The sequence below is a fragment of the Coffea eugenioides genome, chromosome 8 (genome assembly GCF_003713205.1).
Source record: "Coffea eugenioides isolate CCC68of chromosome 8, Ceug_1.0, whole genome shotgun sequence".
NCBI lineage: Eukaryota > Viridiplantae > Streptophyta > Magnoliopsida > Gentianales > Rubiaceae > Coffea > Coffea eugenioides.
Window position 1 is genome coordinate 41,626,183 of NC_040042.1, and position 122,049 is coordinate 41,748,231.

Sequence of the window (122,049 nt, forward strand, 5' to 3'; positions counted from 1 at the left end):
TTTGGAAGGTGAGTTTTTTGGATGTTTGTCTAAAACTTTACTGTAATTTACTGTAGAAGTTTTTTAAAAAATTTTTGAAGTGTATTTTTTTTTGAATATTTTGAAGTGTATAGTTTAAAAATTTTGAAAAGTTTTTTAAGGTTACTGTAACTAAAGTTTTTAAAAAACTTGCAGTAGACAAACTTGGCAAAAAACTTGGCTTCCAAAAAAGGCCGCATTTTACTGACTTTTAACTAGAAAAGGAAAATATATATATATATATATATATATATATATTGCATTGATCCAGTGGAGATTAATTAAATGACGATGTACAATGGGAGAGGAAACATTTCCAGTAACTGAGGATTATAGAATTTTTATTATTGGTAGCTTTCATGACGCTAACCTATATCAAATATAGCATGCTAGTTCCTCGAGCTTGTAATTTATTGTAACTGAAGTTCAATAACCTAATAAATTATGCAAGGAATTAGCAAGCCTTTCACAATTCAAAAGACAATAATACAATGAATTCCTAATGCTGGCTCTTTTTAGTAGACACCCAACGACTGACCTTTTTTTTTTTTTAAATCTGATATCAATTCGATGTGTAAATATTAGTGATTTTATTTTCTGGGATATAATTTTAAATATTAAGTAATTTAAAGTTCTAGTTTGCTAATATCCTTTTAAATAGTCAAATTGCTAGTAATATGCATCTTTTATATTATGACAGGCAGCTATCAATTTTTTATGCTATACAATTTGTCTTGAATTTTCTAATAGTGTAAAATAAAATAAGAATGAAATTAAGTAAAGGATAATTACAAAATTATAATAAGCATACAATTTAGTAATACTAATTGGAAAGTGAAATAAAATAGTGACACGAGAGAAGTGAAATAAAAAATAAAAAATAAAAGAAAGTAGTGGAAAAGAAAAAAAAATGGACGAATGAATAAACAAAAAAAATAAAAATAGTAAGGGCCCTTATGTCTTAAAATATCAAATAAGTGGGTAAAGTTCTTATTTAATGAATTCGGGGGGCAAAGCGCGACTAATGATAAAGTTTAGGGAGGTTTAGCGCATATAACCCCATAAACTAATAATGTACGTTATCTCACTGACTAGCCTGAAAGGTTGATTGACAACTGTACTGCTCTTATGTGTTATCCAAATTTGGTTCCTCATCAGAAATTGAATAACATGGAACATCAAGAAAGACAAACAGTAGAAGAACCAAAATACAAATGTTGATGATGAAAAATGATAGTACTTGATTATCATCGAAGTGATGAAAATTTGCAGAAACAGCAACGTTGTTAAGCACATGGAAGATGGTAGATGGCAACAACTGATACATGTGGTGCCGCTTTAACTTCTTCCTTGACGACAGTATAACTCATTCCGTTCACCTGCTCCTTTCCTTTGCCTTCGTTGTTCTAGGCCTCATCTACTGTTATGTACTGTTTGAGATTGAGCTCCTAAGTTACACCAACAAGGAAAAAGAGATTCTTCTGCTGTGTCTGTCCATATTCTGGAAATAGGGAGCATGGTTTCGGAAATGGCAAATGAACTTGGCAACTTTTGTAATCCAACTGCTAAATTTTAATGAACGAAGAAAAGAAGAGTCAAGGGAAAAATAAAAAATGGAGGGAAGGGAGTAAAAGCAGGGAGGGCCCCAGTGGGTGTGGGTGTTCCTCTTTAGACATGTCCGCCAGAATTCGAGTCCCCCTGTTAATATGTTCGAAGTGGGTTGGGACGCCATCTCCCGGACCGCAGGAAATTAGTCGAGTCGAAGGTTCGGACGCCCCTATGTCGACAAAAAAAAAGTAAAAGCAGGGAGGTCAATTCTAACCTGTCCTGACTTCTAGCCTAAATTAATTAAAGAGGTGCCAAAACAAGGGCTGCAAATAATTCCCACTCTCAATAATATTAGTGCTGAGCAGAAGGTGCAAAAAATGCTTTATCAATGTGATGTTTGGTGTTCAACTAATTTTTAAAATTTACCGCATTGCCTTGCAATATGATTTGTTTAATTATTGAAATGGCAATTTTTAATCTACTCCTACCTTAGGGGACGTAGGGGATCACTGGGGTAGTTCATATGGTGGGGAGACTAGAACCCCGAACCCAACACTCAGGGTAATTTGTAAATCTTTATTGGTGGCGGATTCAGCTGGTCTAAATAGTATATCAAAGTATTTTATCTCTGGGCAAATTATCTGGTTGACCCTCAAACTATTGGCTAGTACGCTTTTAGCCCTTCAACTATTATTTGTATATTTTTAGCACTCCAATTTCTAAAAGAGTGTACTTCTGACCTTTTTGTCTATTCAAGCCGTTAAAACCAATAGAAACTACATCATGCACAACACATGAGCAAAAATCTAGTCATAACTAGCATGATTCATAAAAATTTGAGTCCAGATTCAGAATCTACTCAAAAAATAGAGTTAGAAATTGTTATTTCATTTAAATTTGATAACTCTGAAATAATGATCAACTATTGGTCAACAACGATCAATGGTTGTCGATCAGCATGTAGTAGCTGCGACAGTGTTAGATGTGATTGAAAAATTGAAAATGATCAAAATTATGCCATTTCGAGGTACATTTCGTTAGGAGTAATAGTTGAAATTGACAAAAGAGCTAAAAATATAGTGCATTTTTAGATGTAAGAGAGTTAAAAGTATACGAATAATAGTTAAAGAGTAAAAAGTGTATAAAATTAATAGTTCGAAAGCCGACCAGGTATTTTGCCCTTTATCTTTTACGAATACTTGGAGGGAAGATAAACATTCCTCGATAAATGTAGGCCTATCCATTTTCACATATAGTAGGAGGTGGAAGTTAGTGTAGTTAAAAGTAATCGTTATTGCTTAGTACGTTCCACATACATCATTCCATTGATATAAGATGGCTCATATCATTCCATTCGAATTAGTGACTCTTGTTCCAAAATCATACTTGGAAGTCATCACTTTTTTATATCATACATACGACCACGTTTACTGGTAACAATGGACAGTAAATATGTAGTATATACTTGAAAATTTATGTAAATTAATTATTCATTTAACAAAAGATCTATATAATTTGAGGCAAACACAAAAGAAAATGAAACCTACATATCTAAATGGGAGGGAAATTGCACATTATGACATGGGATGGGGGGGTCAAGTTTGTGGCCATGCTTGGATTGCTTGTTTCCGTCGGAAAATATTGTTGTTTTCCGTGATCACATTTCCCTATTACATTTTTCTCTCACATATATCAAATCGCTACAGTAATTTTTCCATGAAAAATGACGAAAAATGCAATCCAAACACAACCTTAAGTGTACGAAAGTGGATTCACTTTTATTGTCTCTCTTTTCTGTTAGGACGCAAAGGTGAAACTGAAAGTGCCCAGAAAAAAGTGAAATATGGCGACTAGGGCCATCCATCCATCTCTTTTGACCTTTGTTTAATCGAAAAATAAACTATATGGAATTCAGGCTTTCTTGCGAGAGTGTCGGTGGCAATGGTAGAGATTGCATTATCTATTACCAAACCAGTTGGCGACACACATAATCAAAGCTTTAAAATTCTTAACCTCTCTCCTAATTGCAGGTATCTTTATCATCATTATGGGTTACCATGCAAGTCACTTGCCTATAATGTCTTGTTTATTTGACTTTTGGGTTAAGTTTAATTTAATGTGGCTTGGCACTCATTGGTGACTCCATCAAATGCACTAATTACTTTGGCTCATCAAACTTTTGATTTGTTTAATAGGGGACAATCACGAACTCACTTATTATTCCTCCAATTTTGGGCTAAAGGGTTTACTTGGGTTGTTCGCATGTACGTCTGTCTTTATTCCGGTAGTGAGTGAAAGATAGCTTTTTGGTGGCTTAAGCTAAGGTTTTCAATCAAAATTTGATCACGAGAAGATGATGGTGAGGATAACCCTTCCTATTTAGGGATTATTAGATTTTTTGCCCAAATTCAATTAATTCAAATTAAAGGGAGGGCTCCAAAAAGATAGTAAAAATGAAGGTAGCACAGGAAATTAATTAGCACAAGTAGATCTTTAGCATTTAAGTCTTGCTGGATTGGGAGACAGAACAAAAAGAAAAGTACGGCAGATGGAACACAAGCCACCTTTGCTCGATAAAATGAGACGTTTCGGCATTAATTTCCTTGCTCCTGGATGATATAATAAATACTACTCCCTCCGTCCCACTTTGATAGTTCTAATTTTTTTTTACACAGTTTAAGAAAAAGTAGTTAACTTTATTGGAACAATCAATTGAGTTAGCTATTTTCCTAAAATACCCTCTCATTAATTAGAGTATAACTTTATGGGAACTTGAATTAATAGTAAAAAAAGAATCAACTCTCATTAAATGGGGTTGGTTTATAGTAACAACAACTTATATTGAATAAGGGTATTTTAGGAAAATTAAAATACAACTACATTCTTCAATTGGAAAGTGGATTACAATTTGGGACAGACGAAAAAGGAAAACAGGACTATCAAAGTGGGACGGATGGAGTAAGATATACTTCCCCACTTATCACCTATGGACCTGTTTGGCAAACAAATTTTTGGTTAAATTTATCTGTTATAAGTTTTTTAACAACTTTAACTACAATAATCTTAAAAACTTCTTAAAATTTTTAAACTTTACACTTCAAAATATCCAAAAAATTTCACATTTAAAAAATTTTCTTACAATTTTTATAATAAGTTACAGTAAAATTTTAGACAAACACCCAAAAAAGTCATTTGTCAAACGGGCCTATATTTGACTATTTTGTAATGGGTTTGGCTTTGGTGGCATTGGCCACCATAATAAGCCGTGAGCTGGTGTTTTTTTTTTTCCCCTTCTTTTTTCTACAAAATGATTATCAAAAGTGTTTGCCATTGGGGAGTGAGCGGTAACTCTAAAGCTTTCACAATAGATCCCCTCTCGTTTTTGCGTGTAGGACTATCAAATATCAAATCGGGTTTTGTGCGTATCCAAACTCAACTCACTAAAATGGTAAAATTCATAATGTGAGCCCCATGCATACATACTGAGCTCTTTTTCTTTTCTTTTTTTTTTAAGAAACATATTAAAGTTTCATACCTAATTCCGGTTCTGTCCAAATTCATATGTGTATAATATCATACATTATTGTTATGTAATTATATAGATTATAAGTTATACACATTATAATATACATATAATTGTTTGATTATACACATCATTTTACATATTTAATATATGTATAATTATTCGCGTTAGGCATTAATCGAGCCAAACCTATTAAAGCCTAGTCTCATCTCACAATTTTTTGGATATTATATTTATATCTAAACTCAATCCAACTTGGTAATATATAAGGATTGGTCTTAAATTTTTTGGGCCAGTCGAGCTAAGTTTGGTTAATCCTTCCCATTAATAATTCTGTGTATGTGTGTGTGTTAGAAAAGCTTTTCTTATTTGTCATAACAAAGATGGATTATAAGTGCAAAAGATCCTCCTATCACTTTTCATTATATTGTTATTTTTTCTTCACAATCATCCTTTTTCAATTTTTTGTTGTTTTATTAATTTCTAATAACTAATAACAGCATAAAAAATAAAATAGAAAAGACTAAAATAAAATAAAATATCAGAGTAAAGAAGAATCTTTATGATTTTTATATTGTTTTTTTTTTTGTGTTGTCTAGTGTCGTTTTAACATGTTGTATGTATTTTTTTCTTACCTTGGTAATAGTTATTAAAACTTAAGAAAACCAAAAAAAAAAATATATATATATAATATTTAAAAAAAATGATAATATGATGAAAGAAATGATAGAAAGTGGGATAAGAAGTGAAACAAAAGATTGTTTGCAAGTCATAAGACTTTATCATCTAGATTGTAGTTGGTCATGAAGTCTCACAATAGTTAACATTACATACTTGATATTACCAACAATGCCTTAGGTACCATGAGACCAATATGCTTAAATACGTCATTGGATGGAAAATTTTTTAGAATGATAGTTGTAACATTTTTGTGGCGTGATGTATGTAAAATAAGAAGGCGATTAAAAAATATACTTGTGATGAAATTTAGTTGCGTGGATTGGTTTTCTTGAAAAGCTGTATAAAGTGTTTAGCTAATGGATTATTTGTCATTTTTTATTTATTTATATCATTAACATATTTTTTAACCTTTTTTATCTCACATACATCATATCAGAAAGCGCTATAATATTTTTTTTACAAAAAAAAATATCCAAAATAATTTATCATCCCAACTAGTGATGTAATTGAACCGATCTACTAGTGAACTTGACTCGCACTCGATCAAAATCGAGTGCGAGTCGAGCTCGAGTAGCTCGTTAATATATCAAGCCGAGTTCGAGTATTAATTTGTCAAGCTCGGTGGCTCGTCGAGCCTTAACGAGCACAAATTAATTAATTAAAAATTATATATTTAGTTATTACAATTTTACTCTTTTAGACTTGGAGTTGCTTAAATTACCAAAATGTTGGCTATAACTTTAAAATATTTATAGGTCATATAGTCATTTCACAAGGCAAAAAAATAACTTGAGAGGTAAAAAACAAAATTGGCTTTTCCTAATTCCTCTTTCCTCCTCAATTTATAACTTCTACTTTCTAGTTTCTACAACTGTTTATGGACCTTTCTTGTGAGGAATTGCAAATGTTTCAACTTGTTTCAATTGCTAATAGCCTGTTCTAAATCAAGAAATTGGGTTTGCATCAATCTACTTTGCATGAAAAGTTATATTCTGCAATTATGGAAGTGGACATGGATCTCGAGCTCGATCATACTCGCAAGAAAATCGAGTCGATTTCGAATTTTCGAGCAATTTTTCAAGCCCGAATCCGAACTCCATTTTTGCTACTCGCTTGAACTTGAGCAATATATCTTTGCTGTCGAGTCGAGCTCTAATATAGCGATAATCACGCTTGATTCGATTCGATTACCGCTCTAATCCAAACACAAAAATGTCTTGGAAAGAAATCAAATTGCAAGAGGAAAAGGTTAAGAAGAGGACTAGCATACGTCCAAGGTTCAAAGATGTGAATGTCAAACCGTGAGAGGTGAGGAAGCGGCGAACGCATTTGTGGTCTTTGCTTTCACCAATTCCTGGTTCCCCAGCCCATGTAGGCGGATCCCACTAATTTTATTCTTTTCTTTATACTTTTCCCACGTGTCAATGCCTTGCCTAGATTACATGGATAGACGGTGTCGTGTGTGCACCTCAGAATCAGAGATCTCAAATCTGTACACTCCACCTCTCCACATATTTATGCAGCAGCCCCCCCTCCAAAACCCAACTCAAAAAGTACAACTACAAGTCTTCTTCCAGGTTCTATCACTTCTTCTTACCTCTGCTAGGACAGTGGTAGTTTAACATACAACTAACAGAAAAAAGAAGAAGAAGAAGAAGAAGAGAGAGAGAAGCAAAGCCAAGCCCACAGGCCACAACAACAAAAACAAGTCTTGGTGAGGTGGAAGAAGCATCCCTTTTGGTTTTTAGTCCCTTTCTCTTTCACTCTCACACGTTCTGATGCATATTCTCTTTCTTTCTCTCTCACACACTACACACACTAGGTCACATTAGTGTCTGAACTCAACATAAACATAAGTAGTAGAAAACCAAACGATAGCAACTCTTCCTTTAGCTTCACTTCACAATTTCTATTGCTATTCTTCTAAAGCTTCTTCCTTTATGACATAGCAGCAGTATTAACTTCTTCTTTCTCTTCCAACACCCCCCCCCCCCCCCTCTCTTTTTTTTTTTTTTTTTTTGCTTTTGTCTCGCTCTTTGTCACACACACGCGCACACACACACACAGAATCACACTTAAATATTGTATAATTTTCCAGATCTAAAGTGAGCACATTCATTTTCAAGAATGACGGACAGGGTGTACCCATCAAGCAAGCCCAATGGCACCGCCGCCACGGCCGCCACCGCCAACCCCACGCCCACCAACAATCCACCACAGTTCCCACCGGCCAAATCCCACGTCTACAATCCCATGCGCCAGCCTTACCGCCCCAACCCGGCCCTCCACGCCCGCCATAACCACCGCAGGTGCAGCTGCCGCCGCTGCTTCTGCCTCTGTTGCTTCTGGTCCATCCTCGTATTCCTCTGCATTCTTCTCCTCGTCGCCATTGCCTGTGCTGCCCTCTACGTCCTCTACCGCCCCCACCGCCCGGCCTTCTCCCTCTCCTCCTTAAAAGTCTCCCAGTTCAACCTCACCACCACCCCTGATGACGTCACCCGGCTCACCTCGAAGCTCAACTTTACGCTTTCCTCCAAGAATCCCAACAAGAAAATCACGTTTTACTACAACCCCATCACCGTAAATCTGTATCTTTCCGACCAACAGAAAGTTTTGCTAGCAAATGGGACTTTCTCAAACTTCACCAGTCAGCCGGGGGACGTCACCATCCTGCACTCCACCCTGTCGACGACGTCACAGGTGCTGGATGCCGACTCTGTAACTTCACTGAAGTCAGATCTGAAGAGGAAAAATGGGTTGCCAATGGCTATAGAGATGGAGACCAAGATGAAGGTGAAAGTGGAGAAGCTCAATAGTAAGAAAGTTGGGATCAAAATCGTTTGCGACGGGATTCATGGGCTGGTTCCGACGGGTAAAACTCCAGCAGTGGCTTCAACTGCTAATGCCAAGTGTAAGGTTGATCTTCAAGTCAAGATCTGGAAATTCAACTTTTAATTACACTTACATTAATACCATTTTCCAAATTAATACACTAGTACCTTAATTTGGTTTGATTTTGTTTTTGTTCAATTCTTGCTGTAACTCTATAGTTCCTTTTTTCAACAAAAAAAAAATTTAATTTTTTTTTTGAAGAAAGTAAGTTTTTCTTTTTTTATTTTTATTTTTGGGGGCTGTTTATAGGTATTTCATAGGATGTTTAGTAGAGACAGAGTAGAATGCAGACGCGGTGGATTGACAAAATATTGGTGGGATTCAATCAAATTCAGAAGAAAATGAGGAATTATATAATTGTGTTAACCTTAATTTTTGGTATATTAGGTGAAGTGTAATAAGAGTGTACTGGACTACTTTTCATTGATATCTCAATTCCAAATCGGCGATTTTACTTGGAATTTGTTTACCATATTCATGCATATTTAGTCCGTTTTATTCAGCTTTGATGCTTTTTTTTTTTTTTTCAAAGTTACAAATCTCTTATGAAATGGAGCATAATACTCGGTTTTATACATTTTTAATCTAAAATAAGAAATGTAGGCAAATTTGACCATTTCTGTTTGGAGGCAAATTGCTCCAGTTGCAGAGGGAAGAAAGAGAAATTATTGAATAAAATAAGAAATACTCCACTTAATAGTAAAAGGGAAAAAGAAAATTTATTGACCATCATCAGAGTGGACTTTTTTAAGTGGTACTATATATTTTCTTAATTTTTCTGAATAAACTTTCTTTGCATTGAACGGGTTTCAATTCTTTGTGTTTTTCTTTAATGTCATAAATTTAGTATAGTACGCCGAAGTGGCTACTGGTACCGGTACTAACTACTAAGAAATTCAATTTCAATAGCGCATAGAACCAGGAATTCGGTCCTTTGCGATTGCATTCATTGATGCCTCCGGTCATTCCCACTAAGACTTGAAAGTTTTTTTTTTTTTTTTTTTTTTTTGCTTTTCAGGTGCTTCTTAAAAAGCCACCAGTTCAAGTAAAATAAAAAAAAAATTAACTACAAAATTTCATTAAAGTCTCAAAAGGTGACATATGATGGAGAATGAAGAGTTGCTAAAATTAGCAATCATATAGTAGGAGTGTCCGTATTGAATTTTGTTAGGTGTGCAATTTTTACCTTGTTGCCTATCACAATTGTTGCCAGAGGAGCCAAAATATGGTTGGTAAGGTCATTTGCGACTGACTATACAGGGGTGGAAAATGGGATGTTACTGTACAGTCAATGGATCAAATCCCTCCCTTGCCTTCATTCTTAGCCTTGTTTGGTTTGCATTTTCTAGGATTTTTTTGTAAAAAATTTACTATAGCGATTTGATGTATGTGAGGATTTTTTTGTAAAAAATTTACTGTAACGATTTGATGTATGTGAGGAAAAAAGGTAATACGAAAATATGATCACGGAAAACGGCGCAATTTTCCGACGGAAAATGACTGTCCAAATGGGGCCAAATCAAATCCCTTGTCTTCATTCTAAAAAATTTAGGTTTTTTTGAAAGTGTCGTGAGTGGATGTGTGGATACCCGTTTGGGTCAATGATGGTTCAGTTTTTTTCGGATTGTCCTTGGGATATTTTTAGGTTCCTCTCCCTCTAATATAGAATAATATAGGTCCATCGTGTTCGGTAATAGAAAAAAAAAAAAGGAAAATGGGATGTTACTTTGTTGTTTTGATTGGCCCAGTTGGGCCTCTATTTGTCATGAAGAAGACACTAGAAAATAGAAGTTGTAAATAAGGGAATGGGATATACGATACTATATATGACTTTTGCCCTGGTTCAGGAATTTTTTGGAACCTTAGGATTATTATGTGCATTGCATGACAAGCATGCATGCGCAAAAGAGTTGGTATTGAGTTTCTGAGCGTCGAGTCCAGGCCATTCTATTACTAATGACTTATGAGTTGGTAGTTGCTGCCATAAAAGGTTTTACACTTTTGACTCCTAAATGGGTCCAAAACCAGTACAGGTTTACAGCTAATAGTTTGCGTGCATGCCTTTCCTTCCTAGTCCAATTATAAATCTATCTCATGGATGCTGTTGGGGTTTCCCTTTTTCTTTTTCTTCTTCATTTTTTTTTTTTTTTTTTTTTTTTCTCAGGCCACTTTTTTTGAGGGGAAAGGGAAAAGGGATTTAAATTTAGTACCTCTAAGTTTTGACGAGGTATCAATCTTAAATGGCTACTAGACCAAGGCTTTTCTTTTTTTTTTTTGTATCACTTTCTTTCTTTCTTTTTTTTTTTTTTTGGTCTTTTGAAGCTAATGAATATTTTTCTTCTAATGTATCGTTTTCTTTCAATTTTATTTTTTTTAAAATTTTTTTTCCTTCTGAAGCTAATAAATTACTTTCTTCTCTCAACTTTTGTTAGCATTCGGAAGAAAAGTTATAAAAAAAATGAAAAAGAAAAAGAAAAAATGACACCTTGCTGCAAAACTACTTTCATTCCCTTCCTTGTTTCAGATTGATAGTCTAAAAGATAGAAAACCTCGTAGAAGAGTGGAATGTTCATTCATTATGAAATATTCTATGAAAAAAATTAGTAATAATTTCCATGAGTTTTGAAGGCTAATAGTAAATCATCAGGTCTACCATTTGACTGACCCGCTGATTGCACATGCATCTAAGCCTAGCTCTAGCTGGTTGAAATTTTGACCGGTGCAAATGACAGGCAGCGGATGCATGTAACATGGATTTCTTTCGCGGACGAAATTCATAGGAAGATCGAATTGGCAAAATGAATATGAGTAGAAGATAAGGTAATGATGGATGCAGAGTCTTGTTGGCAAAATGATAATTGACACTAATCAGATGCCACATTATTGTTCTCCAGCGTCATTAGTACTGAAGAAGTGGCTTTTACTTCTGTGCAAACAAGCAAAATGATTTCCAAGTGCCAGTGGATGATTGAGGTGATGCCCCAACAAATGTGGGAAGGATTGTGCTGTAACGTATTGACCAGAGACTTGAAACAAGCTGTCTTATTAGTAGATTGGTAAAACTTGAAAACAAATGCACTTTCGTGGGAAAATCCTTCTTGTGTGCTAAAAGACACATTCTGCGTTCAAATAAGATTCAAACGGATGATTCGAAACTGAGACACCCAATTTCCACAGCGTTAATTTATTGTCGCTGGAGATTGATGCAAATTCAAGGGCTGTGTGCTTACGAGGGAAGTCGGACGATAGTGTGGTAAGGATGAGGATGTGTGGAGTGCACTTATGAATTATGATGTGTGAGTAGCTAGTTTTGGATTGCAGATTTTCAAAGAAAAATTATTAGGTTTTTCGTGAATACATTTTTCAATCACCTTTTTACCTTACATATATTAAATCGCTACAGTACGTTTTTTTTTACAAAAAATCCAGAAAAATGTAATCCAAGCACATCCTTAATTCTCCAATGAGAGACCTACCATTGAAATTTGAAATTTTAACCTAAGGTTTTATGGCAAAAGAAACAAGGATTTGTTAGGTGTTGATTCTTTTTTTTTTTTTTTTTTCCATTTAAGAGAGACTCTAAATCTATAACCCCTTGTTTGATACGCCGAATGTTTAGAATGAAAAGGTCTTTTCTACTTCGAATGCATTTTTACCCAAATTGATAGAGAAGAAAATTTATTATCAATCTCTGCAAGACTAGTTAGAGTGAAATGTCCATTCCATTTTCAATGCTTGATATAATCAATTTTTAGATGTTAGAATGAAATGAAATATGTACAAATTTATTTAATTAGCCTGAAATCTATTGTAGAGCATTGCATGCCTTTACTTTTGTTTTGTTTATTCTTGCTATGCAATTTGTTTGTCTTATACAACGAACTTTGACCTTTTTTGGCATTAAAAAATAATCATGTGCTTATTAAAATGATTCAATTATAATATTTCATTTATTTTGAAATCTAAATCTTTATTTTACCTTTTTGTTTTAATTAACACCATAATTACTATGCATATAAAAAACTAAATCCCATGGAATTAAAATTCATATTTTCTCTTTATTATATTTTCACTTTCTATATCAAGTGAAAAAAAAAATCAAACATATGCACAAAAGTTTAGAAAAACGAATTCTCAAAACTAGCAAAGAGAAAATAAATATTTTAAAAAATAACCAAAATTCTTTGTTAAAATAATTTTGATCAATTATTGATTAAGCTAACAAAAAAGATTGACATTTGAGAATAAACTTGATCCCCAATAATTTCAGGATAAAGTTGCAAAGTGCTTTCCTTACAATTTTGTGAGGGGTAGTGTTAGCATGAAAAAGCTTTAATGAGTTTTCTCGGGAAAAAGATCTTTCCAACTCAAAAGGTCCGTTATCAAATGTGAGAATGGAATGGACAAATCGGAAAGGCATTTCCATTTTAAACATTCCTGCATACCAAACCAATTAATAAAAGGAACTGATTTCAAAGTCCAATCAAGGAAATCATTTTTTTTTTATCCCTAACTTGGATTTTGGAGACAAATTGGTTGTCTTAACCATTGACCTTTTTGCACAAAATCCAACAAAATGTTGCATTGCCCCAAAGGCGGGCTTTTAGTAGTACGTCCTTAATCAAGGTTTCTTCTAGTCAATGCATTTGGGCTAGATCGTATTGGGTTTGTTACCTAGCCCAAAATGAACTTCGCAATGGCTCACAATCTTTCAGTATTCGGACCTTGGCACTGTACCACTCAAACTTCACCAATTGCAATAGGCAAATGTAGCATTTGATCAAATTAACTTTAAGTTTTTTTTTCCTTGCATTTTAAATTGAAACAATAACCACTATGTTTGTTGTAACCTTTTTTTTTTTTTTTCAGTTTAACAAAGACATTAAAACTTACAAGGGGGATAGAGGGAAGGAGAAGGTTTGAAAGTCGAATCAGAGATCTCACAGTCACCTAACTAGTATTGTAACCAGTTAAATTGAATATTGAGAAAATGGTAGTTGTAACTTAGCTACTGTATATAACCGACTACAAGTTATGCAAATTTAGGGTGCTGATTATGGATTCAGAAAAGCTAGTTTCTTGATTGTCTTTCCTAAAGCTGAAAGCTCCAAGAGCTCTGCTATAACATCATCCCATGCCAATTTGATTTGAATTTGCAACTATCATAAAGTAGAGCAGCTACAATCCCATGGTGAATGGCTCCAATATGAAGCTCCTGGTCACGAGGGGTTCCTACTTCAACAGCCTCCAGGCTCCACCCCTGCATACATATGCAAACTTTTCCACTGCGTCTGATCGTGTTTAGGCATGTGAATTTGAGCCCACTCGAGATTTTGAATCACATAGGACAGGAGGACCATTCACCAATCTGAATTTGTCAAGGTAATGAATGGATTACTCAATTGTACTGATCTTTTAGCCAATAGATGGTATAATTGTATTATTACATTAACAAAATTAGTAAAAGAAATTAAAAGCTAGTCGTAGAATTTGGCTAAAGAAACAGGCATTGGTCCCCATCTTTGTATTTTATGATGTATCTGAATACTTAACTACGAAAAGGATGTCCTGTGGGCTCATCTTTAATGCTCCACACAAAAGAGAGATTCTGGCATTTCTTTTTTTTTTTTTTCAGGTCCTGGCAAATTTTATTTATGTTGCCATCAATTGCAGGCTACAACTTAGCTGGAAACAACTTGAAACGTCCAATAAGTTGGTGAACGGCCCTTAAAGAAATTGAGATTTATAGCCCTTGTTAATTGATGATTGCCTTTTACTTTTTTTTTAAAGAAAAATTTGTAGAAAAAGATTGGAAAAAATACAAGTGTAAAAGCCAGCAGCAGTATGAGCTGATCCATCACTTTCGAATGTGATGTGAACTTCCTTAACTAGGGGATTGTCTTTGATTATATTCATGTGAGCTATTAATTTTCCTTTCTTTCCCTTTTGGTCCTCTTATACGAAAGGGCAAAAAAAAAAGGTATAACACATGTTAAGTCTGGAAAATAATTAAAAATGGATCAGAAAATATTGTGCATTAATCATTTGCAACGACACATACCAACCTCCAACAATCCCACAAATACCACATATCACTAGACGGTGGACAAGGTAATACGGAAATTGAGGGCCATTCCTGTTGTCAGTAGTTCACTGTACAACTTTATATAGTCGGTTGGATTTTTAGTCCTCCCATGAACGAGATTAATATTTTCTGGAGTTTTTCTTTTTTTTTTTAGAAAAATGTACGGTAACGATTTGATATACAATATAAGATAAAAAGGTGATTGAAAAATGTATTTAGAAAAAATAAAAATTTGTTTGAAAAAAAAAGTGGCAGTCTGAAAAGAAATTAGTATTGCTTCACTTGATTGTTTGACAGTATTTTTGAATGAGTAAATTAGCAAAGTTTAATGAAATTGAACTAGTATTATGGTACAAAATAGAGAAAGTATTTGTGTATCCAGTCAAAATTTTGAGTTAAAATATTTGTTTACACACCATCACCAATTTCACTACTTGTATATCGTTCACCCAGAAAAAAAAAAAAAAGGTACCTGTGTATCCAGATAATATCACAATACCATGAAGTATAAATGAAGACTAAAAGAACACTACTGTAGTGTCATTTTTTTCAGTTTTATTGATTTTCATACAAATTGAATTGATTGTCCGAAGTTCATAAAGGAATCTGGCACTGCAGGTACATCATTTATATCACCATCCTGGCATTAAATACAACATACAGAGATGGAGAAAATAGTCATAAGAAAAGCCATAGAAACACTCATTATTGGCTCAAAATGAAAACGACAAAAGAGGAATATTTTTGTTTGAATTTTATTTTTTTATAAACATTACATGTATTTAAAAGTATCAGTATAGATTATTCTTGATCTTTTTTTTCCAAAGTACTCAATCCATTCCAATTATTTTTTCATGTTTCGAGAATTCAAATTTTTAAAAATAGTGATTTGATCGTGATATTTGTTTATTTTTTTTCAATCTTATCTTCACAAATTTAAATTTTAAATTTGAATAGTAATATGTATATAACAAACATTTTTGAGATATTTTAAAATAAAAAATACGACACTTTTATTTAATGACAAGTATGACAAATATTTTGAGAAATTCTAAAATAAAAAGTTACGAGGCTGTCAACTACATGGAATGGAAGAGTAGTAGAACTAGAATATTCCGCGAGAAAGTTTTAGCCCAATGTGACAAAATATAAAGTCTAGCTTTGGAAATGCGCAAAAGGCGGAAAAAGCGTCTTTCCGCTGCCGTACGGCCATAGATAGAATCCTGTATAACGTAACATAAACAGTAGTGGTGCAGTGGGGATCCAACAGGGAGGAATCAATCACCAGTTCTCCTTCTATCCCGTGTTTGCTTTTCCACCACGAATGGGAAAAAAGGTTCTTTAACTCTTGGTATGGTATCATGATTTGTTTTTGCCCTTCCCATCACCTTTGGTCCGTTGTAGTATGTTTTAATAATCAATCATTAAGGCAAGTATAAAAAACAAAAGCATAGAGGAAGTAATTAACATGATCATCAATAATCACAATGCACTGCAAACTCGTAGCACCACAAAGAAGTCTCTTCTTGTTTATTGCCCGGTTTCCCTTTTTTTTCGCGCGCACATTAGCCAGTAAAATTAATTGCGTGGACGTTGGTTTCACTTTGACATTCTTTTTTTTTTTTTATCTGTGTCAAATTATAATTTATTTTTTAATTAAAAAATATAGTTTTTTTTTATTTTTTAAAATACTTTTATTTAATGTACTTTGTTACCGGTGCTTTGATTCGACCTTCTATCAATAATTGTTTTGATCCATCTCTTGAGTATTATTGTTGTAATTAATATAAAGGTATATTGATCAGTCGTCGTCGTACTCTTAATATTAACATGATGATACTTTAAAAAAATTAATAGATTAGATTTATTCTTCCAACAAAAAGTTAATTGATTGTTTTAAACTGTGTACAAAGAAATTAAGACTATTAAAGTGATGCGAAAGAAGTATATAAATTATCCATAAATGGTTTTGTGATATTTAACGAGAGGTTCTTGAGTATTTGCGGTATTGACGTTGGTGTAGCGAATTTTTTAAATGTCCAAAAGGTCATGATGTTGAGACATGTGCTGCTTAGCACTTAAAAGGAGATTAGTATCAAATGCCAAGAAATGACTATCCAAAAATGTAATATCAGAACACCTTAAGGATAGGATATACTCCTACCATTTATTTGTGTAAGAAATTCGTAGCTTTCTTCATAACTCAACTGGACTCAGGTTTTGCTCCATATGGCAAATTAAATTTTTTCATGGAATTTAGCAAATCTTTTAATCGCAAAAATAATCTCATCGCCAGCCATCAATTCACCCTTATTAAAAGTCCAGCTACTCATCGCTCTGTTTCTTGCAACCTAAATTGCGATTGGAAATTTGGGACCAAAACCAGGCCAACACATTGAATTCAGACTGTCAAAGCAAGCTCGTTGCAAAGCATTATGGCATGTCATTATCCAGATATCAAAATAGACCTAATAAGATTTGACTCTATCCGTAAATTGCAACGCGGGCGTATTAGTTAGAACAACTCTTAGAAAGGCTAATTGACTTAAATTTGTTGCTTAAGTAATGTCCTCAAAAAATGAATTCATTCTAATTACGCATTAATTTTTAGCTCACTTATTTATCAATAATTAATTATATTGTTGTTCATATATAATATTGAGTTTGTTTCAATAGCCATTATTTTTTTTAAAATGTTAGTATTTTACCTGCATCACAATTACAAATTTTAATCAATTTTTTTTATATTTTTAAATAATTTTTTATTTCACATGTATGGTATTATAAAAAAAGGATTAATCTTCTATACTCTGACAGTGTATATACTTTCACTATTAGATGCATGACATATAATTTGAATTTGAAAATCAAATTTTACATATGTGTAAAATCTGAAACTTACGCCTTGTTTGGACAGCCATTTTTCGCCGGAAAATTGCGTCGTTTTTTATGATCACATTTCTCTATTACCTTTTTTTCTCACATATATCAAATCGTTATAGTAATTTTTCTACAAAAAATCCTAGAAAATGCAATCCAAACAAGGCTTTAGATTTTATAATTTTAATTAAAAATTATAATTTGAAACTCAGATTTTACATATATGTCGTATATCCAACCGTGATAGTGTATATATAAGATTTACTCTTTAAACAAAAAAGTGTTATCATAATTATTTTAAATAATTTCTCAAATAATCTCATGTCCAAACACGATCGATCCATATTCCCACCGACGTAATGACAAGAGTATATTTAGTAGACGCTCGTTTAAAAAAAAAATCGAAATTCAACCCATAAATTGTTATATCCGTTTCAGACACCAGTAACAATCAAGAAACTGGAAGGGAGAGAGAGAAATGGTGGTGGTTGGATATCACAAGCAGCTCCGGCAGATTCCTCTCTTGATCCTTGCGTTCTTCTTCTCTTCCTTTTTGGCCTCCTGTAGCAGCCTGAAAGCTAATGTAAAGAGTGATTTCACTATCTTGTTAGCCTTCAAATCTTCTTCTGATTCTTCAAATTCTCTAGCTTCCTGGACCAACATTTCTTCCCACCACCCTTGTTCTGCATGGCTTGGGGTTACGTGCAACCCCAAGACTCAGCGGGTCACTAAACTCGTTCTCAACTACCTCAACCTCACTGGGTCAATCCAGGATTTAGCTGAGCTCACTCAGCTCCGCCACCTCAGCCTCCACCACAACCGCCTCTCCGTCACGCCCAATTTCACCGCTTGGCCCAGCCTTAGGCACCTTTACCTCTCTCACAACCACTTCACCGGAAAATTCCCAGCCGGGATTTCCCATCTGAAGGGCCTCCGGCGCCTCGACTTGTCCTTCAATTATTTCTCAGGCCGAATTCCGGTGACCGAGTTGACTCAGTTGACTCACTTGCTCACTCTCCGGCTAGAGTCTAACTGGTTTAACGGAACTTTGGGTCCCGATAATTCGTCTCTTGAATCGCTTTTGAACTTCAACGTCTCCGGAAATGGCCTCACCGGAGAAATCCCATCGTGGCTGTCCAAGTTTCCTGCGTCGTCGTTCGCCGGAAATGTTCGTCTCTGCGGAAGGCCATTGCCGTCTGATTGTTCATTTAAGCCAGCTGTGGTTAATCCAAGAGCTGGGAAGGATGGTCCCCTGCCAATTGGAGTTACCGATGTTAAAAAGGAGAGGAGCTCCAAAAATGGGATGGTGCTAATGATCATTATGATCGATGTAGTCGCAGTTATGCTGATTACTTTGGCCGTTGCATGTTGTTGTTACAGGAGAAAATACAGTCAAGCTCGAGAAAGACGGAAAAATGCAAAAGGTACAACTGGTATAGCGTACGGTACTACAGCGAGGGACGGTGCCAGTGGGGAAATGGTTTGTTTTGAGGGCTGCAAGGGTTTTGCTAAGGTTGAAGACTTGTTGACGGCGTCGGCAGAGATGTTAGGGAAGGGGAGTGTGGGGACCACTTACAGGGTTGTGATGGACGGTGGTGATGTGGTGGTGGTGAAGCGGGTGAGGGAGAAGGTAAAGAAAATGAAGGATGTTGATGGGTTTTTGAGGGAGATTGGTGGGTTGAGACACCCTAATATCGTCAGTCTCAGAGCATATTATTCTTCCAAGGAGGAGTTGCTTCTGGTCTATGATTTTCTCCAAGCTGGAAGCCTCCACAATCTATTGCATGGTATGTTCATACTTGATGAGCATTTCTGCAGCGTCAGGTTTCTCATTCTCTTGTTTTCTGATGGAAGTATAAATTCAATTTTTTAATGATTCCTTGATGTTTAATACTTTCTGCTAATTATCCAGGACTCCAAAGTTTGTGATTAGCCCTCCACAGCTCTTTAATTATTGCGTTTCTCCTTGGATTATGTGCCATGAACAGAGTGATTCCCCTTTTAGTTTTAGTTGTTAGAGAGGAAAAAAAGAGACAGAGATGAAAGTTAGTAAAGAAGCCAACAAGAAATTTGCTCTTTTTTTTTAAAGTGAAAGTGATCCTGCCTACAGCATTTCTTTTGCAGTACTAACAATAATGGTGTTTTTTGTTGTGGTTTTATTATAGGAAACCGTGGTCCAGGAAGGACACCTTTAGATTGGCCTACGAGATTAAAGTTTGCGTTAGGATCTGCAGGAGGCCTTGCTTTCCTGCACTGTTACACTAAAGCCAAGCTCTTTCACGGACATCTTACATCGGCCAACATACTCATAGACTATCAAGGCAATGCCTGCATCTCTGATATTGGCGTCCACCAACTCTTGCAAGTGCCGTCTTCATCAACTAATAATAGTAATAATGCCTACAAGGCACCAGAAATGCTGCTTGGCAACGCTGCTGCTAATTACAATCAAACTAGAAAGTACTCCCAAAAGTGCGATGTTTACAGCTTTGGCGTGGTCTTGTTGGAGATCTTGACAGGAAAAATGGCAACCAGCGAAGGGGAAACGAGTTTAGCCAAGTGGGTTCAGCGGGTATCGCGTGAGGAGTGGACGTGGGATGTGTTTGATTTTGAGCTGGTGAGGTTCAAAGAGATGGAAGAAGAGATGACGGCTCTATTGCAAGTAGCAATTCTTTGCTTGGCTTCATCTGCTAAAGATCGTCCTAAAATGACTGCAGTGCACAAGATGATTGAAGATATTATTAGAGACCAAAAGGGGTGAATAGCAGCTAGGACTTCCATGAATGAATGAATTATCAGGATTCTTATTCTTGACCATTTTTCTTTGTAAAAAAAAAAAAAAAACAGTCCAAATTTCACTAGCAGCCGAGCATGTTGATCACTTGGATATATGATTTGGTTATTATAGTCTGCATTCATTCGATTTGATATGTTGCAGAAGTGAAATAGACTCGTCTTTAATTCATGTGTTATTCTTGTATGTCTGGTCTTTTTCTCTTTATTTCTTTCTTTCTTTCTGCTGGATGTTTTGCCCTTTTGTTTTTGGTTGGGGTACAAACTACAAAAGGAGTTGTTAGGTCAATTTTAAAGACCAGAGAAATCGAGGCTCCTAAGGAAGCTCGTCACTCGTGGGCAACAATTTGTGGAAAATGTGAGAGATAAGTAAGTAGTAACAAACAACAATGGAGGGGTACTTTTTGGTATCAATTCTATAATCTAATGAATGGAGGGGCCGCCTAATATTTGAGTCAAAATATTTGGCACAATCTGTCGAGAGCTGGTTAAGTGATTGACAAGTTTTGGTATGTGCATGATCAATTGATTTGAGGGCCACCTGCCATACACAAAGTCTTATTGCTGGAGACAAACTGTAATCACATTCCCATCTCCATGCTCCAAAAGTTTCTGTATAGATACTTCCGACAAATCATATATAGACAATGGACGATTGTATCCTGCTAGCTCCCCGACACTTTGTCTTTCCTCGAGCCATTAGGGAGTAATCTAATTTTTCCAAGTAACCCAAGACCAGAAGAAAGTTTTCTATTGATGCAGCCTGTGGCTTTCTTGTACTCCTTACTTCCTTTCTAATCGAAATTTAGTACTACTTTCTTTTCTTGTAGTACTTCCTAGCAGTATAATAATGAGTGTGTTTGGATGGTAAATTATTTGAGATAATTTTGTGAAAATTAAAATAAAAAAAATACTATAGCACTTTTTAAATGTGATATATATGAGATAAAAAGATGATTGAAAAACGTGTTGACGATACAAGCAAGTCGGTATATAGTCAGTGTATATAAATAAGGTATAAATAATATGCAATCCAAACAAATTTTGCGTGAGCACAGACACACTCGATATCTTTGCGTGAACCCAAATTGACCAATCATCCTTTTTTAAAATTTTTGTTTGTCGGAATCCTAACAGTCATTCACATAGCCCATATCTACTGTTGGCCCAATACGTTCTTGGGGTTAGCTAAGAAGCCATTATTTGTTTTACGAAGCCCAACAGGAATTCACAGCATTCGTGGTCCAGATGTTTCCTATAACGTGTTCTTAAAATTTGGCACTTATACGTATACATATATTATGTATGTTTGTATGTATGTGTGTATATATATATATCCGTCTCGTTATTACATCTTACAATTAATTAAGCTTAACCTCGCAAATAAAAGAAGATTCGATCCTAAGGAGCCTGAATGAAGTGAGAATCTTTTCGTTTAGAACTAAAAAGCTCGATTAAGTTTCCATAATGTCCAGATTCGAGGCAACTAAAAGATAATCAATCGCCATTCTAGGTTCTTATCATTTGGTTTGGCCTAATTAGATTTCTACTGGTTTAGTTTTGGAAAATATTTCAAACTCAAGCAATTAAGCGTTAAGCATTTGATAAGTTCTCCAGTCAATCTGTCAAAATTATTTTGATAGGTTGGAAACCAAAAAAAATCAAGGGGCATATTGATCTTTTTAGGGACCATATTAATCCATCTAATAATAATGGTCAGAATTGTTAACTTCCATAAATTAGTCATAATTGAATATTCCGAATTACGGAAATTAATTTGAACATGATATTACTGGTCTTGTATTCTATGGTGGGGCTAAATCCACACCCTTATAATCAAGTCGATCAAAAAGCCCGTAGCATTTACGGGGCTTAGTAGAAACTTTTTTCAGTAAAAAATTAATCTTTTTTTTCATGAAAATGGATGGTGCTAATTTGAATTTAAAATTTACATCAACCAGAATGGTCTTAAATTTTCCAACATTTTTTTTTCATTCCCTTTGATGGTATTTATTTTTCCCTCTTATTTGGTAGAGAGAGTGCTTTTCTCTCTTTTTATCATGTAAGAGGAGATGAGAAGTTTTTTTTTTTTTTTAAATTGTGTTAAAAAAAAACATTTTTACCTTTTTGGCATGTTGCACTTCAAAATTGATTAAAGTATAATTTTAGAAAACACTATCAGATCAACAATTAAGATGATGGTATGAAAGACTTTCAATTAATTAAAATGTGTAATTGACTTTTAAAACATCCCTTGTCGTGTGAATACCAAGTTTTTATGTTGAAAAAAGTATGTATCAAACTGATCCTATGGGCTTTATTGTCATCTTAATGCTAGGGTTGGGTGCATGGACTTAGATTGAGGGGTGTAGATTTAGTCCCCTCCTATACTTCAACCATGAGATTTCAACTTATCCACCCTTGGCAAAAGTAGTTTCCATGGTCTTATAGTTAATATTTAAACCTTTGCTTTTAAGTTACTCTAATTGAAGAAAAAAAAGGTAATTCTATCTTATAACGAGATTGGTTTTCACAGGACATCTAAAGACAATTTACATTAAATTTCTTCACTTTTTTCCAACCTATTTCTACTTACTATCTTAAAGTATATCTTTTAAGTTTTTTTTTTTGAGGGAATATCTCTTTAAGCGCTAGGCTCTAGGGTTAGAAGAGCAGATTGGTATTGTGATGAGAACTCTCTAACCCCTTAAATACTACTAGCAAGCAGCTGCTGTCATTCAATATCCTCAGTGAATTACCAAGCGGATGAATCATAATCAAATCAAATCGGTTAACAAGTATGCTCAAATGATTATGAAAAATGAAATCTTGTAGAGGTGGGAAAAAAAATCAATTTAATTTACAACTGGGGAAAATAAAGTAAAATTTCTAGTTTCTCCAACTATTTGTAAACCATAACCCGAAGGAAATCCGTACAAATATAAAAACTATGTGCCCCTGAAGGTAAAAATACAAGTCTCTTCTTTTGTACTCTGCTTCTGCTATTTATTTTGTTCAAATTTAACAAAACAACAAACATCCGTGAGGAAACAAATGAAAAAGAAAGAATTTTTTTAAATATAACCAATAGTATGCCGTCAACTTTGGCCTAATGTTGGTCCACTTTTGTCAAGGCAACAAAATTGGACATGCAGGTAGAGCTGTAAACGAGCTGAATTGAACCGAGTATTTCTCATGTTTGAACTCTGTTCGTTAAGCGATTCGAACAACGTTCGTGTTCGTTCGTTAATTTTCGAACTCCAAACCTGTGTTCGTGTTCGGCTCGTTAAGCAAAGTTCATATTCGAGTTCGAGTTCGAATTCGTGTTCGACTCATTTAACATAAATGAGCCGTTCGCGAACATACTCGAAATGCTCGATCCACATTATTTTAAGTCTTAAATATGCCATATAAATCATTATTCATTCTAAAAAATAATTAAAGTACTAAGTGACTAAATTCTATTATTCATTAACTATATAACTAACATTAACATAAAAATAACAAATAAAACCCTCCAAATATAAAAGTCTAGCCATAAAATTAATCCTAAAATTTGTCAAGTGATAATTATGTTCGTGTTCGCGAACGTTCGTTAAAAATCGCGAACATGCTCGTGTTCGCTCGATTATTAATCGAACAAAAAAATTCGTTCGAACTCGGTTCGTTTAAGGTTTCGAACGAGTCTTTCACTAACACGAATGTGTCGAAACAAACCGAACTACCGAACAGTTCGGTTCGTTTAACAGCTCTACATGCAGGTGACTCATAAACACTACTATTCCAAAGTAACCCTCTAAGAACTTAGGGCAAATATTAATGAGAAACCCATAATCAAGTTGCATTCTCGATGTTTTCTTGCTTGGGCTGTTTTGGAATATTAACTTCATCTTTTGGCTCCTCGTCTTCACTGCAGGAAAAGAAAAGATTTGAATTAACAAAAAGCTTAAAAAAATTGTAAAAGAAAGTAGCATCTAAATAAAATTGAACATAGAAACTTCCTTTAACTAGCAAATCAAACAAGTCAATAAATTACATAAGCAAATTTTAAACAATCTTTTCATGAAAAGCTAAGTAGTTAGTGGGGAGTTAGCTGCAAACCTTCATGCAAATGAAGACTAAGTGAGGTTATAAGAAAAAAAAAATAAGATGGTGACTTCCTATAACATTCCTTCTACAAATGGTGGAGTTCTGGTTGTAATTGAAGTTTCGAGACAACAGTTTAAAGAACGAAGATTTGGTTCGAAAAAACATGTAACTTCGTGTTGTACCACCTAAGATACTGACTCCCACTCAACTAGTTGCATTTTTTACTTGTAATTCAGTTTTTTTAAGTGTTTCTTCACGCCTATAGATTAGCATAATTATAGCAATGCAATCAATACAATTTTAAAATCTTCCGTCAATATAATAATTAATATAATTGTAAGAAATCTGCTAATATATTTAAGATTTGGCATGCTTCCTAAATGATAATTCAACCTTTATATTTTCAAATCTTCCAAAATTATTTCAAAATCTTTTCGAGACATATTTTTCCACATTACCTTTTGAATTTCTTATTTTTATTTCCTGTTTTAAGTAGGGATACAGTTATAAGCATTATTCATCTTATTCAGCTCTATAAATCGCAAATAATCACCTTGAACACCATGAAAAAACTATTAATTGATTGATAATAGAATGAAAATGAAACCATTTGAAAGAATGACAGTACCTTGACAGATTTAAATTTTTTGACTCGATTAAATCGGGCTTGATATCTTCATATCCATCAAACAAAACTTTGATATCCTCAGATCCATCAACCAATAATGGAGTTGGACTAAGATGACCATACGATGTACTGGGATTAATATCACCCTGGATATCTTCATCTTTATGCCCTACGTACAAATCTGCATAACCACCAAAGTCTTCAGGCTCAGGCTGGATATGCATGGATTGTGCTCCAGCAACATACATGCCCGGATTGATAGGATTGGGTAAAGGTTCTTCCGCACCGGTCCCGGCGGCGCTTCGAAGGCTATGAATATGGGCCAATTGGGTAAGAACAAGGTCCAATTCAGCCCTACAAAATTGTATTTGTTTTTGCAGCTCTTGAATGACTCGATGACAGCCGCCAACAGGATCACTTGCACGTATATTGGCTTGAATAATCATTGATTGCATCGCACGATGTCGGTCGTTTGGATTAACAGTATTATATACCTTCATCATATTCCTCAACCCAAACAATTTGTGGGCATTTAGGAACTGTTTTTGGTGGTCGGGAGGGAAGTATCGGGCCAAGGGACAACCCGGAGCACATTTCCTGCGGTGGTATTTGCATGCAGCACAAGCCCTTGTGTCACTAGTGCTTGCACCAGCGGTTGTACGCTTAGTATTATTGCTATTGCTACTGCTACTGCTTGGTTCGGCTGTGTTGTTGAGAACTTTGCTCTTGTTATTTTGGTGGTTATTAGTACCATTCATGGTAGAAATGGTAGTAAAGATCGGCAGCAAATGTGCCGAAGGAGGATCCCTATGTTTTCTCCACTTCGGTTAAGCACCTTGGTTTATGGGAGAAAAGAGAGAGAAGATCGAGGGAGAGAGATCTCAGTTATGATATGGATGCGGGGAGAGGCATATGCCTATCGTGTGTCGTGGGGAGGCATACTGGGGCTACGACTCTTTTCTTTTGCATTGAATGGAAAAAAGGATATCAATCAAATATTTTTGTTCAATTAGCAGGCTACTTTCCTTTCCCCTTCTTCTCTATTTCTCTTCTGTCTGCTTTCTTTCCTTTTTGTTTTAGTTTTTTTTTTTTTTGTGTAAACCCTTTTTTTAGTTTCTTTAGTGGCAAGGAACATGAAATTAATCTATATCACCTGTCAAAAAAATCAAGATTTATTTTCTTTCATTTTATTTCTTACCTACTTTTTAACTAAATGAAACCTCTTAACCTTACTAATCCAGAATTTTACTATATGCCAATAAGGAAGAAATGAAAAGAGGGTGTTGTCAGCTATGACAAAAGCTTTCAATGGGGGATTATTGTTGGTTTTTGACTTTGGAAACCACATAAACCAACATGTCTATCATGGTACGATCACCTTAAAAGTTTTTAAAATTTAAAATTTTAAAGCATATGCTCCAAAGGCTACCAAAGCTTTAGTCCAAGAAAACCTCTCTTCCTCGTTACGTACAATACATTTCCAACCAGAATGATATAAACTAAAAAAATTAGGGTGAGATAATAAGACAGTAATTTAAGGTGATATAAACAAAAAAAAAAGGGTGAAGTTTAAAAGCTAGTGATTAGAAGTACAAAATTTTGGGGTTCGATAATTCTGATTAATTACTTCTTATTCGAGGTTAGGACTTTTGCAGCTAATTAAGATAGTCCTTCAACAACATTATCCTTATCTTGGTAGATCTAGAAACGAAATTTGCCGTCACTTTGTATGGTAGAGTTTAGACCACAGCCTATTTGGACCATGACTTAGCATCTGCAATAACGAATAATACCTTTGATTTGCATGCGTCTTAATATATCGTTGGAGCCTATTTGGACCATGACTTAGGCTAAAACTTGTAGTACTCTGTGTTGTTGGAAAAGCTAGTACTATAAATGGGCATAATGCAATGCAAAACAACATGATGGTGATCCCGTCTTATGACCATATCATATCCCTTATCTTCACTGAAATTTTTTTCGAGTAGAAGTTTAGGTACAGTTGATTTGTTGGGAGAGATTTTGTTCGAGTAGAAGTTTAGGTACAGTTGATTTGTTGGGAGAGATGGTAAAGTGTAAATTGGAGAATTTGTCCGTCCTTATAAAAGAGGTGAGTAAAAGGAAACTAGGAAGTTGATATACGGATTAGGATTAGGGACCTCGATTCAATCATTGCAATGTGGAGTTCAAACAGCCCAGGGCCAGGCCTTACCCACGAGCAAGAGTCGGACTCTGCGGGCGCAATCCGGGCCGAATCCAGATTAGTCTGAGCAATGGCTCTGGATACCGGGTGGTCTGACAAAAAAAATAGAGTTGTACAAGCGAATAGTTTAATGACATTCGGTGCAATTTGCTCAAATAGTAATTATGTACGCTAACACAAAAATATATAAATCTTGAATTTTGTAAAGTACCATCATATATATATTAGCATAGTATTGATTGTATTGTACACTAAATACTAATACAATAGATATGTGCCCTAACCCTAAGTCCTAAGGTACCGATGTACAAAACATTAACATTTATTTAACATATTTTCCCGAGTTTTTTCTTTTTATATAAGTGAGAAGTTTCGAATTCGAAATCTTTCACTTATAGTCTCTCCTTCCGTACCGTTCAACCCATCATTTCCTTTTTTTTTTTTTTGATTAAATCTAATCAGGGTTGTTCAATTCAAAAAGTACTTAATCTAAACCATGCACTACACTCCACCATCCTATTTGCAACTGTAGAGACTCCTTAACCATCGATAAGTATACTCGTCCCTCAAACCAACAACTAAATTCTTGTATTATTCTAGCAAACAGGTACGTTAGCGACCAAGATTTTTAGGTCTTGCTGGATAGACTAGGTTTAATTCCATACCGTATCGTTTAAACTCAAAATTTAGGTCCTAAATTTATAAAATGGATAGAGTTCCAATTTAATGTCTATAAAACTTTAGTAATATTCTCAACAAAAGATAAATGATGCATTTCATAAAATTGAAATCTAAAATTTGAAATTTGAATCCATTAAGTTACTGAATTATTAAGTACTAAATTTGATATATTTAAATATACATCACATTAAGGGATAAGTGAATGGTTTATCACTTATTTTTTGAGCAAGTTCTACGTAGAAAATTTAGTGTCATTTAATTTATTTAAAAGTTATATTTTAAGTTATCAAACATGTCTGAATATGTTAAAATCTTAATTCATTAAACTTAAATATTGAATTAGGTTATTAAATAGGACCAAAACGTTCATTAAAAAAAAATTTCCCTAAAAATATATATTTTCTAAAGAATAGGAATAAAATCTTTGTTGAAGATTCAATTCAAACAAAAGTCATCTATTATTTTATTGTACTAAGGATTTGTTTAACGAATCCCTAGGAGTACTTGTTAATTGGAGTTTTTTGCATTAATGTAATGAAAAAGTACGACTAAAGCCCTATATGATAATTCAATTTACCACCTAAAGTTAATAGATTTAGAACTTCATATGTTCAAACATGTTTGATAGTAAGAAAATAGAATGTCTTAATTAATTAAGTAGCTCTGAATTATCTAGATGAAACTTACTACTTTAATAAATAAGTGATAAAATGTTCACTTATCACTTAATGCAGAATACGCTCAAATATTAATATTTTAGTATTTCATAATGCAATAATTTAACATTTTCAAATTTCAAATTTCAATTTTATCAAACGCTTCTAAATCCAAAAATTAGCTGAACGCAATGCGAAATAAAAGCTAAGATTAATTGTATTTATATGGAATGTTGTAAGCGTTAATAAGTGCCCATTACAAAATTTAAACTCAAACCCCGCTTGAGCTGACCCCGTGTGTATTTGGAATGCAATGGGCTTGCGTCTAAATTTGGGTTATATAGACTTGGACTTTACCCAAGCCAGTGATTGACTTACCAGTCGACAGAAATTTGAAAATTGAGGCCCAAATTAACAAAAACTGTGATAGCTTGGGATGCATTTGAATAATATTCAAACCATTGACATGTTGCGATGATCAAAAGAAAATATGGTACATGAATTTGAAAAACTTGGCGAAATTCACAAAACTATGATGGTTTTAGGCCCCAATATTTGGATAGACGCAAACAATTGACATTACTGCAATAATCAATAATCACTTGGATAAAAAAAATAAAAGCTAAAAGAGACGGGAAATAAAATGTTGGCCTATTAATTACATCTATAAGGCACAAAGAACTTCCCTTAGCAAATAATATTAGAGTATATTTTTATGCATTGTCAGTTTATACACATGCGTGTGATATTAGGTGTATGCCACGTAGTTTAATCTCAAATTTGAAATTTAGTTTTCGTACAAATGTCATACATTTATAACTGCTAGTGTAAAACTCTTTACATTGACAGTGTATAAAAACTTAATTCATAATATGAGATCAACTTCTCACTTATAATTTGGGGGCACACCATCCAGTGATCCAGTACACATCCTTAAATTCACACACTTATCAGGATGAAAACTAGACCATCATGCTCTCTTATTTTCCTTTTTTTTTTCTTTCTTCTTTTTCTCTCTAGGCTAGTATTTTCATTATTTTTCTAAACCTTGGAAACTAGGCCTTCCGCTTACATTTAAAAAGAAATATATTTAAAAAAAATAAGTATTAATCCTCGTCAATATGTCAATTTTCTCTAGCCTACTTAGTGGCTCCCTGATTATTCAGAAGTGCAAGAAGTTCCATCTTGACATAGAATTTATTCAACATTGATACCAAGGTAACTAAGCCAGAAAATTGCAAGTCTATTGCTGAAATACATTTGTTTTAGCTCATGGACAAAGAATTGATTCAATATTGATACCAAACTAACCCCAAAAATTGCAGTTCTATTGCTGAAATACATTTTTTATAGCTTGAATACAAATTTGTTTTACCGTCAATTTGTATTGTAGAGTTTAGACCACAACCTATTCGGAAATTGGCCCCCAATCTTAGCATCTGCAATAACGATTAATACCTTTGATTTGCATGCGTCTTAATATGGTAAATTCTATAGTGTATTCAGCTAATCCAAAACAGGTGTGAAAAGGTAAAGAATATGGCAAAGAAGCCGGCATGTTGCAAGCTGACATGTACGGACGATGAAGGGAATATTTCTACAAATGCAAGTGGTGACCTATAACAGGCGCGGGCGGTTTGGAAATGTTGCGTACTGCAGAAGTTGGAAATGTATTGGGGTGTCACGGAATTAACATAAATATAATGGGTCTAGGAATAAAACATCGAAAAGTAAGCGTAAGCAGTACTAAACACAGCCATGCTTGGCTTTGAAGCAACATATGGTCATTATTGAATAATGAGTTGAGGGCCTTAAGAAGTGAAACTTAAGAAAATAAATGTTCGAAATATTAAGTTTTTTAATTATGTAATCTATTTTGATTATAGTTGTTCCAATATATAGTTATTTGGAGGACTTCTAGAGCTGAAGTACTGAATCCTTTTTGGACTTTTAATAAATTTGAGTTATTTTTCTTTTGATTTCTCACTTTTCTAATAACTTTTATCTAACCTACAAAATTTGAATTATTGAAATTGATTTTAATTGTTATATTAGTAAAATATTAACATTTGTGGAAACTAGGTTCATGGGAAGACAGATTGTTGTCTGTTTCACATTTAATTGAATACAAATATCTCTACTTTACATAAAGTGTCCAAGGTTGAGGAACAGTGGATTCCAATTGATTCTCCCGATTATGGGTATTACATCAACAAAATACTATCTATTTATGGGTATTTTACTCTGAATCATTACATTTATGTAAAATACATAAATGTTTGTAACTAAAATTGAAAAATTGTTACACTAATATTTTTACGAAAGGGAAACTGGTTGTCCTGTATTTAACATAAACTGATTTTTATGAAAGTAAAAAACATATTGCCCATAACATACCTGCTCTTTATGATTTTTTTGCATTACATCAACAAAATATTAGTTATTTATGGGTATTTTACTCTGAATCATTACATTTATTTAAAATACATAAATGTTTGTAAATAAAATTGAAAAAATGTTACACTAATATTTTTACGAAAACGAAACTAGTAAATTTTGTATTTAACAAATTTTAAATATGTGAAAGTAAAAATTTTTTTGCCCATAACATACCAACTCTTATGAGTTTTTTGCATTACATCAATAAAATACTAGTTATTTATGGGTATTTTATTCTGAATCATTATATTTATGTAAAATACATAAATGTTTGTAACTAAAATTGAAAAAGTGTTATACTTATATTTTTATGAAAGGGAAACTGGTAGATTTTATATTTAACAAATTTTAAATATGTGAAAGTAAAAAAGATTGCGCCCATAACATACCAATTCTTTATGAATTTTTTGCATTACATCAACAAAATACTAGCTATTTATGGGCATTTTACTCTGACTCATTACATTTATGTAAAATATATAAATGTTTGTAACTAAAATTGAAAAAGTATTACATTTATATTTTTACGAAAGGGACACTGGTAGAATTTGTATTTAACATAAATTAAATATGCTAAAGTAACATTACAGGTGATTTTATTAGTTACTTAATTTGTTGGCAAGAAACAAGGTTTTTTTTACAAAATTTGTTCATTAGATTTTTCCAAATAATTAGGGTATAAAGGTAAATTTTCACAATCTTTTGCTAGCAATAGGCCCTAATTTCCCCCTAGACAGTGACGAAGCCAAAATTTTTTCCTTGGTGGGGAGAGGCCAAAATGATTGACAAACAAAATTATTTTAATATGTTATGTTCAAAATAATTTTCATCTATTTAAATATATGGTATCCTAAACTACTCCCTCCGTCCCACTTTGACAGTTCTAGTTCTTTTTTCACACAGTTTAAGAAAAAATAGTTAACTTTGTTGGAACAACAATTTAGGTAGCTATTTTTCTAAAATGCCCTCACATTAATTAGAGTACAACTTTATGAGAATTTGAATTGATAGTAAAAAAAGAATCAAGTCTCATTAAATGGGGTAGATTTATAGTAACAACAACTTACATTGAATAAGGGTATTTTAGGAAAATTAAAATACAACTACATTTTTCAATTAGAAAGTGGACTACAATTTGGGACAGACGAAAAAGGAAAATAGGACTATCAAAGTGGGACGGAGGGAGTATCAAATATTAACTTTAATTATAAAGATATGTCTATTTAATAAATATGTAGCATAGTCATAACTAAAATTAAAACAATAAATAACATTTGATTAAATGTCTTATAGGAAAAAATGGACTTTTCATTTTCAAAGTTTGGGTGGTTAGCCAATTTCATTCTCAAAGTTTCACCCCAAACACATTGCATCCTCAAAGTTCCGTAATTTTGGCAAATTAAGGACAATTGACGGTAAATGAAGAATTGATCGTTAGAACCAACGATTTTACCCATAAATGGTACTCTGTTCTTATAATGGAGGAAAGCCATAAAGAACTGGTGTTTTATTAGAGAACGGGTTTATTTTTATTTTATCCGATAAATAAATTTGTTTATAAAAAAATGGGTACTCTGTTCTTATAATGGAGGAAAGTCATAAAGAGTTGGTGTTTTATTGAAAAATGGGTTTATTTTTATTTTATCCGATAAATAAATTCGTTTATGGGAAAATGAATACTCTGTTCTTATAATGGAGGAAAACCATAAAGAGTTGGTCTTTTTATTGAAAAATGAATTTATTTTTATTTTATTCGATAAATAAATTTATTTATGAAAAAAAGGTACTCTATTCTTATAATGGAGAAAAGTCATAAAGAGTTAGTGTTTTATTGAAAAAAAGGGTTTATTTTTATTTTATCCGATAAATAAATTTATTTATGAAAAATTGAGTACTCTGTTCTTATAATAGAGAAAAATCATAAAAAGTTGGTCTTTTATGGGAAAGTGATACTTTATAGAAAGTGGCCGCGATTTGGTTTATAAAATTATCCCAAATAAAAATTTAGAATAAATTTGTTTGTTTTGAAAGTTATATAACGGTCGTTAAAACTCCAGAAATTGGCAAAAAAATTTTAGGGTTACAGAAAGACAGAGGGAAGAAGGAGAAGAATGGAGTTTTTCGTCCGTTGCAATTGTTCCGTTAAAAATGGCTCCATTCGGTTTTACCCATTTTTTGTTAGGTAAAACCGTTGGTTCTAACGATCAATTCTTCATTTCCCGTCAATTGTCCCTAATTGGCCAAAATTACGAAACATTGAGGATGCCTTTCTGCAATCCCAAAATTTTTTTGCCAATAATTCAAGGGAGGAAAAAGTGTATTACTATAGTTTAAGGGGTAAACTGCAATTAAGTATATAGTTAGTCATGATTTTATTGCATTTAACCCCAACAATTAACGTTAGATATAGTGTATTTTGGTACAAAAACTTCAATTATTATGAGCACTGGTTATGACACACCGAATGGGTGTAGTAATAATACAAAATTATGATAAAAAATTAGTTTAAATGTCAAGTAGACAAAGGTACTTGAAAATACTTTCACATTAGTGCTTAATAAATAGTTGGCAGTTTGTTTTACTGTAACCAATTTTGTTTCCAAAACTTTTAATAAATGAAAACCAATTTTGTTTCCAAAACTTTTAATAAATGAAAATTAAAGAATAGGAAACACTGGATAGATATGACTTTGCAAAAACTTTGACATAATTATTGTGTATATGAATTCAAATTCATTTGCTTACTGATGAATTTGAATTTACGTCTAATTGAATTAATTATAAATAGGCAGTCGAAATCTGTCCATTTAATAGCCACTAATTAATTGATTTTATTCAGCTACCCATTTGAAATTAATAAAATCACATATCCATTTGGATTAACATGGTGAATAAGAGAGCAATGAAAAGTAGAGAAATGTCGAGGGGAAGTGCTGCATAAACAGATAATGTAGAATGGAAAAGAAATAATGTTGTGCTTTGCTAGCAAATAATAATAGTAATTCTATTACTATTATTATTATATTAAAGGTAAATCCGCCAACCGCACATATAATTTAGGTATTTAGGTAAAATCTTAGAAATAGCTTTATTCAGGCAAAATATGCTCCAACTGCACAAAAAAAATGGCCCATTACACCAAAAATTATTTCTATTATTAAACAAATTCAACTCACATACATGTATAAGGGATATTTATGGAATAAACAATTAAGGGATATTATTATACTCCCATTTTTTCACTTCACTCCCCCATGTAAAGTAATTTTTTTAATGTTAGTAAACTTCGTTGGAATTAAATTTGTAATATAAACCTTAAAGTTTTTGAAGTTTTGTATAGTTTTGCAAATGTTAGGGAAGGCCGTGTGAATATGTCAAAAACCTATAGGAGGTTTCTACAATTATGTCTAATTTTATAATTAACCAAAGCAAAAGGCAAGCAAATGCATGTACTATTTTACTTCAAGTAATAGTAAGTCTTTATACATAAATAGTAATTATTAATGATAACATGGCAAATTTGATTAATAATCAAGATTTTCTGATTTATGGGACACATGTACTATTTTACTTTAAAACTTATCTCAAACTAATATTAGAAAGTTTATTTGAAATAACGATAAGATGTTTTATCAATGATTAAAGTTTAGTACCTTAGTTAGTAAGTACTCATAATATACTCGTATGATACATGATTATAGGTATAATTTCAAATTTTTTTGTACTTACATATTTTTAAATACTATGAAAAATAGTATGAACTAAACCTACTATCCAAAAAGTAAATTTCGGATATAGAGTAGTAATTTATTTTTTAAAAAATTAGGTTGCATATTTATTCCAATTTATGCATGAAGATACATCGATCGATGCTCTCTGGATGCGTCCAAACTCCAGTGAATGTCTTTAAACTAAATTCTAATTAAAGTAGTATCCAAGATAAAAAATACTACTCGTATAAAAAAAATCAATATAATTTCGCTAATAGCAATTAAATTTGAAGTTTTAAAATATGCGTAAATAGTAATTTAGTTTAAAAATATAATTAGCATGAAGAGTATAATTGGCATAAATAAGTGTATTCAGTAAGTCAATATTGTAAACCTCTCCTGAGGTTTCTCTTCATTTCGCCTGACACCCCTAAAGTTCTAAAAATATCACTAACCTACCTTACTTTTGTTGTTTGTATAGCAAGATTTTTAAATATCCTAACTACCCTTTTGCTCGCTAGATAGGAATATTCATAAATCACTTTGTTTATTTGGAAAAAACTATCACTATTTACATGGTATTTCTTTTGTATTTCTACTACATCATAATGCTACACAATCACGGATAAAACTATAATTTGAAAAGTAAAAATGAAATTTGAAAACAAATACACTTGCATAGTCATACCTCATTTGATCACAATCACAAAAACTACAAGAAAAACAAAATTCTATTTATTATAATTTAGAAATACATTATTGCATAGTTATCCGTTATTCCAGGTTCAAGTGCATAGCAGTTTGCATTGACATTTGCAAGTCTAATTGTATATATGAATTTACCATATATATATATATAGACATACATATGTATATATATAATTATATATTTTGAAAATGTATGTATGTATACACATTGTAAAAAAAAGTAAGAAATTTAGAGAATGAAAAAAAGATTTAAAATTTAAATATGAGAGTAATATTTGAGAATTTTTCACTTTTGATATTGACATATTAAACTACTATCACGAAAAATGAAATTATACTCAGGGGAGTTCAATGATATTTCAGATAACGTCATCCGAGGCTCTACAAAGTTATCCCATTCACAATATATTTATATAAAGACATACATATCCATATATCTATATATATGTATAAATGTATATTTTTAAAATGTATGTATGTATACACGTTCTAAAAAAAGTAGGAAATTTATATGTAAATGAAAAAAATTTAAAATTTAAATATGAGAGTATTATTAGATAATTTTCACCATTGATATTGGCATATTAAACTACTGTCACGAGAAACGAAATTATACTCAGTGGAGTCCAATGATATTTCGAAAATATCACTCATCCGAGCTTGTACAAAGTTATCCCATTCACAAAAATATATATATAGACATACATGCTAGGATATATACAAATATATATTTTTGAAGCATTTATTTCAGCCGCCAACTCCATAACGAATATGCTTTTCGCGGTAATTCCTGTTCATTTTATATGCAGTGTTTAGTTTCTCCGTCAAGCTTGGCGCCTTTTTCAATGCCCTTAGTTTCACCCGCGACCCTCTACCTTTGGCAGTTGATTATTTTAGGCACTCCACCTTTCCCATTTATGCTTTCAAATCCCCCAACTTTTCATATGGCCCTTCCACTCAACTTCAACACCCAACGACTGTTCAAGTTCCAGGTTATAAAATGCCTTTACACGTGCCCATCCAAGACACATTTCCTATCATCTGTGACCACAATCGCTTGCTCTGTCTTTTCCCTTACCTTTCCACACCTCTTTTTTGACCAATAAACATACCACAACAACATCCGTCTTAATATAATATATCGTTGGAGCCTATTTGGACAATGACTTGTGCTAAAACTTGCAGTCCTCTGTGTTGTTGGAAAAGCTAGTACCATGAATAGGCATAATGCAATGCAAAATAACATGATGGTGATCCCGTCTTATGACCATATCATATCCCTTATCTTCACTGAAATTTTGTTCGAGTAGAAGTTTAGGTTCAATCGATTTCTTTGGACAGATGGTAAAGTGTAGATTGGAGAATTTGTCCATCCTTATAAAAGAGGTGAGTGAAAGGAAACTAGGAAGTTGATATACGGATTAGGGACCTCCATTCGATCATTGCAAAGTAGAGTTGTTTAACGAATCCCTGGGAGTACTTGCTAATTGGAGTTTTCTGCGTTAATGTAATGAAAAAGTACGACTAAAGCCCTATATGATAATTCAATTTACCACCTAAAGTTAATAGATTCAAAACTTCATATGTTCAAATGTGTTTGATAATAAAAAAAAATAGAACGCCTTAATTAATTAAATGGTTCTGAATTATCCAGATGAAACTTACTACTTCAATAACTAAGTGATAAAATGTTCATTTATCACTTAATGTAGAATACGCTCAAATATTAATATTTTAGTATTTCATAATGTAATAATTTAACAATTAAAATTTCAAATTTTAATTTTATCAAACGGTTCTAAAGCCAAAAATTAGCTGAATGCAATGCGAAATGATAGCTATGATTAATTGTATCTATATGGAATGTTGTAAGCGTTAATAAGTGCCCATTACAAAATTAAACTCAAACCCCGCTTGAGCTGACCCCGGTGTGTAGTTGGTATGCAATGGGCTTGCGTCTAAATTTGGGTAATATATGGACTTGGCTTTTCCCAAGCCAGTGATTGACTTACCAGTTGACATGAATTTGAAATTTGAGGCCCAAGTTCACAAAAAACTGTGATAGCTTGGGCTGCATTTGAATAATATTCAAACCATTGACATGTTGCCATGATCAATAGACAACGAAAAAAACAGCGGCCATGAATTTGAAAATCTTGGCCAAATTCACAAAACTATGATGGTTTTAGGCCGCAATATTTGGATAGACACAAACAATTGACATTACTGCGATAATCAATAATTACTTGGATAAAAAAAATAAAAGCTAAAAGAGACGGGAAAGAAAATGTTGACCTATTAATTACATGTATAAGGCACAAACAACTTCCCTTAGCAAATAATATTAGGATATATTTTGTATACATTGTTAGTATATACACATGCGTGCGATATTAGGTGTATGCCACATAGTTTAATCTCAAATTTGAAATTCAGTTTTCGTACAAGTGTCATACATTTACAGTTACTAGTATAAAACTCTTTACATTGACAGTATATAAAAACTTAATTCATAATATGAGATCAACTTTTCACTTATAATTTGGGACACACCAACCAGTGATCCAATACACATCCTTAAATTCACACACTTATCAGGATGAAAACTAGGACATCATGCTCTCTTATTTTCCTTTTTTTTTTTCTTTCTTCTTTTTCTCTCCATGCTAGTATTTTCATTATTTTCTAAACTTTGGAAACTAGGCCTCAAATTTTTAGTTGCTAACTACCTAGACAGGAAAAAATTGACCAACCACTAAGGACTTCCATTCCATGTAAATGATTGGCCTCAATTTTTAATGTACTAATGTACCTTGGTGCTAAGATAAACAAAATTTCAGTGTGCTTGAGATAAAGGAAACAAGTACTAATTTGGTGGGGGAAGGGTTGTGTAGTTTGGGGAGAGGTAGTATAAATAAGAGATCTCTGTTTCAAGCCTTCCGCTTACACTTAAAAGAAATCTATTAGAAAAAACAAGTATTAATCATAGTCAATATGTCAATTTTCCCTAGCCTACTTTGTGGTTCCCTAATTATTCAGAAGTGCAAGAAGTTCCATCTTGACATAGTATTGATTTAACATTGATACCGAGGTAACTAAGCCAGAAAATTGCAACAGCCTACTTAGTGGGTTCCCTAATTCTCCAGAAGTGCAAGAAATTCCATCTTGACATAGTTATGATAGTTAGTGGGTTCCCTGATTCTCCAGAAGCGCAAGAAGTTCCGTCTTGACATAGAATTGATTCAACATTGATACCGAGGTAACTAAGCCAGAAAATTGCAAGTCCATTGCTGAAATACATTTGTTTTAGCTCATGAACATAGAATTGATTCAATATTGATACCGAGCTAAGCCCGAAAATTGCAGGTCTATTGCTGAAATGCATTTGTTTTTAGCTTGAATACACTTTTGTTAGTTAGTATCATCCTTGACTCTTATGGTTGGGAAGTAGGGCTACAAACACTCAAGTATACTTCCAAAGAATGTAGTATACATTGACCATTTCAGTAATCAACAAATTGAAACCAACATTGCAAAGGAGGAATCTAAAGATTGCATCAAGAAACAAGTTTTGTAAACTCTTTAACTATCAATTGATAAGAATACGAGTAGATGCAGACGAAGCCAAGGATGACTAAAAATTCGCTACTAAGTTCCTGGACCAATTCTCTCATTCCAGGATGTCCTGTCGACGTCAAATTTGTTGTAACCATTTGCACAGCTATTTCATTGAATCCGTCTATTTCCAAGACAAAAATAATTTATCTTAATAATTAGAAGACTGGATACGATCCAAAGACCACATGTTTGGATCACATGACTTGTCACTGAGTTGAAGTTTCCTAAGCAGTTTTTCTTGCTGACGAGACACCATAATAACACAAAACAAAAGTTGTATTACTTTAACAGCAAAAGTGAAGGGATAGTTAACTGTACGTGGTGGAATAAGGAAGAAATGAGAGCTATAGCACTTGCAAGTAGAAAAAGCACGTCCGAAAATTGCAACCTAGATCCAATCAACATTCCCAAAATTTCAAAGAGACTCTGAAAACAAAGAAGACAGAAAATAAACTTGAAGACAATTACATCCTAGGTCCAATCAACAAAATCTTGTATTGGAGCAAGCTAGATGAGAAAGATGAAATCAACTATCCCAAAAAGATATGACCTGATCCACAGCCAACATTAGCTGATATCACTCAAATGCAGATTGGAGACATTTATTCAAAGCCTCCAAAAAATGGTAGAAGATGGACTATATGAATGTGTCTGACTATTACACATATGAGATGGGAAATTTTTCCTGATATCACAATCATAAAGCATGAAAGATTGTAATGGAGAGACTTAATCTCGCACCAAAAGCTGCAATAACCATAAATAATTTGACTTACAAATTGTGACTAAAAAATAAAGCTTTAAAGATTTTGCTCTCAACCGTGAGTATTAACGGCTTCCCAGACTAGATTCTTTGGAACAGGCTTGGTGAAGTCACGAGCCTGCAATGCTGCATTTCTAAGTGTCTTGCATGTCATCACGTTGGCCTCCCAAAATGATGCAGCATTATAGGGCAAACCATGCTTCTTGCAGAGCTCCTTTACAAAAGGTGAAATTTTCCGAAGTTGGCATGTGGGCAACCTGGGAAACAAATGATGCTCGGTCTGAAATTGCAAGCCACCATGAAACCAATCCATCCAGGACGGGCACAAAATATCAAGAGTTCCACTAGTTTGCTTCTCAAACCAATCATGTCCAGTAGGTGGCCCAACATAAACACTAGTGGAGAAATGGTTCAAGCAAAATTGAACATGCTGAATTCCAGTTACCGTGAAACTAGCCACAACAAACATTAGCCTTTCACCCCAGTTGGGCAAACAAGACACCAGAAGTGGGTACCAAATCCAGAATACAAGCAGCCCCAAGAGCTCCTGACCCCTTCGTGGCACGCTTCTCTTGGACGACAACAACAATATAAATGATTGAGCAAACAAATTGATTCTAGCAAAACACATAACAGGATAAAATGTCCAATGCTGATTACTAACTAGGAACCTAGCAACTGAATCAAAAGCCATCTTCCTCTCATAAAAATAAGAAGTGAGTGAATTGAAAAGCTTGGGAGATACCGCAAAGAAAGGCATGTGTTGAAGATCAGGGTCAAATTCAAGACTGTTGCAAGCAATGTGATGAGCATTGTGGTTCCACTTCCACCAACTAATACTGATTCCTGCAAGACAATTCCCACTCAGGATCTGAGCGAATCGGTTGATGCCACGAGTCGTCATTACTTGATAATGCCCTGAATCATGCCCAATCCACCCACTCTGAATCCAAAGGAACCCCATCAATCCACCACAAATCAAATGAACCAAAACCCTTTCACAGCATAAAACACCATAGACACTCAAACAGAACAGCACTGCCATGAAGCACATGCGCAATAAAACCCCGTGCCCTTTCTGCTCAAACAATCCCATTTTGTTAAACTCATAAACGAGCTTCCTGTAATCCTTAGACACCTCAGAGACAGAATGGTCTTTCAGATAAAACCCATTAAAGAACTTATCGAGGAACTTCCAGGCTGTACCTGGATGAAATGCTACAAAGGCATCAGTCGCATCTTGGCCTGAAAGATTCAAGAGTGGGAATGCACCACCTGGATGGTCTTTCACCCAATCTGAGACATCATAAATCTTGCCCTGAATGGAGATCCACAGATCCCCTGGTTTGTTATGCTTCTTGAGCTCATCAGAGGTAACGTAGCTCTTGGATTCAGCCATAGATCCAAGAAGGGAACCCAATAAAAAGTGCAAATCTTTTTAGTAGTAAAATGAGAAACGGATCCGAGAAGAACCCTTTTGTTTCTTCTCTTTCCCCCTTTCTTAAACTGAAGAAAATGCGAAAAAGTAGAAGAAATTTTTTAGGTCATTGGAAGAAGGACGGAAGAAGGATCAATTCTTGGAGCGAAGTGGGGTGAGGCGGAGTGTGAATGCACAGTGATGATGTCTGATATAGTATGTGGGGATTTAAGAAGCGCCACAGAATGTTTTAAATGGAAATATGTGATGTTCAACAAAAACAGAGGAGAATGGGCGTCAGCTAAATACTACAGATTACTTGAAAGTGGTAGTATTTATTTTTTTTTTGTTTCCTTTGAAATGGCATGTACAACTTTTCTCATAAATTGGTGCAATTAGCTTATGGACCGAGTGTGTTTGGATAGGAGATTATTTGAAGTAAAAACTGTAACACTTTTTATGGTGTGATATATATAAGATAAAAAAGGTAATTAAGAAGATAAAAATATGTGTTTAAAATTGTATTTGTGATGCAAGTAAATAATAATAGTTATCCAAAGTATAAAAAAACTTTTTTCAATAATTTCTTTTTTACTTATATCATAAACACGTTATTAAACCCCCTTTTTAAAATTTTCAAATATTTTTTTATTTTAGATGCGTCATATAATAACACATCATGAAAGTATTATAATGATTATTTAAAATAATGTTTCAAATAATATTATATCCGAACTAATACTAATGCAATATTAGGATACAAATTCCACCTCAAGAGTTGATCCAATAACTTCATATTTTTGGAGGTCAAGACATTAATTGCGTTCATGTTAGTGAAGAAGAAGTGATGGTAGATTAACCACTAATCAATTCATTTTCATGCATTAAGGTATCTATTGTAGAAGTTATGAAGCTGGATACTCTTGCATTAAATTGATGTGTGGAGAAAAATATCAATTTGGGAACTATAAATAGTATCATGGAAACTTTTGATGGCATCATAGGGAGTACTTTTAACTGGAAAGGATATCATAAGAACTCAAGAAGTAAGAAGGAGACATATTTTGGACTTGTTAAATCCATACTTAAATTGATCTCATTATTTGAATATGTCAAGTGTTACCCCTTAAACATCAAACCCTTATATACAATACTTGCTTAAATTGGACTCATCATTTTTTTTTTTTTTTAAGGAATTGGTCTCATCATTTGAACAAGTGTTACCCCTTAAACACCAAAATCTTATAGAACTTTCTCGGGTCTTTGGCTGCTTTATCCGGAGGTGTTTGCTTCGCATTTTAAAAATCAATATCAGAAACCATTAAAAAAAAAATCAATACCAGAATCAGGAAGATCAACCCCTCTATGGGCATGGGTATAGGTTATCGACAATCCCCCTGAAATATTTGGTTTGAAAGTAATATCATTTTTATCCTATTAAGAATAAAGATAGATTTAAGTGTTAATTTCTTCAAAAACAAGTATAATTATTTCTTCAAAAACATGATAAATTAGGTGGAAATACATCAAATGCCCGTCCATCAATTTGAAACCTAAATAAACTAGGCAATAATAAACGATTTTTCTAACGGATGTCCGATATGCAGTTGTTAATACATTTAAATCATAGCTAACCTACCGTGTAAATACATATACTAGCAATTATTATCTTCATTTGTATCTATATACTTTTCCTAATTAAATTTACATTTTCAAAAATTAACACTCGAGCTATTTCCGAATGAGTGACCATTGGATACTTCTAATTCTACCGAATGATTCACCAAAAATTATTGGGCACTCTTCACACAAACCAATAATAAATTGCAACAACTAACACTTCTAGACTCTCTATTATTGAATGATTTTGGTAGTCATCTAGGAACAACAAATACCCTTTTTAATGATACACTCCTTCTTATTAGGGTGACAGTCTCTAACATGATCCTTCATTATGTATGGGCGTACACACCAAAAGATGTAGGTGAGGATCCAAAACCCCTGCCGAGATCTGAAACTTGTGTTTGGATTGCAATTTTTCAAAAAAAAATCGTTACGTTTTACGTTGACATATTTTTCAATCACTTTTTTATTTCATATATATCAAATATTACAGTACTTTTTCTATAAAAGGTCCAGAAAAATGCAATACAAACAAAGCCTTTAATTTACTGTGATCCTGTCGAAATTCGTCCGGATTTTCTTTGAAATGCAAGATTTCCGGGGGCGTTTAAGACGGTTGAAACGTGAAATTGGTAGGCCGGAGTTGAATGGTGGTTCGGCGCAGTTTTGTATGGTTTTGCAATAACAGGTCCAGTGACTTAGAAATGCACGTGGGTGGGGTGGGAGTATGGGACAACGTTGGACTTGCGCGGCTGGCGTCTACAGTTACCTGTTCCCTACTTTTTTGCTACAAAAAGTATAAGGTTTATTTAACAATTTTCCCTCGCTTGGAGTTGGCTGGAATGATTTCGGAATAATTTAATTAGATTTTGAGATCGTGTGTTTAAGTCACCTGTTTACCGCTTGTGTATCTTTGGGGGGCGAGGTGCACAGGGACAGAGAAATTAATCTGCCAAAATTGGAATACTTCCTGTGTTTAAAAAAAAAAATTTAACAATTTTCCAAATGAGTACTCCTTAATATACCTAAATTATATATGTTAATATACACAATCACAATGAACACACACCCCTTACATAGAGCAGAATATTGAGGTTATTTAGGCAGACTGTGTTATTGAAATCTACTTATAGTTTTTTTGTGGTGACGCAAATTAATTCGGAAAATGACATAAGAATTACTTTTTTATTCTTTTATTTTAATTCAAAGGAGATTCTAAAGTTTACAAAGGGAAAAAAAATAGAAGAGAAGACTTGAGAGTTAAACTAAGGATGCCATGGTCTCTAAGTTAAAACTGGATTGGATCTTAAAGGGACGTACAGAATCATGTATGTTTAGCAACTTAGCATTTGCACATAATGTTTGGAGCTTTACAAAAGACCATTTTCATAAACTAGAAAGCGTTGCGGATGGCAGCAAACAAACTCTCTTACTATAAAATTAGGAGAATAGGCTTTTTGTCCTTCTTTTTTGGTTATAAGTAAAACTTTACGAGTGTAGGTTTTTCCTCTTGAAACAATTTTATCACAAGCTCTAAAATAGTGCTTCAAAATCAAGTGCTGTCACAATTGTCCTGATTTGGTAGGTATTTGATGCCAAACCGAAGATAATTTTTAGACAATTAGAGTAATAGCTGTCTTACCTAATCATCCCCGAAAGGAAAATAAAAACCCAACAAAAAAAAATTTGACTGTTAGATATTGTTCATTATGGAAAGAATAACTCCATCAAGAATCGACTCAAGTAAGGTTGATCTTGATCCTATCATATTTTTTTCCGTGTGACAAATATTTTTGGATATCAAATTTTTTCAAATAATATTTCGCTTGTATCATAATTATATTTTTAAATCATATTTTTATTTTACATACATCACATCATAAAAAATACTATAATAATTATTTTAAATAATAACTCTCTATTTCTGTCCAGACAAACTTACCTAATTATAAAAGGCTGTACTGACCATACAACAAGCTTTGGTTGCATGGCTGTACTGACCATACAAAATTAAATGAGTGCAACTTGCATGATGGGAATGTACCTCTTGCATGTGCTTTCGGTCTATGAATGAAAAATATCTGTCCAAAGGCAAAGAAAATTCGTGGTAGGTGGGATACAGTGATAGGATGGGACAAGATCTATAAGTAATTTTGGCTTTTTATTGTGTTTGGCACTGGTGTCGATGTTGAGGTAGGTTTCGTGACAAGGGAGGTTGAGTGTCAGTCATGAATCTAGCCGGGGGACACGATTATGCAAATGATTTCCTTGTACTGTGTTAAGGTTTGACTAAGGACTAATCATTTGCAATTGACCTACAAAAACATCAAAGGTAACTAATTTCAATTAATTTTCGATTGTTGAAAAAACCAAAAGAAATTTGGAGAGGCAGTGCTCCGCGCGCCGGGGGGGTCATCCATCTCACGTTGAAAGATTGTGAGGTAGTTACCTGGATTTAAGGTTATCAGCCGCACTTCCAGTTACCAATTGGCTGGATGGTGTTGGTTTGTGAGCTCCACCTTAGATTGTGCTTAGTACCAGGATTTCGATTACCTCTGAGTGTTAATCTAATTTTGTTGTGTGATTTCAATTAATTTCGATTGTTTAAAAACTAAAAATTAATTGTTTGTAAAAGCAATTTTTAATAAAACAGCCTCATGGATACACTTTGCATCGAGGGAATTGTGGGTTCAGTTCCTCAAAGTCTCCAAGTTAAATTTTATGGTATTATTATTAGTATCTTATTGATATACTTTGCCGTACGTAGTTTAGGGTTGTTTTCACTTCAATATGGTAACAAGAAGAAGAAGAAGAGGAGGAGGACGAGGAGGAGGAGGATTGTTGCAACTTGCAAAGCCAATGAACTCGTGATGCTAAATCGAATAGTTGTATAGTTCTTTTTTTTTAAGTAGATTTTGTTTTATTTTCACCAAAATACATCGTACATAAGGATACCTAAATGCACTCAAACGCTCGTGTGTTTTCTTTAACTTGAAAATTTGAGGTCATCAACCAGAATTGGCACTCGTGTAACCTTCAACCTTTTTGGTAAATGATATAAATATTATTGAAGATTAATATTAGTGGTTGTGAGAGTTCAGAAAGGAGAAATCCACCAAATGACGGGGAAATAAGTACGATTGTTAGTATAAGTGTTCTTGAATAATGTAATTGTTATTGGGAGAATGGATGGGTTGGGTGGTTTGAAAAGAAAGAACGTAAGTAAGTGAGAGATTCCGAATTCAAATGTTCACGCTTACACTAAAAGGACAAAAAAAAAAGAACAATGTAATTGTTATTAAACACATTGTAATGCACTATAAACTATATGTATAATTTTATAACATAGATATTATACTTACTAACGAGTCCTTACATGTTCGTTGTATAAGACTTAAGTGAATTCTCTAGCTTATGCATCTTGAATTTTGGCCTTATTGACCAATTCTGAACCATTTCTCGTTTTAGATAACAATTATCCTTGCCCTGTATCCTGCCAAAGCATGACTAGATAGGTTTTTTTTTTTTTTTTTTAAATAAAAAATAAGTATCTATAAAAGGCAAACACTTGTCGGATCATGTATTGGGGCCAGTTTATTTGTATTTGCATCCTTAATTTTTATATTTCTTCAAATATGTCTTAATAACTTGTTTGTACAGTCACAACGTGTATTTGAAATTTTAAAAAATCCAAATTGGAGTTAGATTTGAAAAGTTTTGAATCATAAAACGTTATCAAAAGCAATGGAAACACAAAAGGGGCATTTGTCATCACAAAAAGTAAAGACAAGGAAGAAAAATTTGAATCCGGAAATTCTAATTTCAAGGGTCTCAACTTCTCCCCCCTTTTGCAATGGGCGTTGTAATAGATTAACCATGATACTTGGTAGTATTTATTAGTGATTCAAATTTTATTAAATAACTGATGTAGAGGAGAAGGGATGAATTGAATGATTTGGACCGAGGGAATATAGGTGAGAAATTTTGGATTCAAGTCTTCTCATTGACACTTAAAAACAAAAAACTGGTGCAAGAAAAGATGGAATCTACTCCAGAAGAAGTAGAATTAGAAAAAAAATAAAAAGTAGTGGAATTAACAAAATTGTTCGGGCCAGCCCAACCAAAGATGAGAAGACAATAATTCTAAAGTGCTTGGGCCTGAGTAAAATGAAGGAATTCGAGGAAACTGTCTTTCACAGTTGGTTTGTTTTTGTTTGGAAAAATGAGTAGGATGATTCCACTTCTGATCCTCGGTCCTCCTCACTCTTCAAATCCTGACAAATTCGTGATTTAGACACAAGGAAAATGGCAGCGGAAAAACCACAGCCGGTTCAAGTTCCCTACTGCCAGGTTTGTACGTTACCTGCAGAGTACTGCGAATTCGGGCCGGATTTTGAGAAATGCAAGCCGTGGTTGATCCGCAACGTTCCCAATCTCTACCCACACCTCCTCCAAGGTTGCACTAATCCTTTTCATTTTTTTCCCCAATAAACATTTTCTCTTTTTTATGCTAGAATTAAATACCATACTTGCTCACCAGTTTCATTTTCTTTTTTTTTTTTAAATTTTAATTCTTTCGGGGGGTTTTGTTTGGTAGAGGCGAATGATAAAGAAGCAGAGAAGCTATCAGAGCAGCTTCAAGGGCCTGGTATATCCCCAGCTGGATCACCAGCTGCAACCGCTGGTGAGTTTTTTTTTTTGTTTTTTAATATACTCGTGATCAAGCACATTTTTGAGATTTTGTTTTTGTTTTTATATTTTAAGCAATTGCTAATTGGAATCTGTTATAATTTTGATTACTAGAATGCTGAAAGTGGAAAGTTTGAAAAAAAAAAAGAATGTTTAAGGTATAGATATCTGTATTGTTTCAGCCACTGTTATGCATCTGCATCTTTCAGCAAATTTTTACAACAGGAAAGAAGTGTTTTTTTTTTTTTTCCTGTGGAAAAGCTTATCAGAGAGAGATGAATTGGCATCTTATTGAATCATATGTAGAATGAAATTTCTATGACAAGCAGATTAATACCTGAAACCATTTTGCCTTCAAAGTTTAGTTTCTAAGTGAGCAGCTTGTAATCTGGCAAACTGTATATCTAAGTTGTAGCTGAAGAGTATCTTTACTAGACTAGAGATGTCTGTATTGATTCTGGTTATACTTTACCAAGTTTCGGTGCATTTTAGGGGAACCTTCAGCCAGCAAGCAAGAAGATGTCAAACGACTTCCTGGTGGAAAAATTAAGAGAAAGGTAAGTCTTATCTTCTAAGCACCGTCAGTTTTGGTTGTTTAGCTAGCTGGGTAAAATGTTTTGGCAAGAAGAAAGTTTTTCATATCAATAGCTAATCTATGAAATAGGGTACTGTTTCTTTGGTTGGATAAATAATTTTCAATATTAAGATGCGAATTGTACATGTTCAGGAAGGTTGCATAACGAACTACATGCAGGATTACATATGAATCTGGCATATACTATTGTTTACATGTCTATATGGTGGAAATTTTGACATATATGTGAACATCAGTTAATTTCACACCCACATCTATTCATTTTATTCATGGACATCCATGGCTTCAAATTCTTCATGCTGGGATGTTTTCATGCTCACTTGTTTTACAGTAAGCCTGAATCCTGATCAGAGTGTGTAACCACGTTAATTTGTGTTGTTGTTTGGCTTTTTGGCATGACTTTTATGTGGTTTTGCTTGATATGAACAGCACATTGGGTGGTGGTGATTCATGAAAACAGGAATTTAATGTATCTGAATCGACGGCATACGTAATGAGAAGTTTTTTTTGAAAATCTATTTTAATGCTTTATTATTCAAATTTTCTTTTCGAGCTAATAATCCAAAATGTCTTCTTGCAATTGCTACCTGATCTGTTTATTCACAACAATTCGTGATACACAAACTTTGTAAAATATTAGAGCAAATCAGTTGTTACTCCCCCCCCCCCCTCCTCCTCCCAAAAAAAAGGGAAAAAAATCCTTCTTGTACTTTATTGTTGTTTGGTCGATAGATTCCCATTGCTCAGATACAGTATATGTGCAAATGAAGGAATTCTGTTTCTGTTAACACTTTTGTGTTTTTTGATGCTTGACATTTTGGCCATTAAGGATGGTTAAGTGATGATGATTCTGCTGGAAAACTAACAAAGACTGACACATGCTGATGGAGATATTTTGCAGGAGAAACAAGAAGTTGCTATTGAAAAGATTGTGCGGAATAAGCGCAAATGTATCACCACAGTAAAAGGATTAGGACTATTTGGTAAGTATGATGCTGATTTCATTCTGTGAAAACTTGAAGTTAATTTGATGTGGAGTTCAGACATTGTTATTACATGTTGCAGGTATTAAACTTAGTGATGCTTCAAAGAAGTTTGGAAAGAAATTTGCTACAGGTGCATCTGTAGTTAAGGTAATAGCTAATGGGGTGATGCATTTGTAGCATTATATCTGTTGGTTGACTGTACCATTTGTTGCTGGTTGTAGGGACCGACTGAGAAGGATCAAATTGATGTTCAAGGAGATATTGCTTATGACATAGTAGACTTCATTAGAGAAACATGGGCTGAGGTAACTTCCTGAGACCGCTTCTCTTTTGGTTGGATTTTGATTCAAAAGACTTGATTTTGCGGAATAGGAAGACACTTTTGTGGTAGAAAAACATTGACAGTTAAATGTACTCCTGCTGAATCAGAAGGCTATATAAATTGTTACTGGAAATTGATAAAGGTGCATAAAGGTTAGTCCTTGCTCCATAATGTTGTATATGACAGTTCATTGACATTCTCGTATGTTTTTTGTTTAAATGTTGAATGTGCTCGTAGCATGCCGCTAGTCTGTTTTTCGTTTTTGGTTCTTGTAAAATTGCATCAACTGTGAGAATTATTTAAAAAGGAATACAATTCCTGAAAATCAAGGTATTTTTGTTCAGTCTAAATTATTCTCTTTATGCTGTGCCATTCCAGGTGCCAGAAAGCGCTATATTCTTTATTGAGGATGGGAAAAGGGTATCTGCAGCTTGAGCTTTTAGTTTGTGCCATGAGGAGTTGATGCTAAATTTCGGTCGCATGCTAGCAGAGATTTTGAGTTGATGACATGCTGGAAAGCAATCTCTCTTTTGTACCTGTTATGACAGTTAATTCAGATGTTAAAATTTGCAAGATAATATCTATCTTAGGTCTAGGTAAACGTCTTACATTAGCCCCTCCATTCTTCGATAGGGATGTTAAAATTTGCAGTTGGGGTTTAAATACAGAGCTTTCTACAGGAAGAAGAAGAGAATCCGATATACCGGTGTACTATTTATTGATCAAACATGGTGTCGTATTTTTCATGGGAACGTGTTCCTTCTTAGTTAAAATTTTGAATGTCTTAAACATGGAACTAACCATCAAGGACCCAAATTTGTACTGATCGATATTTCTCAGCACAAGAAAAAGATAGACCTTAGCTGACAACTGATCTATTTGGTCTTCAAAGTATCCCTTCCTGCTAATGGATTTTTTGTTGTTGCTGGTATTTGCTGCTGCTGCTTGGTAATGCATATTTTCTGTCGCTAAAAACCCTTAATTTGGAAATTCTACGCCAAATCTGAGGGAATTCCTTCTAGTTGCTATTGTTTACCTGTTAATATTATTGTTTTGGGAATCACATTTTCTGCCTTCGATTTCTTTGTGTAAGTTCTGAGGTTTCTTTTGACAGAAAGTGGTGGCTTGTAACTCGAATATAATGTTCAAAATAGATGAAAGACCTCAGCAGAGTATTGGGTTCGACTCCGAGTGACTATTCTCAGCAGTATCATTGCTGCTGCCTCAAGCAATGAAGTGTAGTTGAAATTATTTGAAGTCTAGTCGTGTCTTGCGAACGCCAAAACCTTTCTCTATAGCTGGGAATCGGGGTCAGCAAAGCAACAAAAATTTCGTTACTATATTTCGCGGGCAAGATCAACAAGCCAAATGTTACATTCATCCATGCAGTAAAGTTACCTTGTTTGAATTGTCATTTTTATTTTAATTTTTTTAAATACTTTTTATGAACATATTTTTCAATGGCTTTTTTATTTTACACATATCAAATTGTTACAGTACATTTAAAAAAAAAAAAAAGCAATTCGAAAGGGCTCGCAATTGAAGGTTTAAATCATACTCTCTTTATTGAGTTTATCTCCTAGCATCGAAGAAATAAATAAAGGTCCTGTTTGGATTGTTAGTTTTAGGATTTTTTATAAGAAAATATACTGTAGCAATTTTCATGTATGTGAAGTAAAAAGGTAATTGTAAAATATGTTTATAAAATACGTAAAAATTTTTTGACAGAAAATCACAATCCAAACACAGTTTTAGGGATATAAGAAGATCAAATCAAATCAAATCACGAGAAAGTCAACAAAATGAGAAACCCAGCAAGAAGGTTTAGAAAAGGTAAGGGTACAAATGTAACTTAACATCCAGCATTATACTATCGAGCATATCCAGAATATCCCCTTGAGCCATTGCTATTGATGCTCCCGAAAGGACGGACCAGTAGTAAGTACCTTGAAAAACACAGCCGAAGGAAAGTCCATCCCCCTGGAGACTTGTGTAGAGCTCGTAGACACTGATGTGAGTGATCAATTTTCATCTGGAAGTTGGATTCTTGACAGACTCTTTCGGATTTGCTCTCTCATTCTTCTGTCGAATTAAGGTAAATAATTTTCCAACTCGACTAATTCTCATCAATCTCTCTGGCTCTAAAGTTTCGGTAGCATGCCTTTTGCTGCCGTTGCTCTCTCTCTTTCTCTCAATCTGTTTATGTAGTCCAATTTTTGCTGGTCTATGAACCGTAATTTTTGTAGCACAGCTTGGTTAATTCTTGACTTGGATAGTAGGCTGAAGACTTGAAAAAAAGAAAGAGAGTAAAGCAGGGGTCTTTTGTTCTTGTGATGGACTGGGCATTCAAATAGCAATGGACTAGTTAAAGAATGCAGAACTGTTGGAAAAGAAGTAAAAGGCTTACTCATTATGCAAATTTTCATTTTGCTTTTTACTAATCTCAGTGTTGCATTTGAACTTTGGAGTTGGTTAACTTAAAAAGTTGAATAAAATGGCTTGTTTTTTATCACAATGATTCTTTGTCAGTCTGCTTCTTGTATTTATATAGAGCAGCAAAGTAGTGACTTTGAAGATTGATTTCGAGTTTAAGTACAGACTCTGCAGGTTTAATACAGTTAAGAGTCCAATTGGCAGCTACTATGGCGCACTTGCTTTCTACCTCTTGTTCTTTGAATATCTCTCCGAGCTGCAAAAAGCCAAAATGCTTGTTAGTGAATCAGTGTTCATCATCGGGATTTCCCGCATCTTTTAGTTTGCCAACTTCAACCTCTCGTTCGAAAAAGCTCATCCTGCATGGAAAAGGGCCAAAAAGATCCTCCACCATCTATGCTATGGCTGTTTCTCTGAGTCAAGAATCCAAAGCTCAGCCTGGCTCTAGCTTTCCTCAAGAAACCGGTGAAGCTGGTAGTCCAAAGAAGGTCATGGTTATTGGTGGTGATGGTTACTGTGGTTGGGCTACTGCACTCCATCTATCAAACAGAAACTATGAAGTTGCTATTGTTGACAACCTTGTTCGTCGCCTTTTTGACCACCAGCTCGGTCTTGACTCCCTCACACCTATTTCGTCTATCCATAATCGTATCCGTTGTTGGAAGTCCCTTACTGGCAAGGATATCCAACTTCACATCGGGGATATATGTGACTTTGAGTTCCTGGCTGAGACTTTTAAGTCATTTGAACCTGATGCTGTTGTCCACTTTGGAGAGCAGAGATCTGCTCCTTACTCCATGATTGATAGGTCAAGAGCTGTATTTACCCAACAGAACAATGTCATTGGGACACTTAATGTTCTGTTTGCCATAAAGGAATTTAGAGATGAGTGTCACTTGGTGAAGCTTGGAACCATGGGAGAGTATGGGACCCCAAACATAGACATTGAGGAAGGTTATATTACAATTACTCACAATGGAAGGACAGACACTCTGCCTTATCCCAAGCAGGCAAGTTCTTTCTATCATTTGAGTAAGGTCCATGATTCCCATAATATTGCATTTACTTGCAAGGCGTGGGGAATCCGAGCCACTGATCTAAACCAAGGAGTAGTTTATGGTCTGAGAACAGATGAGACTGCAATGCATGATGAGCTATGTAATAGATTTGATTATGATGGAGTTTTTGGAACTGCGTTAAATAGGTTTTGTGTTCAGGCTGCTGTCGGTCATCCACTTACTGTCTATGGCAAAGGGGGCCAGGTATTTTCTCCTTTCATGTCTCTGTCACATTAATCATATGATATTTCCTGCAGAACTGGAGATGCTTCTCAGCTGCAAACTGCGAGTATTTATATTGCAATAGGCACAGTCTAATATCTATTTCTTTTCCTGTGTGAAAACATCATGAATCGATAGATGGGTAGTTCCTACTGTTATTAGTCACTGGAAACAACAAATTTAAACTCTTAGCACATTCAGCAAATAAAACTGTGCAACACATATTGCATAGGCCTCCTCCATCGGATTACATGGGACCTAATAGGTTTGTCTCTCACATGCTTCATAGATCTACATATTGAAGCAGTATTATGTTCTGAAATGGTATATTAATTGACAAAGTCTTGAGTACCTAGGTAAGATTAGTTTTTATAGTTCACATTTTTGGTATGGTTTTGCTAGAAGGCAGCTGAAGCTTCCTCTTGAAATCACTTATAAGTCCATCCCTATTTTAGGCTAGTTATCTGGAACTTCCGAGGAAAGTATGTAATAACATGAACCTGCCATTATAATGGATAATAACCGAGTTGCTGCCTGTTGTCTCGAGAAGGTTAAATCTGGATATTGAACGTATAGTTATGCTGATTTGGAGATTACATGACCTAGGTCCAAAGTACTCTTGGCTAACTACCTTCTGAACTTGGATGTAAATTGATGCCCATAGATGATAGTTTGAAATCTGCTGATATGATGTTGGGTTTGGATGGGTAAAATGAGTTTTTTTATCTGGATTGCCATAATCTTTATGCAGCCTCTGTAGGGTAAGCCACTGCTGGAGAAGCTACTCCAGATTCCTTTCTTATTTTTTAAATTTTCTAAATTTCTTTGGCTGAGACTCACTGAAGTATTCTGACTATAGGGCTTGAATTTGGAAATGCATCATTCTGATGTTAATAGGAACTAGGAAGTGCTTTTTGTTTTTGGCTGCATAAAAAAAAAAAAACGAAAATGCACCTGGTGGAGAGGCAAAGAAGGGGTGTGGCGCTTGAAGCTAGGGTGGTTTTGCAGTCACCAACTCACTCAAGTGCTTCAATTGATACTTCTAACTTTATTTCATCTTCATCCATGTTCTTTTGTGATCTACTGAATATTTTGTAATGCATTCTTTTTGTACCATGCAGACCAGGGGATATCTAGATATAAGAGACACAGTTCAGTGTGTTGAGCTTGCAATTGCTAATCCAGCACAGAGAGGAGAATTCAGGGTCTTCAATCAATTCACGGAGCAGTTTTCTGTCAATGAACTTGCGGCCCTTGTCACGAAAGCTGGAGAAAAACTTGGCATTGAGGTGAAAACAGTATCTGTGCCCAACCCCAGAGTAGAGGCAGAGGAGCATTACTATAATGCCAAACATACAAAACTCATTGAGTTGGGTCTCAAGCCCCACCTTCTCTCTGACGCGCTTCTTGACTCGCTGTTGAACTTTGCCATCAAGTATAAGGATCGTGTTGATCCCAAACAGATAATGCCCAGTGTTTCTTGGAGAAAAATTGGTGTCAAGCCAAAAACTGTTGCAGTATAAAAGAGTGTTGAATGGTACTAGTTTCAGTACTGATTGTCTACTATTATACTGCTGTAACCGTTTCTGATGGGTTGTTGTATCTTACTGAACTCCTTGCATATTGTCGGCATTAGCATCCAGCAGCCTTCCGACTGTAAATTTTGGTAGGACGTAGAAAACTCTAGCAGTAACTCCATCATCCCTGTAATGTCAGTAACCTAGAAGAGTCTTTGGTGTATCACGTTTATTAATTTTCTAGATGAATAAAGTTGTTTTCTAAATTTGTTGAAAATTGAACAAATGGCCTATACATGCGACTCCAATCTTATGCTCCAAAAATTTTTCCTGTCTTCGACAGATGGGGGGACATGTATGAATACTCCTTTCCTTGACGATGACAATACAGCCTACGGCAGAACAAGCATCCGGTTGAAATACATAATCGAAGTGCTTAGCTGTTCTATTGATTTGAGTTGGTGGATCTTGTTTATATTCATAATGCATATGACATGAATTGCTTGTAACTGGTATTGAGAATCATAAAGCAAAACTGAATACTAAATTTGAATCTTCGACTCATTGAGGAAAAAACATATGAAAGAGATGGTTCATATATTTTATCTTCTGCACAGCGTTTTTTTTTTGACATTTTGTGCTGTAACATGTTATTCAGTAAACTACAGTCCATGTACTAATCCCTAGTTCTTAAAGACCCTAACTGCATCATTTTCCATCGAGGTAGTCTTCAGCTATCACCGTTGGTGGGTACCATGAGGGGGGAATCAATGTTGTCATCCAGGAACCATGTTACGGTTGGTATGAAGCAACAGAGTCAGACATGTAACTGGATTCTCTTAAAATCCATTTGTCCAGGACCATAATCACTATCCTCGTATCAGAATCGGGAATGGATAAATCTATGCACTCTTCTGCATTCTGTAAGCCCATTCGTTACAAAATCCAGTACAACTGAAGCCAATTCATGTTGATGCGAGGTGAAATAATGATCTGCGCCTTCAAAAATGTGTAGTATATGATTAGGCATGTGCTTTGCAAACTCCTTGGCATCACTGACAGGAACAAGTTCATCCATGGAACCTTGAACTGTCAACACCCTACATACACGTACAGAATATGGAAAGATAATGACAATATGTTTCATAACGAAGATCCTGATATCGAATACTATTCAAAATTGAATTGATAACAACAGTTCAATCATAATTCGATAAACAAGAATCACCAATCCCTACCTGCAGTTTCTGTCGATCTTTTGGCAAGCTGCACGAGTATCAGTTGCTAGACGGTCCATCAAACTTTCCTTAGATACACGATACTTGGTCTTTCCTACATAGAAATACCCCCATGTGAGACATAACTTGGCTCGAAGGCAATTATTTATTTCCTTACCTCTCATACACAATTTTTCCGTAAGTGATTTCTTTCTGGACAATACAAGGAAACCAACATGCAGCACTCGAGTACAAAACCAAACTCATACAAGAAGATGAATCACGGTCTTAGCTACCCCTTCTGTTCTTGACGTCAATAAATCCATTCTGCTCAATTTTCTCCAGAAAGTCTTTACCCAAGCGACCTTCAATTCCTCGCTCAAGATTGAAGCGGCCAGCGATATTGACAATAATTTGTATGTCATTATCCCTTGAAGCATACAACAGCACAGCATTTCCTCCTAAAAAATCTCAACTGAACAGCTTGTCAGGTGACTGGAAGGAATCTAGAAGTTCGGACAGTAAATCAATGTTTGAACTTAGTCGAATAGCTTATGTACCTTTACTATGCCCGACAAGTGCAGCTACAAAACGTTTCTCTTCCTGGAAGTGTTGAACCACTGCACGCAAGTCATCTGCTTCTCTACGGTAGTTACCATACTGAAATGATCCTTCACTTTCTCTGGGAAGCAAGAATACCACATGTTTGTCATGAATGAGTTCGTACAAAAATCAACTAAAGAAAAGAATGTGGAGATAGCTTTTTGTGCTCAAATGAAGAAATATTGTCTTCTTCAACTCTTTTACAAGCTTTTGCACCAATCTTTAGCTATGTATTGGCTCCAACCAGCTTAAGTTCTAATATGAAAAGGTTTGAGAAGTGAGTGCCCTACTACTTTGCATCAAAGAAAATGAAAGGCCTGTCAGAAAGAAAATCAAAGAAAAATTACTTATCTAGTTCCGTTTTACAAGCCTTTCTGCTAGGTACTTCTATTTAGATCTATTTACAAGGTTGATCAAACACTTGTGAAAAGCACTCAGGAACTATGTGACAGTGATCAGAAGTAAGATAAGCATATACATGACAACTCTCAAGAAAGGTTCATATAACAAACTAAGCAGACTGTCATTTACTAATTGCACAGAAACTTTGACTAACAACATCTGATAAGATACTCAGTATATGTTCAAAATTCATGATTTGAAGGGTGGACAGTATGTAAATTACACTGCATTTACACAAGTTAATATTGTTTCCCTTCTTTAGTCGTCTTGGGTAATGTTCCTCTCAATCTTTTACTAGCGCTAGTAGGTAAGATCGCCCCTATCTTGTGTTGCATTACGCACCTTGAAGAGTTTGATTAAACATATCTACAAAATGACAATATAGAAGTAAACATTTCCAAGAGTTTCCCCATATATATTTTGTCCTACAAGATCCTCTTCAGAAAAGTAAAGCAAGCATCATATAAAAAATTAGGGAAATGGTAAATGTCAAAAAAGACAGAATGTACTCGATCCTTTGTACTTCGAAAATCTCCTAAAAGGATCATTCCATAGGATGAAGAGGGAACATAAGTATACAGCCAATTTATGTGCAGGAACCCAAATCTGGAGGGCAATGTTAATCTCTATCTTCACACCTAATTTTCACTGAAAAGGGTCTCAGATTGAAGATATAGTACAATTTTATTCTTAAATTTTTTCTTCTCTTAGACCATTGTTTGAAGAGGATGTCAAATTTTAATCTAAACATGCATTTTTTCTCAAGATGTCTGATGTCCTGACTGGGTCAAGAACAAAAATTTTGGTGATATTTCTGAAGAGACATGTCGGGAGGAGTAGCGTGTCAGTGGCTAGTCACTTACCCATTCCCAGCAAAATCAAAGCGGAAGGCACTAATTCCTTCTTTTTCAAAAGCAGCAGCTAGATTCACCATGGGAATGCGATCCTGAAGTTTATGAGAAGGGAACAACATTAATGGATTGAATGATCAAACTAGTCCTTAGCAACAAATATACTGTAGCAATCAAAAAGTAATGATACAATGAAATTGATTTAGAAATGGGATCTTCCTGATGATCATACAACAAAGTGCTTCTAACAAAATACAGAAAAAAAGACACTTCAGGCTCCCAACACATACTTACAAGAACATGTTACCTCTCCACTGTTACACACTTACAAAAATTTTGAAGATTATAAAAACTGTATGTGATTTGAGTGTATAATATCAGGGATATAATAAGACCAGGCGTTTATGATTTCAGACAAGTTCAGGCAGGCAGGAAAATAGACTTTTTTTTTTTTTTTTTGGAGCATGGGACCCGTCAACATTCCTTCTTCAGAAGTATTGGCGAATGCCATCTGTAAGGAGGGATGCAGATAAAATGTTTGTGCATATGACATGCATCTAAAAAAAAGTTTTGTTATTTTCAATTCATCTACAGCACCAAATAGGATGGAGATTGCAAAATTTGCAAAGATGCTCATCAGATAATGCTGAAAATGAGATTGCAGATAATTCCACCAAGTAAATAAAGAAGCAAACAGAGCATTAGAGTGGAGAACTACCAAAATATAGAAAACTTTCTCATCCTAAAACATCCAGTTATAGAGATGGCAAACACCAACCTTTGAAGATCTAAATCCATGACAGATAATCACAACCTCCTTCGACCCCGTTTCATGCAATATCCCCACAAGCTTCTCACCATATCTGTTCTGTATACGTACTCTCTTTTGTTCATGGGTCCCTGCCAAGAAGTTAGCAAAGAAATGAGTCCTGATCACCTCAATAGGTCACCTAAATCCAGCAAGTTGCCAACTTTTAGGGGATCATCACTGACAAGTGAATTAACTGAAGAACTCTGTATCAAACATGTCTCGCTATATGCACCGGGACCAATCCCAAAAGGCTTTGCTTAGTGCCTTAAACAGCACATTTGTACTGACTTACTATTCTGCTTGCTCCACAACATCTGCGAATTATGGTTGACTAAATCCCTTCTATTTCAATCAATTGGACATTTCAACTTGAAATAAGGCAGCCAAGCGGCATTTGAGAAAATCCTGAAAGACAATTGTTTTGGCAACTTCCCCAACGCAATCTTTTTCCTAGAGAACCTCCCCAACCCAGAATTCTCAGGTCATTAAATAAATTTAAATATGAATGAGAGAGAGAGAGAGAGGGATAAAAGAGACCCTGATAATGTTGTTTTTTTTTTTTGCAAAATTGTGGGAATTCCCCATAAATCAAGAAGCCAATAATCAGAACCAATTCCAGCACGCAAAATTACACAAGAAACCAGGAATAGCTAAAAGAAGATAATTCATTTTGTATAGAACCCATAATTTGTACAAAGTAGAAAATGCTACGGAAGCCGTGATCACCACCAAATTTGATAAAGTTTGAACATTTTCTTGAAAGGTTCTGCAAAAAGCAATCAACTTTCTGATTGCCCCCTTCTTCTTGTACCCCAGTCTCTCAATTGTACTATACAGTATCTTTTATTTCTTCACTTATTTTTGTATTGGTGTGTTCAACTTGCACGAGAATATTAATGGACCTACCCGGCCGGTGGCTGCTGTCGTTGTGGTGGTGATGGTGCTCTTTGCCTTCGTGGATTGCCATTTTAGCTCCTGTATTTGACCTTTCTGGATTACTACAATGATTAAACTATACTTTCTTTTCTGCTCCTGCAACTTTTCTTTTTCTTTTTATTTATTATTATTATTTTGGACAACCTTGCAGGACCCATCGCTTACGAGCAAAATAACCACCCTTGTTTCAAAAAAAAAAAAAAAGAAAATTTTTTTGTATGAACACATGTTTATGTGGGATGAAGCGATACAACACGAGTAGTAGGAAACCTACCCAAACTAAAACGAAAGAAAGAGATGGAAATTTGGATGTACATGATCTTATTTGTAAATTTTTTTTTTGTCATATTATAAACACATTTTTTATTTTTAATATATTTTTATGTCATATACATCGTATCATCAAAATAAGTACTATAGTATTATTTTAAACTTATTAATAAATCATTTCTTTGAATGCTATAACACCTACCATATTCACATAAAAGTGAGCTTTTATAAGAGTGAACGCTTGAAATAAGCGTTTTTTTATATAAGTGTTGAAATTCACTTTTTTAATTTCATTTACTACTAATATGGGAGAGAAGTTTAAACAAGTATTAATTAATTTTGAGGTAAGAATGAGTTGGATAGTTCAAAAGAAAGAATATAAGCGACAAGTTCCAGTTTTAAGCCCTTCCATTTACATAAAAAAAATTATTAATTAATTTTATTTAAGGTCACCTTGGAACTGTCCCTACGTATAGATCACGTAGATGTCTAAGATAAACAAGTAATTCGACCATCCCTTCGTATTAAATGGCGCGGCAAAAAAAAAAGACGTTTCTTTAAGAATAGAATTCCAGCTCTTTGAGCTTCGAAAGAAAGAATAGAATTCCAGAAGTGGAGAGGTACACAAGAAAATACACAGAAAATATCTCTTAAGTAGACAGCTCTTTGATCGAGGAGCACCTACTTATCAATGGATTGACAAACCAAGAATCCAAAATTCACTTTTAGTGCCTTCAATTGCAAACCAGCGTCCTTGAACTGCTGGTCCTAATTGTGATGGTGAAGTTTTGAGCAGGAGGATCCTTCTCTACTGATCCTGCATTCACTTTGCAATTGCCAGTTGTTAACGATCCCCATACATGTGGCAACTGTTTCTATTTTTGTTCAAGTTTAGTCATAATTTTCACTCTTTCTGCGTATTACTAGCATGCAAACACCATCAAACGTCTGAACATTCACATATGAATGGGGATCTTTAGTGCGCAAATCTTTTCACCAACAGGTTGGAAGGAAGCAGTCTAATCTAGACTTAAATGAGTTAAAAGAGCCAAATCCTCTTATGTACTCGTTACACTAATCCCGCATTTACACCCTTCTAGCCCTCACCAGGCTCCAATACAACCTTCTGCAGATTCTACATTTGTATAGCACAAAACAAGCACGTGGAAAGATTCACCTGGACTTGTTATCTTAGACTAATATTGCTGACAAAAGCATCTCGAAAAGAAAATTTGCAGATTCCTGATTTGGAATCGCAAGACAAACAGAAGCCAATGGCATGGAAACCATTTTCTACCGCATGAATACAAAATGTATAGCAAACAAACTGGCCTTGCCAAGGCACTAACAGCATCACAAGGACCATTCAAGAAATATAGCTACAACCACATTTCTCAACAATGCAGCATCATGTTGACTGAGAGTTATACAGTACATCCACTGCACAGCAGGAGTCTATCTATCGAACTAACAAAAATGCAATAAAGAATAAGAAAATAATAAATAACAGAAAAACATAATGCTACACTGAACTGGCAGATCTGAACCCACTGTTAGCTATGTGGTCAAGTAGGGAGAACGGACGATAAAAAGTCATTGAATAGAACTCAATGTAAGTGGTACACCGAAAATAGCACTCCCTGCCATTCATCTTCTACACATTCCATTCAAAAGCATACATAAACATGAACTTGGAGTCCGCAATTAGCTACATTGTTTCTCACAGGTTAAAAGGTTTCCATGTAAAACACTATATGCACATTAAACCTGATAGTTATGAATAAGGGACAGGATTGACCTGTGCATCTCCTCCATGCTACGATCCAACAGGTGCAATTCCCTTTGCCTTGGCTGCAGCAGTTGCTGCTGCAGCTGCTGCAGCGGCAGCAGCAGCCGCAGATGCTGCTGCATTGGGTGTTGATGGAGGAACAGCAACGGATTGCGATGTGCTTTGCGTGGTAACCATTTGTTGTTGTTGTTGTTGTTGTTGCTTCTGCTGAGAGTTAACCTGAGCAAGCAGGGCCTTGATCTGACTTCCAGAGAGTGTCTCATGCTCAAGTAGAGCATTAGCAAGTGCATGGAGCTCCTTGCTGTTCATGGTGAGAATGGTTTTCGCATTGTTGTAAGCCCTCTCCAAAAAATGTTTTACTTCTTCCTCAATAAGGAGCCTAGTCTCAGTGCTCATGCTCTTGCCGTTATCATCATAGTTGTGAGTAACAAGTCCCACGTTTCTGCTCATACCATACTTTGTAACCATTGCTCTTGCAAGATTGGTTGCTTGCTGCAGATCGGAAGATGCACCTGAAGTCACTTCATTTTCTCCAAAGATGAGCTCTTCTGCTACTCGTCCACCCATGCAAACATCCAAACGAGCAAGCATCTGCTTACGAGATATACTTGTCTCATCCTTGTCAGGTAATTGAGCAACCATACCAAGAGACATTCCACGAGGAACAATGGTTGCTTTGTGAACTGGAAGGGCCCCTTCAGTATGGATAGCCACGAGGGCGTGGCCACCCTCATGAAAAGCAGTCAGCCTTCGTGATTCATCAGATATAACAGCTGATTTCCGCTCACTTCCCATCATGATTTTGTCCTTTGCATGCTCAAGATCAGCCAGTGTCACAGCTTGAGCACCATCCATCGCAGCCTTAAGGGCAGCAATATTAACCAAGTTTGCAAGATCAGCACCAGAGAATCCGGGTGTTCCTCGGGCAATGATAGTCAGATCTACGTCTTCCGCTTTAAGAACCTATCAGCGAAAACGGAAATTTCAGCAAAAAATTTCAGATTAGAATCCCCTGCTGAAATTTCCTTCTCCCAAAATGTAGAATTGTCTAAGGAATGCGCTAATCAAAGATAATTCAAGTATCAGCCATGCATGTCAGATGGATGTTATCCATATGCGCATCACTATAATGGCCAGTACATCAAGCAGTAACTTGGCGTAGGAAAGATTAGCAAAGATCACCTATATATGTCTTCAAGTAAGTTACATATGTAAACTATAAAGAGAAATATTGCAAAAAAGGAAACTTTCAAATGAAGTACATGGTGCAGATGCTTATGTAAATTATAGCATATCAAATGGGAAATTTGCTCTTGCACAAAAGGAAACATCCAAACAGAAGTACACAAAGCAGGAGCTTGTCTACAGCACCAGAATCACATATAGGTGAGCAAACGAGTAATGACCAGCTAGTATCTCACAACTGATCTGTCAGGGATTGAGCACGGCAGAGAAATACACTTCACCAGGCAAACAAGGGTAGAGAATTTGAAATAAGAGCTTAGTGGAAGGAATTAGATTGATTCATCGAGTTGGTTTATGCAACCTGTGTTGACATGGCATGGGGTGTGGTACGTGGCCAAAAAGAAGAATGAACAAAGTACAAATCTTTGCACAAATCTACATTGCAAGACTTGAAAATGGCCAAGGAAAAACACAAGCCACTAAGCCACTAAAAGACTCAGTAGAATTGTTCTCTTGGACAAAGTCAATCAACAACAGGCAGAACAAAACTAACTTTTTGGAGACATTGCAAGACTTGAAAAAGGTCTTGAAAATGGTCAAGGAAAAACACAAGCCGCTAAAAGACTCAGTAGAATTGTTCTTTTGGACAAATTCAGTCAACAACAGGCAGAACAAAAGTAACTTTTTGGAGTATGCTAGGGTCCTAACATATCTTCTTTGGCAAACAAAGCTTCTACTTTTTATATAACATTGCAAGGGCCCCTCCATCTTATTTCTGAATTCATCACATATATCTTCTTCCTTTCCAGATCGCCCTTTGGGAAATATGAACACTAATTCAGAGCCTACAATACAAAATTATCCTCAATTCGCAAACTAAAGCTCTTTGATTCAGTAAGTGAAAGATGAACAAGTGGGACAATTAAATGAAAAAACTGGGGAAAGAGTAAATAAGAAATAGAGGTTTTCATCATCAAAAAAAGCAAAGTACCTTTGACATATGTGATTCCAAGATCTGTCTCCGTCCTTCAACATCAGGATTTGGAACAACAATATGACGATCAAATCGTCCAGGCCTAACCAGAGCCTTATCCAATGACTCCGGGAAATTGGTTGCAGCAATCACAATAATTCCCTCATTCTGCTTGAAGCCATCCAGTTCAACAAGTAACTGATTCAGAGTCATTTTCATGTATTGCTGGTCCTTTGGGTTGCGGCTCCCACCTATGGCATCAATCTCGTCAATAAATATTATACATGGAGACCGTTTCTTTGCAGCAGCAAAGAGATCTCTAACCCTGCGGGCACCAACACCAACAAACATTTCTTCAAACTCACTGCCGCTGCAAGAGAAAAAGGGCACCCCAGCTTCTCCAGCTATAGCCCTTGCCAGCATAGTCTTGCCGGTACCTGGGGGACCAACAAGTAGAACACCTTTTGGGAGCTTACCGCCAAGTCGAGTGAACCGCTGCAATAACATAAAAGGTGAGCATAATGAAGTCTGCAACGCTTCTTCACAGTTTAGGAAGGCTAATCTAAAATCATTAAAATCAAAGTTCACTGACAGCTCGCTCTCTCCCAGAAAATAATTCTAATATCATGTCAATTGCTTGTTGATCAAGAACCAAATGAAGGGCAAAATTTAACCAAATTTAGGTAGCTAAATAAAGCTTTGTAGATCCATATGAATATTCTAACTTTTGCTAATGGAAAGAAGGATGCAAGAAAAACTATTAACAACTGCAAATTATAGAAATTTAGATATTCTGCACAGAAAAACAGAAAAAATGCATGAGTTATTCACTCACAGATTCATGTGATTGGAAAGGGAGGTGAGCCAGCCACCCAAGAGATTGTTACAGATCAGAAAGCACAAGCTGCAATTACCTTAGGGTCTCGAAGATAGTGAACAATTTCTTCAAGCTCAGATTTGGCTTCATCAACCCCCTTTACATCACTAAATTTCGTATTAGATTCCATACTAGGGTGCACCTCTTCATTCAGACCCAGTCCTAGTAGAAAATGGTAAAGAGCATTAGTCAGCAGATAACCTTTTGTTTGGTTACAGATTCATCACCCAAAACCACAACAATAACACAAAAAAATTATAATAATAACAAATACAATAAAATAAAATAGAAAATCTAAGACCTTCCAGCAAAGCTCATAACTACAGGTACCTTTACTAATTCCTCTATCTTCGATGAGTGCACCAATGCCTGAGATTAGAAGGAAGGCCATACCAAGAGCACGGACTGTCCGCCATAACTGCTCCTTAAAATGGCCCCCTTCAGCAGCCACCATATGTATAGGTGCACTAGCAGTACCAAGAACACCTTCCTTTGTAGATTTCCCCACATTCCTAAAAGCTGAAAGACCTCCAACCATTTCTTCTTCCACCTGGGAGCTAGGAGCACCTGTAATTCCTGTATAACATACTTATCAAATTCCTCAAACCAATGAAACGTCACAGAATATCAAAACTCTTCAGTGGTAGAACTAATCAAGATATGCTACAAGAGTAGTAGACCTGGTAAAACTCTATCCATGTATGTAGACCCAATCAGAAAGAGTAAACCACAGAAAGGCCAGAGAGAAGATAAAAAAATAAATTAATTAAAAAAAAATAATGACACTAGCCTCTCTGCAATGTCTTGAGCAGCTCACTTTCGTCCAGCCTATCAACCTTAACCAGTGCCTTGACATACTCTGCAAGCGCTGCTGGGTTAGAGTGCAGTGAGGGTTGGCTTTCGAACACCCTAATGACTGCCTCAGGCTCGTTTCGATGATATAGCTCTTTGAGGTATGCAGCATCGCTTAATTCATCACTTCTCCGAGCTAGGCTAGCAGCATAACTTGATCGAAATCTTTTGGTGTTCCCAAATGCATATCCTGCAAGAAGAAATGGAGGGAAGGTGAAGAGGAATGCTTCAAACTTGTGCCAATGAGCAAGTAAACAATATAACCAAGGGAAATTCAAGAGGAATCATCCGCCATGCATCAATTTATCTTTCATCCAAAAATGGGCAGAATAATATTATTGCACCACAATCAGAAAACAGGGAATCTGCCATATCAACAATAAGCGACTTCGATTGCGTACCTAACTCTTTCTGGGCATTAGGTGAAGTGCGATAAGCTCTAACTAATACATTGCTCAGTTGCCTCAACTGCGACTGCTGTCGTTGAACCTGTTCTAACAAAACACAGGTCCTAACACAATTAGAATGAAAATTCGCACATATGATCAACATGAAACCATTATTATCAGAGCTAAAGCTCATAAAACCATCCCTCCTTATCCACATCAATCGGCAAAAGTCACACCTACAATACAAGCAAAACAGACCTAGAAAAAGCTAACTAGAGTCATAAAAATGGAGTCTTTCCAAAACCCATATCATTAATTGCACAAAAAAAAAAACACATAAAATCAGCAACTTTCACCCCTTTTAAAAACAAAAAAAAAAATTTCTTACCCAACAACCCTTTTGGCTTTACACCTAAGACTGATAGCTAATTACTCCTAAACCCACCAAAGCTTATACCAAACGATTAAATGACCTATTTCTAGATTAGGGCTTCATCATCCTATGCAAAATAAAAAAAAAAAACTAAAAACCTTGGCTTGCATGTTATATTTCTGATGTTGATACAATTGATAAAAAAAAAAAAAAAAAAGTGTCAAGAACTGACCCGACTGATAAGGCGAATTAAAGCCATTCCCTGTCCCCAAAAGAGGGCTGATCTCTCTTTCGCCAAACTCTTCCCCTCCCCTCCCCCTTTCTTTTCCCAAATGAACTATCCCTATCCCTAAATATAGAAGTGTCAGTTATTCGGATATATTTGGAGTTCAGCAGATACTGCAACTCAGGAGAGGAGGGAGGGATGGAGAGAGAATAGAGGGAACTGGGGAGTGCAACCAGAGATGGATTTTTTCCCTGGATCAGTAATTTTTAATGGGCAAAACTGAGAGATTTTTTGTACGCATATGAATAATCCTCATAAATCATAATACGGTATAGTATAGTAAACTTTGGTAATATTTGACCTCAGATCTTGGGATTTGGTGAGGGAGTGTCCATGGCTTGTTTAAGTGGACCGGTACGGTATTAGAACTTTGGGGAGAACGGCGGAAGATGTTTGTGGGCTTTTATTCTCCAAACAATATCAATGCTTAGGGCCGTCAACAAGGCCTTGTAAGTGAGTCAGGCTGTCCACAACCTTGAGGTTAAACTTTAGCCCATTGAACATTAACAACAACCAAGTCCAAATTCAGCCCATTCACTACATCAGGCTTTGGGATGAGATGAGAAAGGACGGATTCAAATATTTTTAAGTCAAACAAGCCCAGTAGAGGAAAGAAACAAAACCGAGAAGTTTTTCTTCTCAAATTCGTAGCGAATTCTTGATCGCATGTTGTTATTTCTATAATTATATATACGCAAAATGAAGAACATTAATCCGAAAACAAATGCATTTTATTTATGTAGAAAGGGCAGGGCCTTAGTGGGCTTATGACATGTCCAAACTCAGTTCACGTAAAAAATTACTGATTGTTGAAGTCCAAATTCAGCTCATAAGTGATATGAGGTACAAATGTGGCTCACAAGGAAGTAATTACGATGTTAGGAGGTTTTGTTGTCTTAAGCATAGTTTTCACATGTTATTCTATTTATTGTGTGAAGATTAGACAAGTCATTTGGCACTCAGCGAGAGGAGGTAAGTGCATGCACAATCTGCAATCATGACAAACCTCATGGGAGATTTGTACACAATCCCTTTTTAGTAATAAAGTAACAAGTCATTTTCTTAAAAATTAATAAATCTTGAGAACGAAATCGTTTCTATGCCGACAGGTTAAGAGAAAATCGTTTAAAATGTTTCACATTTCGTCAAATGAATCTTTTCATTATTTACTTTCAAAATGATAACTTCTGTCTCTTACAAAATTGAAACCGTAAAATTTGGTTCCAATCTAAGTTTTTTATCTTTTTTTTTTTAACCTTGAATCCATTAAGCAAATCAACATAGTCAGTTTTTTTAGGGAAAAAAAAAGGTAAAATCCCATTTATCGTTAAAGCAAATGATCCGATCCATATTCATTTTTTTCCCTCTAAATAAGTGAGATTTGACCCAAATCATATTTATTTTTCCCACTAAAAAAGTGGGATATGATCTTCTTGTAGATAAAAAATGATTGCATATAGATGACGTGGTGATTTCAAGACCAAAAAGTGATCAAAATTTAAGTTGGAACTAAATTTTACTGCTAAAATTTGTAAGGAATACAAAGTTAACAAAGTGAAAGACGATAAAATTCATTTAGCCAAATGTAAGGGACATTTTGAACTATTTCTGTTTCATTCTAGTTGACCTAAAACTAGGATTAACAAAGTTATTGCATCAAGACAAATCTTACCATTAACATTTCAAGAAATACTTAAATTCAGAAAATTTAGATGAATCATTCTTTAAGCGTCACTGATGATACACACTCTACCATGTCATTGCCAACATTTGAAAAGTTAGGGTACCTTCCCTTGTCACCCAACATCTACCTGCCTCACGCCGAGAAGCTTCCCTGTCGGCGCGCATATATATTAGCATTACATCGCCTACGTAAAGGTCACCCCCCATGCTCATTCATCTCTTCTTATTTTAGGGAAACAATACACCAGGACAGGAAGCTTCAATATTCATAATTTAGCCAAAAAACAAAGAGAAACTTGTGCCGATGATCAGTAGAAGTTGCCGTGTCCCAATCACAAACATCAACGATTCCCGAGCCGAGATATCTATCTTGATCTTTGTGGGATTTTTAATCCCAGGCTCAATCTGCAATCAACTGAGAGAGGAAATGCTAGTTTCATTACCAAGTGATTAAGGGTGCAAAAATAATTCCTCATGTGTGATACTTTTACCAAATGTTTTAAGGGCCTATTTGGTTGGCATGCTAAAAGTTACAAAATGATAAAAGGAATGCAATGGCGGATATGCAAAGGGAACGTAAGAATAACTTTGATTAGAATTACTATCCAACTATTACCTATTTTTCTTCCTTCACTTGGGCTCCATTGATTTGCTTAATTTCTTGAGTTGTGCATATATAGTATTATATGCATCTCTCTCCCAAGAGATCCAAATCATTATCGTTCAATGCGATAGAAAAAAAAAAACAATTTGATGCTTCAAAGAAAAGGAAGATACTATAATGTACAACAAACTATCCAATCTAGTAAATTATGCGAATGCAGTATTCGAAATATGTGCTTAGAAAAAGGAGATATTAAGAAGTTGTAATGTACTACATGAGGTAGTTAGCTATACGCAAAAAACTTTGTTTCAAGAAGTAATCATTCGTTAGTTGTTTATCATTCTGTATGATAACCTTTTACAAACTAATATTTTGCATTAAGTTCTACATGGCCAACTGCAAAGAACTTAAGGTGCATTTACGTTCGAAAAATTGTACAACATTTTTTTCCCGGTTTTAGAATGTGGAGGCCTATTGCGAAGAAGTACATTACTACAACCTTGTCTGAGTCTATGACCTGAGGTAGAATCAGAATATTTTTCTCATAATTTTTCATGGTTTTTTCTACCAAATTAAAGCTTTACTCTAGCTTTTGTTTTATTTGATACTTTTTTTTTTGAATTTTTTTCTTTTTAATGTAAGTGGAAGATCTCGAATTCAAGATTTCTCACTTATATTCCCTCCTCCTGTACCATACAGCCTATCCCTCTCCCTAGTTTTATTTGATTCTTTGATAGTCATTTGGAATAAATTTCATAAATCTATTTTGCTTTTCAGGGATTAATTTCCCATAAGAATTTCCCTCGAAAAAGAAAAAGAAAAAGAAAAAGAAAAAGGTTCCCATGAGAATTCACTTACCCAAGTCTTCTTCCCTTATACAGAAAGTAACAAGGGTAAAATAAAGCAAATTACCGGAAAATAATCACAAAAAGATGTCTAACTCGAGTGGTCACTCCAGAATTAACTAATATTGTCGGACGTAGTAGGTATTAAGATTCTAATTTGACTGCCAAAAAGTACTAGTAATCAATGAGATGTTTATTGTATCTTCTACATATCAATCCGAAACCTTTTGATAAGCGGATTGGAAAAAAATAAGTATAATTTTCACCTTTCAAATTCAACAGCCAACCATTAAACTCTCTCTCTCTCTCTTGTGGAAGCAATCAGAGTTCAGTGCCACATGTACAAAAATTTATCGAGTACTAATTTCAGAAACAAGGAGAAAATCCACGATTATTCCGGGATGGAGTAGGTACATTAATTAAGATTTTAGTACGGTTATGGTTCAATTGTTGTATATTAATTTACACATAATTTGGTGTTAACTAACATTACTTTATTGTAAATTAACGTGAATTTTGTTCATATACACCAACCCAATATATGAATCCAATCACATAAATGTACCAAAGCCAATTGTACACCTACCCCAAATGCCTACAAGATGACAAACAAAGCTTACTGGTTGCCCTTGGATGTTTTTGTACTATAATAATAAGGAGCCATTAAATTGATAATGATTCTTTAATTTAGCGGCAAAACCAAGAATCCACTTAGTGGTCTAGCCACCCTGAACAAAAAATGTAAAGATAAAAAAGGGGTGGATGGGGGATGAACACACAAGAAAATGAAAGATCGCCTTGCTACAGTTGAAATGGTCCTGCTAATACATTGTCTAACACAAAATGACAGATATACCAGTACTAAATTGCAGCAGCTAGCCAAGGAATTAATCTCGATTGCAATAACCATAAAACCTTCTTGTCATTTGTAAATGTGAAAAGAACTAGGAACTGGAGGACGGTAGCAGCACAGATACACATATAAATATATATATATGGGACAAAATCAACTAATAACAATTAACGAACAAATTAATAGGAAAGAAGAAATCTCATATGCCCAACATAAACATAATTACTTCAAACTAACTCTCTACCATGGTGCTGCTGGATTGTGATGACCATGCTGGCCATTGAAAGATGAGCCACCAAGTTCATGAAGATCTTCCAGACTAAGAAATGTTTCTCTAGCAGTAGGGAAGGCTTTTAGACCCAAGAAATCCCTTGTTAATCCGTCATTAATATTGTTGCCACGGCCACCAAATACGCCACCTTCTTTACCGCTACTACTTCCATTATTCTCCCTTCTTGAAGTCAATAACACTTCCTGAAAGTTCTCCCCGAATCCATCGTGATGATGAGAATTTACCATACCCATCAAAGCTCCTCCTCCTAGATGATCATGAGTTGTTAATGGACCAACACCTATTTGTTCTTGGTGTGGATGTTCCATGCAACCTGCAGAGGTGATAGCACTAGTTTTGTTCCCAAAAGATGCCATCAGCCCGTGATGATGCATAAGCCCAGATCCAGAACTAGACCCTATTCCCATCTGATCTTCACGTGAGGCCAGACCCAGGCTAGAACCAGCTGTAGAAGTGGCCAATATTATTGATGTTGAACCCATCAAACCAGTACTCACGTGAGCTGCTTGGTGGGGTCTCAGCATCGTTGTTGTCGCCAAGGCAGCGGCCGCCACCTCGTCCGCACCAGCAGCTGATTGACTTGATGCAGGTTTGCTGATTGTAACTCCCATTTGTGCTGCTTTTTGCAGCAATGCAGTTGCAGACATGTGGGGTGATGCCGATGCCGCGGCGGCTTGGAATGAGGAGGAAAGAGTTGGGTTAGGGTTAGGATTGTTGACATTTTCATGATGATGAATCATGGTTTGGTCCAGTCTCGGGCTGCTGAACAAGTCATGACTTGTTGGAGGACCTCCCCCTGGATCACAGAGCCAAGGCGGCAGCTCTGGTGGCCTCAAGTTGCTATTGAAGCTTTGTTGTCGTTGTAACTGTAACTGTAACTGATCTTGTTCTCGCTTGAGAGGAAACACGGGGAGGCCGCCGCCATGGAGAGGATGGTTTTGGAGGTGGAGTTGGACTGAAGATGTAGTACTATTGCCGCCGCCGCCTAGTAGTCCTAGTGGGTGGTTGTTTGTTGTAATTGCCCGGGCACTCTCTTCTGCCAAGGCGTCGCAGAAAGCTCTATGGGTGATGAAACTGTCCCTCCTGACAAACAAAAACAAACAGAAAAAAACAAAAGGAATAAAACATCAAAATGCTGCTGCAGATTAAACAATAGACAGTACGGTACCATATATCTATGAACGATGCTCCCTCTTTTTCATCTGAGTCCGTCTCTGTCGTCAACTTTTTCTGCGCTTTCATCTATGGTGGCAGAATAGATAGTAGTAGAGTACATGATTTTTTAGCAGTAAAGTTTTCTTTGTTTTTAGCTTTTTGCAGTGAAAGAATAAATAAAGTAGTGTTAGGACATACTACAAAACTTGTAATGATACAAATTCACTGCACATGCGCACATATACACAAAGACAAAGACAAAAGATTGCAAGAACAACACAAGATTCACAAGGCAAAGATGCTTAAGGTGGTACCACGTACTAATTGCCTAGTAAAACTGAATGTGAGCAAAGTATTTTTTTTTTTTTTTGGTCAAAAAATGAGAGCAAAGTATTTGACATTGGGTATTTTGGTAGCTTCTTTCTAGTGTGCATGGAACATCCATTTGACCCCAGATTCCTAAATTAAAAAAGAAAAAAAGAAGATCGATTACCTTGAGAAAAGGGTTCCACAGTCACATCTATATTCTCTAGTACCACAAATCTTGGAATGAGCTTTCCAATCTGATTGAACAGCGTAACGCTTTGAGCACTTTTCACACTTCCATTTCTTCTCACCATGCTTTCTGGAAAAGTGTTTCTTGACTCCAGTGAGGTCCCCAAGTGCCCGTGAGGGATCATGGTGCACGCATGTAGTTTCCGGGCAAATATACACCTTCTTCCTTATTACTTCTTTGTTGCTTCTTTGCTTTAACTTCCAGGGTAAATTATGTCCCCTCCTGTGCAATTGGAGGTTTTGATCCCTTTGGAACCCTTTGTTACAGATCTCACATATAAACCTGTTTGTTGCCAGAAGGGTTCTTGGAGACAAAGCTATCACTTCTGCCTCAGGGTCTAATTAAGGAATTTCCCGATGGCAATAGAAAATCAGGAGATTAATATCCAAAGAAGTTTTTCCTTTAATTTAGTACTGTTTCAGTCTACAAGAGAAGGGATATACTGCAATAGTTATATAATGCTGGACTTTGTTACCTGGATTGCCTGGAAGATTTCTCTTTTTCTTTGAAGCTGGTTGAGCACTTTGATTAGTCGGTGATGATGCTAAAGGAGGCTGCTGCTGCTGCTGTGGGTACACAGCACCAATTTCTAGTCTGTTGCCAGAAGAAATGCTAGCATCATTAGATCCAGATGTCAAATTTGACATGCTGTCTTCTACCACCATACCTGCAGCCTTCATCATCTTAGAAAAGCCTCCTTTTGATACAACCTTGATCTCTCCTTAGTTTCCCCTCTAAATATCTGGGGTATACCCTTGTATAGAGCTATGCAGGTTAGAGGGTTGGTTTATAATCTTGGACTCCGGCCAATTAGATTCATTGATGAGCAACAGATGATATCAAGCTTCTTTTTTTCTCGAATCAGACAACAGAATCCAATACAAACCCTAGTTATAATTCAAGAAGATTCTAAATTCAGCTAGCTAAGTGATGGTGAAAGAGGCACTGATAAATAAAAGCTTGTGTAGGTTGATTTTAGTAGCTTCTTGTAGAATCATATGAAGCTAGCTAGCTCCTATCTATTGTTTGAAAACCCTAGACGACTGATTTGAAAAGGGAAGAAAAGGTTTCTTGTTATAAGGGTGAATCAAAAGAGAGAAAGATTACAATACCAAGTGTTGAGTGAAATCTTACAGTGTCGGCCCTTTTCTTCAAATCATATTTGAATTAACCAAAATTGCCTGATAGCTGTTAGCACCATCAAGATTCAATAAAAAGCCACACAGATGAAAACAAACAAGACCACACCATATTCCTTTAGCATAAACATAAGAGAAGACTTCCGCTGTATGTGTTTTGCTTTCTCAGTATATGTATGTGTCTTGAGTGTGTGAGAGAGAGGAAGATAAAGATGGAGAATGAGAGAGAGAGAGAGAGAGAGAGAGAGATGTGGATGAGAAGGTATCTCTACTAAGTCCTCCACCCCATGAAAAACCATACCTCAAGGCCAACAAGCTTATTCTGACGTTGTCCTTTGTCTTTTTCGTTGTTCCCTTCCCAATTGTAAAAACTACATGTACTTTGCAGCCTCTTCCTTCACTGTTTTTACTTGATCAAAATTATTCCCTTTCAAAAGAAAATGATGATTAAAATACCGTGCAAGTTTAAATTAATTTTCATTAACCAAGTTTGCTAATTGATTCCAAAAGTGTACTAATTAATCAAGAAAGGAAACCGCAATACTCAATCATGCATGGCAAAATGGTTAAAGTGGAGAATCATGCATGCATGGATGTTAGAATGTAAATGTTTTTGGAGGTAAACAAAGCTCAATTTATGGGGACTGTCTTGCAGCTTAATAGTCACTTCACTTTCTTTCTTTCTTGCTTGCATCCACGCACCTACTGCCTACATTCATTCACATGATTGGTTTGGTGATTATATTCGAAACAATCATGCATGCTCAAGAAAAAAGTTGTTTCAATTATTCTTACCGTCCTGTGATCCTTAGTTTGAATAAACAATACTACTACTGGTACTTAAGATCATTAAATTTTATAAAAGGTAGAATAGTGATTTCAGATATGCAATGAATAAGGTTCCATCAACTATCACTTTAATACTTCGAAAAACCTGACAAATTCACGGCTTCTGAACTTAAAAAAGTGGAAAAGAGAATACAGGACTTGGTCCCCCATGCTGCCATATCCATCATCACTTGTTACTGTGCAATACATAATCGAGACGCTAGCCCCGTCAATTTAACTTGAGTGTTTATAGAAGCATGTTTTTGAATTAATACGTGTGAGTGATCATCGGAAGAGCTAATGATCATCGGAGTGGAACCTAAATATCTGTCATGAAATGTAGAAAAATAAAGTGATTAATACAAACCTTGTTTTAATCCAAGAAAACTTTTGTATTTTAGATTGTAAGAACCGTCGTGGCAACTGGTGCAAAGGATAGTAATTATACCACCTGTTCAAACCTTGCCCTCATTCAAAATTGGACTAATTTCACTTTACATCCCCAAACTTAATTGTAACCCATTACACTTTACTATAAATTTTAATTCTGGACGTTTTGTATCTTATTAATTTCTTAAGTTCGTCCTACTTAATTCTGATCAATAATAGTGTCAACAAAATTAACGAAATAAAAGGACACGCGTACAACGCATATCCAAATCACTCTACTAAATTATAGTGTATTATCATCAATTCACAATCCCTATTAGTCATGCAAAAAAGTGTGCTCTACGCTAAAACAAATAATATTATCAATTGGATTTAAGTGGGATAGATGTATCCAAGAGGCTAAGATATAAAGTAGTTAAAATTGAAGTTTAAAGTACAAAATGAAAAGAGAAAACAAGTTTGGAGGTGCAAAGTGAAATTAGTCCTTAAATAAAATGTCTTTGCATTTTTGCTTTTCCTAATTTCAATGCTTCAAGAAAAAAGTCCCTTTCTTACCTGACTTGATAGATGAAGAGCACTGGCGAGCCACGTTGTTTTCCCTTCTCGTTTTACAAATTTAAAGTGGCTGTTAAAATTGGAATGTGTAACCACCTGTCTATGACTATGACATGTATGTTTATCAGCCCTTGATTTTCTAAAAATGGCGGATATTCTCCCTCTTGTGCTAACATGCAATCGAGTGACAGTCCTCTAATGAGTCTAAAATGTGAGGAAATGATGTTAGCATTTCATACCTAATGGAGTTGAATGCCCTTTCACAACCATACCTCACTCCATCGAAGAATAGACAATTTTGTTATTTCAGCTAAGGAAATTAATTGTGTCACCAGAAGATGGTAAGAATGTGGGACATTTAATTTAATTAACCACCACTTTCTAATTAATGATGCAACTATTTACATAGGAGAAGTTCTAGTTTTGCAGTTTTGTTTTACGAGAGGGTTATTGGAATACCTTTTTTTTTTGGCTAATACAGGCGTACGAATTCAATTGAATAATTCTAGTTGCCAATAATAGAAGCATATTCTTCAAAGGGATACTGATGACTGGTGGAGAAAATAGAGAAAGCTGATCTTGGGCAGCAGGCACATCACTAAGCGATTACCACAAATGCATTTCTTGCATGAAGAAAAATAAAGGAAGATGCTGTTTAGTATGTCCTCATTTGCTTCCAAAACATTGTTATTAACACGTTATCCACAATTTTGAAGTGCTTCAATCTTTGCCAAGTAATATCGCAGGGTCAGATTCTCAAATTTTTCTGCAGATAAACCGTCGTTTTCGGTCTATTTTCCTTTTTTTTTTTGTCCTTGTTTTCCGTCAAGGGAGTTTTAACTCTTCGTTTCACTAGTTTTTTTTAGGGTTAAATGCAAAAAACCCCCACAAATTATATACCGAGTTGCAGTTTACCCCCTAAACTATAATAATAGGCATTTTGCCCCCTTGAATGATATGTTTGGACAAATCTACCCCTTTTATTTTAAGCATTGTTATTTTTCTTTTTTCCCTATCATTTTCTTTTTAAATTCTTCCTTTTTTTCTTTAAACATTGTTTAAATAAGTAGACTAGATTAGTCAAAATTTGTTTATTTCTTAATTTCGTATGTCAATATTTTATAAAAAAAATTCTATGGAATACAAGATTTTTTTTCCAAATGTTGAAGTCAATGTCATTTAAGAAATTGAACTTTTCAAATATATAATAACAAAATAGAGAAATTGATTAACCAATTATTAGTAGTATCAATAACAAGAAAGATGAACTACTATTGTTGTTTATTCTTATTTTTTATTTCACTACAAATAACAATTGCTAACTTTTCTTTTTTATGTGATATATAATATGTTACTTTTATTATAAGTAGTTGAGTAACTGTGAATTCTTAATTAGTTTATAGGTACTTAAATTGTTGAATTAGTAAATTAATACACTTTACAATATAAGCTACATATATTTTGAAATAACAAAGAGTTTATGACAAATTATTAAGAATGAATTTAACAAATAAACAAATTTAAAAGCAGTTTAAAAAATTTTAAAATTTTTTATGTAAGTCTTTTCACATCGGAGAGAGATGTTGGCTAGTTCCAAGAGAGAAAGAGGGCAAAAGAAAATAAAAGGAAAAAAAGAAAAGAGCTAATAGAGAAAAAAAAAAAAGGAAAGGATTTAAGAGATAGTAGGGGTAGTATTGTCCAAACATATCATTCAAGGGGGCAAAATGCCTATTATTATAGTTTAGGGGGTAAACTGCAACTGGGTATATAGTTTGTGGGGTTTTTTGCATTTAACCCTTTTTTTTATAACTTTATCCCAGCATTGAAAAATAAATTAGCCAGTGAAGTGCCTTATAAAAGATTGGATCATATCCTACGTACTTAAGTTCATGTTCCTATGAGATTGGAAGCAAACAGGGATTAAGTAATTGTAGATCCCATGTAAGCGAAATTCATAATATCACGACTCCTAGCTGTTAATTAAAAAGGAATTCATGATCTTTTGAAACTTCGTCTACTTTTATTGAAATTCTACACACACAATAATTACTTAGTTATACCAGTGACCATATATCAATTGCAAATGGTCTCCAATGGAAAAAGGAGCTTGAAAGATAGTCAATTGGAATCCGACTTTCCTATGTGACATGATAACTCGGGAAGAAAACTTGTTTGGATTGTGGTTTGCGCAGAAATTTTTTTACATTTTCTCTGAATACCATTTCTCAATCACTTTTTTATTCCACATATATTAAATCTTTATAATATATTTTTCTACAATAACTCGTAAAAATATCAATCCAAATAGGCTCTAAATTGTGTGTGGAAAATAACAAATTGAAGCCATAAGAGATTCATGTAGTTGTCTCCTTTTTCTCATAAATTGACTATATCATTTACGAGTTTCTTGAACCAAGCACAGACCTAAATCTAAAAGATCAAGAAACATCTTCTTTTCAGATTTTACGCAGAGGAAAATTAAGTTATGACGGTGACATTTATATGAAGTTATATTGCCAAGATATTTAGCTGGCCCCTCTATAATAGGAAAAAGAACCACAAAATAATTCTATACTCAAAAGCAGATGACTAGAAAACAAACAACGTGACTCGCTATGGAGCGACATTGTCTTTCTGTTTATTCACGTTATGAAACAATTATTATTCTTCTTCCAATAGTATTAATTATATGGATTAGTTTGTTTTCACTTGATATATATATATATATATATATATGCTATATAAACGTCAATATTTTATGTAAACTCTGCAGCATACAGATAGAGGGTCATGCATGCACGTTCATGTTTCATTCCAAATTCCCTCTGCAGACAGCATATCAATCTGTACTCTGTAGCAATTTTTAGCTGTTTGTTTGAATATGAGTATGATAAAAGAAGAATACTGATTGACCTATTTCTCCTCAAATCCTGTTGTTGACATTTCGGAAGAACCGCTATTGACTCGAGTTTTTTTTTTTTATCACTATATTAGAGAATGAAATTTGTTAGAATGTAGTTCCACTTTAACTATTTTGGAGACCTGACAATGAAGTAATTCACTAATAAAAGGCAGACAAGGTTGTCACCAGCACAAAAAAAGTCTGAATGAAAGATTGAGTGAACATCACGTAATTCTTTTTTTCTTCTTTCGGTAATGAAAAATCAGTACTACGTATTAGAGCATATACTCTCAAAATCATGAAAAGTCGCTGATAAAGTTTTCACTAATCGTTCATTAATACAACATTGATATCGACACCACAATTCGAACGTACGATCTTTTATGAACAAATAGTCTATTATCACTTATTACCAACTCACCTAACTTCTCTTAGCTGCCTTATATATGAGTCTACGTAATGTCAACTACAGAACTGATACATACAAGTCTACATAAAACAATATCTAAATATTACATCTACATATTATATATAAGAAAGAAATGAACTTTAGTGCTTTGCTTGCTTGCTCGTCACGTGGTTTCCTAATAGTTTGACAAGTGGCTTGTTAATATTTCTTAGACATTGCTATTGTTGCCATTGCACTTTTTTTTTTGGCCTTTTGTTCATGCAAAATCAAACAAATCTGGCTCTTGTGTTTATGGGTGTTCATCGGTCGATAATCGAAAATTCGATAAAATTTTTTTTTGATAATTTGGGAATTGATTTTTTAAGACCAATATCCAATTAGCGTCCAAACCTTAGTTTGATCAATTGGATCGGAGAATCAATAGTGAGTTAAAATATTTTAATTTTCTCTTAAAAAATTGTTATAACAAAATAATATCCCATATGTTTTTCAACAAAATTAATCGACTTACTCAAACAAAACATGATATGCAAAAAAAAGGGTTCATAATCCTAAGTTCTAACTCATAACCTCAATTCTTAAACAATATTGAAATAAATGAGAATTTCAAACTTAATTGTTAAGCTAAACTCCAATGTATCAACTTCCATTAAAAATTTATCTCCAAGTATAGTTATAGTTAGTTTAACTAATCAGTAATTACTAATTAGTATTTAGTGATAGGATTAAGATTTACTCTTGTATTTAGTAATATACATAAGTGGGCATATGTTCTACTTTTGTCTTCTATTGATTTTATGCGAAAGAATGGTTTCCACTTAATTATTCTTGAAATTTTAAGTAGGCTAAGCACAGCCTGATGAAGTCTGCTAGTCCTTGTTATAAAATAGTGTGTATGTAGCTTGCGACGGCTTATCATCCATTTAAAAAGTTATACAGTGTTCAGCAATGGTTATCCAGCCCTTTCCTTGTAAATTAACTTTTAATGATGATGAAGCCTTCCATGGACTATTTTGATCTTCCTTCCCTGTATGAATAATTCAGCTCACCTATTCACTACAGGGGCGAAGGTAGTTCAACTGTTCAAGCTTCACTTGTCTATTTGGTTAAAAGTAGGGACAAGGATTTGATTATCTCATTTGGATTACTATTTTTAAAAGTTATGTGAAAAAATATATTATAACAATTCGATATATATAAGGTAAAAATGTAATTAAAAAATGTACGTAAAAAAAATGTAAAATTTTTGTGTGAAAAATCACAAATTCAGACAAGGCTGGTCGGCCTTGAATATTAGCCCAATTAACAAAGGGCCGAAACTTGAGCCCAGGTAGGCTCCCCCAAATACGGCTGTGGCCTTTAATGTTTCGGACTGTATTGCTGTTATAGTTCAACATCTTGGGTTGCATCTGTAGCCCAATTAACAAAGGGCCGAAACGTGAGCCCAGTTAGTTTCCCCCAAGTATGGCTCGGCCGCTTTTTTTTTTTTTTTTTTTGGTGTGGAAAGATGGTTGTGTACTGCCCTTTGTAGTTTCCAACTTATATTTGATGTTTTAGTTCAGTATCTAATATTGCGTTTGTAGATGGTATTTTAAAATGACTACATCCACATGCAAACAAGAACTTGTGCTGAAATTTCATTCTAGTTCAAATATTTCTATATTGATTCTAAATAATTTTATATGTTTTGATGGTTATGTTAGTATTTACTAAAACATGATGATCTTTTTGAAATTTGAAAAACTAAAAATACTAAATATGGGACAATCAGATGTTGGCAATGCATAACACACCGAAAGGGGATGATCTTGAACCCATTTCATGCTGCCACTTTGGTTAAAGTTCGATCTTAGCGTAAGATTGGTAAAATTTACTGATCTTTCATGAAGCATTATGCCATAAATTAAGACAGGTTTGATGGATGCTTTGGTTGAATCTGTAGGAGATAAAATATCTATAACGGTAGTCACTGTTATATACTTGTTTAAGGATAGAGATTCCTTTAAATGCTCAATCATGCATGAAATTTAGCTGGCTACGCAATTGATTCCTTCCTTGTAACTAATGAGAAAATAATTTATGTTTTGGACGGCTCTCCTACCCATATAGGTGTCAAACTATTGCCAAAATGTTGCCTGCTGACCTCAGGTGATACTACTATAATTTTCTGTAAAATATGCCCTTGAACTCTTTGTCTAGGTAAAAATAAGTTCCTCATCTATTTTTTGCTGAATTTAAGCCCTCAAACTTGTAAAATTGGACACCCGTGACCCTTTTAGCTAGTTTCTCCGGTTTTGCAACCGGAAGGATAATTCACACGAATGCCAGTGTGCTTCTTCAAAGGGCATTTTTGTCCGCATTTTCTAAGCAAAAAAGGAATAATTCCTCCTTCTTCCCTCCATTTCTTCAAAACCCTCATTGCCGCCGCTTTCTCTCTCCTCATTCTCTGCAGGAGAGTGATACCACTGCTCTTAGGAATCTCCCCACTAGCAGAGTCATAGCTATTCCTTCGACTGCCCAATTCTCCCCCACTCTGGACACCAGTCCTATCAAAATTAGCCGCTAAAACACTATTCTCGTCCAAACCTTCCAGTGGAAATGCCATTGCAGCCGCTGTTCTCGGCGAGACCACCATAGTTGTCTCCGGGGGACAATTCTGCAGTCAGCACCGTCACAATCATCGCCACTAAAATTTACTACTACAGCTAATCTACTACCAGTACTAACACCATCTCCCTAAACATACCTGTAAGTTCCACCCAATCCTATCCAGCCATTGATTCTTAGTGGCAGCTCCATTAATAATATATTTTTTTAAAAAAAGAAGAATTCAAGAGAGAATAAACAAAGAGGTTGAATCAGTAATCCGGCATGAGTTGACTAATTTTGCCTTCTTCAGTAGCCATTTTCTGCTCCGAAATTTTCAACCATACGCAAATAGCTGTAAAGCCCAGCACCAGACTCAACAACCCACTTCCCAATCCGATCCCCACAATGGCCAGAACCGAAAGCCCTTTGCTCCTCATCGGCGGCAATGGGTACCCGTATAGATCCTTATTCCCCTCGTAGGAGCTCACATTAAACCTCGGCAGGTTCCCACTCCTATTTCCTAAGGACGAGGGCATCGGACCCGACAACTTGGTATTCGAAACATCGAAAACCGAGAGGCGGGCCGGCAATCCTAGCTGCTAAGGGATGAGCCTGAAAAGTTGGTTATCGTGGAGATCGATCACATTAAGATAGGCGCAGAGAGTGAGCTGTTGAGGGTTGGGCCGAAAAGGCGGTTAGAGGAGAGGTTCAAGACAGCAAGATTGACGAGGTATTGGAGGTTAGGGGGGATGGGGCCGGAGATGGCATTGGAGGAGAGGTCGAGTGCTTGGAGATGGAGATATTGGGGGAGATGGAGCCCTTTAGGGAGAGGTTGGAGAGGGGGAGTTTGTAAATCCGGCCGTTGTTGCAGGTGGCGCCTTGGAGGAAGGAGGTGAAGCCTTGGCAAGAGTTACCGAAGGTAGCTTTGCTCCAGTTTTGGAGGTTCTTTAATGAGTCTTGAAGGGATTCACTGAGGCGGGTTAAGCATAACTCATCGTTTGGATCTGGCTCTGATCTTCGGGTTAAGCATAGTTGTTCCCTTTTGCTTAGAAAATGCGGACAAAAAAGCCCTTTGAAGAAGCACACTGGCATTCGTGTGAATTGGTCTTCCGGTTGCAAAACCGGAGAAACTGGTTAAAAGGGTCGCGGGTGTCCAATTTTACAAGTTCGAGGGCTTAAAGTCAGCAAAAAGTAGATGATGGACTTATTTTTACTTAGACAAAGAGTTCAAGGGCCAATTGGATAATTTGCCCAATATGAAATGCACGTTTTTGTATTCCTTTTGGCTTGAGTAAACAAGTGAACTTCTCTAGAGACTTGATTGGAGAGGGCCATATTTCTTCAAGCTCCAATACCCTTAAGGTAATTCTTCTTATTCGAAGTTTGATCGAAGAAAAGACATGGAGCAATCCTTGTTGTGGGTAACTGTAGTACAGATTTTCTTAGTGATTGCCTATCAAGGCATAGATGGGGCATCTGATCGAGTTGAAAGCATTCTGGATTACATTCCAACCGAGGAACGAGGGAGGACAGCCTATCACTTCCAGCCTCCCAAAAACTGGATGAATGGTATGTCTTTCATGTTCTTGGTTTCTTTCTTGCAATTAATTTCTTGGCAATTCTTGTCTATAATATTCTCACTTACTGTATGTTTTCTTCTTGTGCTGGCATCTGTTTATGCATACTTCTGTCATTTGGCACTCTGGAATCTTCTTCTTCTGCTGCCTTCTGTCCTTGGCTTCTTTCTTCTGTCATTTGGCATTTATGATGGTGAAAATGGCAATTGGGTGACATGGAATGGAACCGGTAGATCCAAATGGTAAGTATTATATGTTTTCCATTTCTATTACGTAGTCTTTTGATCTATTTTCAATCTCTGGAAGTCCAAAATTTGTTTTATTTTTGTTTCTTTGCCCGTTGATCAAGTACAATTAGACAGATAGCTTCCCCTATGACTTCAGGATTTAGCATATCAGATTATGAAGCAGCAATTGGTATAGATACATGGACTAAAGAAGCTCCCATCTCGGTGATCACATGGAGTTTCAGTCCAGTGGTTCAGTGATTTGCTTTGGTTGAAACTATCCTCCACATTTTGATCTGACATTTTTCCATTATGTATCATGCAGGTCCAATGTACTATAAAGGAATTTACCATCTGTTCTACCAGTACAATCCATATGCTGCAGTGTGGGGTGAAGGTATTCTCTCCTGGGGACATTCTATATCTTATAATCTGGTTGATTGGATTCATCTTGAAGACGCTCTTGATCCAACGGATCCTTATGACATTAGAGGTTGCTGGTCTGGCTCTGCAACAATTCTTCCAGGTGGAGATCCTGCCATTATGTACACAGGAGTGGAATCTACGAACCGTCAAGTCCAAAATATAGCAGTGCCCAAAAATCTATCTGACCCGTTCCTTTTAGAATGGGCGAAATTGGATCAAAATCCTCTGATGACTCCAGTTGATGCCATTGGTTCAGAATTTTTCAGAGATCCAACAACTGCCTGGCTGGGGAAGGACAAAAGATGGCGAGTGGTCATTGGAAGTGAAATTAATGGTCATGGGACAGCACTTCTCTATCAAAGTGAGGATTTTGTACACTGGACTAAGAGTCATAAACCCCTTCATTTCTCAAATAAAACAGATATGTGGGAGTGTCCAGATTTTTACCCTGTCAGTACCAATGATACAAATGGAATTGACACTTCTGATCTAGGTAAAACTACCAAGCATGTGTTGAAGGCAAGCTTTTTCGGTCATGATCACTACATAATAGGAACCTATGATTCAGAAACAGATGATTTCTTTCCTGATACTGACTTCATGAATAGCAATGTGAAACTGAGATATGATTATGGTATATACTATGCTTCTAAAACATTTTTCGATGGAGCCAAGAGAAGGAGAATATTGTGGGGATGGGTAAAAGAGGCAGATGATCAATCAGATGACATCAGCAAAGGATGGTCTGGACTTCAGGTAGTTTATAGCTTTGACTTCTATTCTTTGCAGTTAGCTGACTTGATTCACTCTTCTTTCTGCATTTTCTGGTTATCCTCTTCTATTGTTTTGTTTTAGAATTTCGGGAGGATATCATTAATCTGTTTCTCTAGAAGTTCAGGTTCTTCTCTCAGATTCTCTATTAGGTTGCTACTATACAGTTTTCTTGAAGAGAAAATCTAAATTTGAGTTTTGAAACAGTAGCCTTAAAGTCCTTAGACGCTATAATTTGATTAAATAACTTCTCAAGACACGCTTTAAATCTGTGTATATCGCTAAACTTCAATACGAGTTACCCAAACTGTGTTGTAGTCATTCCCTAGAACTATCTTGCTTGACAAAAGTGGAAAGCAACTATCACAATGGCCAATCGAAGAAATTGAGGGTTTGCGCAAAGATGAAGTTAATCTTCAGAATAAGGAGATAGAGGGAGGTAACATATTCGAAGTTACAGGCATCACAGCCTCACAGGTAAAAGAATTCATCCATCTATACTTTCTGTTATCTGGTCGAGTTTACTCGTTGCTGAAGAAATAACAGAAACTTTTGCTGCACAGGCTGACATAGAAGTCTCATTTCACCTGCCAAATCTTGATGATGCTGAGTTAACACATCCCGAATGGCTTGATCCTCAACTTCTTTGCAGCGAAAAGAATGCATCAACAGGAGGAGTTATCGGTCCATTTGGCTTGTTGATCTTGGCTTCAGAAAACTTGACTGAATATACTGCTGTCTTTTTTCGAGTATTCAAAGGCCATGACAAGTATGCTGTGCTCATGTGCAGTGATCAAAGCAGGTAAGCATGTAATTCAAGTCCACCTAAAGTCATGCAAATCATAGTTTGTTCCATCATATGTTACATATTTTTACAGGTCATCTTTGAGAGAGGAGGTCGACATATCCACCTTTGGGGCATTTGTCGATGTAGATCCTGCAGAAAAAATATCACTAAGAAGCCTGGTATGCTGCCCGTGCTCCAGCAATTTTCTTTTGCTAATAAAGTTGAACCAAAGAACACATAGATCCCTATTACTGTCAGGTTTTCTTTACTCTCTGATCTTGTAGGCAAAACTATATCTATACTTCAACATGATAGGCATAGATCTGCAATTCATAAACTGAAACATCTTTTTCTCGGGGTCCCTTTCCTAAGATTTTTCCTGGGCTAGACAAAAAAAAAAACTCAAGGGATAGATGTTTCTGCTTTTGCTACGAGGAAGTGGAAAACTGAACGTGTTTCTGTTCTTCAGAGTCAGATTTATGCTTCACTTTTTTTTTTTTTTGGTTTCTTTTCTATAGATTGACCATTCGATCATTGAAAGTTTTGGAGGTGAAGGAAAGACTTGCATCACTTCTAGAGTCTATCCGACGTTGGCAATTGGTCAGGAATCCCATCTTTATGTATTCAACTATGGCACAGAAAGTATCAGAATCGCCAATTTAAGTGCTTGGAGCATGAGGAGAGCTCAATTTTTCCAGTCCACAAAGGAAGAAAAGCCGAAATTGATTGAGGAATAGATTTTTTGGCGATCAAATTCAATGCTTCTGAGCTCCTGTTGCTTTATGATTCTTTCCAATATTATCAATCGCATCTTTGGTAGGATACCAGTATGTAGTCAAGGCATGATGAAATTAATTAATCCAGGGCAGGTTTGCTAATAGATACATTGCAATCTGCCACTTGTCTGTAATGACCTTTGTTACTTTTTCTGTTTTATTTTTTTTTAAATGAATCATTTATATATATAGCATGAAAAAATAACATAAACATAAAAGAATTATCATTTTTAAATAACAAAACTAATATTTTTAGAATGTTGCATGCAGTAATTAGGGAGTAAAAGCATGAGCCTCTATCAACTAATTCTATCTAACGAAAAATTTCATTAATTCCAATATTCTCTTCTTTTACTCTTTTTGCTTGTAAAACATTTTCCACATTAATTCTTTTTTCTTTCTTTTTCAAATAAATTACTAATCTAACAATGAAAACTACCCTAAGCAAAGTTACTCTATTCTTATACTGAAGACATAATTCAAATTTATTACAAGAGTAAAGGCTACTATTAGGAGGGATAGAAACCATAACAAAAAAATAATTTGATAAGAAGTTAGATAAAGAAAAGGGTAATTAAGACCGAGATATCTTTTTCTTTTTTCTTTTTCGAAAAAGTGATACAAATATCTAGTTGATCCATAAATTCTCTTCAATTAGACATATTGTTAAGAGGGAGGAAAGAAAAAAGTTGATTAAATTTACTGTTTTAGCATTCTCTTTTTCTTATCATGCTATCACGCATATGAAGTGCATGATACATAAGGATGTCAACTAAAATGCTCTGAATTCTAATCTGAAACTTTGATAATTTACGAACAGTGGAATAGTAGAAGATTTAATCCAGTTAGCAGGTAAATGGTATGCAAAAAATAAGAAAATAAATAAAAAAACACATGCTATATGGATGCTTTGGGCTATATATGCTAATTGTACTCTGCAAAAAAAAAAAAAAAATTAAAGATTTTGTTTGCTTTGGACTATGCTAATTTTACTCTACCAATTGAGAGGAGAATTGGGTTGAATGATAAAGTACGAAGGATTGTAAATAGAAGGTATTGAGTTCAAAATCTTCCACTCACTCAATGTATGTATGTACACACACTAGAGTCTAGATTGCATGAAACAGAATCCGTTTGATTTGGAGTTTTGTTAAAAATAAAAATACAAAAACATTCTGTATACATGATATGTGTGAGGTAAAAAGATAATTCATAAATATTTCAAAAAAAATTCTAAAAACTTTTTTAGGAAAACTCACCATCTACAATCCAAACATTAATGTAATGTGAAATGAAGATATATGGATGCTTTGCAATCTATTTTCTGCAAAGCAAATATGGCAATATGTCTATTTATACTGACAACTTAATCATGACTTTCTTTTTGGTTGTGTTTTGTATGTGTGTGTGTGTGGGGGGGGGGGGGGGGTTTCAAGGCTTCTTTGAGCTTTTGGAAAGCCAGAAAGGATACTGTAGCATGGATTATTTTACACTCTTGACCATGCATTCAACTTATTGCTAACTGCCAATTTGAGGCCTAGTTATTCATCCTAATTTAAACAATTCTACAATCAGTTTGACAGTCCTTGGAACCATGTGGAGGTTAATTATTAGTCAAATCTTGAACTCTATTTTAGGTTGCAAGTTGCAACTTGATTGGCTAATTAGCTCATTGAGTATGATATACTATTAATATCTGATTTTATTTTATTTTTACTTTGCCAGAAGACAGAGAATGCAAGTTTTGACCAACAGAGGATGGCTGGTTTACAGTTTACACCTTAATTAAACTATTTCTTTGCCATTACAGGAAGAAACCATGGAGGGGTACTTGTTTTGGATACTGATACTGCAGATTTTCTTCATTGCTTATCGAGGCCCAGTTGGTTATTCTCATGAAGTTCAAAAGGATCTCCAGTACAATCCCAAGAACCAGCCCCATAGGACAGCCTACCACTTCCAACCTCCTAAAAACTGGATGAATGGTATGTACTCTTAATCATGATTGGGTCCTGATAACGTTTTTCAACTCTATGTTAGTCTAATCTTGTTAATTCTGGTTTCTTCTTGTGCTTATTTTATATGATTTGCATTTGTTATGGCAAACATGGTGATTGGTCAAAAACGAACCTGCAGATCCAAATGGTAAAGATTTTCAAGTTCTTTACTGTGTTCCTTCTTGCTGATCTCAAAAAGAAATGATCACATGAATTATCAGTCAAGTGGTTTTTCCGATATTGAATCAGGTGAAACTGGCATATTTTCGTCTGACATTTTTCATTGTACATCACACAGGTCCGATGTACTACAAGGGAATTTACCATCTTTTCTACCAGTATAATCCTTATTCTGCAGTATGGGGTAATATATCCTGGGGACATTCTATATCTTATAATCTGGTAGATTGGATTCATATAGAGCAAGCTATTAATCCAACTGAGCCTTATGACATCAATGGTTGCTGGTCTGGTTCTGCATCAATTCTTCCTGGGGGAAATCCTGTAATTCTTTACACTGGATCAGACTTTAGAAACCGTCAAGTTCAGAACATAGCAGTGCCCAAAAATCTATCTGACCCTTACCTTAGAGAATGGATAAAATCCGATCACAATCCTTTGATGACTCCAATGAATGGCATTGATCCACAATTCTTCAGAGACCCTACAACTGCCTGGGAAGGGCCAGACAAAATTTGGCGAGTTGTTGTTGGGAGCCAAATTAATGGTCACGGGACAGCTCTTTTGTATCAGAGTAGAGATTTTGTGAAGTGGACTAGGAGTCATAGACCCCTTCATTTCTCAAATAAAACAGCAATGTGGGAGTGTCCTGATTTCTACCCTGTTAGTGTTGATGGCATAAATGGACTTGACACATCCGTGCAGGGTACAGGTACCAAACATGTGCTCAAGGCAAGTTTTAATGATCGTGACTACTACATAATAGGAACCTATGAACCAGAAACAGACACATTTAGTGTTAATCCTGATTTCATGGATAGCAATGTCAAACTGAGATACGATTATGGAATATTTTATGCTTCTAAAACTTTTTATGATAGCGCGAAGAGGAGGAGAATACTGTGGGGATGGGTATTGGAGGCGGATGGTGAACCAGATGATGTCAACAAAGGATGGTCTGGACTTCAAGTAATATAGCACAATACACTATTTTCTTCATGTTTGTCACGACTCAATTACTTGGCTTCTTGATTTGCATTTTTCTCGCATTGGTTTTTGCTTATCATTTTACTTTCTAGAAGGGTGTTACTCATGGTTGAGGCAAGTTGCTATTATGCCAATTCTTTACTTTACTAGTTTTTCTAAAGAAAGCATATTTCGTTCATTATGTAGGAACAAACATCAAATGAATGTTAAGGAACCAATAGATGGTTAGAGTCCTAGCTGCTCAAAAATCCATCAACTGATATGCTACATTTATTCTGCAGTCGCTCCCCAGAAGTATCTTTCTAGACAAAACTGGAAAGCAATTATCGCAATGGCCTATTGAAGAGATAGAGACATTGCGCAGAAAAGAAGTAAATCTTCAGAATAAAGAGATAAAGGGAGGTACTATGTTTGAAATTACAGGTATCACAGCTTCACAGGTAAGATGTCATCCTGTTTGTTTCTTTTATGGGTTAATAGTTATTAGATGGAGTCTGCTGGAGACCTAATGAAAGATTTTCTACATAGGCTGACATAGAAGTCTCTTTTCACTTGCCAAATCTTGATGAAGCTGAATTGATGCATCCCGAATGGCTGGACCCTCAATTCCTTTGCAGTGAAAAGAATGCAGCAACAGGCGGAGTTATTGGGCCATTTGGTATTTTGGCCTTGGCTTCAAAAGATTTGACTGAACATACTGCTGTCTTCTTTCGGGTATTCAGAGGCCATGATAGTTATGTCGTGCTTATGTGCAGTGATCAAAACAGGTGTGCTTTTCAGCAATAATCAACTTCTTCAAGTCAAGTCAATGATAGTCGTCGTTCAAGTTTTGATATCATTTACAGGTCATCTTTGAGAGAGGAGGTTAACAAATCCGCTTTCGGGGCTTTTGTTGATGTCAATCCTGTAGAAAAGATTTCGTTGAGAAGCTTGGTACTTACTCATGGTCCTTCAGTTTACGTTGGCTATAACTGTTAACTGAATTGACCAATAAATCGCTTATGCTATCAGGATTTCTTACACTATTCTATCCCAGAAATCATGCCTGCATCTATAAACTTATGTTATTCTTTAGCTTCCAAGGCGAGATGAAATGGTTAATCTGCATTTGACAAACTGAAACATTCCATCATTTCCGTTCTCTTTGTAACAGTGTTACAGTCCAGACAATATTCTGACTAGATGTTTATGCTCTTTCCACCAAGAAAGACAAAGGGGAAGATTTTTCTGTTCTTAGAAATCAAAAATTTCGGTTTATACTTTACAGTAATGTTTCTCCCTTTTTTGGCAGATCGACCACTCAATCATCGAAAGTTTTGGAGGTGAAGGAAAGACCTGCATCACTGCTAGAGTCTACCCAAAGTTGGCTATTGGCAATGAATCACATGTTTATGTATTCAACAATGGGACAGAAAGTATTAGAATCTCCAATTTAAGTGCTTGGAGTATGAAAAGAGCTCAAAATTTTCCATTGCACAAAAGAAGAAAACCTGAAATTGATTAAGAAACATATTTCGTTGGAAATACACTTGATTGATTTGTTACTATCCAATTCAAGCTTCTTCGATCTTCCGTTGTTTTCTGTTCCTTACATATTTTTTTATTAATCTGCAACTGAAATATTCGTACATAGCACTGTTTAAGTCCAGGCAAAAATGGGGAAAAATGTTGCTGTTCTTGGAAGTTTACAGTAATGTTTCTCCCTCGTTTTGGCAGATTGACCATTCAATCATTGAAAGTTTTGGAGGTGAAGGAAAGATCTGCATCACTGCCACAGTCTACCCAAAGTTGGCTATTGGCAACGAATCACATGTTTACGTATTTGACAATGGGACAGTAAGTATTAGAATCTCCAGTATAGTGCTCGGAGTATGAAGAGAGCTCAAATCTACCCAAAGCCCGCTTTGCCTTGATAAAAGAATGTTACACAATGGTGTCAGATTTCGGTTACTATTTCATGATTACCATACATATGCGCGTATGTAGCTGTGGTAAATGTGGAAGTACAACATATAACCAAAAGAGAGCCGAAACGAACCGAGTGGAGACTGCACAACTCGAGCTCTAGGCCTCTTTGAATTACTATTTTCTAGAGTTTTTGTCAAAAAATGTACTATAGCGATTTGATACATATGAGATAAAAAGATGATTAAAAAATGTGTTTATAAAAAAATGTAGATATTTAGTTTTAAGTTTCTCGGCCTTTACTTCATCCTTGATCTGATCTAGCTCAATCAAGCATGATCAAGCTTAAGTAATATAAAATTAGTATTTTATATAATTTTAAAATTAATATAAATTAGTATTCTATATAATTTCAAACAAGAGATACGGTATATATTTCACGCCAATATACATAAAACTTGAAAATAGACATTCTCGATGAGATTTCAAACTTCATACATGAGGTTTGAACTCAATTTAAATTGCTCGAATTCAAACTATTCGGGAAAATATCTAAATGTAACGGTGTAATAATTGTGATGGTATGTTTTTATGTAGTAATTCATGCCTATAAGATACCGTTAGAAAAACATCCAAATTTAAATTGTAAATACAGAATACTATACCTTCCATTACAATATGGATGAAAGGGATGATTGAGAACTAGATAATAGACACCCACATATTAACTTTCAGTGTTTATTATAAATAATGTCAATTGTAGTCTTGTTTATTGTATTTTATATTCACTAGTAATACTTCACGTGCTTTTGCGCATGATTTTATCATCCCAAAATGTAGTCTTGTTAGATGCTAAATTTTTTTTTTATAATTTTGATTGTCAATTGCATAATATAATATTCCAGTATTTTTCATTTTCATTAACCAATTCTTTTGAATGCATTAGGTCATAAGCTTTCTCTCTTTTTTTTTTTTTTGAGCCTTTAGAGAATTTATATCTTTTAACTCTAACAAACAAACATAGTATCAATATTTGAAACAATATGCATAATATGTTGCTTGCCTTTTTTTTTTTTTTGAGGACTAAAGTAAACAGATTGTTATAGTAGACACTGTAGAGTAAATCTTAAGTCTTGCATAAATGTTTCCATGTTCTACCTTTATTATTTTCAAGTAATATGAGCTAAATTTGTAAGTGATTTAATAACATGGTTCAATACGAAATCAGATGCATGTTTCTTAATTTGAATAGATGTAAATTATCTTCATATTATTCTTTTTTTAGTGTTATTTTTGTTAATAATGAAATATAAATTATGCACCATATTTAATTGTTTCTCTGTTCATTTTTGTTAATTGAAATTTTATTAGGAGAGATATTTGCACATACTTTTTTCTTCATTTTTAATGCTGTTTTTACTTCACTTGTATGTTATTTTATTTTTAGGTGACTCTATTAGAAAGAGTTAATTACACTTTACCCACTTGTACTTGGGGGTGAGTAGCATTTGCCCCCCTATACTAAAGAAATATACACTTTATCCCTCCATGTTAACATCTTGAGGGTTCTAAATCACATCATCAATTCTCATTCCAAAACTAACCCTGATTGAAATTTTTACACATGGAGTACAATTTGTAATACTATCCCAATGGTCACATTGTTACCTGTTGCTCAATATTCTCTGCAAATTTGGCTATAAAAAAGCAAATTGAACTCTTGCACATTCCAAACTAAAGAAGGACTTTATTCAGCCAGTATACCATTTGATAAACATCCAGAAACCCAACCAAAATATATAAACTAGAAAAGCAACTAGAAAGCAGAAGATGCATAAAGCCTCATGATCATCTCATTGTTCATCACAATGCTTAATCAAGAAAGGAAATACTTTGAATTAAAGGGCCATCAATTATAATTTTACGAGAGGAATCATGATGGTGCAAGATAGGAGTATTAGTTTTGGAAGAATTTTAAATGCTTTTAACTTGTTGCTGATGACAATTAAGATTATTTAGTCTTTTTTTGTTTTCCTTTTTAAACGTCACATGAGGTTTTATTGTTTAGATGCTACTATTCTCACCTAATGGATAAAATTGTCTATACAAATAATATATATGGGCATTAATATCAGTTCACTAATTTTTTTTTTTACGAAATTCTAAAATCTAATGTCAGCATGAAGTAAAATGTATATATTCTGAGTTTAAGGGGGTAAAGTGTTATTTACCCCTAACTTCAGGAGCGCAAAACGTAATTGGCCCCATTAGAAAGCATACGCAAAGCATAAGTAAGGACTCCTGTGTCCTAAGAGTACTTTTTTTAAAATAAAGATAATGAAATTTATATATATTTATATATATATGTTATATATACACAAACACATACACAAAGCGAAATTTGAGGTGGGTTGCAATGGTAGTCAAAGAGTTTTATATTCAACAACCATTATTATTTATCATAATTCAAATTTAATGTTTCATTTTTGTAAATGTTATCACAATTTAAATATAGTGAATATGATTAACGTAAAAAATAGGTAGTTTGGGTATAATGAAAAGGACAAACTCCAATTTGTATCTTAGAACTTGTATCACTTTCTTATTTTGTATCCTAAACTTTAAATTTGGACATTTTGCACTCTAAACTCTCAATTTTAGATACTTTATCTTCTAAATTCTCAAGTTTGTCCTATTTAAATCCAGTTAATAACATCTTTTGCAAAATTAATGGCATAAAGGATCCAATAAATTAATAATAATGTGCCGAAAGTAATCAAAAGGTCTCAAGGTATCATAACAAAAATAAAACAATGCATCATCATTATTTTGCACCATCTTTTATCTTATTAATTTTGCTAACAATATTAGTAATTGAAACCATATAAATAAAGAATAATATGCTAAAAATGTTCAAAAAAGTTAAGAGATCATAGTTGGAATAAACCAGTACCTTGTTATTAATTTTTATTGTCACTTATCTTGTTAATTTTGCAAATGTAATTATTGATTAGATTTAGATGGGACAAATTTAAGAGTCTAAGGTGCTAAGTGTCTCAAAATGAAGTTTATGATGTAAAGAAAGAGTGATACAAGGTTAGGGGTACAAAGTGAAGTTAATCCTAATGAAAACTAAGACAATTTTGTGGTTGCATCCAAAATATCAAGTCTCACGGTACTTTATGTATAAATAGATAATTTTTTTTTAATCAGGCGGCAACAACTAACCCAGTCTACTTCTAGTCCTACTCTAGCCTACACTAGGGGAGGAGAGGCCCAACAACAACTAGCCTAGTCTACTTCTAGTCCTTCTCTAGCCTACACTAGGGGAAGAGAGGCCCAACAGAGTTTAGAGAAATTGATGGAGACTGAACTACCATTGGACCAGCTAGACTAGTATACTTACTCTCAGGGGTACTATCCAGCCAAGTTGAGCTCGAGTAGCACCATACTCGAGCTCGAACTTGATTAGAATCAGTGCTACTCGAGCTCGAACGAGTAAATAAATTTGGACTCGAGCTCGACTCGATAAAATAAAATTAAACTCGAGCTCGACTTGTTTGAGCTCGAGTAAGCTTGAGTAAATATTAAGCCCGATCTACTCGAGCTTGAGCTCGAGTTTTGAACTAAACCTATAAATTTTTTCTCAAAATATATAATATAAATATAATATGAATATAATATGAAAACTCGATTAAGCTCGTCGAGTACTCAAGTATTTATTTTTGGAGCTCGAACTCGACTCGTTGAATGTAATGAGTAGCTCGAGCTCGAGCCAAGCTTTTGACCAAGCCGCTCGCAAGCTACTCGTGAGTGAAGTGACTTGATTGCACCCCTACTTACTCTAGCCTATATTAGGGAAGGAAAGGTTCAACGGAGTTTAGAAAAATCGATGGGAACTGAATCACCATCGGACTAGACGGATGCATAGTGCATTCATATAAATTTAGAAGAAACCACATATAGTGACACATTAATAGTAGGCAAGGTTTGAACCTTTGATCTCCCATTCCACCAAAAATTAAAATCTTTGGTAGTGGCCAACAGTCCAAAGGGTGGTTGGTTATGTATAGATAGATAGATAGATTGGTATTTTACTTCGGTTAGGAAGCTAGAGATTGGAAACTCTATATTAATTATGTTAATTGGTGTCTTACTTTAGTTACATAGAAGTCTCATTTCACTTGCCAAATCTCGATGAAGCGGAGTTGATGTATCGCAAATGGCTGGATCGTCAATTTCTTTGCACTGAAAAGAATGCAGCAACTGGAGGAGTTATTAGGCCATTTGGTATGTTGGCCTTGGCTTCAAAACAGTTGACTGAACACACTGCCGTCTTCTGTTGCGTACTCAGAGCCCGGAGGCCATGATAACTTCGTCGTGCTCCTGTGCAGTGATCAAAGCAGGTGTGTCTTTCAGCATTAATCAACTCCTTAAAGTCATGTCAGTGATAGTCAAAGTCCAAGTTATCTTTGAGAAAGGAGGTTGACAAATCTGCTTTTGGGGTTTTGGACTTTCTGTAGAGAAGATTTCACTGAAAAGCTCGGCACTTACTCATGGTCCATCATCTTACTTTGGCTATGTATCTGAATTAACCGGTAAATCGCTATTTCTTTTACGGGAAAAAAAATTGCTATTTCTTCCAGGTTTTGTGACGCTATTGCATCCCAGAATCTTGCCTGCATCCATAAACTGGACATTTTGCCTTTGGCTTCCAAGGCGATATGAGATATTTTATCTGCAATTGACAAACTGGACATTCATGATATTATTCAGGTTTTCTTATATTTTTTGTGCTCTTTCTACCAGGAAGGAAAACTGAAAAAAATGTCTTAAGTTCTTGGAAGTTTGATTTCTCAGTTTGAAGTATTTTTTCTCCCTCTTTCTGGCAGATTGACCATTAAATCATGGAAAGTTTTGGAGGTGAATGAAAGGCCTGCATCGCTGCTGCTAGAGTCTACCCAAATTTGGCTACTGGCAATGAATCACGTGTTTATGTCGTCAACAATGGAACAGAAAAGTGTTGAGACTCCAATTTAAGTGCTTGGAGTATGAAGAGAGCTAAAATTTTTCCATTGCATTAAAGAAGAAAACCTGAAATTGATTAAGAAACATATACCACATGAAATATACTTCATTGATTTGTAGATATTGAATCCAAGCTTGTTGGGTTTTTCATTGTTTTCTGTTTCCTTGATTTTTTTTTTTTATATCTATTTCTTTTTGTATGATTACCATTACCTCAGCTTCAAGACTTCAAAAAAAAAGTGGTCTAGCTACCGTAGTTGGCCTTGAACTCAAACGATAATACGAGATTTAAAATAAGATTAAATTTTTATATATTGACAGTGTATACATTTGTTATGTTCGAATAAATGCCACATATGTCGAATTTGAATTTCAAAACTAAATTTTACTTATGTGGCATTTATGTAATCGTGATAGTGTATATACTGTCAGTGTATACAAAATTTACTCTCCAAAAATATATATTGCAAAAAGTTTAATAAGGGGAAGGAAACTCGAGTATGGCTGCCTTTGAGTAGAGCTGTTAAACGAGCCGAGTCGAGCTTGAGCATAGGACAATCGAGCTCGACTCGAACCCCTAATCGAGCTAGCTCGAGCTCGCTCGATTACTAATTCGAGCTTCACAAGGTGCTCGAGCTCGACTCGATGTGGTGGTAAAAAACTCGAGCTCGGGCTCGAACTCGAGTTTGAAATCGAGCCGAGCTCGAGCTCGCGAAAAACTCGAGCCAAGTTTTTTGAGCTCGAAGCTCGAGCTCGAGCTCGTTTACGGGAGACACCATATCAGACCCTGGCACACTATTATTCAACAAGTCCAAACCATCAAATTCAACAATACAAGCTCGAGCCAAATGACAATACAAGCCAAAAACCATCAAATGGAGAAACAAAATGTCCAAACTCGGATTACAATGTCCAAACCACATCAGATTACAACATATCAGTGACCAAAATATCCAAAACAGATTAGATAACAACATTTCCAAACCAAAATGTCCAAACTCGGATTACAATGTCCAAACCACATCAGATTACAAATATGTAGCATTTCCTTCATATGATCACAGGGGACTACCAAGAGCAATTCAATGAGTTTTCAGAAGCCATCATCTTCACTGCAAAATGCAAAACATGCAGCCCAACTACACTCTGCCATCAGTTGGAAAGGAATCAGGAAAAGAACAAATCATTCTTTTTCTTATTTTGTTTCTGTTTTGAAATTATACAACCAAAAAATTGTATTGAAAATATAACTGCAGAGGTCTGCCCATGCACCCTAAGCATAGTTAGTGAACAATGTATTGAAACGAAAATCGAGCGAGGAAAAGAAAGGAACGAGTTTGGGCATAGAAAGATAACCTAGATTCAGAACTAAACTATCAAGAACTTTAGATTCAAATTCTAAAGTTTGGGCACAAAATGGGATCAGTTTGCAAGAAATAGATAGACTCCAAGATTACCAATATCAATAATTTGTTTTTCATTTTGTAACAAAACATACTCATTCATCCCAAGTAATTCATCTTCAGCCCACAAAGATTGAATCTTGAGCTGCATTTGACGTATAATCAGTAATTGAATTTTGATATTTTAAGCAGCATAAATCAAGTAAAATGTTAGGAGTTTACCTCCCCTGTCATGGGAAAATAATTTCCCAGCCCTCCCAAGTTTAATTAAAAAAAAAAGGGAATCACATTACACCATAATCTTCAAAAGTACAAAGTCATCATCTATTTTCAGGCTGGCATTAATCTTCCTGTGTCTGAGATCTCTTTAATTGCATTTGAAAGGGAAAAGGGCCAAAACAATAAATCCAAAAAAAAAAAAAACTGAACTGCTGGGTTAATTTCTAGACCAGGAAAACCAATTAATTATTACGTCTGCAATCTATGAACAGGAAATTGCAAAAATTGGAGAAGAAATGGTTACTACTTACCAGAATGCAGTGAATCGGGGTATGGTAGAGGCCCCTGGCTCTACCGAGGTGGCTCCGTACGGCGCTGCTCACGAATTCACGAGCAGTGACGGTGGCGAGAATGGAGGGTGCTCCGTATGGTGAGTCAGTGACGGTGGGTGCGGCTGCGGCTGCAACTGCGGCTGTGGAAGGGAAAAAGAGTTGAAAAAAATCAGAGGAAGCGCCTGGCCGTTGCTGCTGCGCTGCGGCTGTGGATGGCACCTGGCGGTGAGAATGGCAGCTGCGGGGATTGGGGTGCGGCTGCGGGGTGACGGCTATGGGACAGGAAAACGAAGGACCAAAAGAGGAAAGGAAGAATTAGGGCTACACGGGAGATGACTTAGTTAGAGTACCACAAACACATTGAAATGACGAAAATACCCCTATCTTTCGAGCTTATCGAGCTTCTACGAGCCGAGCAAGCTCGGCTCGTGTTTTAAACGAGTATTGATTAGAACTCGAGCTCGGCTCGTTTCTCTCTGTAAACGAGCCGAGTCGAGCCCTTATCGAGCCGGGTCGAGCTCGGCTCGCGAGCTGCCCGGTTCGATTAACAGCTTTACCTTTGAGCAGTGTTATACATCCCCTTTGGATAAGGACTCCAGTTACTCTCCTACTGTGCATAAGTTTAATGTGCTGGATAGCCCTGTGTAATAGGAAAACAAAGGCATCATAACCTCAAATTATTATCTTTTCCATGAGCAGTAAATGACAATTAAGAGAGTTGTAAAACTCCAGTTACAAAATGCAGTATCGAATAATAACACAGACAAATGTTTGTCACAAGTCTTACTGGCTTAGTCCAGATCTGATTGTTGTGCATGGGAAATGAAGTTGAACGGGCATATCCAGCCAGTTTTACTACTACTTAACTGATATATATATCAACGGTTGGAAAGTATGCAGATCCTTCTGAACGCTTAACCAATTGGCATAGTTTTAGCTAGCTAGCTAGCTTCCAATTTAAGTTATAGTCATGGGAGCTGATGAGGAAATTCTTATGCCCATATGGAGTTTAAATTTTATCAGATTTGTCATTACATGTATTTTTGAATTCGGTTTCAATTTTACAAGCTGCAAGCTGACTGTTTGGTAGAATACGATGCTATGTACCTATTTTGGCGTGACGCATAGGGGATAACTTCTTTACAGATTAAACAGAGAGTACAAGCCTCTAAAACTCCATCCTTTTCCAGCAGTTTCGCCCCTTCTCAGTTCATCATCTGAAGAAAACATGGAGGGATCTTTGATCTGGATTCTCGTTGTACACATTTTGGTAATTGCCTATCAAGGTGAAGTCGGTGCCTCTGATCGAATTCAGAAGAATTTCCAATACAATCCCAAGCAGCCGCACAGAACAGCCTATCACTTCCAACCTTCTAAAAACTGGATGAATGGTGCCATGTCTTTCCATTTTCACGAATGCTATATTCTACTACTGTTTTTTTTTCAAATTTATGTGTACCATTTTGGTTTCTTCTTGTGCTAATGTTTACAAATTTGCTTGTGCCATTTTGCATGCGTCATGGCGAATATGGTGATTGTGCCACAATTTGAACATGTAGATCCAAATGGTAAGATTTCTAGGTTCATCTTTTACCTCGACTTGCTAAGAGCTTCATTTCCACGACTTGGGAGAACCTTTCAATTAGTGAAACTAAGATATATGTATATGGCACAGGTCCAATGTACTACAAGGGAATTTACCATCTCTTCTACCAGTACAATCCTTATGCTGCAGTGTGGGGTAATATTACCTGGGGGCATGCTGTATCACATAATCTGATTGATTGGATCGATCTTGAGCATGCTGTTGAGCCAACTGAGCCTTATGACATCAACGGTTGCTGGTCTGGCTCTGCAACAATCCTTCCAGGAGGAAATCCTGTAATTCTGTACACTGGAGCTGACTTTAAAAACCGTCAAGTTCAAAACCTGGCTGAGCCCAAGAATCCAAGTGACCCGTATCTGGAAGAGTGGATAAAAGCAAAATATAATCCTTTGATGACTCCAATTAATGGGATTGATCCACAATTTTTCAGAGATCCAACGACAGCCTGGCAGGGGCCGGATAAAAGATGGCGAGTGGTTGTTGGGAGCCAAATTGATGGTCATGGGACAGCACTTCTATATCGCAGCAAAGATTTTGTAACGTGGACTAAGAGCGAAAAACCCCTGCATTTTTCAAATAAAACAAAAATGTGGGAGTGCCCTGATTTCTATCCTGTGATTGTTAGTCGCAGAAATGGACTTGACACTTCTGTGCATTCGAAGAATAGTAAGCATGTGTTGAAAGCAAGTTTTAATGATCAGGACTACTACATTATTGGAACCTACAATCCAGAAACTGACAAATTTATCCCTGATGTCGACTTCATGGAGAGCTATTTGAAACTGAGGTATGATTATGGGATATTCTATGCATCTAAGACATTTTATGATAGTGCCAAGAGAAGAAGAATATTATGGGGATGGGTAACTGAGGCGGATGATAAAATAGACGACATCAAGAAAGGGTGGTCAGGACTTCAGGTAATTTGGCACATTACTGTTTTACATTTTGCAATCTGACTTTTCTGTCTCCTAGTCCTAGCCCAGTCCATTTACCAGTTTTCTTGCAATGAAATTGGAGATTTTCATTTCGAAACAATATCTTCCTGCTCAATATCTGCTTTGCACAGATCTGTCATTATGCTCTACTGAAAAGCAGTTAGCAAAGACATTCTGTTTATTTTGCAGTCAATTCCTAGAAGTATCGTGCTAGACAAAAATGGCAAGCAATTAACACAGTGGCCAATCAAAGAAATTGAGAGATTGCGCCGAAAAGAGGTTAACCTTCAGAATAAGGGGATCAAGGGAGGAACGGCTTTCGAAATCACAGGCATCACAGCTTCACAGGTAAAACATGCCCAAGCTAGTACTTCTTATTCTTTACCCATTTGTTGTTTGGTCAGGGGATCAGTGTAAAATTTCCTTCATATATAGGCTGATGTAGAAGTCTCATTCCACCTGCCAAATCTTCATGATGCTGAGTTGATACATCCGGAAAAAGTTGATCCCAAAATTCTTTGCAGCGAGAAGAATGCCTCCACAAAAGGAGTTATCGGGCCATTTGGCTTGATGGTCTTGGCTTCGAAAAACTTGACTGAACGAACTGCTGTTTTCTTTCGGGTATTCAAAAGCCATGATGATAAATACGCTGTGCTCATGTGCAGCGATCAAACCAGGTAAGCCTTCTCAATCCACTCTGCTTCAACAGCATAACTTACATAATAAAAAATATATCTACTTAATCTGTAAGCTTTGGCGATATTTTACAGGTCTTCTTTGCGAAAAGAGGTTAACAAATCCAGCTTCGGGGCTTTTGTTGATGTAGACCCCAAAGAAAACATTTCACTGAGAAGCTTGGTAAGTTGCTACTCCATCAATTAACTTTACCTCTCAAATGTCCAGTGAATTAGCTTACTATGACTAATGATTCTCTGTTACAACTACATTACGTTCAAGTTAGACTTGCTCTGATAACTATCACGTATGATCATCACTATCTGATTAGATTAGAGATTCTTCTTCTTTTTTACAGAAAAAGTTTGTTAATTGATAATGCATTCTTGATGTTTGCAGATTGACCATTCAATTGTTGAAAGTTTTGGAGGTGGTGGAAAGACTTGCATTACTTCTAGGGTTTATCCAGAGTTAGCTGTTGGTCAAGAAGCCCACCTCTATGTCTTTAACTATGGGACGAAAAGCGTTACCATCTCAAATTTACATGGTTGGAGCATGGGAAGAGCTAAAATTTTTCCAGCACATGGAAGAAGAATGTTCCCTACTCCAAATTAGTTGTCATAAAGTTTATCCATGATATCGGTTTTTATTTGCTGGGAATCAAACTTAGGTTTCTCTCTCTTCTTTGTGTCAGTAATTCGCATTAGTTTGCTTTGCTTTTCAATTATGTACCAGTTATCCAGAAGCAAATCAAGTCAACCAAAACTTTCAGTAATAATGATATTGGGCTTTGAATCCAACTATGTTTCATATTGTTTTTCCTCTTCTTTCTTCATCTTAGGTCGTTGTCATTTCTTACAGATTGGATTTTATTTTTATCTTTGTTTTTTTGACATGGACTTTGACTTCTTATCTTCTACAAATGTATTGAATACATATTCCTATTAACACATGGCAACATTTTTCCACAATAGCAGTATATGAGATTGTCAAGAAATTTCAGAGAATTCCACAAATTGTCTCAGACGTCAAGGCAAACATCACAAACCAGATGATCATTCATCAGCCTAAATCAACTCTCTGTATAAGATGATGATGGAAGCAATGAGACAGCCTTAGGAATCTTTTGAATTTAAAAATTGTTGATTGTTTTTTATTTGGAACTCCAATGTTGACTTTTCTGATTTTAGGCCTAATGGAATTCTTTCCACAAAGTATAAACTTGGTAGTTACTGAGAAAGGCTTATAAATGCTTACCATGTCCCTCGCAAAAATACAAGACCAGAAGCGCTGAAATTAGATATACCTACTCAAGTTGAAGTTGAAGCTTGAAAATGAGGGAGGCCAACAATAGCTCTGTGGTGGTGGTTGACTTTTGGGGTAATGGTTTTGGCATGAGGGTGAGGATAGCTTTGGAAGAAAAAGGGATCAAATATGAATACAGGGAAGAAGATCTTACAAATCCTCAAAGAAGCCAACTAGTTTTGGACATGAACCCAGTGAGAAAATCAGTGCCTATCCTGATTCATCGAGGACAACCGGTTTGTGATTCTGCAGCAATACTTGAATATATTGATGAAACATGGAAAGATGGTTTCCCTTCATTGCTTCCACGTGATCCTTATGACAGAGCCATTGCAAGATTCTGGACTGATTTTGTTGACAATAAGGTTAGACTGCTGTGCTTTTCTAATGCATTTTTTTTTTAATAAAAAAGAAACTAATTCAGCTATTCTTGATAGGATACTTGTTAATTGAAATTGGAACAATATCGAAGCATTTATGTGTTTTCATCCAGTAAAGTGATGTTGACCTTTTTGGTGCTCAGTTTTCGTTTATTTCTGGTTCTTTGTAACGGATCGAGTAGTCGATCATAGCATCAATTCTTTTTTCTTTTTTTAGATAAGTTTATTGACTTTTCCATTGATACTCAAGAAGCTGTACACAAGTGAAGGGGCATACCCTTGAGCAACTTCAGATATCATCAAATCTTGCTACCTAGTAGAATGTGTTGGGGTTGAGAGTTGAGCCCTGCTACTCCTCCCATCAAGAGGGGAAAAAAAGAAGAATATATGTTTTCCATGTTTAAAGTTTTTTTTTTTTTGGGTAGGTTTTTAGCACACAAGCTATGTTCTTGAGGAGCAAAGGTGATCGAGCAAAAGAAGAAAGCAAGAACGAACTGATTGGAGAGTTGAAGCAACTGGAGGCAGTGCTAGGAGATGAACAGTACTTCGGAGGTGCAAATTTCGGATACCTGGATGTTGTCCTCATTCCCTTCTCAAGCATGTTTTATGGATATGAGAGTCATGGCAACTTCAAACTGGAGGAGGAGTGCCCAAAATTATCAGATTGGGTCAAAAGATGTTTAGCAAGGGATAGTGTTCGAAAAGTTCTTCCTGATTCTGTGGAGATGTACGAGTTGCATAAAAAATTCTATGGAATTGAGTAGATTGGCATCTCTAACACATGTTTAAGGAGTGAGTCCAGATTTGATTGGGGGTTTTTGCTACTTTTATCATTGAAGTTCAGAACACTTTCTGAATCTGGTTCCATTTTTCAAGAAATTGTTGAACTTGCTACATATGTTTCAGTTTTCACAGGTGGTTCTCTTAATAAACCAAAAAGGAAAAAGGAGAAGTGTCTATTTATAAATATTCTTCGGTGTTTGGTTTTGTACTTCATAGTTTTAGTATGTGTTTTTGCTGTTTCGTTTATTAACCATTCAATGATCCAAAAGTTTTGGAGGTGGGGAAAAGAAAAGCATCGATGCTCAAGCTTTTCCTCGTTCAATGATGCTGCGTTGATAAATCCTACCTTTTGACTCTCTCCTTTTTAGAGGACAAATAATTGCTTGGACGGCGATGTCGTGTTTATCTGGCGAAGGAAAGCTCAAAGTAGAGTGTCCCAAAGGGCACTGACAAATGAAAGTAACTGGCTAACATATTCTGTTAGTTGGAATTGGATTGGATAATGGATGGTCACTTATTACGGTTTTCTCATTCCACGAGGCTTCCAATTTACTCTTCTCTCATCTCATTGTCATGGGACTAGGGATAAAATGAATCAACTAGTGGGTATTCCAATTAGGTTCAAATTAAGTTCAGTTCATTAAGAGTTTATTTCACATTAATTTATCAACTAATTAAACTAAGATTGAACAGTATTTTTTATACTTGATAAACTTTTGAAATCGGGCTAGCTCGGCCTTAACTTGATCAGGATAAAATTGAAATTTATAAATAAAAAATTCAAACTACTTGAACTTAATTCAACTCTGAGTGTTACTCCATAAAAGTTCGTTTGATTTCAACTTGATAAATAAACAAATCAATTCGAACTCATTAAAATAATCATACAAAATTGAATATTAAGATGTTCAGTTTGATTATATTTGTTTACATCCTTAGCCTCACATGCTCATTCATTTTTCTTCCTTTTTTCCTTTATTATCATTTGCTTCCATGGTACTAGGAAATAAGATCTTGCCCCTTGAATAGTTGAATTAGATCATCAAAGTCAATTTCATCTTCTAGGGTTATCAATAACTTCACGTCAAATCAACCATGTGTTCTCAATAAAAAAAAAAAACAACTCAATTTGTAAATAAACTTTGAAGAATATAGAGATGAAACACGTTCACCTCTTCTTCTTTCAGGAAAGGGGGAAAAAAGAGAAAGAACGTGTGCTATCTATCAAAATGACATTTGTATCATATTTACACATCCAAATTTTTATTTTTCCAATCAAAACTTGAATTAATGATACATGTATAACTACATAATTATCAACTTAATCATGAACTAACTTGATAGAACAAAATTAGATGTACATATACATTTCAATCAATAAAAAGCACACATGCCTAGCTCATGATTAAGTTGATCATAATTATGTAGCTCATGATTAGTGCTACATAATTATACTATATGATTATTATATCAAGTGAGCTACTACTACGTGCGACAAATAAAAAGTCAAGAAAAATGTAAAAGTTCATACATAGCACCTATGAAACATTATTATCACCGACTACGTTACGCAATGCCTTGAAAAAAAAAGTAGACATATTTATCCATCTATTAGGCTAAAGATTGTCATTGTATAATTTTGACTTATTGAGTTATACTCATTGGCAGGTAAATAAGTGATTTTGATATCTAGGTCCTGTTTGGATTATGATTTTTTAAAGTTTTTGGCAGAAAAAATATTATAGCGATATAATATAAGTAAAATAAAAATATGTCAGAAATTTTTTAAAATTTTTTTGCTAAAGCAGAAATTAGATAGTAACAATTTTTTAATTTGGAATATAGATAACAATCATTCTTTGAAAAAAAAAAAACTATCACTCTTAGGAAATACAAATTGAAGGGAGGGTTACCATAAAATTTTTCGAAATGGTTATAAGCCCCGAGAATCCTTTAGTTTGGTTTACGGTAATGGGTGAGGGTTCTCTCCGTTTAGGGTTAAGGACACGTGGGACAAAACAGGGCGTGTATGACGTGGACAAACATCCGTACTAAATCCAATCCAATCCCTCCCTTCTTCCGACTTCTATAAATTCCGCTTTTATTTTTCAACCGTGACTTTGTCTCAGTCTCAACAAACGCATTCGGAAATGGAAATTGGTGTACTAAGGCTACCATTCTCTTCAAAATTCCGTTAAATCACCAACCTGACTCGAACGCACGGAGAGCCGAGCCCAACCAAAAGAAAAGCAACAATCTTGACGGAGAAAAAGTGAGGTACTGATGAGAATTAAGAGTAGCCCAGAAGTCATATATTAGCTTATCTTTTTCAAACAACAATCGTAGTGGAAATTTTTCAAGCATGAACAGAAACCCGTTTCCAGGGAAGGCATATATGCTGATTTAAACAAACATATATGCATATTGTTTTAAAGGGGAGTTGGGTTTTTGAGGGATTTTAGTTTGGTGCCTAGATTAAAGAGGGATGATGGTGGAGGATGGTGGTGGTGAGGCAGAAGAGAAAAGTGGCAGTGGTAGTGGTGTTCGGTTTTCATCGAAGGCGAAGGCTTTGGGTTTAAGAGAATCAGGGCAATCAAATTGGTTGACTAATTTTCACAGAGATCTGTTGGCAGGCGCAGTGATGGGGGGCGTCGTGCACACGATTATAGCCCCGATTGAGAGGGCTAAGCTGTTGTTACAAACCCAGGAGAGTAATATTGCTATTTTATCTGGGCCGCATAGGAGGTTTAAGGGGATGTTTGATTGCATAGCCAGGACAATTAGAGAAGAAGGGATTCTTTCTCTGTGGAGAGGCAATGGGAGCAGTGTTCTGAGATATTACCCTTCTGTTGCTCTCAATTTTTCTCTCAAGGTACCACCACTCTTACCCTACTATCTTGCACTTTCGTTGTGTTTAAAGATGTAATTTTATTCGTGGGTTTTGTTTAAATTTCAAAGAAATGGTGATGTTTTCCGTAAAAGGAATGATCCCTTTGGAATAGAGCACTGTCACATTTAGTTTTCTGCTATCTGTTTCTTTGTACCCGTGCACTGTTGCATCTCAGATTGTTGTACTTGTTTCTGTTTTGCGGCATTGAGCAAGTGTTTACATTTGGCTTTTCCAGCCATGTGTCAATCTTTGTGCCTTATGGTTTAACATATTTCCAGAAATGATGATCTTTATGATAATTTCTTTGTTGTGGAAATTGGTTGTGGCTCAAATTAACAAGAAAAAAAGTTCATCTTTCTGTGTTTTATGATGTTTAGGCACGCAAAAGTTGCTTTTCACTCAAAATTTGTACTTTATGTGCCAGTTGTTGGGTTTCTGCGTTTGACCCTGTGGTGAAGATAGAGCAGGAAACATAAACTTCTTCTCACTGTTAGTGGTGGTGAGAGTTGTTTTTGTAAGTTGTGACTGAAAAGTATGTCTTCCTCCTAGTGTTCCAGTGAGATATTGATTCCTGTTGTACAGTAATGATGGGTAGGACTGGGATATGTTGTTCATTTAAAGTGTTTTGGTTATCAAAGCAACTTTTCCAGATTGGTTAATTGATATGTAGGATACGCTTAGTTGATAGAGAAGTTTGAATGGCTTTGTTATGAGGATGTCAAATTGTCTGAAAAATTGGCATTTGTGGTGAAGACATTTAATGAACTAGAATTCTTAAGTCATTCAAGTTTGATTCTGTCCTTTTGAATCTAATTAGGTAATCCAGCTCTTGATGTGCATCTGTGTCTATGTCTACTATAGATTATGTGCATTTGGCCAACTTTCTTCTCAACCTAATGATAAAGTGGTGTTGGCCAAGTAAACCAATACATATAGTTCAACATACTTCTGCATTTTCTTCAAATTTAACCCACAAGCTTGACTCTCGGTTTGAAGATTTTTCACCTCCTCTTTATGACTAACGCTGAGTGAAGTTAATACAGTATTGAAGATAGCTTGTGCAGATTTTGGGTTGTTTAATTCAAAGCTCCACATGCTAGAATTTGTTTGTGAATCATGCATAACTGCTACACTGCACCCTGGTAAAAAACACAGCTGGCTATCAAAGTCATAATGTTATCCCTTACTACTGCTTTAGGGGTCATTACTGTGTCCGTCTGCACCAACTAAATATGGCAAAAAACATAACGCCGTCGTACAATGATATTTCACATAAAGACAAATGGAAGCAAGGGTTGGAACTAGGGGTGTGCAAACTCGAAAAATTTCGATTTCGAAATCGATTTCGAATTGAATTCGAAATTTCGGTAATTCCGTTTTCGAATTGGTCGAATTCGGGTCGAATTCGAAAATAGAAATTTTGAAATCGGATTTACCGATTTCGAATTGGGGAATTCGAATTAGGAATTCGATTTCTAATAATAATATTTAAATATAATTATAATATAATAGTTTTTAACATAATAAGTTTACTAATTGAAATCGAGCTTCCGAGTTCCGACAAATTGAGCTTCCCTATCTGCAAAAACCTAATTTCTCTTAACTCACCTTGAGCTTCCGCCGCGCCGCCTCTTCCTTCATCGCTTCTTCGTCACCGCTTGACTCACCGAGTCACCGACAAAGCTTACTATCTCTCACTCTCTTTCACCAACTCAGTTTACTCTCTCACCGACACCCCTACTCACCACGTCCAGTCTTGTTCGCGTCTGGGTGGGACTAACATGGCCGCAACTAGAGGGGTAGTGCTTATGGTGGAGGGGGAGTCGAGGAACGCGATGCGGAGGAGAGAGGTATGGAGAAGATGGCTGTAAAGGGGAAGAGCGGGAAGGAAGAGTGGGTTGGGAAAAGTGAAGGCGATGTATCAAGAAGGGACTATGGTTTGGAAGGTGGTTGGGTCCAGCAGAGACATTTTTTATGCAGAGAAATTTCCCAGACTTTAATCAGGCAATCTTTGGGAGAATCTGGGTCCGTTCGCGAGAGCGAGAGAGAGAAGGCGGACTTCCTTTTTGCAGTTGGACCAATTTTCACACCAACAGTTGATGAATTGTCATCTAGATGCATTCATCTTCAGCACAAAGATGCACAAAGGAGATTCTTGTTTTTCGTTATGCAGTATCAGATGTGAAAGATTTGACAAGCCATGGTAATTCGTTGCACCTCCAGCTCGATATACACATATTCAACTTAGACCGTCGGACAATTTGAGGAACGCCAGTGCTTTTACTCACATTTTTCAGCTATGTTTCTTACGCCAGTGATTTTTCATCAATAATTTCAATGGCATGCTCAATCCTTATTTTTTCTTAGTTAAATGCGTTCTTTGGGTACTAATACGCACAAAAAATGGTTTTGAGTGTTAATTAACAAATTGTATTATTTGACCTTTTTAATTTCTTTGTTTCTTCTTCTCCCTGACATACACGGAGCAACATAGGTGCAACAGAGGTGCTGAACTTTTGTTTTTCAACTTTTGTTTTTCACTTATGTGTTTTCCAAGCACATCTTGAAAACCATCCAGCAGGCAGACGCCATTGTAAATTTTTGTGCACTGTATGTGTTTTCTGTTCATGCTTCTGGCTGTGAACCTTTTTGGTTGGAGGAGGAACGGCTTTCAAATCTCCTCTTAAATAGAGGCGAAATTAAGTTTATTTCAAGAGAAAAAAAAATGAATTCGGTGAATTCGGAATCCACCGAATTCCGAATTCAATTCGGTATCGAATTCGAAATCGGAATTAGTCATTTCGAAATCGAATTCGGTCGGGAAAACTGAAGCCAAAATTTCGAAAATTTCCGATTTCAAACTTCCGAATTACCGCTTTCGATTTCGATGCACACCCCTAGTTGGAACAGGGTACTGTGCTTAAGGCTGCACCTTTGGAGTTTTGGGTGGCATGCCCTCACATGTGTATGCAAATGTTAGATAACTGATATTGGAAAAATAAGCATGTTAATGGCTTATTCAGAATGTGGTTTTAGCATTGCAAGAAGTCCTTAGATTCGCATTCTTGATTTTTCTTTTGGTGCAAGCTTGTGAAGATATTGTTTCTGAGTGCCAATTCAGCTTATAAAAGTATGATGTTGTGCTGTTTCTTAATAGCCATCACAGTGTTTTTATAAGTTTTGATGCCATTTTGTAGGACAATAACCATATGTGCTTGCCTCAAAATTTTAGGGGCCATTTGGTAGGGAATCTGCTTAGCTGAAAGTGGATTTTGTTTCCTTACCTAATTCTTAAATTTGTTGTGCGATAGGTACAAATTAAGGTTACTGGCCTATCATGTTTTAAATTTCCCATGCACAGATTAATACGTGTACAGTTGTTGTAATCTTAAGGATTCAATGGTTTTTTATCTCCCGCTTATCCCATATTCAGTTCTTACCTGGAAGAAACAACTAGCAGGATATGTGAGTTACTGTATGTCTTTTTCTTTCTTGAAAATTTGATGTGTTGGTGGGGACATAAAGTTATACCTCGATCGTCACCATTTAGCTATTTTTTTCAATCAAAAAGTGCAGGAAACCCTGAACTTTGTTACTTCTTCCGTGGCGAAAACCCAGATAACTTGCTTATTTGAAATGGAAAACATGTATAAACTGTATTTAAGCCAACCTCCTGGAGGAAATCTTGAGTAAACTGCCTTAGGAAATCTTGCTATCAACTACTCTGCAATAAGGTATTCTAGGCTAAGCGTGCTCATTGCCTATTTTTTCTCGTTTTCAGGATAGCAACGTAAAATTCCACCATTTAGATCTCATGCAGCTAGTTCCAGTACCAGGAACTGAATTTCCCATGTTGTCCTTGCATGAATCCTCAGCCCTTTCAAGACTTGGGCATTTATGAACACCCGTTCTGATGCTGTTCCCTGAAAGAAGATTACTCTTGTTTAGGTGAGTCATATCAGTTTTTCAAGCGTATGGGTGGATAGTGGGTAGTGACTAAAAGATTTCTTCTAGTGGCCTGAACAAACTTCTTATTAGAGCATTAGTGGTTCTTTTCCTTAAACAAAAAAGCCAGAGAAGAGATAACATCTTAAATTTCAGAAAAATTACTTTCTTATTATGAGACCAGGTTGCAATCAGATGAAAGATGACTTTTCAAAGTAAAAATCTTGAAAATTTTCTGCTTATAGAATCCAGTAGTTGTCCTACAAGGATAATGGATAAATGGACGAACTCAGATGTTTTCAAGCTTGAGTTTTCTTATAATAACCATGCATGATGACAGCAAAATACTGTATATGTCGATGATAACAATGATTATGAAAGACTTCTGGGTTCCTGCACTTGATATTGCATCAATGACATTGTATGAAATAAATTTGATGATTATTGTCACCTTTGTTAGGATGCCTCAGTTTCACGCTGGAGGAGCCTTGTTGGTGTTACCTTCTCCTGTCTTCTGAGTTCAAATACTTTTTGCTGAGTTTAACAAGGAGGAAAGAAAATAAAAATAATCATAAATTATCATCTTAATGGTCCTTCAGTTAGTGATTAAAGTTTGAGCCTGTAGGATTTGTTAGTTCTTACATGATAAGTAGGGAAAATGTGCAAATTCAGGTGTTCCTAAAATCCAGCTATGGTAATTGGACACGCATAATGCGGCGCTAAGGCTTGATATACACTAATGAAGATGTCAAGCTGCCATGCCATGGGTTACCAGTTGTTGGCTCTTTCTGTATGATGTTGCAAAAGGGTTCTTAAATATAGGTCAAGAATGCTTGATTTTGGTGTTTTAAGTTAAACAACGATCAAAGAGAGAAAACTATTATTAATCTATAATTCCTACTATAGATTTCCATTCATAGGTTTGTTTGATCGGGGATACATTCATTTGAAGGTGAATTTTTCTCGGGGAAAAGCAAAGGGTGGTCTTAGCCCCTATCCTCTACAGATGGAAATTCTTCATTCTCATCGTATTGGACTTTCAAATTTTTGATACTTTTTATCTTGCGTGAGGAAGTTCCAAGGCAGTTAACTTTTCTACTAGTAATAAACATGTTACCTAAATTTTAAATGCCTCAAGCCATCATGAATGTATCCTATATACCAAGAAGTGTGATTTTAAATTCCAACATGGTAAGGATAAATCTGTCCAACTGTTATCTCTTACCCTTTATTATTACTCTTGAACATTTTCAAAATGTTAGAGAGTGCGAAAGGTAATCAAATATCCATTGCTTGAAACCCTTTTCCATAGATCAAGTAGAGAGTTGGGGTGTTTTGGCTCTCGGTAATCTAATTTAGGTTGGAACGGTAAGTCGTAACAGCCATTATAGCCTTTTGATATCTTGAATGCTATTTTGTCATATGTTTGGAGGGTGAGGAGTAGTGGCTGATATATGAGCCGTGAAGATTTTAGAACATGAGGCCTTCCTGCCCATTCTGTCCATGCCATGTGTACCTTTAATAGGTTCTGAAGTGGTTGGGACATTCTGACTTCATGTTTCCCTAAAGATAGATGTGTTGATCTTTCTGGTATTTTGTCTTTGTTTGCAGCCATAGATGTGGCTTGGATGGAAGTTTCTTGTGTCAAAAATAATCTGATGATCTATTTTCCTTAGTTACAGTATCTTGGCTTCCAATGCCTCGTTAGATTGTAAAATGAATTAGGCTAACAGATCATCAGATTGCCCAAAATTCAGAAGTCCTCTGCCTCTATGCCAATTATAGAATATATTCTCATAATCACAAAGATGTGCCCGAAAGACTAAGCGCAACTTGACTGGCTGATCTTATCCCTGTCTGGTCAGCTAAAATGAATCATGATCGTCTTCTCACCTTATGGTTTAGATTCTTTATGGACATATCAGATGTTGTCTCATTTAAATTTCTGTCGATATATGTCTTTCCACTGTACTGCTCCTTTATTGTGGGTTTAAGTCCATTAAGTCCACTGTCGATATATGACTTTCATTGACGGTAGTTAGCTTTGCATTGTCCCTGCTTTTTAACAATGCATTGACTGTTTTACTTTGGGAACAGGATCTCTATAAGAACATCTTACGTGGTCAAGGCAATCCTCTTATATCTGGGCCATCTGCTAATTTCATTGCTGGATCTGCAGCTGGTTGTACGACCTTGGTCATCATCTATCCACTTGATATTGCACATACACGCCTTGCTGCTGATCTTGGAAGGACAGGTACCCGTCAATTCAGGGGAGTTAGCCACTTCCTCAGTACCATTTATGAAAAAGATGGAATAAAAGGAATTTACCGGGGGCTTCCAGCCTCTCTGCAGGGGATGATTGTGCACCGGGGCCTTTACTTTGGTGGTTTTGACACGATGAAAGAGATTATGTCAGAAGAAACTAAACCAGATGTGGCCCTTTGGAAGCGTTGGATAGCAGCTCAAGCAGTTACAACATCTGCTGGGTTGATATCTTATCCATTGGACACTGTTCGGAGGCGGATGATGATGCAATCTGGCTTGGAGCAGCCAATGTACAGAAGTACATTGGATTGCTGGAGAAAGATTTACAGGACAGAAGGGTTCTCATCATTTTATCGTGGAGCCCTTTCAAATATTTTCAGAAGCACTGGTGCCGCTGCTGTTTTAGTTTTGTACGATGAAATTAAGAAGCTCATGGATTGGACTGGCTTATAGCAGCACAAAATTTTTGTATTCCTCTTTGTTCATCTCAAGAGTAGGTTTTAGACTAGAGTGCAGGAGTGATACTGCCCAGCACAGAGAAAGCAGAAACTGAACATTGAATGCAGTCGATACTTGAGCTATCTTGAGGACCTAATCAGATTGATGTCGAGTTCAAATTTGATTTCTTCATCTCATAGTAAATAAAGAGCCGAGTTTTTTGGTAATTCCTTGACATCTTTGCTCTCTCTTTTTGGTTTTTTTTTCCCGTTCAGAAAACATTGCCAAGGCTTCATACCGCTATGGCAACTTAATAGTTGTTGCCTGTATACCAATTCGACCTTTTCATTTGCTCTAGTTTTGTCCCCAAGATACACCTCCCCGTTTCACCATTGTAAGATTTAGAATCTCTTCTTGACCAAAAGTTTGTACGTTTATCACTTGTTACAAAAGCCCACTTCACAGTTAAAACTGGAGCATGGAGGCGACTGGAGGTAGAGGGTAATTCCTCACATATCAGACCATACTTGTACGTCTGTCTGTCATCGAAAAAGAAGCCTGGAAATAACCGCACAAAGAATGGTTTCCCTGACAACTATACATTAAAATGGAAAAATATTTAGCTAAACTCGATCTTCCAATATATCACAACTTTAGAGTCCGTTTGAATTGTTATTTTTAGGAGGTTTTGTTAAATATATATATATATAATGTAACAATTTGATGTATATGAGGTAAAAGGATAATTGAGAGATGATGCGTTCACAGAAAACGTTAAAATTTTTTGTTGTGGAAAATGCAATCCAAAATTTGCTTGTTTCCTTGTCTAAGGTAGAAGGTTTGGGGAATTTAGTACAAGGAATTAAAGTGCCAATTTTATAGTACTGCTCATTAGAAAATTGCTTAGGGGACCTCATCATTATTTCAAAGAGTTGTTTTAGTGAAAAAGAAAAAAGAAAAAAGAGTTGCTTTAGGGGACTTGGCATTAGGATTTGTACAATATCATCCGTTCCTCAATCAAAGTACACCTTTGGTGATTCAGACTTGATCTTGTTTCTAGATAAAGAAAAAGTAAAACAAGTGTGCTTACTTTTATGGCTTTGGAAAAAAAAAAAAAATTTCTTTGCTTTTTGACACTTTATTCGAAAAATATGCGAATGCTTCGGCTAACAAGGCTGCCTCATGACTGGGCCATGGAGGAATCCGGCGGAGGCGTGGACTGGTGATAAAAAAAGAGCTTAAACACTAAGTTAAAACTACCAAAGTCTTGAATTGATTAGGCCATGGAGAAATTAAGCCCCAATACATGACGTCACCCCCAGAGGTTTGGAAAAATTTGACTAATATCCTTAATTTATAATCATCGTCTTTTCTTATTAATAATCTACGTTGCTTTGCTTTTAATCATAACTCAGGTGATCAGGGCTTGCTTTCAAAGATTTAAATCTTTTTTTTTTTACTTTGCAAGTTTTTTAAATTAAAAGTTGTTTTCAAGTATTCTCAATTGCTTTGGACTTGTGTTGAACTTTAGCATATTAATAATAATGTAAACCAAAAATGGCTGATTATGATGAGCTGTTTTGAGGTGCTTTTAAAAGTAGATAAATTTCGACTTTTACGTCACTTTGAAAACACATTATATTCTTTCAATTATTTTTCATGGGTTTTTAGAAACACCCCCCCCCCCCCCCCGCATTCTTCATAATGAGTTCGAGAAAAGAAACAAGAAAATGGGAGGGAGGTAAATGATTTGAAGTCTGATTTAACACCTTTACATAACTAAAATCCAAAACAAATGCTACTATAGCAATATACGAAGCAGGACGACTCAAGAAAAATCTCGTAACCGAATGCTTGGTTCTTTTATACTCCCTCCGTCCCACTTTGATAGTCCTGTTTCTATCTTCACATAGTTTAAGAAAAAATATTTAACTTTGTTGAAAAAGTAAATTTAGATTGTTATTTTCCTAAAATACCCTCACATTAAATATGATATAACTTTATGAAAACTTGAATTGATGGTAAAAAAAGAATCAACTCTCATTAAATGAGGTAGGTTTATAGGAACAACTACCTACATTGAATAAGGGTATTTTAGAAAAATTAAAATACAACTACATTCTTCAATTGGAAAGTGGACTATAATTTGGGACAGATGAAAAAGGAATACAAGACTATCAAAGTGGGACGGAGAGAGTACATGTTATCAAGCATCTTCGTAACTAGTATTTTGACCCGTGTCATGCATATATAGGTTTTACATTTTAAACAAAAAAATTAATATTATAAATAACAGCTAATCTAGTGCTTTGAAAGGACCACCATGGGGAAGGAATGGCATAAAACAAGTACGACCCAAAAGTTAGGTTTAGGGAGGCTAAAAGAAGAACCAAGAGTAGAAAGTAAATAAAAGGACCTTGGATGCCATATATGTACACATGACATCACCTTGTGGAAAGAAGTGGGAAACGAAATTGTAGCTTAGGAGCTAAAAGACACTTTTGGGAAACTTTAGACTAAGTTGTTAGAGACAAAATATAAACCAAAGCTTCCAATTAAAATGAGTTTGAGTGGCACTTGTGGGGTGCATGAATTAACATAATCAATTCCCATTTCATTTCCTGAAGAATTTTGTAAAGAAAGAAACATCGTATCCGGGTTCTTCTTTATTTTTTTTTCTCCCCATTGAATGATGTATTAGTGTTGAAAGTGGCGTTAAATTATGGGGGGATTTCTTTTGATAGATTCAGTTGTAGATTCTCCCAGGTTAAGGTGTGAAAAGATTCTCAGAAGGGTCCTACAAAATTGTGTGCCACCCTATGGGTGCATAGCGGGTGTGATTCCACAGAAATTGATTCCCAGACACACAGTTTTGGGGATCAGTGGGTGAAGTGATGATCAGTGGTGAGTGGGTGCAATTGTAGGGCTCAAGTTGCAATTTACCACTGCTCTTCTTTGATGTTGTCATCACTGACCTGTCCATTCCAAGTCCAAGGGAAAACCATGGACATGGAGACACCTCCTCCAATAATGGTTTCATCTTCTTCTGCATTTCCTTCCTGCTTTTTTCCTTAAATGGGAAATATTTTATATGTGAGTTTGGATAGTTCTCATTTGCCAAAAGAAAAAAAAAATAGAATATTTACGTGCATCACAAACAAACGCACTTTTAAACATACATTTTTATTTTCTCAATCATCTCTGTAATTATCTCATAAACAGCACATCGTAAAAAGTGCTACAGCAGTTATTCCAAATAATATCCGCTCCAAACACAAGTGTGCCACTCTTCATCGACGCACAAACATATTTCATGTTAAAAAAAAAAACTAAAAGCAAATCTTAAGCGACTAATTAATAATCTGATTGTGCATCAACATGTTTAGAGAATTGAATCTTATATTGTTGACTGTGTATTTGCAGAAATAAGTGCTCCTATATATATATATCCCTGCACGTTCGTGCTCGTACTTCAACTCATGAAGACTTGTTTATAATTCCACTCGTTTCCATTTTGTCCAGTTTTCTGAACTGTTTACGTACGTAGCCAGCAATATTATTATAGTTCAGCAAGTTTTAGTAGTATAATAATTTCTTTGCTTTATCTCACTTCAAACTTGTTGTTGGAAAACAATAGCGAAGAATATGTTGATATACCCGACGATTAATCCTACGTATGCATTGCGCTGAAGAATACACCCAATTCCAGACAATAGCAAAAGCCAAAAGATCGAAACATTCACACACTTAAACTAAACACATTTTCTGTAAACACTTTCTTGAGGGCTTTTTTAAGAATATTCTTTTACACATTTTTTAATCATTCTTTTCTCATGTACGCCGTCACATCTCTAAAAAGTGCTACAATGATCGTTTTTCCATAAAAACTCTCAAGAAAAAAAATGCAATCCAAACCGGTTCTTTGGGATAGCTGCAAATGTTTTGGCCATGTTTTATACTTGTTGAAGAAGGTAAAGCTTGCTGCCATTGGTGAGGTGAGTATCAAAGTCTTGAATATATGAAGCACGCAGGTATTATGGAAGAAGTATCCTGTGCAAACTAACCACGTTTGCTGATGGCCAGCCAAAGGAGTGGCTGGCAGATTCAGGCATAAATTTCAATCTTAATCACATCAATGAATAATTTTCTTTTCTGGTTCTTTTTCACTATTTTTAAAAAATTTTGGGAATCTTTATTACAATAATTCCCCCGCCAACTTCTTTCCACCTTTTCTATCTTTTATGGCCACCAGTCACTACTACTGTTGTCCCCCAGATTCTTTCTTTTGTGTTGCTTCATCTTCCATGTATGCAGCTGCATTTACGTGTATTTGTCTTTGTCTCCCCACTCTTCCTTTTCTGAGATGTATTATTCAGGGAGAAACATTATGCTAGCTTTTGTCTCTTTCTCTTCAGACACCACAAATTCCGTCAACCCAACAAAACTACAACACTTAAAGACACTTCTCGTCTTTGGCACTTGGCAATATGAGATTAGTACCAATTCATATATGATTTAGCGTATACACCGTCGCGGTTGGATGATTGGCGACTGTACAAATTTTGAATTTTGATTTAAAATTCGAATTAGCTGTCAAATATTCAACGGCGATAGTGTATATATAAGATTAATTATTAATATTTTATGTATATATCCTGATGTTTAGCCTTGGTTATCTTATTAAAAATGCGAGTTAACCACAAATTGAACGGCAATTAACAACTCAAGAAAATGTGTGACTTGTGAGTTCAGCAATAAGTTCCTCCCATTTAATTAGGTGCCTTTTAAACAGGCCAAGCCTAAAAATTAGTTGTAGTTCGACTTCAACTAGTTGGCAATGGTATCTAGATTAATTACAAATGAAGTTTCATTTTACTAATGGAACGACCTTTTAATTCAACAAGATGACCGATCGAACAACTCCACATGGGATATCATGATCATATAATTAGCCTATCTATATTCATATATAGCTGCAGAGCAGCAAACAAAACTAGTAATCAAGGGGCCTGTTGGAGAAAGAGCTGTAAATTAATTCAAGCAACACCCTCGAATTTTTAATACGAATATGCTAGTGAAATGAAGCATGCAACAATCTTCCCCACCAATTTTCATGGTTCAGGATTCAAAGCTTCTTGGGATCTGATAAATTTTAGTAGTAAAAGATACTTATAAATTAGTCAAGGCTAGCAACTTGCGATGTTCCAAGTCTTCAAGATGTATTATATAAATTGATTGAGCAAAACTTGGTTGGATGGAGCAGGCATCAAATTCGTTCATCATCAATCGTAACCCAACAAAGATGGATGGTTGATTCCCTTTTGGTACCATTTTTAGTCAGAAAAAGATGTGTGAGCTGCTGATGCAAAAGTAAAGGCACCACAGAAAAGAAGAAGTTGTGATTCCAAAATTGTCCATGAAACAATGTCCAAGTTCTATATGAGAAAATCAAGAATATTCCTTCACACATTGATTGGGATATTCATATTCAGTGACTGGCCTCACCTTTAATTAATTAAAATACTGCTACTACTACAACTCCATGTGCTTTTGTAAGTTTAATCACTGCAAACTAGAAACCCCCTCTGGTCCCTTTCAATTATAAAGCTGCACAGAATAATTAATCACGCATCATTGGAAAGTAAAAATTATGGCAAAGTGGAAAACCCCCCCCCCCCCCCCCCCATAGTCCTTGGGACCTTTTAAATTTAAGGTCTTTAATTGCGTGAAATGAAGAAGATTATAAAGCCGCAAAAAGGCCACTCCATTATATATCACAAAATAAAAGGTCTGACAGGTATCTCCCTAACTAGTTAGCATCAATTGAATTCATCATACCACAAAAAAGCTGCCAAGCTCTACCACAATACTCCAATTCAGGAACCAATAATACAACAACCTCATGGTACTAGTACTAATAATTTCTGCTAAATTTAGTACACAAATTTGATTGAACCACACAAGTACTACTTAGTACACATGACAATTGCCACCTCATTAACTGGAATATGTTTTTCCTCATTAACTATTATCCTTTCAACTAAAAACCTAGTACTACACTTAAGCACAATCATGGGAAAACATCAAACTAAGAACCAATTATTATATTTTTTTTCCCTAATTTTTCTTCTTTTTTTTTTTTTTGGAACTTTCCTAGGGGACTTCAACTTGAGCTTAAATTACAAACTAAACATATTTTGCTTCTTTTTCCTTCTTCCCCTTAAATGTCCCCAAAACAAACATGAAAATATAGTATAGTAATTAATAGTAGTACTGCTTAGTATAATCATAATACCATATCCCTAAGAGCACCAACTTCCACGAGCTTAGGCACAAGATGACCGCTTAAGTGAAGTGCCACCAGGCTTTCCCAACCACCAATACGTGTTCCGCCAATGAACAACGCCGGCGCACCACCACTACCACCACCGCCACCACCATCTCCGCCCTCTTCACCATCCTGTCCGGCGGGAAGTGCGTCGATCTCTTCCTCGTCTAATTCTATGACGGTAGGGTGGACCCCGATGGCAGCTAGCAAACGTCTCATAACGTGGCACATGCAACAAGAAGAGCGGCTAAAGATGATCACCGGGTTTTCCGATATCAGCCGCTGGATTCTCATCTCAGTCGACTCGCTCACGTCTATAGCCAGCGGAGAACCGGTGGATGGCGTCAGCTCTAGCCTTACTCCGCCATCCGACAGCAACCCATATCGCCGGGCACCTTGCATGACCACCAGCAGGGCAGCAACACTAGCATAAATTGAAGTGGCTGAAAGTAAGTAAACTTCTTGGAAGAATGGTTTTTGTTTGTCAACCGGGGAGGTAAAGCCTTAAAAGGAGAGGAGAAAGAGGGTGTGGGATACATATATATATATATATATATATATATATATTATGCTAAATCAAATGAGAGGAGAGAAATGAAGAGAATGATTAAATTATACTACTACGAGTCCTACTAGGTAGATGTAGAAGTAGAATTTTTGCACTAGCTGTTGTGACGTCATATAAAGTAACATAATGCGTAAGTTACTTTATGCTGCTATTTTGTGTATTTAGAGAAGTCAATAGTTGTTGTTGTATAGTACTTTGGTCCTTGTGTGGAAATGTTAGAACATGGAAGTCACACGCGCGAGGGGCAAAGAATGTGGTGCTACGTACTTGCACCTTAGGACAAAGGAGGAAAAGACATCAAATTCGTTCATGACGTGTTCCTTCTTGGCCTCTACTCAGACATCAGGAGCTACAAGTTTTCATTTTAGTACAAATGTCTCCTTCTTGGAGAAATACTTCATTCTTAATTAAAGTTTGCCTCCCTAACTTGCTTGCTCCTTTGTGACACTTTACTCCTCTAAATTTTAAATATATACACTTTTTTTTCTTATAGTGATCAGTCAAACACTTTTTTAATATATACACTTTTTTTTTCTTATATAACTAGTGCTCATTTTATAATACCTACGTCCTATTATTCATATTATTTTTCACTTTTTAAATGTCCTAATTAACATAAGAGACGTATTTAAAAGTCAATATGTAACAGCCCCACTTTCCCCTAAGGCGAACCAAAGGGGTGAGCGGACTGCCTGCCCAGCTCTCGCCAGGACTCACGATGCAGACTAGAACTATCTATAGCGATCCGGAACTTACGAACGAGCGTAAACGAGTCAAAATGGTAAAATAACCCAAAATTTAAAAAAAATGAAATCCGAAGTCGGCCATGAATAGTGACCGACCCGTCAGAACCCAACCGAAATAGCCAACAAACATTCACATCTGAACTTTAGCGTTTACAAATCAAAATGACATACAAAAGTTTTCAAAAGTTAATATATACACACGGTTTGCAGCGATCCGGAACTTACGAACGAGCGTAAACGAGTCAAAATGGTAAAATAACCCAAAATTTAAAAAAAATGAAATCCGAAGTCGGCCATGAATAGTGACCGACCCGTCAGAACCCAACCGAAATAGCCAACAAACATTCACATCTGAACTTTAGCGTTTACAAATCAAAATGACATACAAAAGTTTTCAAAAGTTAATATATACACACGGTTTGCCAAATCAAAAGAGAAAACGCCCCAAAAGTACACTTAGGGTTTTAATACATGACAGCTATACAAAAGATATGTTCAACTAGCTCAATTTGGCAGCCATTTGTCAAATCCAGACCAAAAGGGTTTATTTTCCTGTAAGGAAAACAAAAGGAATGGAAAGGGGTGAGCTTGCGCTCAATGAGGTACCAAACAGATAGCATTAAAATCATGGCATTTCACATTTAACAAATCAGATACACATGTCAGATGTAAAGCAAAGGAACCAATGATTCAAATCAGAAGGATACGGGTGGCTCTCAGGAGCCAAATTTCCAGCGCAATACTTGATCCAAACCGGTTGACTCTCCGTCAACGTATATAGAACCAATGCGTCGGTAGACCCCTCTTATCACCGAATTCCGTCCACCAAACACCCCTTTACCGGGCCCGCTCACCTCAAACGAACAAAATGGTAATACTCGAGTATACCCGGAATCAAGGGTCTCAATACCCAAAATCCCCGAACAGACTACCGTGGTTCGTTATCTATCCGGCTCCAGGAAACCCTTGCCGGCCCGACGTCGAATACTAGGCACAGGTATTGAGCTCTAGGTCATAGAAATTCCGAACAGATGCAGACACAGATAACAGATTCAGCATTTTGCATAGTAAATTGCCATATGAACAACAAGAACGAGTGTGATAAAGACACCCTCGTCATCGAACAAATAAAAACAGATTCAGAGCAGAAATCAAGTTTAAATAGGCAATGGA

General features: G+C 35.5%; 15 protein-coding genes and 1 pseudogene across 21 annotated transcripts; 9 read left to right on the top strand and 7 right to left on the bottom strand.

Moving 5' to 3' along the window:
- The first annotated feature begins 7,317 nt into the window (after positions 1-7,317).
- On the top strand, positions 7,318-9,123 carry LOC113779643 (NDR1/HIN1-like protein 6). Of its 3 annotated transcripts, none has more exons than XM_027325306.1 (2): positions 7,318-7,489; positions 7,869-9,123. In XM_027325306.1, the coding sequence occupies exon 2, from the start codon at positions 7,898-7,900 to the stop codon at positions 8,723-8,725; it is 828 nt and encodes a 275-aa protein (XP_027181107.1). In that variant the 5' UTR covers positions 7,318-7,489; positions 7,869-7,897; the 3' UTR covers positions 8,726-9,123. The 3 variants fall into 3 exon arrangements, with proteins under 3 accessions (XP_027181107.1, XP_027181105.1, XP_027181106.1); XM_027325304.1 differs by having other exon boundaries at positions 7,897-9,123; XM_027325305.1 differs by having other exon boundaries at positions 7,318-7,484; positions 7,897-9,123.
- An 8,937-nt stretch (positions 9,124-18,060) lies between these two features.
- On the top strand, positions 18,061-20,592 carry LOC113779933 (probable leucine-rich repeat receptor-like protein kinase At1g68400). Its single transcript, XM_027325724.1, has 2 exons — positions 18,061-19,414; positions 19,793-20,592. Exons 1-2 carry the CDS (start codon positions 18,106-18,108, stop codon positions 20,386-20,388), a joined length of 1,905 nt encoding a protein of 634 aa, XP_027181525.1. The 5' UTR covers positions 18,061-18,105; the 3' UTR covers positions 20,389-20,592.
- Positions 20,593-24,254: 3,662 nt separating this feature from the next.
- LOC113780803 (protein LATERAL ORGAN BOUNDARIES-like) lies at positions 24,255-25,895 on the bottom strand. Its single transcript, XM_027326582.1, has 2 exons — positions 25,138-25,895; positions 24,255-24,330 (listed from the first exon to the last, which is right to left on the bottom strand). The coding sequence occupies exons 1-2, from the start codon at positions 25,893-25,895 to the stop codon at positions 24,255-24,257; spliced, it is 834 nt and encodes a 277-aa protein (XP_027182383.1).
- A 13,684-nt stretch (positions 25,896-39,579) lies between these two features.
- On the bottom strand, positions 39,580-41,552 carry LOC113781429 (acyl-lipid (9-3)-desaturase-like). The gene has a single exon (XM_027327363.1). The coding sequence runs from the start codon at positions 41,312-41,314 to the stop codon at positions 39,968-39,970; it is 1,347 nt and encodes a 448-aa protein (XP_027183164.1). The 5' UTR covers positions 41,315-41,552; the 3' UTR covers positions 39,580-39,967.
- Positions 41,553-47,175: 5,623 nt separating this feature from the next.
- Positions 47,176-50,293, top strand: LOC113780961 (translation machinery-associated protein 22-like). The gene is made up of 7 exons (XM_027326755.1): positions 47,176-47,411; positions 47,553-47,639; positions 48,137-48,201; positions 49,141-49,222; positions 49,305-49,372; positions 49,447-49,530; positions 49,926-50,293. The coding sequence occupies exons 1-7, from the start codon at positions 47,261-47,263 to the stop codon at positions 49,980-49,982; spliced, it is 594 nt and encodes a 197-aa protein (XP_027182556.1). The 5' UTR covers positions 47,176-47,260; the 3' UTR covers positions 49,983-50,293.
- A 1,165-nt stretch (positions 50,294-51,458) lies between these two features.
- On the top strand, positions 51,459-55,049 carry LOC113781517 (UDP-sulfoquinovose synthase, chloroplastic). Of its 2 annotated transcripts, none has more exons than XM_027327468.1 (3): positions 51,459-51,642; positions 52,146-53,242; positions 54,382-55,049. In XM_027327468.1, exons 2-3 carry the CDS (start codon positions 52,190-52,192, stop codon positions 54,781-54,783), a joined length of 1,455 nt encoding a protein of 484 aa, XP_027183269.1. In that variant the 5' UTR covers positions 51,459-51,642; positions 52,146-52,189; the 3' UTR covers positions 54,784-55,049. The 2 variants fall into 2 exon arrangements, with proteins under 2 accessions (XP_027183269.1, XP_027183270.1); XM_027327469.1 differs by having other exon boundaries at positions 52,155-53,242.
- Positions 55,050-55,128: 79 nt separating this feature from the next.
- Positions 55,129-59,669, bottom strand: LOC113781518. 2 transcript variants are annotated; one of them, XM_027327471.1, is made up of 7 exons: positions 59,568-59,669; positions 58,629-58,750; positions 57,863-57,945; positions 56,555-56,676; positions 56,351-56,455; positions 56,016-56,109; positions 55,129-55,877 (listed from the first exon to the last, which is right to left on the bottom strand). In XM_027327471.1, exons 1-7 carry the CDS (start codon positions 59,626-59,628, stop codon positions 55,658-55,660), a joined length of 807 nt encoding a protein of 268 aa, XP_027183272.1. In that variant the 5' UTR covers positions 59,629-59,669; the 3' UTR covers positions 55,129-55,657. The 2 variants fall into 2 exon arrangements, with proteins under 2 accessions (XP_027183272.1, XP_027183271.1); XM_027327470.1 differs by having other exon boundaries at positions 56,291-56,455.
- Positions 59,670-61,371: 1,702 nt separating this feature from the next.
- Positions 61,372-66,858, bottom strand: LOC113781578 (ATP-dependent zinc metalloprotease FTSH 4, mitochondrial). Of its 2 annotated transcripts, none has more exons than XM_027327534.1 (7): positions 66,538-66,858; positions 65,945-66,032; positions 65,482-65,733; positions 65,022-65,258; positions 64,729-64,853; positions 63,833-64,309; positions 61,372-62,619 (listed from the first exon to the last, which is right to left on the bottom strand). In XM_027327534.1, exons 1-7 carry the CDS (start codon positions 66,562-66,564, stop codon positions 61,684-61,686), a joined length of 2,142 nt encoding a protein of 713 aa, XP_027183335.1. In that variant the 5' UTR covers positions 66,565-66,858; the 3' UTR covers positions 61,372-61,683. The 2 variants fall into 2 exon arrangements, with proteins under 2 accessions (XP_027183335.1, XP_027183334.1); XM_027327533.1 differs by having other exon boundaries at positions 65,022-65,267; positions 66,538-66,857.
- A 3,731-nt stretch (positions 66,859-70,589) lies between these two features.
- On the bottom strand, positions 70,590-73,959 carry LOC113779707 (protein indeterminate-domain 7-like). 2 transcript variants are annotated; one of them, XM_027325396.1, is made up of 4 exons: positions 73,714-73,959; positions 73,055-73,466; positions 72,517-72,916; positions 70,590-71,951 (listed from the first exon to the last, which is right to left on the bottom strand). In XM_027325396.1, exons 2-4 carry the CDS (start codon positions 73,260-73,262, stop codon positions 70,817-70,819), a joined length of 1,743 nt encoding a protein of 580 aa, XP_027181197.1. In that variant the 5' UTR covers positions 73,263-73,466; positions 73,714-73,959; the 3' UTR covers positions 70,590-70,816. The 2 variants fall into 2 exon arrangements, with proteins under 2 accessions (XP_027181197.1, XP_027181196.1); XM_027325395.1 differs by having other exon boundaries at positions 73,055-73,959.
- Positions 73,960-81,660: 7,701 nt separating this feature from the next.
- On the bottom strand, positions 81,661-82,483 carry LOC113780804 (annotated as a pseudogene).
- Positions 82,484-82,747: 264 nt separating this feature from the next.
- LOC113781073 (beta-fructofuranosidase, insoluble isoenzyme CWINV1-like) lies at positions 82,748-86,087 on the top strand. The gene is made up of 7 exons (XM_027326914.1): positions 82,748-82,960; positions 83,202-83,210; positions 83,521-84,377; positions 84,711-84,869; positions 84,956-85,194; positions 85,271-85,358; positions 85,698-86,087. The coding sequence occupies exons 1-7, from the start codon at positions 82,792-82,794 to the stop codon at positions 85,914-85,916; spliced, it is 1,740 nt and encodes a 579-aa protein (XP_027182715.1). The 5' UTR covers positions 82,748-82,791; the 3' UTR covers positions 85,917-86,087.
- Positions 86,088-87,853: 1,766 nt separating this feature from the next.
- On the top strand, positions 87,854-90,623 carry LOC113780805 (beta-fructofuranosidase, insoluble isoenzyme CWINV1-like). Its single transcript, XM_027326583.1, has 7 exons — positions 87,854-87,940; positions 88,092-88,100; positions 88,251-89,101; positions 89,401-89,559; positions 89,648-89,886; positions 89,965-90,052; positions 90,411-90,623. Exons 1-7 carry the CDS (start codon positions 87,934-87,936, stop codon positions 90,621-90,623), a joined length of 1,566 nt encoding a protein of 521 aa, XP_027182384.1. The 5' UTR covers positions 87,854-87,933.
- Positions 90,624-99,168: 8,545 nt separating this feature from the next.
- Positions 99,169-102,039, top strand: LOC113779026 (beta-fructofuranosidase, insoluble isoenzyme CWINV1-like). The gene is made up of 7 exons (XM_027324434.1): positions 99,169-99,397; positions 99,566-99,574; positions 99,682-100,532; positions 100,740-100,898; positions 100,986-101,227; positions 101,321-101,408; positions 101,625-102,039. The coding sequence occupies exons 1-7, from the start codon at positions 99,235-99,237 to the stop codon at positions 101,838-101,840; spliced, it is 1,728 nt and encodes a 575-aa protein (XP_027180235.1). The 5' UTR covers positions 99,169-99,234; the 3' UTR covers positions 101,841-102,039.
- A 370-nt stretch (positions 102,040-102,409) lies between these two features.
- LOC113781570 (probable glutathione S-transferase parC) lies at positions 102,410-103,822 on the top strand. The gene is made up of 2 exons (XM_027327525.1): positions 102,410-102,895; positions 103,336-103,822. The coding sequence occupies exons 1-2, from the start codon at positions 102,560-102,562 to the stop codon at positions 103,672-103,674; spliced, it is 675 nt and encodes a 224-aa protein (XP_027183326.1). The 5' UTR covers positions 102,410-102,559; the 3' UTR covers positions 103,675-103,822.
- Positions 103,823-105,829: 2,007 nt separating this feature from the next.
- On the top strand, positions 105,830-113,469 carry LOC113780936 (probable ADP,ATP carrier protein At5g56450). The gene is made up of 2 exons (XM_027326722.1): positions 105,830-106,565; positions 112,626-113,469. The coding sequence occupies exons 1-2, from the start codon at positions 106,179-106,181 to the stop codon at positions 113,247-113,249; spliced, it is 1,011 nt and encodes a 336-aa protein (XP_027182523.1). The 5' UTR covers positions 105,830-106,178; the 3' UTR covers positions 113,250-113,469.
- Positions 113,470-118,971: 5,502 nt separating this feature from the next.
- LOC113779803 (glutaredoxin-C6-like) lies at positions 118,972-120,089 on the bottom strand. Its single transcript, XM_027325526.1, has one exon. It carries the CDS (start codon positions 119,962-119,964, stop codon positions 119,521-119,523), a length of 444 nt encoding a protein of 147 aa, XP_027181327.1. The 5' UTR covers positions 119,965-120,089; the 3' UTR covers positions 118,972-119,520.
- Positions 120,090-122,049: the final 1,960 nt, after the last annotated feature.

Excerpts from the sequence above, each read along its gene's own strand:
- LOC113781578 (XM_027327533.1), bottom strand. The coding sequence starts at position 66,564 with ATGGCTTTAATTCGCCTTATCAGTCGG. Across the intron at positions 66,033-66,537 it reads TAATTCGCCTTATCAGTCGG|GTTCAACGACAGCAGTCGCA; the intron begins GTCAGTTCTTGA and ends TTGTTAGAACAG. Across the intron at positions 64,310-64,728 it reads ACTATCTTCGAGACCCTAAG|CGGTTCACTCGACTTGGCGG; the intron begins GTAATTGCAGCT and ends ATGTTATTGCAG.
- LOC113780805 (XM_027326583.1), top strand. Across the intron at positions 89,560-89,647 it reads CAGGTATCACAGCTTCACAG|GCTGACATAGAAGTCTCTTT; the intron begins GTAAGATGTCAT and ends TTTTCTACATAG. Across the intron at positions 89,887-89,964 it reads ATGTGCAGTGATCAAAACAG|GTCATCTTTGAGAGAGGAGG; the intron begins GTGTGCTTTTCA and ends TATCATTTACAG.
- LOC113781518 (XM_027327470.1), bottom strand. The coding sequence starts at position 59,628 with ATGGCAATCCACGAAGGCAAAGAGCACCATCACCACCACAACGACAGC. Across the intron at positions 56,110-56,290 it reads TGACGTCAAGAACAGAAGGG|GAAAGACCAAGTATCGTGTA; the intron begins GTAGCTAAGACC and ends ATTTCTATGTAG. Across the intron at positions 55,878-56,015 it reads AAGATCGACAGAAACTGCAG|GGTGTTGACAGTTCAAGGTT; the intron begins GTAGGGATTGGT and ends ACGTGTATGTAG.
- LOC113779933 (XM_027325724.1), top strand. The coding sequence starts at position 18,106 with ATGGTGGTGGTTGGATATCACAAGCAGCTCCGGCAGATTCCTCTCTTG. Across the intron at positions 19,415-19,792 it reads CCTCCACAATCTATTGCATG|GAAACCGTGGTCCAGGAAGG; the intron begins GTATGTTCATAC and ends GTTTTATTATAG.
- LOC113781429 (XM_027327363.1), bottom strand. The coding sequence starts at position 41,314 with ATGGCTGAATCCAAGAGCTACGTTACCTCTGATGAGCTCAAGAAGCAT.
- LOC113781517 (XM_027327468.1), top strand. The coding sequence starts at position 52,190 with ATGGCGCACTTGCTTTCTACCTCTTGTTCTTTGAATATCTCTCCGAGC. Across the intron at positions 53,243-54,381 it reads TCTATGGCAAAGGGGGCCAG|ACCAGGGGATATCTAGATAT; the intron begins GTATTTTCTCCT and ends TGTACCATGCAG.
- LOC113779643 (XM_027325306.1), top strand. The coding sequence starts at position 7,898 with ATGACGGACAGGGTGTACCCATCAAGCAAGCCCAATGGCACCGCCGCC.
- LOC113780936 (XM_027326722.1), top strand. The coding sequence starts at position 106,179 with ATGATGGTGGAGGATGGTGGTGGTGAGGCAGAAGAGAAAAGTGGCAGT. Across the intron at positions 106,566-112,625 it reads CTCTCAATTTTTCTCTCAAG|GATCTCTATAAGAACATCTT; the intron begins GTACCACCACTC and ends CTTTGGGAACAG.
- LOC113780961 (XM_027326755.1), top strand. The coding sequence starts at position 47,261 with ATGGCAGCGGAAAAACCACAGCCGGTTCAAGTTCCCTACTGCCAGGTT. Across the intron at positions 47,412-47,552 it reads CTACCCACACCTCCTCCAAG|AGGCGAATGATAAAGAAGCA; the intron begins GTTGCACTAATC and ends TTTGTTTGGTAG. Across the intron at positions 49,373-49,446 it reads CAGGTGCATCTGTAGTTAAG|GGACCGACTGAGAAGGATCA; the intron begins GTAATAGCTAAT and ends TGCTGGTTGTAG.
- LOC113779707 (XM_027325396.1), bottom strand. The coding sequence starts at position 73,262 with ATGATGAAGGCTGCAGGTATGGTGGTAGAAGACAGCATGTCAAATTTG. Across the intron at positions 72,917-73,054 it reads AAATCTTCCAGGCAATCCAG|ACCCTGAGGCAGAAGTGATA; the intron begins GTAACAAAGTCC and ends TTCCTTAATTAG. Across the intron at positions 71,952-72,516 it reads TGTGGAACCCTTTTCTCAAG|GAGGGACAGTTTCATCACCC; the intron begins GTAATCGATCTT and ends TTTGTTTGTCAG.
- LOC113780803 (XM_027326582.1), bottom strand. The coding sequence starts at position 25,895 with ATGAATGGTACTAATAACCACCAAAATAACAAGAGCAAAGTTCTCAAC. Across the intron at positions 24,331-25,137 it reads AAAAATTTAAATCTGTCAAG|TGAAGACGAGGAGCCAAAAG; the intron begins GTACTGTCATTC and ends CTTTTCCTGCAG.
- LOC113781073 (XM_027326914.1), top strand. The coding sequence starts at position 82,792 with ATGGAGCAATCCTTGTTGTGGGTAACTGTAGTACAGATTTTCTTAGTG. Across the intron at positions 84,870-84,955 it reads CAGGCATCACAGCCTCACAG|GCTGACATAGAAGTCTCATT; the intron begins GTAAAAGAATTC and ends TTTGCTGCACAG. Across the intron at positions 85,195-85,270 it reads ATGTGCAGTGATCAAAGCAG|GTCATCTTTGAGAGAGGAGG; the intron begins GTAAGCATGTAA and ends ATATTTTTACAG.
- LOC113781570 (XM_027327525.1), top strand. The coding sequence starts at position 102,560 with ATGAGGGAGGCCAACAATAGCTCTGTGGTGGTGGTTGACTTTTGGGGT. Across the intron at positions 102,896-103,335 it reads CTGATTTTGTTGACAATAAG|GTTTTTAGCACACAAGCTAT; the intron begins GTTAGACTGCTG and ends TTTTTTGGGTAG.
- LOC113779803 (XM_027325526.1), bottom strand. The coding sequence starts at position 119,964 with ATGCAAGGTGCCCGGCGATATGGGTTGCTGTCGGATGGCGGAGTAAGG.
- LOC113779026 (XM_027324434.1), top strand. The coding sequence starts at position 99,235 with ATGGAGGGATCTTTGATCTGGATTCTCGTTGTACACATTTTGGTAATT. Across the intron at positions 100,533-100,739 it reads AAGGGTGGTCAGGACTTCAG|TCAATTCCTAGAAGTATCGT; the intron begins GTAATTTGGCAC and ends TTTATTTTGCAG. Across the intron at positions 101,228-101,320 it reads ATGTGCAGCGATCAAACCAG|GTCTTCTTTGCGAAAAGAGG; the intron begins GTAAGCCTTCTC and ends GATATTTTACAG.